General features: G+C 43.4%; 2 protein-coding genes across 5 annotated transcripts; one reads left to right on the top strand and one right to left on the bottom strand.

Moving 5' to 3' along the window:
- Positions 1-31,771: 31,771 nt before the first annotated feature.
- Positions 31,772-69,899, bottom strand: Urb2 (URB2 ribosome biogenesis homolog). Of its 2 annotated transcripts, XM_059263833.1 has the most exons (11): positions 69,817-69,899; positions 69,510-69,586; positions 67,682-67,820; positions 64,228-64,404; positions 58,763-62,090; positions 54,806-54,966; positions 43,654-43,764; positions 41,111-41,353; positions 37,154-37,241; positions 34,114-34,253; positions 31,772-32,106 (listed from the first exon to the last, which is right to left on the bottom strand). In XM_059263833.1, the coding sequence occupies exons 3-11, from the start codon at positions 67,805-67,807 to the stop codon at positions 31,909-31,911; spliced, it is 4,572 nt and encodes a 1,523-aa protein (XP_059119816.1). In that variant the 5' UTR covers positions 67,808-67,820; positions 69,510-69,586; positions 69,817-69,899; the 3' UTR covers positions 31,772-31,908. The 2 variants fall into 2 exon arrangements, with proteins under 2 accessions (XP_059119816.1, XP_059119815.1); XM_059263832.1 differs by lacking the exon at positions 69,510-69,586 and having other exon boundaries at positions 69,624-69,890.
- Positions 69,900-70,131: 232 nt separating this feature from the next.
- On the top strand, positions 70,132-96,708 carry Taf5l (TATA-box binding protein associated factor 5 like). Of its 3 annotated transcripts, none has more exons than XM_059263837.1 (5): positions 70,132-70,346; positions 82,709-82,853; positions 87,567-87,671; positions 92,236-92,960; positions 94,883-96,708. In XM_059263837.1, exons 2-5 carry the CDS (start codon positions 82,712-82,714, stop codon positions 95,678-95,680), a joined length of 1,770 nt encoding a protein of 589 aa, XP_059119820.1. In that variant the 5' UTR covers positions 70,132-70,346; positions 82,709-82,711; the 3' UTR covers positions 95,681-96,708. The 3 variants fall into 3 exon arrangements, with proteins under 3 accessions (XP_059119820.1, XP_059119818.1, XP_059119819.1); XM_059263835.1 differs by having other exon boundaries at positions 92,233-92,960; positions 94,883-96,707; XM_059263836.1 differs by lacking the exon at positions 70,132-70,346 and adding an exon at positions 70,574-70,684 and having other exon boundaries at positions 92,233-92,960; positions 94,883-96,707.
- The last annotated feature ends 8,816 nt before the right edge of the window (positions 96,709-105,524 follow it).

The raw sequence follows: 105,524 nt of genomic DNA on the forward strand, positions 1-105,524 counted from the left end.
TGCTAGTTTCCTGTGGACTTTATCCTATGCATCATGGGAAAGCTATTCAGGAGACTCAGCTGTGACTCCTAGGGAGATGGGAAGCAGCACAATAACCTGTAGGCAGGAAACTGTTTTCCTCTGTGCAAAGTATGAGTCTCTTTGCTTCTCATTCAGTGGCCTCCTCAGCTGGGCAGGTCTATTCAAGAATAAAACTTTGCTGACTCTTTGAGTGTAGCAGTCTTTCTTTTGGGTCACCCAACAGCTCCCAAACCATGATATTGAGACTTATTATTAGTTAAGAATGCTTGGCCTTATCCTAGCTCTTGTTTTAATCTGTTTCTCTTCATCTATGTTTTGCCTCAGAGCTTTTTACCTTTCTTTCAGTAAATATTTCTGATGCCTTCTGGGCCCAGGCATCTCCCTCTCTTTCTCTCACGTTCTCTCTTCTCTCTAGTTCTCTGAGCCTAGATTTCTCCTTCTACCTATTCTCTCTGCTCATCTGCCCTACCTATCCCTCCCTCTACTGCCTAGCTATTGATCATTCAGCTTTTATATTAGACCAGTCAGGCGCCTTAGACAGGCAAGGTGAAACAGAAACACATCTTTACATGATTAAACAAATGTAACATAAAGAAATGTAACACATCTTTGCCTAAACAAATGCAGCACAATCAAACATAACACATCTTTACATAACGTAATATTCTGCAACATAACAAATGTAAAACATCTTTACATAAGTAAAGTAACAGTCCACAATATTTGAGAACACCTCACACAGGGGCAGGGTTGACTAAGGTGCTGAGATGGCTGGACACCCACACGGCAGGCCGGTTCTCCGCTGCGTTTTTATTTTTTCTCTCCAGAATCTATCTCCTCCCACCAGGGTCGTTCTCTGGTAATGTAAACTGTCTTGCATCACCGGATGATGGAAGCCAGTTGCTTCCCTGCTCCCTCTGTTCTAGTCCTCCTCATTGTCATTAGCTGAGGTGGCGGAGCTCCGGGCTCCCCTTCCTGTCAGGACTTACACATTTGCAGATGAGCCCTATTCTCTTCAAGCCCACGCTCAGACTATTTAATCCATTGCTTTATCTTTGCCCTTCCCTATCCACAAACAAAGGCCCATGAACTTGACACGTTGTTGTCACCCCTCCTGGTGGAAATTTCCAGAATGTAGTTCAGGTAAAGGTGGGGAGACACGAGGACTATGAACGAAGTCAACTGAAGGCTCTGCTGACCCATCTGGAGTGTCAGGAGGGTGGCTTGGTCCTGGTGCACCTATAGCAAGGATCCCAGAGGATGGAGGAACAGGGGACAGACCTGCCACAAATGTCACTCTATGGCCGTGTCTCTGCCTTCCTGCCTTCCCATCTCCATCACCACAGAAATCGGGCTTAACAAATGGGTGAACTTCAGAAAATAGCAATCCTTTCATCAATAGGCCCCCTCAAACCCTCCTAAGACATTGCAAAAAGCGGCAGCAAAGAGCACCTCCCCCCTCCGTGAGGCCCCGAGCTCAGAAGTAGGCTGGAGCCTGAAGCTTAAATAAAAGCCACTGGAAAGCGTGGGTCTGCCAGAAACATTTCCGAGGTAAAGAAAAGGGACGTGCAGGAGACCCGTGATCAGAAAAACACAGCACTATTTCATGTCAGCTTCCCACTGAGCAGACGGTGTTAACAAAATCAGGTTGAATGTTACCCAAATCCAAAGAACGCTCATATTTGCCAGGGCTTGTCACCCATGGGTAGGTAATATGCCATATTACAGGCAGTCATGTGCTTAATGTTACATCTATTGTTAAGCTGAGTTATTTCCAGTTTTTTTCTCATAGGGACAAGGTTGCTACAGCCCTCTGGGCATAAATTATAGTGTTTTTCTTCTTAGCTATTTCCTCAGGCAAAGGCCTCAGGTCTCAGCAACAGTGGCATTTTCTGATGGCAGGTCCTCATGCTCCCTTGACACCTGGATAGATCCTTTCCTACAAGATGTCTCGGTGACCTTGCCAAGCCCAGTCACTCCACTGTGATACCTCATCAGGACACTCAGTGGACACAAGGTAGTGCTACTCAGGGGCTAGAGTAGAGTAGCTTATTCTGTAGAGTAGCTCATGCACAAGGAGGCCCAGAGGATGGCGTAGCTGAGAACCCAGACGGAGCTGGCTGCAGGCCGATCAACCCTGGCTCAGGGGTATGTCTAACCATTTCCCTGCCTCTCTGCAGGATCCATGCCATCTTCAGCCCTCAATCCATGGGATAGAAGGGTCTGTGTCCAACTCTGGGACTCATCCCTTCACAAAATACAGCAGAAGAACATGTATTTCTTTTTGTAAATTTTGAGATAACGTCTCACTATGTAGTCCAGGCTAGCCTCAAACTCAAAACAATCCTCCTTCTCCAGCTTCTCTAGTGCTGGGATTATAGACATATGCTACTACATTTGCCTTATTTTAACTTTTAATTTTTAGTTTTGTTTCAGCTGAGCAATACGCCTACATCCTAGAACTTCACCACAGTAAATAAACATGAGAAAGTTTACTTACATGTGAAGATCATGATTGTCCAACAGAGAACATGAATCCCCAATAAATCATCTTAGAGAAAGTATCAAAGCCAGTGTGGTATGTTGTTGTTTGTTTGTTTGTTTTTTCTCTTTTGGGGGGCCTGCCACCCATCTCCCAAATAAATCAGACATGGAGGCTTATTCTTAATTATGAATGCCTGGCCTTAGCTTGGCTTGTTTCTAGCCAGCTTTCCTTAACTTATCCAACCTACCTTTTGCCTCTGGGCTTTTTCTGGTTTTTACTTCTATAAATCTTACTCTTACTCTGGCTTGCTGTGTAGCTAGTTGGCTGACCCCTGGAGTCCTCGTCCTTCTCTGGCTACTTCTTTTTTTAACTTCCCAGATTTCTCCCTCTATATTCTCTCTGTCTACCAGCCCCGCCTATTTCTCTCTCCTGCCTTGCCATTGGCCGTTCAATTCTTTATTAGACCATCAGGTGTTTTAGACAGGCACAGTAACACAGCTTCACAGAGTTAAACAAATGCAACATAATCAAAAGTAACACACCTTAAAATAATATTCCCCAATAGTGATGATTCATACTCGGGGGACTAAGGCAGAAAGACTGCAACACGTTTGAGGCCAGCCTACCACATAATGCGTTTCAGGCTACAGAGTGAATCCCTGTCTAAGAAAAAATGAACAAACACCTTGTTTTTCTACTTCTCTGCTACTGGTAAGAATGAAAAACAAAATGCCTGGGGAATGTAGCTCAGAGGGTAGAGTGCTTGCCTAGAATCCACAAAGTGCTGGGTTCGATCCTGAGTACCACATAAGCCGAGCATGATGGCACATGCCTACAATTGCAGCTCTCAAGAGGGAGAAGCAGGAGAACTAGTTCAAGGTCATCCTTGGCTACAGTTCAAGGTCAGCCTGAGCTATGTGAGACCACCCCTCCATTTTTCTTAAAGCGATGTGGCTTTTCTTATATGTTATTATTAAATATTTATTTCATAAGACAGATGAAGAAACTAGTCCCTAAAACAAAGTTCTCAGTGAGTCTGTGTATGGCCCCAAACAGAACTAGATAGAAATTCTAAGTCAGCTGTTTGCTAGTTGAGTGAGGCTGGGTCTTTTGCCCAGCCTCTCTGGGCCCATAGAATGGAGACAATAGCAGCAAACACATACGGTCTTCCTTCACATGGGGAGATGAGATAACCAAAACAGAAGCGGGGATCCTCTGCCTGCCGCTTTGTCCACTGAGCCACCTCTTTCTTCCTGACCAAGGGTATCAGCCTCTAGTGCCCTCAACTGTCAAGGTGCTCCAAGCTCACCCAGCCTCTTACCAAGACTGTCTTGGTAACAAGAGCTGAGGAGATGGCTCAGTGGGTAAAGCCACCAAGCCTTAAGGTCTGCGTTCGATCCCCAGGTCCCACATGGTAGGAGAGAACCGACTCCTGCAATTTGTCCTTTGACATCCACTTGTGTGCTGTGGCATGTTCATACCGTATACAAACATATGCAAGTAAATAAATGTAATTTTAAGAAAAGACTGTCAGCCGGGCGTAGTGGTACATGCCTTTAATCCCAGCACTTGGGAGGCAGAGGCAGGCGGATCTCTGTGAGTTCGAGGCCAGCCTGGGCTACAGAGTGAGTTCCAGGACAGCCAGGAACACAGAGAAACCCTGCCTTGAAAAACCAAAGAAAGAAAGAAACAAACAAACAAACAAACAAACAAAAGGAAAAGACTGTCATGCCAACCATATTTTTTTTCTTGAGACATGGTCTCATGTAGCCTAGTGTAGTTGGTTTTTTCTTTTTTACTCTTTGGGGGCCTGCTACCCAACTCCCAAATAAATACGTGGAGACTTATTCTTATTTATGAATGCCTAGCTTTAGCTTGGCTTGTTTCTAGCCAGCTTTTTAACTTAAATTATCCCATTTCTCTTTAAATATATTTTGTCTCTGGGCTTTTTAACTTTCTTTATTATATATATCCCTCTTTCCTTCTTATTCCGTGGCTGGCTATGTGGCTGGCTATGTGGCTGGCTATGTGGCTGTGTGGCTGGCCCTTAGCATCCTCTTCTCCTCCTTTCCTTGCTCCTCCCCTTGAGTCTAGATTTCTCCTCCTATTTATTCTCCCTGCCTGCCAGCCCCACCTATTCTTTCTCCTGTCTTGCTTGCTGCTGACGGTTCAGCTCTTTATTAGACCAATCAGGTGTTTTAGGCAGGCAAAGTAACACAGTTTTACAGAGTCAAATAAATGCAACATAAAAGAATGCAACAAGCTGGGCATGGTGGCTCACACCCTTAATCCCAGCACTCCGGAGGCAGAGGCAGGCGGATCTCTGTGAGTTCAAGGCCAGCCTGGTCTACAGAGTGAGTTCCAGGACAGGCTCCAAAGCTACACAGCGAAACCCTGTCTTGAAAAAAAAAAAAAAAAGAATGCAACACATCTTTGCATCATTAAACAAATGTTCCACAGCATAAATGAATGTAACACATCTTAAACTAATATTCCACAACAGCCTCGGCTTGCCTCAAACATGGTATGTAGCCTAGGATGACCTTGAATTCTTATTCTCCTGCCTCCACTTCCCAAATGCTGGGATTACAGGTGTGTGTGCCAACATGCCTTGTTTATGCAGTACTGGGATCAGATGCAGGCTTTGAGCACGTTAGGCAAGCACTCTATCAACTCAGCTGTATCTCTAATCCTGTGGTTGTAATTCAATTAAACATTATCTATGTTCATGAATTATGAGTGTAAAGAAAACAACAAAAAAAAACACCCAGTATTGCTTTTATGAAAATAAATAAATAACTAGAAGGCTTTGAGAAGACTCTCTAAAGGTAAATTGTTAAAATAAATGACTATCAGATTCTGAGAGTGTGAGACAAGGACAGGGCAGAGAAGCAGTGGAAACTCTAAACCACTCGCCCTGGACACACACCTTTAAATTCTTGCTCCATTCAAGGAGTCCTGAACTAAAACATTTGCTCAGATGAAGGATTATATATGTGGCCTACAAAAAAAGAGAGGATTTAGAACTCTAGTCAGGGGCTGGTCCTTCAAGATGAAGTCTCAGCTTTTATCAGTAGATTGGCAGAGAGATGCATAAATTCATGGTTAAAGTATAATGCTGACATGCTTTAGAGTGAGTGTGGGATTGTGTGAGCCTCTCCTTCAGTCAACAGGTATTAAGTTAAATTTTTATAGTGCTATGGATTGAGACAAGGCCTCAGACATAGGCAAGAACTCTTCCATCCCCAGCCAGCCCCAGCCCTCTTTTCACTTCGTATTTTGAAACAGGGTCTCACTAAGTTGCCCAAGCTGACCTTGAACTTGCATTCCTCCTGACTCTGCCTTTTGAATAGCTAAGATGATAGGCCTGCACCATGAGGTCTGGCTTCAGCCAGCTTTAACAGATGAAAAGTTGTCACAGGACTTGGCACTTACTAAATGTTAGTTCTTTCTCCCTCCCACTCCCCCCACCTTGAAGGCTGGATTTAGTTTAACACCCAAATGCCACCCGGTCCTTTGACATTTCACCACTCGATGCACACTGCTGGGGTGTCTTCACGTGCCTGCACCAAGCCAGTGCTATTTGCATTTACCGAACCTTGAAATGTTGAGGCCTAGCACATTTCCACTGTGGAGGTTCATAAGCACCTCACCCCACACCAGTAGAATCTGGGCCTGGGGAAGGTGTGGAGCACACAGCTCATGCATGGTCACCCAGAGTTATTAAAAATCACAGCACCAGCATTCCACAGCATTCTAGTGATGATAGCTTTGGGAGGCCTGGGCTAATCGCCCTGCACCCTCAGATCTGGAGGAGCAGAAGCAGTTGTTCTTTTCCACTTAGAAGGTAAAGGAATAGAAGGAAGGAAGGTTAATTGACTTGCTTGAGTCCACACCACCAGTGAGTAGAAAAGACAGGGAGAAGCAAGGGGGCAGAGTTCACGCTGGGAGCCTTGGTCTCAGGTCTTTGAGGCTGACTTCTTTCCAAGAACTGAGGAGAGTCTTCTGGCCACAGGAATACCTCTACAATGCTGTACATGGCATATTTTTATGAGTGTACATGCCAAAGCCAGCTGCAAATGCCTGTCCAATCTAAGCCCTGGGGCAAGAAAAGCCCTGGAAACAGCCCCATGTGGGGAAGATTTGAGGCTGGGGTAAAACTCCGGGATGCTCCAACTGCCCTTTGACCTCCACTACAACTCCCCAAAATATGGAGCCAGCAGCCTAGTTGTATAAAAATGGGACCCCTTGGTCCTACTGACCCCTCTAGCCTTCCCATCTTCCCAAGCACTAGCTGTGGCTAAGCCACATGTGGGACCCTTAGGGAGGTTGCCTTCGAACTGGGACTAGACTGTCTGCTATCTGCTAAGTGTGGGCGGAGTCTGTGCGGTTTGGGGAAATGATCTTCAAACATCAGCTCATACTGACAGACAAGTACAGCTGACTGCAGACAGGAAAGGGTTATGAGATGCCGTTGTCTCTCAAGGGCTACCCCAGGAGCCTCTGAGACCAAAACATCACAAGGACTCGCCAGGAAGCCACCGTGCCCAAACACTGCTGAGGCTCCATGGCACTGCTCAGGATGAAAATTACTCCAGAGTAGGAGGGGAGGGGAGGGGAGGGGAGGGGAGGGAAAGGAAAGGGAGGTACCGGTTCTCACTGGATTGTGAATGTGTGCTCAATAGAAAGCAACACACTAGTTGTTCTCTGTTTCCTGTGGCTGCCTGATATCCTATGTGGGATCAAGGAACCAGTTCCAAAACCCCATCTAAGCCACCCACACCCCTGCCCAGTGCCTCCTGGTCCCCTTTACATCCTGAGTCCCCAATGTGTGATGGAGGGTAGAGGGTTGCTAAGTGCCAGGAAGAATCAGGGTCCTGCCATATGCAACCAGAAAGGAAATATCTCATGTCCCTCATTCCGGCCCTGGAAGAGCAGGACATGGGATGAACTGTGGCTGTTTTCTGTTGTTTTCTGGTTGACTCTGAGGCACCCAGCAAGCCCCTCAGACATTGGGAGCTGCTGGCAGCTCAGGACTTCACGTAAGCCGAGTTTCCAGAAAGCCAACATTTGTCATGGTGGCCACGTGCTCTAAAGGCAACACCGTGCAGGTGAGAAAACAGAGGTGGGTCTTCGGTTTGAGAGGACTTCAGTGGGAACCGAGCTCTGTCATGCTGCTCGGGGCCAGGTTTTCACAATGTACCATTATGCAGGGATTCATCTTAGCTGAAACTAGAGTATACTACACCCGTAGGCTTTTGATCCCAGTTCTCAGGAGAACTGGGGGTAATTTCTTCATGATTCTCTGTAGATAGAGTAGCCATGGAACTCTCTCTGCTTACTGAACTGTGGGACTCAGTGCTGGACAGAGCTCACAGCCGGCAAGATGAAGAGATTAAAGCTACCTGGGCTAGAGGTATGGCACTCCCTAAAGCCACAGAGGTCACAAGAGCCTAGAACACCATCTGGTCCCAGAAGCCATCCCAGCAAAAAAGCTAAGGTTCACCCACAGCCCCGCCTTCTGCAAAGTTCACTTTGGATGTATAAGGTAGCAATGTGAGTGTCTTGCCCCCATGATGGGATGTCTAGCCACTTTCCTGCACAGGGTTGTGTGCATGACTGTGTATGAGTTTGTGTGTGTGTGTGTGTGTGTGTGTGTGTGTGTGTGTGTGTGTGTGCATATGCATGTTTTGTGTGTACATGTGTATACATGTGTGTTCTGATCTGCCCCATAGCACCGGGGCGAGCCAGGTGCTGTCCCGTTTGTAGCTAATGAACAGACCAGGGCTGGCTGGCTAATTAAGACTCGTTCGTGTCCGTCTCCCGAGAAGAAAGCGGCCCTGTGGCTGGCGTGGAAAACAATTAACCCCACTTGAGTTCCGAAGCTGATGTGAGCTGAGAGCTCATTTCCCTTCTGGAGCCACTAATTAATGATTCTCTTCCTTCCCCACCCTGGCTCCCGTCTCGGCTTCTTTAGCTGGCAGCCTCACTTGTCATTCCACACTGCTCCTGGCTGGCAGCGCAAAAGCAGACTTGGAAACGTATCAGAGGGAGCGACCACCATGCCCCGGGATGCTGACATCTGTTTCTGTTCAGTTGCTTCTTTTGCTCGGAAGCATATCACAGCCTGATGAATGTGAGGACCCATCCTGAGAGATGCCAGCCAGCAACCCAGAGGCACTGAAAATAGAAATGACTATGGCTGATGCTTGGCAGGGTGAGGCATGTGGGTTTTAATGAGAAAACCCAGAACACGCTGAGTAAACGAGAGGCCGCTGCCTGCATGTGCGTGCACCTCAGGACTGGAGACAATGCTGGAGGCTTGTAATTACCTACACCAACAGCTGCCTTGAGCTGACCTGGCTGTTTGCAAATACAGTCATTTTTATTTGTGCTATTTCCAAATTGCGACTCAATTTCCCATGTCACCTTTCTCTTTGTATCTGTGGTTATGGCCTTGAGCTTCCTCGAGTTGATTGGAGACACAGTCTGCAAGGGGTCCTGTCGGGGCTTCCCGGGGAAGCTGCAGGTCCCAGAGGGACAGGAGACCGGAAGACCGCTGCATAAGACCCAGGAGCAAGCGGGCAGAGGACTCAGCACTTACACAGAAGGAAATGCTCTGGTACACTGCTCAGAACACTTCCTTTCCAGTCAGCTGGTTGAAAGAGTGATCAGAGGTCAAGCAAGAAGGAATTTTTAAAAAATTGATGAAGTGTGTGTGTGTGTGTGTGTGTGTGTGTGTGTGTGTGTGTGTGTTTATATGAATGAGTGTTAGGTGGTTGGGTAGATAAATAGACTGGTAGGTGAATGGGTAAATAGACATATGGATAAGTACATGAATTGATGAGAGGGTAGGAAAATAGGGGAATTTTGAGATGAACAAGAGATTCAATCAATAGTTCATTTGTGTGTTGAAGAATTCATCCATGCTGGTCTAGAAAGGTTTGGAAGAATCATTAAGTTGGAAAATCAGGGAGATCCTAACCACTAGAATGATTCCCCTATTTGGGGACAGAGATGGCTCACCCGAAAATACCATGTCTCAGTTCAGTTAACACTTATTAGGCACTATTGGATAGTTTGAAAATGAGATGTGTGAGACAGTGTGTGGGTGTGCACTTGTGGAGGTCAGAGTCAATCCCCCCTCCCCCCCACACACACTTTTTCCTTCTACTTTTCCATGGGTTCTGGGAATCTGAATCAAGCTGTCAGCTTTTCCTGTTTGCTAACCCAAGCAGGGAGTTTTGTCCTGCAGGCTATTTGGGACCTTCTAGGGAGGACCATGGCAGAGGACCCCAGTGCTCCCACAGATTTTACTGTTGTCGTCACTATAATTTTATTGCTACATTCAGCATTTTCCCTCTCACACTGGAGAGTTCCATTTAGACATGGATAAACCTTTTGTTTCCAGATTCTTCTTTTTCTAGGTTCTGAGAAAACTACCACCAGTTAGCAGTTACCAAGAAGAGGCTGCAATTACCAAGATTACTGTTTACCTAATACTAACTAGTGCACTGGCTTCGGGTGGTGCCTTCCTCTCTCCTGAGTCACCACCCTGTGGCCTTAAAGCTGAGTTTCTTCTGCTTCTAAGTTAGTGATTGATCTCTTCAAGTAAGACCATTTGAGAGCGCTAACAGGTGTCTGGTGTGGTTTAGGAGCTATTGGGTAGTTCCCCTAGAACTGTTAGAAACCTTTAAAAAGCTGTATCTTAGCTAGCTAACTGTCACAAAGTGGAACCTTCCTAGAAGGTCTGGAATTTTCTTACTGTTGGGACAGGAACAGCATGTTCTTGCACGTTTTTGTATATAACATGGCAGTGGAAATTCTACTTAATATTCAATAAAAGCCAGGCTGGGAGACATGGGAATACTCTGTCTCAACAACAACAAAGGTTTGTTTTTTTTTTTTGTTTGTTTGTTTTTGTGTGTGTGTGTGTGTGTGTGTGTGTGTGTGTGTGTGTTTTGAAAAAAGAGAAAGTGAAGTACATTATTGACAGTGAGATGAACCGAGTAAGTGCTGGTCACATAACCAGAGGCTGGCTTCTAGAAAGGCAGGCATGGTGGACTACCCCTGTAATCCCAGCATGACCCCTGGTCCTCCTAGCTCTTTCCCGAAGGCTGCTATACTAGCATGTCTGGTGGGAAGACAAGAATCTCGGGATACCTCGGCTCACTGGCCTTTATCCAGCACGGGGATCAAGGGAGAAGTACTGACTTCTCCCTCTCACCGTGGAAGCCGCCCCACTGAAGCAGAGGAAGGCAACTCTAGCACTGATAATAAAAGACAACAGCTAAAACGAAATTTGTTCTCCAGTCTACACAGGACGTCTTCCTGGGTCCTCCCAACTCTTATCTCCAAAAGGAGGTAAAACGTCAGGTTTCTAAGCCAGGGCTTTAATGGGCAGGATTTGTCTCTGCAATAGAACTGGGAAATACCCCGATGACACTCACGCCAGGCAAGCCAGCATGAGGTATAAAGTAATCATCAGACAAGGAATGTGTTTCTTTTATAGCAGACTGATTCTTTCTTTGGGTCTCTGCTGAGTCTATGTGTGAAAAGAAGTATTTATTCACTTGTATAACATCCTTTTCACTTTCCCACAGTTAATGAAAACAAAACTTTTAAAAAGGATTTTAATTATGACATGATCTCAAGCCATTTCTATGAGATTAGAGTTTTTATTTCTTAAAGAACTGAGATAGATGCCGTTGAGTCAAAGAACAATGAAACAGTGTTTAAAAAAAAAATCAGACAGATCTGGGAGTGGCGGTGCACGTCTTTAATCCCAGTACTCAGGAGCCAGAGGCAGGCAGATCTCTGAGTTTATGGCTAGCTAAGTCTACGTAGTGAGCTCCAGGACAGCCGGGGCTACATAGTGAAAGGCCTGTCTCAGAGAGAGAAAGAGTGAGTGAGTGAGAGAGAGAGGGGGGAGAGGGAGAGGGAGGGAGGGAGAGGAAGAGAGCGAGAGAGCGAGAGAGCGAGAGCGAGAGCGAGAGCGAGAGCGAGAGCGAGAGAGAGAGAGAGAGAGAGAGAGAGAGAGAGAGAGAGAGAGAGAGATCAGCTAGGAAGCTCCATCTCTGCCAGGCAGGCACACCGCTCTCTCATACAGTACCACTGGGGAAGGAGGCAGGGTGGGAGCTGGCCAGAGCACATTAGCATTCTTCTTCTCTTGGCCTGCAGGGTCTCTGTTTCCTTCGCATTTGTGCATCTGAAGAAAGTGTCTAGTGCAACTCTCCCAGAAGTCCTGCAGGACACAGTCTATGCAGTGAGTCTGAATTTGAGGCCGGCCAGGAACCAGGGCACCTGAGGTCACTCAGGCTGTACAGCAACAGTTGTGAGGATGTAGCTGAGGTTTCACGGTGGTGTCTGTGTCAGTCTGGCCTTGTGTGGGAGTCCTGCAGGAGCAAGCAGAATGGAAAGAAAATGAAAAAAACACCACATCCTGTGACACATCTTGGGTGGTGAGCTGTTACCCAGAGCGCGCCAGTGCGGCCATTCTGCTTCCTGTGACAGACCTACATGGTCTAGCGCCTGAGGTAGGACACTGCCCTGCACCAGGGCTCCTGCTCTCTGCCATAGTTCAGATATATACAACTAGCTCTAACAAATGAGTAAGGCTTTTATGGAATCATCTCTGATACCAAACCAGTTCGTGGCGGTTATATGGTTGGGTCCACAGCCCCACGGCTGGCAAGATGAGGAGTGTGGTCTTTCAAGCCTTACTTCCTTTCTACGCTCTCCTCTGCTTGTGACCTTAGCAGGGACCTTTCTACCCCTCTCCTGGGAAGCCGACTGTACCGGAAATGAAGAACAGCAGAGAACAGTCTGCTCTCAGCCTCTCGGAAAGGCCAGGTTACTCTGTTGTCTTCAGCGCCTGTGCCCGGACTGTATACACCCAACCAAACTGTTCATGTTACAGAACTGAACAAGGGACAGCTAACTGGAGGGGACACAGTGAAGCTGAGGGTGAGTGAAATGGAGAAGAAAAACCACAGAGAATCAACAAAACCCCAAAGGTAACTGGATTAAAACAATCACAAAATTAACTATCACCTGGACTGACAAATAGGTGAGGAGACAGAGATAACTGGAGAGATAAAGCAGGAGCCAAGTGTGTTAATGCAAGCCTGTACTCTTAGTACAGGGAAGGCTGAGGCAGGAAGATCTCCAGTTTGAGGCCAGCCTGGGCTATATGACAAGATCTTATTTCAGAGGAAGAAAAGAAGGGAGGGAGGCAAGGAGGGAGGGAGGGGAGAAATTAGCATTCATTTTCTAAAAATAAGGAATGCTATGAACAATTCTACACCAGATAAAATAGGTAAATCCAGATGAAATGGACAAATCCCTAGAAATGTGCCAATTACTTAAACTTGACTCAAGATGAAATAGAAATTCTAAATAAACCCATAACATGTTTAGGCATTGAATCAGGAACCAAGAACCCTCCAACAAAGAGAAGTCCAGAATCAGATGGTTTTGTTGTGAACTCTACCAAATACTTAAAGAATTATCACCAGGCCTAAACACTAAGGTAGCCTTTCCTAACACACTCATTCTATGAAGCAGCCACTACTCCAAATCCAGAGCCAGATGGATACAGCTTGAGAAAAGAAAATGACAGCCCAAGAACATGTCTTAGCAGGCTGCAAAATCTCAACAAAACTTAGCAAATCAGACTCAGCAGCACACGGCCTTGGGCATAGCTCAGCAGGTAAGAGTATTTGCTGTGCAAGCACGAGGACCTGAGTTCGCGTCCCCAGAACCCACACAGATAAGTCAGGCATGGATTGGTAGGCTGTCCATGCTCCAGTGGATGATGGTCCCAGACTCACGCGCACATGAGCAGCATTATTTGGACCCAGGGGGTTATTTAAAAAAAGAAGACATGAAGTTGAGAGAGGGATGTGTTGGGGAGATCCATGAGAGGTGGGGGGAGGGAGTGGGGGGATTGGATAGGATAAAAATACATTGTATACATGTAGAAAATTCTTTTAAATTGAAAAGAACTTGGTGACAAATCCTTTTTAAAAAATGTTTTGCTTGACTGTGCATGCACCTGCAACCCCAGCCCTGGCTGGGGGAAAGGCTTAGGGAAGTGAGACAGAAGGATCACTGGGGCTCGCTAGCCACCAGTCTGGCTCCAGCCTCAGTGACAGACCTTCTCTCAAGGGACTAAGAGTGACAGGACACAAGAGATAGGACACATCTGGCCTCTGCACAGGCACATTTGCATACATATACAGCACACACAGAGCACACAAAATACTACTCATAATTTCAGCAGTGCATTAAAGAGACTGTATGTCAGGACCAAGTGTGGTCTTCCCCTGGAAAAATCAATCAATATAACACACATCACAAAAATGAAGGAAGAAAAACTCAGGATTATCTCAACTGATGCAGAAAACATTTTTCAGAACTCAGAATCTTTCTGTGATAAAAAAAAAATCAATAAATTAGAGTAGAAAGAAATGTTCTCAAAATGACAAAGGTCATATATAAAATCCCCAGCTATCATCATACTCGATGCTGAAAGACTGAAAATTTTTTCCATCTCAGATCAGTAACAAGACAAGGACATTGACCTTGGCTGCTTTTGTTCAACACAGTAGTTGAAATTTTAGTCAAAGAAATCAGGCAGAAAGAAATGAAAATTTCAAGGCACCAAATGAGAAGGAAGAACCAGATGATTTCTGTTCACAGACAGCATGGTCTTATATGAAGAAAATCCTAAAGAATCTACTCAAAAGGAAAATTGTTAAAGCTGAAAACTGAATTTAAGAAAATACAGGACACAAAATCAACACTAAAAAATCAGTTGCATTTCTACAAATTCACAATGAACATTTCTAAAAGGACATTAAGGAAGGAATTGACACTAGGCTGAGACTCAGATCAGTGGATCCCTCAGCCATCATTAGAAAAGCTTCTTGCAGTAGATGGGAACTAACAGAGACCCACAACTCAACAATGTGCAGAATGAGAGACTTTGGAGCACTCAGTCTTAAATGAGATGTTTTTATCAAATCCTTCCCCTCACAGCTCAAGGATCTATGTGGAGAAGGAGGTGAAAAGGTTCTAAGAGGCAGAGGTTGTAGATTACTCCAAGGAAACAGTGTCCTTAAGATGCAACAGGACTGAGGCACACAGCAACTCACAGAGACTGTGGCAGCACACATAAGACCAGCACAGACTCAAACTACATGAGGTCCCAGTGCTAATAGGGAAAGTAGACACAGGCTCCCACACCTAACCAAAAAGCTATCTGCAACTGATGCCCACTGGCAAAGGAAAAATTAGTTTTCTCCAGCTGAGTCTCACTGGGTATATTAACCAAACTTCAAGGTAGGCTCCAAGCCCAGGAGTAGCCAACACACAATGAACTCAATGGTACTTTTGTAGACTTCTTGTCTCATTTTGCTTTGTTTGAGCATTTTTTTTTGTCTTACTGGTCTTTTTTGTTTATATATTTTGATCCATTTTTGTGGGGTTTTGGGGGGGTTTCTCTCTCTCTCTGTATGTATGTATTTATGTATATGTATGTATGCATGTTCCTTGTTTTTTCTTTCAAAGAAAGAGAAAGGGCATGAAATTGGGTCGGAGGGAGGTGGGGAGCAGCTGGGAGGAGCTGGGGAGGGTGAAAGTATAGTTAAAATATATTGTATGAAAATAAGTTCAATTAAAAAATAATTAAAGAAGAAAACACTTGCAGTGCTGGAGAGAAAGCTCAGTGGTTAAGAGTGCTTGATGCTCTTCCAAAGGACCTGAGTTTGGTTCCTAGCACCCAGGTTGAGTGGCACACAACCATCTGTGACATCAACTCCCAGAGATCGGATGCCCTCTCCTGGCCTCTGTTGACACCTGTACTCACATGCACATACCACATGCAGACACAAGTCCATAAATAAAAATACAATAATAAAAAATAACAAAGTATAGGATACAAAATCGGTTATATTTCTACAAACACACAATAAATAGCCTAAAAAAGAAATTAAGAAAATGTTTAATAAAAACCAGAGCCAGATATTGGGGTAAATGTTGAAAGATCAGAGAGATAAAGGAACAAGCCACAGCCACTTCTCACCTCACCAGTTTTTCAGCCAAAAAGAGAAGATCCTGTCTCCATAGATCCTCAGAGTGAATGCCTCTCAGTCCTCAGGTGAAAGACTCTTGAGTTCCTCCTGTCTCCTCATGTTTTATATGCCTTTCTCCACCCAGCCATTTCATGTCCTATCTCAACCTTCCTAGTGCTGGGATTAAAGGCATGTGTGCTTCCCAAATACTGGTAGCAAAGGCATGAGATCTCAAGTGTTGGAATTAAAGGTGTGTGCCACCACTGCCTGGCTCTGTTTCTTTTAGACTGGATTAATCTCATGTAGTCTATGGTGGCCTTGAACTCAACAGAGATCCACACAGATCTCTGTCTCTTCCTCCTAAGTACTAGGATTAAAGGTGTGTGCCACCATTGCCTGACCTCTGTGTTTAACTCTGTGGCAGGCTCTGTCTTCTGATCTTCAGGTAAGATTTATTTCTTAGATTACAAATATCATCACAAGAAAAGATTTCACTTTCAACATCATCAAAAAGAATAAAGTACTTAGAATAAACGTATCCAAGGAAGTGAAGACCTGTACACTGAATACTGCAACATATTGTCAAAGAGAATTAAAGAAACCATAAATAGAGGAAAAGAAACCTCATGTTCCTGGATTATAAGATACAATAATTTTTAAACTACAATAGCCAAAACATTTTACAGTTAACACAACTCCTGCAAAGTCCTCACATTATTCTTTTAGTTTTAAAAAATCTATCTCTCTCTCCCTCCCTCCCTCTCTCCCTGCCTTCCTCTCTCCCTCCTCCTCTTCCTTTTGGTTTATTGCTTTGTAGAAACAGGAATCTCAGAGGACTATGAGCAACCAGACCTTGAGAAAGAAAGCAAAGCCAGTGGACTCACATTTCTTGACTTGAATGTATACATAAGCTGTAGTCATCAAAATGGTATGGAACTAACATAAAAACAGACACACCAGCACAGCAGAACAGGAAGACTTGAGATGTACAAAGTCAAGTGATCTTTGGCAAGAGTGACAAAGATCCAACAGAGACTAGAACTTGTTTTCTGCAGAAAATGGTGCATGCAAAAGAATGAGGAGCACGCCTGCCCACCTTCCGCCATACAAAAACAACTCAGTATGGATGAAGAATTAAAACTGTGAAACTCTTGAAAGAGTGATACAGCTAATAAGTAGTAAAATTAGAAGACTCTGAGCCAGGCTTGGGTCCAGAGTCCTAAGCTAGTTACTGTTGGACTAAATAGTTCAGAATCAAGATGGGAAAAGTGTGGTTAAGAACTTCGCAGCCTGGAGCTTGAGAGACGACTCAGTCAGTAAAGTGCCTGGTGAAAGGTACGAAGATATGTTCAGATCCTCCCCCCCACACTCTTAGGATAGTCCCAGTGTTGTCGACACCTGCCAGTATCCTACGAGTCTTTATAAAAACACACTGGGTGTCATGACAGTGTTCTTGATGGCATCTTCACCATAAACACAACCAGTGTCATGACAGTGTCCTTGATGGCATCTTCACCATAAACACACTGAGTGTCATGACAGTGTCCTTGACGGCATCTTCACCATAAACACAATCATGCACTTCCACTTGCAATCCACATCCCCACTGTCAGCATAAAATCAAGTGATATGTGGCTTTAGGACCTCGTGTGTCAAACCGTCACAGTCCACAGCTCTCTAGAGAAGTGGTTCGAGCCAAGGGCTGTGTGCATGTAGCAGTGAATGAGGTACACATTATTCAGGAAAAATACATACATCTTACGTATTTTAAGAGAAATTATCCAGAAAATCCTGGTTATGATCTCCAGGTTTTACTAGGATGCAGTCTACATGGCTGATTCAAAACAGAACTCCAAGAGAGATGGAGGTTAATGTGAAGGAACTATTAAACATGCATTTAGTTAGGGATAATCACTTTCACTAAAAATATTGGTTTTAATCAATCTAAGTCTATATCTCATATTATTTTTAAATATCAGTGTGGTGGTTTAAATGTAATTGGCCTGCATAATCTCATAGGTAGTGACACTATTAGGAGGTGTGGCTTTGTTGGAGTGAGTATGGCCTTGTTAGAGGAAGTATGTCACTGTGGGGGCAGGTTTTGAGGTTTCTATGCTCAGGATACTGCCCTGTGTCTCAGTTGACTTCCTGTTGCATGCAAGATGTAGGACTCTCAGCTACTACTTCAGCACCATATCTGTCTGCACGCCACTATGCTTCCCATCACGATGATAATGGACAGAACCTCTGAAACTGTAAGCAAGCCACCCCAATTAAATGTTTTCTTTATAAGAGTTGCTGTGGTCATGGTGTCTCTTCACAGTAATAAAAACTCTAAGACAATCAGTAAGAAAGATTCTAATTAATTTGTCTTAGTCTGTTTTCTGTTGCTATAACAAAATACCTAAGGCTGGATATTTTATAAAGAAAAGAGTTTTATTTATCTCACAGTTTTGGAAGTCTAAGGGAAGGTGTCATGACCTCATTTCTGGGAAGGCCTCTCTTGGCATATCATAACAATGTGCCAAGATTGATCAGCTCTGATCATTCAAGACAGCATGGTGATGTGACTTTCTTTTCTTCTTCATAACAGAAATATCCTAGAGGGAGACAAGCAGCACACGGGAAAGATTCAGGGACAGTTAGGCTCACAACACATTAGCACAGGATTCCCATGAGAACAGTATCAATCCCCCTGGAGGCAGTGCCCCTGGGATCTGGTCATCTTCCACTAGGCCACACCTCTTAAGGGCTCTACTACCCCACATGCTGCATTGAGGATCAAGTTTCTAACTACAGACTCTCAGTGGAGATACACTCAAACCATAGCTAAGCCATTGAATGCTTCTAGTCGACTCAAAAACCATATTAAAATGGGAGCTTATATGCCAATGCTATTTTGTGTTCCTTCTACTATTCTTAAGATTAAAAACAGTGACTATTCCTGCTTCATATTAAGTAGAATAACTTAATCTTTCAAGCCACAGCTTGGAACTGGATTACAGATAGAAGTAAGTGAACCAGCTCTTCAAGGTTCAGCTCTGATCATTCAAGACAGCATGGTGATGTGACTTTCTTTTCTTCTTCATAACAGAAATGACTTATAAATGAAATTTTTATTAGGTATTAAAAGAATAAGGTGGAATTGGTGAGAAAAAAGTATTAACAGAATATATATCAAAATATATGAAGATGTCAAAGAAAATATTACTTGGAATGTCAGCCAGGTGATATTCATCATGCAGCATAAAACATATAACAAAATATTCTAATGTTTCTAGTCAAGTCAGACAAAATGCAAACCTAATATGCTTGCTGCCAAAAAAGTGACAAATTCATATTTGGCTCATTATGAAGTATTCATAGGTCTCAACATAAAAGCAAAACTCTCATATCCATTTGAGAATAATTTGTTATAGTTTTTGCTCATGAAAAGATTCCATAATGCAGACTGAGGTAGTGATGGCCAAATCCAAGGGCTCTGCAGAAGGGATGCGTGTTAAATGCAGATCATAATGAGAAGGAAAGTGGGTGATGACTAGTGAGGACAGGCTGGTGACTTTGTAAGGCTGACTAATTACAGAAGCCAGAAAAACTTCACCAGAGAAAAACACATACCGGTATCCACCTTTTAGCAACGTTTGTGTTACTGTGACATATGGCAAGGAAACTGTAGTGTTTAAATTATGATGCAAATTCCTCAATTTTAGTTTTACCTAGAATTAAAATAATTTGGATAAACTGCTCTTTCATTTTCTTACAGCTAATCTGCACACAGCCTTTGTAATTGTACCAGGAGGACACCTGAGCCCACTGCATCACGACGGTGCAAGCTGCACTGGGAGGCACCCCTAACTACTTCACCACTGCACCCCAGCACTGCATGGCCTCTTGAACAGTCTGGTATATAACTGCTGACCTCAGGTATTTGTTCAAAGAATGAGTGAATTTTCTATAGAAGATGCCATTTAGAACTTGAAATAATGTTATCCTCTGACCACAAAACTAATATACAATAAAAATGAAAGGCATCACCTAGCTGTAAAAGTAACATCAATATGCTTTGTATATGTGGATGGGGAAATTTGAGACTGCTAAGTAACAATCAAGATAGGGACCTACTGACATGGAGTCACAGCAGGAACATGGCTATAGTTAAGAAGATATAAGCTTGGTTTTTTACATGTTTCTGAGAAAAGGTACACAGTGAAACGGGGACCTTGGAAATATGAAATGAGATGAAATAAGGCATTAAGACTTTATTTTTCTGGTTTTACTATACTTAGTAAAAAAAAAGTTTCATGAGATAAGTTTTTTTCTGTTTAGATAAATGGATGATCAGAAGGGAAGAGGGTTGGGCTGGCTGGCTGGGTGAGGAGGGATAGATGGATGGATGGATGGGTGGATGGATGGATATGTTAATGAACAGTTGGATGGATGGGATGGAGGGTGGGTGTATGGATGCATGGATGAGTGGGTAAATTGATATGTGGATGTGTAGATGAATGAATGAATGGGTAGATAGATGAATAAATGCATGGATTTGTGGAATAAGTAGGTGGGTAAATAGATGGGTAAATGGGTCAGTGGACAGGTAGATAGGTAAGTGGATGCATGGATGTGCAGATCAGTAAATGGGTGGTGAAAAAAATAGAGGAATTGAGAAATGGACAAAAGATTGAATCAATGGTTTATTCATATGTTAAAGAATTCATTCATGCTAGTCCAGTAAGATGTAGAAAAGAGAACCATTAAATTTGAAAGACAGGGAAATCCTGGCCACCAAAATGGTACCTCTACCTGAGGATAGAGATGCATCACCCAATCTTACCACGCCTCAGGTTCAGTCAATGAACATTTATTGGACATTGACTATTGGCTAGTTTTCAGATGTCAAGACCTGAGTGTTTATATTTGTTGGGATATAGTATGAGTTGGTTGTGATTAAAAACACAAAAATGACGGAACATAGTGGTATACCCCTCTAATCCCAGCACTTGGAAGGTAGAGGCAAGAGGATCTCTGTGAGTTTGAGGACAGCCTGATCTACATAGTAAGTCTGAGGCCAGTCTGGTCTACACAATGAGTTCCAGGATAGCCAGAGCTACATAATAAGATGTCTTAAAAAAACAAAACCACCCACAAAATGAAGCAGTAGCTGAAACAACATAGAACCATCCTTCTACCTGGGGCCTGTATAGACAGATGTGGTGGGCCTGCTCCACAGTGATCTCCACAGACAATTCATGAGCAGTTCAGATCAGAGCAGGCTTAGCTACAGAGAAAGCAATTTTGAAATTTCTGTGGCTGTGTAGAAATGAAGTTTCTATTCTCCCTGCTCCTGTGGCTACTATGGGTCAGAGTGTATGCCATGAAGCTTATTCAGTGACAACCCAGGGATTGACTTAGAGGCTATGAATAGAGCTCAATTGGTAGAATATTTACCAAACCTGCATAATATGCTGGGCTTGGTCCCCAGGACCACGTAAATCAGGCATGCTAACAGACACCTGTAATTTTAGAACTCAGGAAGATTCAAAGTTCAAGGTTAGACTGGGATTTATTAAAGCCTGTCTTAAGAAAAAAACAGGGGGCTGGAGAAATGGCTCAGTGGTTAAGAGCACTGGCTGCTCATCCAGAGGTCCTGAGTTCAATTCCCAGCAACCACATGGTGGCTCCCAACCATCTGTATTGAGATCTGGTGCCCTCTTCTGGCATGTAGCAGAACACTGTATACGTAATAAATAAATCTTTAAAAAAAAAAAAAGAAAAGAAAAGAAAAGAAAAAAACAGGACTCACAATTCACTTCCTTCAGCTCATGTGCTTTCTTTCAAGCACTTTGGAGTTGCTACTCCACAGGTAGAGAAAATGGGCAGAGCCATGTATGCCTGCTCCTGAGGTCCCTGTCCCACATACTGAAAGAACGGTCCTGGAATAAAATGAGAAAAGGGGATATCAGCACAGGTTTTAAGGTGTGTTAACTTTTGTTTATGCTCTGGAACATTTAATGATTCAAAGATGTGTTTGATTAAATAACATTCACCTGTGGTCAGGAGGCTGCATCAGTAACCAGCTGACAGGAAGTGGTAGGGAGGAGCCAGGTGGAGAAGAGTTTTTAAGGAGGGGGAGGAGAAGCAGGAGGGCTTTTTGGAGGATGCAAGCAAGGAGACAAGGTGAGCGACTTGCTATTCAGCCTCTCTGAAAAGCAGAATTCCATTTTAACCTTTGAATCTTGAGTTCTTTAGAGGGACAGAGGTTTAGTTAAGTTCCCTTCATAGCTTTGAAATGGAGGGACCCAGGTGTCAGCAGCTAACTGCAGACTTCAGCCCTGTGATGTGATAGTTATCAACTTTATTTACCCTGCAGCATAGCAGAGAACCCACACTTCCTCAGAAACCTGGACACAGAGGAAGCCTGTGCAGCTACAAACAGAATGTCCATGCTTTCCTCATTCTATGTGCACCTGGGCATGGCATGTGCAGATGGCTTGAGGCCACCAGGTAGTTGAACTGGCCCACACCTGCACCCCACCTGTCTCAGACAGGAGCTCCAACCCAGAGCACTCATGTGTCAGATCCACATGGCCCTGCCTGATGCCAGGAGAGGAAGGGGATTCCAAAATGTTTGAGAAACTGTGTAGTCCATGTCTGTCCTAACAGGTAGAGCTCTCAAGACCCAGAACTCAGGGTGTATCCTCTAATCTTCGCTATCCTCATGATGATGGCCTTATCTGTACAGAAGGCAAAGTTACCTCATAGCCTGAAAACATACTAGTGCTAGGGTGATTTCTCACAGCGCATGAGGGTGGCAGACACATTAACTGTACAGCTGTGTCTTTATGTAGGCAGTGCTGCAGAAGTCACTAAGGTACATAGAAACTTCCAGAGCCAGCGAGCACAGCAGTTCCCAATCACACTTCCCTATGTCAGCATTTCTGACTTATCTCTGATTTAGACTCCTTTGCCAGGGAGAGGGAAAAATGGACAGAGTTCTTGCCAGTCCAGCACAATGAAAATAAAATGAAACTTTACCAGAAACCTCCAAATCAGAGCTACATTGTCAATCAAAAGGTGCACAGCACCCTGTCTTTTGATTGTCACCAATGATCTTGTGTTCCACAGAAATTATAGGGATAGCTATTCTCAGTAAATGTGTAATTTGGATGGGGGAAAGCCAGAACTGGCACAAAACCCATTTCTACCAGTTAATTTTCAGCTGTTCCTAAAATAAAAGAGAGCAAAAGTGATTTCAAACCCAAGCTGTTTGAAAGAGATGGCACATAAAAGGAAGCACCTGCCATTGGCAGCCAGGCTCTGGTGCAGTGGGTGCTGAGATTCTACATCAGGAGCCCAAAGCTTTCCTCAGTCACTCCAAAACACCCCTCACTGCCTAGAGCTAGGGACAGAACTCGGGTATGGCGGTTTTAATGAGAAAGGCCCCCAGAGGCTCACATCGGAATACTTGGTCCCCACTTGGTGGACTGTTTGGGAAGGATTAGGTGGTGTGCCTTATTGGAGGTGTGTTACTGGCCTTTGAGGCTTCAAAAGCCCATGTCAGCCTGTCTTGCTCTGCCTCCTGCCTGCTGATCAGGAAAGAAGCTCTCAGCTATTGTTCCAGTGCCATGCCTGCCCACCTGCCATCATGCTTCCTGCCATGATGATCATGGACTCTACACCTCTGAAACTGTAAGCAAGCCCTCAATTAAATGATTTCTTTTATAAGTTGCCTTGGTCATTAAGGTGGTTTGAGTGGTTATGGCCCCAGCCACCTAACAAGCTTGAGCCCCCACCTACCTTCTTCGTCCCAATACTTCTGTCCCAGCACATGTTCTTGGTATTGTCTGGATCTTACAGACTCATATGTGTGAATGCTTGGCCCATAGAGAGTGGCACTACTAGGAGGTGTGGCCTTGTTGAAGTAGGCCTTGTTGAAGGGTGTCACTGTGGAGGTGGGCTTTGAGGTCTTCTAAGCCAGTATGACACAGTTTTTCCTCCTGTTGCCTGTGGATCAAGATGTAGAACTCCCAGCTCCTTCTCCAGGATCATGTCTGCCTGCACGTCACTATGTCCTGCCATGATAATGAACTAAACCTCTGAAACTATAAGCCAGCCCCAAATTAAATGTTTTCCTTTTTAAGAGTTACCAGGGTCATGGTGTCTCTTCACAGCAATAGAATAGTAACAAAGATGCCAGGTATGTGATTCAGGAGCAAAGACTAGAAACAGCACTGGCTAGGGTGGCACACTCTTTCTGAGACCTCTTTTCACTGATTCTACTATTACCTTCTGACTTTGGAGAACAATTCAGTGTCCACAGAGACACCCACCAAACCCAGCCCCTAAGCTAGGCAAGAGCCCAATGCCCCACATCCTGTACTTCTGCCCAAGGGGTAAGATGGAACCAGCCGGGCCACCTGCAGTCATTACTACCTGTCCTTGAACAGCACTATCCCACTTTGCAGCCAAAACTTGTACTATCTTGTATAAAACTTGTATATGGGTATCTATGAGACCCATATGTGGTAACGAACCCCTTAAGCTACCTGAAAAGTCCTCTCAGAGTCATGTGGCACCCCCTTAACTACTCAGCTCTTGCTTGTCCTCAACAGTGATGGCTCTCAGGGTATCTCTTATGGCTTTTGGTTTAGTGATGGTTGGAGAGGAAGGGGGCTGATTGCTTTTCTTCTGGGATCCAGTCTGGATTGAAAACTATTGCTGGTTATAGATATCCCAGTCTGAAACAACTGTATGTACCACTTTTTTCTTCCTTTCATGACATGGTGTTTGAAGTTTCACAGAATGTTCCAAGTTCTGATGTTACCTGACTGATTATTTCCTTCTGATGTTATTGCTCCATTACTCCATCTGTCATATTCCTGTGTAATGGTTAGGGCAGCATTCAATAAAAATCCTGAGAGGGGTTGGGGCTGTAGCTCAGGTGGTAGAAGGCTTTTCATAAAGTCCTGGGTTTGACCCCCTAGCACCACATAAACTGTGTGATGGCACAGACCTGGGATGGAAGGAGTTCAAGGTCGTCCCCAGCCACCTAACAAGCTTGAGGCCCCACCTACCTTCTTCGTCCCGATACCTCTGTCCCAGCACATGTTCTTGGTATTGTCTGGATCTTACTAAGCTCCACAGCTACTCCTTCTCCCGTCCCTAGACCAAGACAATACTGATTCCAAAGGCATAGTAGACTATGTGAGACAGTACAAGAGTCCATCTTGGGTAGTGATGATGGGCAGGGCAGCTGAAGCAGCAGTGGACAGACTAAAGTTCTCCCAGGTAGATTCTGTTTTGGTTTAGGTTCTTTGGTTTGCTTGAATGTTGTTGTTGTTTGAGACATGAGAGCTTTCTGCTAAGCAGTCCAGGCTGGCCTTGAACTCCACATCCTCCTGCCTGTCTCCCAAGTGCTGGGATGACAAGTGTGCTCTACCATGCCCATAGAGTTGGTTTGCTTTTAAGAGGGAAAGAGTCCTGGCAGGTACAAGTGGTCACTGACATGAATGACCAGTGGCAAGTAGAGGAAGCTGTAAGTGATAAGGGCTGGACTAAGGGAGAGTGAGACAATAATGTGGGGGATGTATTATGGAGGACCTGTATGACATATGCCTGTCAGGCATTCAGCTCAAGACATGATAAGTGGTTCAAGGAGCAGAAACCAAAAGCTTGAGAGGAACTTGCCCAAAGGAGGCTAGTGACCTAATGGGAGTGGCAGAGATAAAGAGAGAACGAGAATATCAGAATTTTAGGGGTAAGGAGAGGAAAAGAGCCTATGCTGCAGGAACCTTAGAAAGGAGAGTGGAAATCCAGGGAGGTCCTACATTAGGAGGCCAGAGAGGGAAACTGAGTACCCACTACAAGGCTGGGACCCCGGATCATGCACAAAGGGAAAGGTTGGGATGCACACAGCAGAGGTGGGCACTTCTACTCAGGGTTCTTAGTGAAAACAAGGAGCTGATGGGAACATGGGAAGGACAAAGGGCTGGGCCAGGCTGATTTAGAATTAGAAAATTCTGTCTATCTATAAATAGAAGGGAAAGTGATGAAAAACTGGGCAGGGGTTAGACTAGAGGAAAGTAGCTGACAATGTGTCACAAAAATGCCAGTGCAAGCTTCATGCTGAGTCAGAGAACCACAGCTACAGATGCCATGGGCACCCCATGAGACCACACAATCCTTCAGTCCTTAAAGTGGCCCTACCCTCCAGGAGGACATGAAGGCACAGCAGGCACATGCTGTATATAATGTCTGCTTTCTCACCTGTGTGTGCTCTGTCCCCAAGGTGAACAGGCCAGGTGCTCCTTGCTAGGTTCTTGTCCTCCCATGGCCTCACTGCCAAGACCCTTTAACCCAAAACACCACTGCTTTCACCTCCAGAGAGCCTGGCCTGTGTCCTGCAGTGTTAGCCCATGCCAGTTTTTGAGGCACAGCCCCTTGGTCCTCCTTTATTAAACTGTTCCCCACTCTCCCCAGCTGTATTCACTACAGAGCATTTCACACACTTCGTAGCATCTCTTATTTATGCTACAATTAGCCATAACTTCACCATAAAATCGTAACCAAAGCTATGCTGCCTCAAGGGTGATTCTTCCTCAGATGGGAAGCTGTTTCTCCTATAGCTGGACCAATGAAGTGGAAAACAGGACTTGGAGATAACCTATCACTGAGGCCTTACCACTAAGGAAGACCACTAGGGGACTCAGATCTCAGTAAAGTAACAACAAAAGGTGTTGGAGTGGGGATGCTAGTGAGGGTCATGGGGACATGGCAGTAAGGAACAAGCCATATGAGAAACTGAAGGACAAGGAGGAAGCCAAGGGGTAAGTGTGAGAGTAGGCTTGAACAAGGGAAGCTAAGGGACCCCAAATGAAGAGACTCAAATGCAAGGTCTCCGTTAGTGCCTACTGCAGACCAGAAGTAGCAATCCTGGGATGAAGAGATAGAGTGGCAGGGTCCCCAGGATAGACCCTGAGGTAACAAAACATGCCCACAGGAAACAAAAAAGGGTCTGGGAATGGGTAAAATAACCACAGATGGAAGTGCATGGAGTTGAGGCCTCGTTCACAGAAGTAGGAAAGTGGTATAGTAGAATATTCCATTACATATGTGTGAAGATGCATCACATCACTGTGATTGGTTTAATAGAGATGAATGGCCAATAGCTAGGCAGGAAGAGGTATAGGAGGGACTTTAGGGCAGAGAAAGAACTCTGGAAAGGAGAAAGCGGAATTGCAAATCTGACAAAGAGGGAACAGACATGCAGGAGAGGTAAAAGGCACAAGTCAAGTGGCAACACGTAGATGAATAGAAATGGGTTAATTTAAGTTATACGATCTAGTGGGACAAGCCTAAGCTATAGGGTGAGCTTTCATAATTAATAAGTCTCTGTCGTTATTTGGGAGCTGGCTGACGGGACAGAGAAAGGCTCGTTACAGTTGGAGATGGTCAACTGACTCAGACAAGATCCTTAGGATGACAGGAATCACATCTGTTGACACTGCATCCTGCCCACCACATAGATTGTGCAGGAAGGATAGTAGGGAAGGTGAAATAAAGAGAGGAAGAATATTTAGATGCTCAAGAAAATGAGGATCAAGAAGTGATAAAGCTGCCGTTGGACAGTGGCTTTTTAAAACAAGTGGGAGAGCTTAACTGGGCACTCTGGTGCAAGCCTGAAATCCCAGCATTTGGGAAGCTGAGGCAGGACAATCAGCACTGGCTACACAGCAAGTCAAAGACAGCCTTAGCTACACGAGACTCAAAGTGAGTAAGCTCAGCGGGTACAAGGCTGGAAAGGAATCGGAGTAACCCCTGTGAACTGCCATTGAAAGCACAACTGAACACACGAAGCAGCAGGGTGTGAAAAGAAAAGGGTCTGTGAGGAACTGCGTCAAGAAGACTGCGGAGGACAGGCTCTGGAGGTTATCCACTGCGGCCACAGAGAGCAGCTGAGGGCAAGGAATTACTGTCTTCTTTGGTGTCCCCTCCCTAAACATTCCAGACCGCCCCAGCAGTGCCTTCAAAGAAACAGAACAGGGGTCCCCCACATGGTACCTCCTCAGCCCCAGCTCCCCTCACACCTAATGCCCCATCACATGTCCAAATCAGGAAGCCAGGTGATTTCAATCAGTTCTTCTAGATCAACCACCCCATTCCCATGTCCTCCACTCCACGCAAACAGGTCTCCCCCTTCAAGACCTGCTTTTCTGTCACTCATTATCAATGGCCCTGCTAGAAAGTAAACATTGCACCAGGACTGTGTTCTCACACCTGACTTACACAGGGATATTGTGCACCTGTTGAGTGGCTTGGGGTTTGAGCTAAAGCAGGCCTACAAGGTTACTAGTCCAGCATTAGCCCCTGAGCCTAGGTCTCTGTGGTGTGTTCCTCTGACAGACCTCTAGTCTGAGCCCCTGGAAGATGCTCTTTAGTCCTCTGAATCAGCAAGGCAGATCTGAAAATGAATTGCTGGGAAGATTTAAGGTCACAGAGAAGAGACTGAGGCACCAGTAACCACTTAAGGAATGGGAACCTGTTGGGGACCACACTTCTGGTACAGCACTGTTGAGAAGGCGGAAGGTCACATTCCCCCTCCAAGGGCAAGTTCTTTGGCCACAGAGTTCCTTGAGCAGCACCACAGCACCACCATCAGGACACCTGAAGAACTACTGTGCCTGCAACTGGATTAACCTGGAATCCAGTTAGCTTGGCTAACTCCTGCCTTGTGTCATCTGGTGAACCTGCAGGAGAGGGTGAATCAGGCACTGCTCTACCAGGCTGGGGAGCAGAGAAGGCCAGAGGCCATAGCTTCAGTTCCATCTGTCTATAGCAGGGGCCCTTGAAAGACCTGTGACTCCCTGTACCACATCTCCAGGTGACCAAACCTCCTTTGAAGGTTCCTGCAGCAACTTCCTAAGTAAAACAAAGTCTGTCAGCACACAGCACAAAGCAGAAGTGTACCAGCCCACTCAAACCCAGTTCTAGTTATCTCTGAAGGCCTAGGCAGGGGGAGAGGAGAGACAAGACAGCCATGCAAATTGTTTCCCTTCAAGTCTACCAGAGCAGGAAATAAAATCAGACTTGAGGCATAAAGCACAGGTTTGTCATAGGTATCCAAAGTATTTAGTTCATATTGTCTGTTCCAAGCAGAGTAACTCGAAAAAGTAGTGTATGAAAAATAGGAGTGTGATATTGTGGGGCCCATTGGTAATCCAGCACTAGGGAGACAGTGGAATATCTTGGTGAATTCAAGATCAGTGCATATGTCACAAGAAGCCTTCCTACTTCCTACTTTATGAATACACATCTGCTTATCGCACACAACTCCAGCTCCAGAAAGAACTACACCTGTACATCAAGCACCCTAGAGTGAACTTTTTCAGTGAGGCTCAGTGAGCTTCAGCAGCTATTTTCACCTAGACCAGTCAGAGAGCACCTCCCCTGCTGGCCAGAGGCCTATGAGTAGTACAAACATACTTGCCACCACCTCTTTTCTGGCTATACAAACACTGTAGGCTATTCAGCTGACTTTAAGACACCTTTCTGTGTTGCACCCTAGTGTTACAATCAAGACTAGGTCCAACAGAAGGCTTCTTGTAAGCAGTCTTTTGCTGCTGTTCTCTTTGAGACAAGATCTCATGTAGTGTGCATGCTGGCCTCCAATTCACCGAGAATGACAAACTGATCCTGATCCTCTGCCTCTACCTCCCAAATACTGGGATCACAGGCATGCACCACCATACTCAGCTCAATCTTTTCTTCCTTGCTTTTGGTAGTATCAGTAAGAAAACAGGCTGAGCTGGTAAAGTAACACATAGAAGCAGAGGTAAAACAGTAGCAGTGGCAAAGATGGTCCTAATAGCAACAATAGAAGTGAAAGGGTAGCTAAAGAGTTCTAGAAAGTGACCTGGGGGTGGGAAGTAGAGGGGGCAGAGATGACAAAATCAGTGCAGAGCTGAAAAGGAAGAACTGCAGGCCCTACACATGGACTGACAATTCAAAAAGCTGCCAAGGCTTAAATACCAAGAGTCTTAAGGCCTAAGAACCATAGAACTCATCACTGTCAAGGGCCAAGCATTTCAGACACCTTGGGTCTGAGAGCTATAACACTGGTCACTGTGAGAGCTAAGGGTCTCAATAGCCAAGGTTCATTCAGCAAGTGTTGCACGCCCCCACTGCCTGCTGCTACTGCTCATGGCTACCGCAAGCAAAGGACAGTAATACCTGTCAAGGGCTTCAAGCCCACAGCAGGTAAGCCTTCAACTTCAGTGTCAAGATGCAGAATTTTAAGACTTGTAAGGCCTACTGTCTCCGGCTCTCTAGGCTTGAAGCCATAATCTTCTGGGTCTGCCAGTCTAGTTCTTATGCCTCAGACACTCAAGGGCAAGTGACTGCCAGTATCAGAAGAACTTCTTGCCTACCCACAATTCCTATCTGTGTAGAACAAACCAAGTGGTGACAGATTCACTTGGGGAAAATCAATGTGTATATTTTCTAGAGGGTAAGTTGGCAATACTTAATAGAAGTCTGTTAAAACTAATATGACTTTCTAGTCAAGCTAACTAGTGGTACAGACCTCTTATCCTAATATTTAAGAGGCTGAAGCAGGAAGATCAAGTTCAAGGCCAGCCTGGGCTATAGAAATAAGGTCCTGTCTCAAAATATACGACACAGTATTCTAAAACTAAATAAACAAACAGCTCATGTGAATTTGTCTTAGGAAATAATCTAGCCACAGGCAATATTCACAAAAGGAAAGTGTAGAAGATTTCTATGTCTGACAATGGGCGACTTACTAAATGAAGCAGCTATGTCTATTCAGCAGAATACTATGTAACATTAAAAATATCAAATATCTTTATTATTAACTCTAAGATATGACAATTATTACAAAAGAAAACATTAAGTTTTGATCAATTTACTATACACACACACACACACACACACACATACATATACAACAAAAAGACTAAAACAAGCCATTTCTAAGCGATAATAAACGCTGGGTAACTGAGACCATTAAAATATATTGTTTAAAGCCAGGCAGTGGTGGTACACGCCTTTAATCCCAGCACTCAGGAGGCAGAGCCAGGCGGATCTCTGTGAGTTTGAGGCCAGCCTGGGCTACCAAGTGAGTTCCAGGAAAGGCTCAAAGCTACACAGAGAAACCCTGTCTCGAAAAACAAAGCAAAACAAACAAACAAACAAACATATATATATATTGTTTAGATAGTAAGAATAATTAACAGTATTTCTTGAACTGAGTAGGAAGTTCTGTAATGAACTTCTGAGACTGAAGTGGGAACAAGCAGGAGCCCTGGCTCCTGTGCTAGAACACCTCCCCTACTACCAGACAGGTAAATACTGCCCTATCCAGGGCCCTTGCTGCTCCCCCAAGAACCACCAGAATTCTCAGAGGGAAGAACAAGAATGGCAGCTAGAAAGTGTCTCTGTGTTACTTGATTTGAAGGGCAGAATTATTCAAACAGGATTTAATTACAGACCCATGTATCAGAAGCAAAACACCAGTTCTACAGTTTCCAGCCAGGAGAGGGAAAAAGGAAAAGGACCACATTAGGTACAGTCATAATGGTCCGCAATTTTTTCATTAAATTCATCCCATCCCAGAACCTATTTCCAGGCTTCTTATGCCACACTTAGTTAGGCGTGCGGTAGTGGCGCACGCCTTTAATCCCAGCACTCGAGAGGCAGAGCCAGGCGGATCTCTGTGAGTTCGAGGCCAGCCTGGGCTACCAAGTGAGTTCCAGAAGAGGCGCAAAGCTACACAGAGAAACCCTGTCTCAAAAAAACCAAAAAACCAAAAAGATGTACTGAAGCTTGAAGGTGTAGCTGAGTGGCAGAAGCGTGAGATTAGTATTATGTGAGGCCCTAGGTTCAATTCTTATCATCCTGGAGGAAGGGATATTAAAGAACACTCAGCTTTAAAAAAATAAAAAAGCTACAAAAATATATAATTCCCAAAGTGGGCGGGTAATGCATACCTTTAGCACCAGCATGCAGAAGGCAGAGGCAGGTGGATCTCTGTGAGTTCAAGGCCAGCTTGGTCTACATAGTAAGTTCCAGGCCAGTCAGGAATACACAGTGAGTGTGTGGGGGGTGGGTGTGGGGGTGGGGGTGGGTGTGTGTGTGTGTGTGTGTGTGTGTGTGGGTGTGTGTGTGGGTGTGTGTGTGTGTTGGGGTGGGTGGAGTTCCCATGGTTATTGACAATGTGCATGAGAACTTCAGAAGCCTTATATCCTCTATGGCTCTGAACCATGAAGCCTCTGCACGGTGTCCCAGGTAACTGTGCTTCTGTGGTATGGCCTAGGCTGTATATCTTTTCTCTCCTTCATGCTTGGCCTTGTGGTATTTGAGGTAGTCGTTGTGCAGCTCCTTAAAGACATCTCGTGCTCCAGGCTGCAGTGAGGCCCGCAGAAATTGGATATCACGCTCCATGCAAAGATCCAAGATGAGATAAATTCCCTCCTGTAGCAGGTTCTTCACAGTTGGGTACAAGGTAACCTGGGAAAGAAGGAAGACAAACCAGGGACAGATCAGGCAGCATGCTGAAAACTCCGGAGCTCATTCATTAAGCAGCATGAAATTGGTGAGGCCACAGATCCCTGGGCTTCAGACTTTCTAAGACAAAGGCAGTTTCTACAACTAGAATCAATGGTCAATGAATGAAAATATATTCCAGCAGCTTCAAAACTCATTGGGTGGGATGAGCATTAACCACTACTCATCCCAAGCTAGCAATATGAAGAGACTGTTGTAAATCTGATCTGGAAGTAAAGAGCAAAGCACTGGAAACATCTTTGTATGTTTTCATTGGGATTCCTCACTACACAGAGCAGACAAAACAAGCAGGCCTGTGGGCTGTGGCATCTCCTGACCAACAGGGTCTTCCCAGGACATCTGCCTGTCTCTCACAGGTCCTCCCATAGCACCTAGTCTACAGAAGCACAGGGAATAAATGCAGAGATCTCTCAGACTGTCTTTGCTCTTGAGCATTTAATTAAAGCTAAACATGCTGCCTGGGAGAATTTATGGCTTTCAATAGCAGTCTCTAATGCATATGAAGTATTTTCATTACTAAATTTAAAAATAAGTGAAAGATAAGACCTAGACTTCTGCCGATGGATTCCAGGATGTAATGGCCTTAAATAACCCACAGGGCCTTCTTGCTTTCAAGATTAAAACAAAACAAAAGGAAAAGGAAAAAAAAAATAGACAAGTTTAAACTAGAGATGAATAATGAAGCCAGGAACCCAGAGACTTCATAAAGTAAATGTTAGAATAATGTAACTTAAGGGTTCCACTTATCACTTCCCTTTTTGTCCTCAGCAAAGTGAAATTACTATGTCTCATTTCATTCTCCAGTTAAAAAGTACAAGCTTTTCTTTCATCAAAAGCTTATATGTTAATGACTCATATGCTTGGGGAATATCAAACTTCGATAAAACTGCTAAATACTCACAAGGAAATCAAACTACAAGTCCCCATGTCATTCTAGGACCACTGGAAGTATCTTCTCATACACTTACTTAGCACTGCTGCCCCCTCCCATCCCCCAGCCCAGCCAAAGATGCTAGGATGACAAGAAGCTTTAATACCAATGTCAGCAAGGGTGTGGGGTAGAAAGTTACTCAACAGTTATAGTTACTAGAAATAGGGAAGGAAGCAATCTAGAAAGGCTGTTCAAGCAAACCTCCCTAGAGAAATGCTGACTTCTCTAGCCAGATACTCCACTACAGTGCCCACCAAGAGATCCAACTACCAATGCATGCAAGAGACCCAAATACAAAGCCAGTCCACCAGACTGGCTATTTCCCCGACAGAAAGCATGTAAATGTGTTTATACACATACACACAAATGGAAACTCTATACTCTACATTCACCCAACTCTCTGGCACACTGGCATTCATGAATCAAATTCAAGTTCCAACGTCATTTATAGTCCTAAAGTGGCCTGACTATGGGGCACCAATAGCTTACGAAGTGTGAAAACAGTGCATGGACATACGCAAACAAATAAATGATAAATTCATCATTTAAAACAGCAATTCCAAAAGTCAGATAAGTTTGGACAAAAATCACCAGTAACGAATTTCCCAGTGTGTCTACTCTATAGTCTGCTCTGAGTGTCTAGGAGCAGCTAAATGTGCTGACTACCCCAGACCCTTCTTTTCTAGCCTCTGCTGGTCTGGATCCGTAAGAGTTCTTAGTTCTTGGCTCAAGGGGACATTTCACTTGCCTGCTAGATAACAAGAAAAGGAAACAGGGCCAAGTCTATACTGGAACCAGAGACCTAGAAGTCCTGAGCCAACTTCAGTGAGGGGCTCCATGACACACATTCCTCAGTCCTGACCATAACTCCATAAAGCTGATCACACCCCACCTCCACCCACCCACCCCCACACCTCATACAGGAAAACCCACTACTGTGGGCCTATCACTGCTATTGGTAAAAAGCTCTAAGACTGTGAATGGAAGCCGCTGATGAGCATGTTCAGCCTGGGTTTTACCTTCTGTGCCTCTGTCACATACTGAGCCACCAGGAATGGGGAGAATGCGGTGAACTCCTCAGCTCGAGTAGCAATGTGACTATACATCCTTTCCACCAGGCGTGCACTCTCAAGGACCACTGGCAGGTCATCCATGCTTCCTACAGATAGAAAATCATTAACTTTGAAATGGCAAGAGCATTTCTTCTAGCCCTACAATCATACTATAAATAGAATTGGCTGCAACCCTCTCTTACCAGAATCTAACTGGCTTATTTGGTAGACAAAAATAAGGTGAAAGATATATCCAAACATGACAACAGTGAAAACAATATTTCAAGTCTATGTGTTTTTCTAGGGGGTCTGTGATAGCTAATTTTCATTGTCAACCTACTGGATTTTAACAGTCCTAACAGATATATCTCTGGGGAATGTCTAAGAAGCTATTTCCAGAGAGGATTAAGTGAGCAGGAAAGACCACCCTGAAATGGACAGCACCATCCCATGGACTGGAGTCCTGAGCTCAAAATGGGGGAAAGGAGTAGAAAAGCCAAATAAGCCCCAGCATTCATCTCTTTCTACCTGACTACAGACACAGTGGAACCAACCACCCCATACTTCTGTCCCCATGATGGACTGTATCTCCTCAAACTGTGAGCCAAAATAAACCCTTCCTTTCTTAAGCTGCCTTTGTCAGTATTTTATCACAGCCAGGAGAAAAATAACCAATACAATATCTAACTAGAAAAATCAATACTTCTCAGGATGAAATCTATGATTGCTATCATTATTTTAAAGGAGATAGACTGCTATAAAAGAGGATCAAATGAAGACTATCTTCAAGAGAAATGGTTTATTGAGAGGATTTAAGAGTTCCAAATGATGTCTTTGCCTCCATCAGTTTTAGAAATTGTCTGTGTAGGTTTTCCTTCCATAGGCCAATGGAGACAAGACACAATGTCATCAGCAAACAATCCCACCTTACTCCTATCTTCCCAGAGTCACTCCTCACTCCCAGTCCTCCCTTGCCATTCAATGTAGGATCATCTAGTTCCTGGGCTGCCTACGCCTGCTTTGCCTTGGTAGGGAGGCTCTGGCCCATGCTACAGTACCTCCCAAGCTTTGCTGAGCACAATGATAGCTATAATTTTATTTACAAATCTGGAAAATGCAAACAAACTCAGGAACAAATGATAGACTGGGGGTTGCTCAGGATCAGGCCTAATACAGAGGCACAGAACTCAAACAGGAGTTGAAACAATCTATATTTTGACTGTGGTGTGGCTTCACTTTGTTCTTAATTGTCAATTAAACAGATGAATTTCATCATGTATACATTAAACCTCAATAAGACTTATTTTTAGTATGTACAGCAGTTTTTTAGAATAAACACGAAGACATCTTTAATAAATGTAGTTCTCTAGATCAATGTAATTTCTATGAAATTAAGTTAATATTTGGGAAGTATTTCACAAAGCCCACATTGTAGCCATGTGCTTCATGACCTTTCTTTTATGTCTTTTCAGACAATATGAGTAGCTGACAATGATTATTGCAGCCACTGACTTCATTCATAATCCTAAGAGTGTACTAGAACCCAATAAAGAGAATAGAACTGTTAAACCCTTGTGGGTCAAGCAGTAAGTACAGAGAATATTCTTGGGATTAGAGGGGACCAAGCTAGGCCAACATGAAGCACATGCTTCCATGCATGCTCAGAACATGTGACAAGGGACAATCTTGATGTAGTATACAGTCATATTGCACTTCCATAGTCCACAGCAAGGCCTGGGTTTGCCTGCCTGCCTCCCTGGGTAGATCAGGGGAGACATCATCATCAGAATAGCATTTTGGGATATTAAACCTTAACTAGAACCACAGACAGTCATCATATACCAGCAAAGTCTAATAAAGAGAAGGAACTTGTATTAGCCTTGCACACAAGTAGATTTTTAATATTAGGTCAACACATGCACTATGCCAAGCATGGGAGGTTGGGAGGTGGTGACAATTAGTTATACCACTAGCTAGCTGTCCACAGCTGGGCAGAGTAAAGGGAAAACTGCAAAATCTGTCATTAGTGCCCAACCTCTCATCTCTTCTCCCCCCACCCACTTCTTTCCAGAAAAAGAAGTTTCAATCAGAGATGCCAGGTGCATCCACAGTTTGAGATATAGTAAAATGTGATGATTTGAAATAGTTAAAAAATTATCTTGAGACAGGAGGACAGGTTAGTTTGAAGCCAGTTTGGGCCAGCCAGGGCTACATAGTGAGACCCTGTCTCTAACAAACAAAAGTCATCTTGAGAAATGTCTTGGCTGGGTTGTGTTCTTGTTTTTGTCAGCTTGACCTTAGCTAGAGTTATTTGGGAAACAGAACCTCAACTGAAAAAAATGCCTCTATCATATTTCCTGTAGGCAAGTCATGAATAAAACAGTACACTCTCTTTATTAATGATTCATATGGGAAGGCCCATGCCACAGGGGGCAGTGCCACCCTTGGGCAGCTGGTACTAAGCTGTATTTTTTCAGGCTGGGCAAACCATGGAGAGCAAGCCAGCGAGCAGCATTCCTCATGGCCTCTGCTTCAGTTCCTGCCTCTAAGTTCCTGCCCTGACTTCCCTCAGTGACAGAGTGTAGCCTGAGAGTTGTAGGCTGAAATAAACCCTTTCCCTCCACCAAGTTGCTTTTGGTCCTGGTGTTTCATCACAGCAATAAAAATCCTAACTAAGACAAGAGGCTGGAGAGAGAACTCCGTGGTTAAAGTCCAGAGGACACAAGTTCCATTCCTAGCACCCACACCAGGTGGCTTAAAACTACCTATAACTATGGCTCTAGGGTAGCCTTTCTAACAATTAGCATTGCACACAAAATTTACACACACACACAAATAAAAATAAATATTTTTCAATAAATTCTTTCTTGAATACTCACTTGATAATCTGAACATTTCTCATATAAACTCAGTTTGGTGGTTTTATTTTCAATAATATTTATGGCCAGAAACACTGCATGATAAATACACTTGAATCTGTGCACCCAATGCCAATACTCTGAATTACCTTTGTCTTTCTGCCGTCCTTCATGCATAACTGAAAACAATAGTCTATTAAATGAGTTCAAGAAAGATGGAATGGCCTTCAGCATCACCTGTGGTAATAAAGGAACACAGAAGTAGGTCAATGATCTTTGTCTGCTTACTTGGCAGGCCGTACAGAGAGGTGTATACCCTGCTCTGCAGCACAGACACTTCTCTTATCTTTTTGCTAAAAAACACTGAGCATCTGGCTCACATCTGGCTCCTTAACTCTTGTTTTAATATTTTAGGGAGTAGGGGTTCCACACTGCATACATTTCAAAATTTGTGGGACACCTTGATTTAAAATTTGCCGAGTCTGTGTTTTCTCTACACTGGTTCTAATACACCCTAGGAACACACATAGAATTGGTATTTTTTAAAAAAGGATTACATAAATTCACTTAAAATGAGGACCAAACCATCTCAAATAACAGTGATGAATAGCCTGCCTAGGACTTTCCTTTGAACACCAAGTCTAAGCAACTCTTTTAAGAAGCCTGCTCCTGGAACTGGAGAGATAACTAAGTGGTTAAGAATAGGTCCTCTTGCAGAGGACCTGGGTTTAATTCCTAGTACCACATAGGAGCTCACAACCATCTGTCTATAACTCCAGTTCCAAGGGATCAGGCACCTTCTTCTGACATCATGAGCCCTGCATGCATATTCTGCACATACATATATGCAGATAAAACACTCCTACACATAAAATCTTTTTAAAAAGCTTACTCCTAACCTTCTTTAGTGTCTAAAAACCATCCTCCAAGTACTTCTTCCTTCCTTACTTTCTTTTATTTATAAAAATTGTTTTCCTTTGAGACAAAGATTCACTATGTATCACTGGTTGGCCTGAAATTCATATGTAGACCAAGCTGGCTTCAAACTCATAGCATTCCTCCTGCCTTTGCCAAATGCTGAGATCACAGGCATTCATTACTACATCAGGCAGTTAAAGCCTTTTCTCAATAAACTCTAACTTTATTTCATTTAAAAAATGAAAGAAAGAAAGAAAAGAAAGAAAGAAAGAAAGAAAGAAAGAAAGAAAGAAAGAAAGAAAGAAAGAAAGAAAGAAAAAAAGAAAAGAAAGAAAGAAAGAAAGAAAAGAAAGAAAAGAAAGAAAGAAAGAAAGAAAGAAAGGAAAGAAAGAGAAAAAGAAGGCTAAAATGACAAAACATGTGTGGTCATGCATGTATGTGAGTGAGGCTGTATGTATGCCACAGCACACATGTAGAGGTCAGAGGACAACCTCAGGTATTAGTCCTTGCCTTCTACCTTACTTTTGTTGTTCACTGCTGTGTTCTCCAGGCTAGCTGACCCTCAACCTTCCAGGGATTCACCCACCTATCTCTACCTCCTATCTTGCCATAAAAGCACTGGGATTACAGACACAGGCTACCATGTCCAGCTTTACATGGATTCTGGGGATCCAAATTGGGCTCCTCACGCTTATATCTCCCCAGTCCCAAACATACTTCCTTTACACCTGACATCAGAAACACAACCACAAGGTCCAGCCAAACAGCAACGAGCTCATGTAAATTGAATTAGAATTAAGCAAAATTAAACATGCAGTTCCTAGTCATACTAACCACATTTCAAGTGGCCAACATGTCTGAGGCCAATGAGTACCACACTGACAGTGCAAGCACCACTGAATATTTACTTACTGGACCACACTGCTCTATATGTTGGACTGAAAAAAAGAGTAAAGCACCAGAACAATTCTCTCTAGTATAATTAATCCAACAAAAGTCAAAATCACAGCAAACCTTTCATACTGGCTTTTAGCAGGTTTAAAAGGAGGCTATTTTTGTGAAAGCATCCCAGAGCTTCATCAATGCTCTAAGTTCTCTCTGAATTCTTGTTATACTGATGAAAAGTTATCAAATCCAGACCAAACTACCTAGCTCCACAATGACACTTTGGTAACTTCACAAATCTGTGTGTGCCTCATTTTTCTCATTTGCAAAATGAAGATAACAGGTCATCATGAGGAAATAAGTATAACGTGAAGTTTTCTCATCATAGTCTCCTCCTAGGTGCCTTGTTAATGTTGGCCACCTGTTATCACATATATCACCCAGATACATGTGAGAGGATTCTAGCTGGGTGTCCACATGTATGTGGCTCTAACCATGCACTGGCTTCCCTCATGAGACCTGACAGTGTCAGGTGAATGTTAGCTACTTTAATTACTCACATCATCCTGTTAATATCATGTTGTTGAGGTTCTCTACACACTGAAGTCCAAACACACTAAATACTCATGTGTTAGTAGCTTTGCAGGAGTCAGTTTTCTATTCTTACTTTCATAACTTTTAGCAAGATCTGCAATCTCAGATTGTGATAGATTTGTGCTGCATTTATATTATACAGTCACATAACAACCTTAATAATTAGTCAAAACATTTCTTATCAAAGGTAGTGACATAGGAGGCAGGGCCAAAGGTGACAGACGGAAAAGTCTTTGGAACAGCCCACTTCTCTTAAAAATGGCATTGCTGGAGAGAGAAGATAACTTAGTGGGTAAAGGTGTTTGCCATGCATGCCTCATGGCCTGAGTTCAATCCCTGAATGTGCTGGCTGGTTTTAGGTAAATTTGACACAAGCTAGAGTCATCAGAGAGGAAAAAGCCTCAATTGAGAAAATGCCTCCATAAGATCTGGCTACAAGGCTTCCCCCCACAACCCCCCCAGAGCTGAGGACCAAATCCAGGGCCTTGCGATTGCTAGGCAAGCGCTCTACTACTGAGCTAAATCCCCAACCCCGGCATTTTCTTAATAAGTGATTGATAGGGAAGGGCCAGACCTCTGTGGGTGGTGCCATTCCTGGGCTGGTAGTCCTGGGTTCTATAAGAATGCAAGCTAAGCAAGCCATGAGAAACAAGGCAGGAAGCAGAACCCTCTACGGTCTCTGTATCAGCTCCTGCCTCCAGGTTCCTGCCCTGCTTGAGTTCCTGTCCTAATTTCCTTCAGTGATGGACTATTATGCGGAAGTGTAAGCCAAATAAACCCTTTTCTCCCCAACCTGCTTTTGGGTCATGGTGTTCCAACACAGTAATAGTAACCCTACTTTGGACACTGACCCTCATATAAAAGAGACAAAGAGAACTGTCTCCATAAATTTGTACTCTGACCCTCAAACACACATCATAGCATGTATGCACACTATCTATTCTTAGATTATCAAAATACTTAGAAATATCTCAACATATATGTGTACATGAACATACATAGTATCTATGAATTCCTACTGGTCACATATATTAGTGGTGGTACCTGGTCAAAGAACCAAAAGAACTCTGGTCAAAGGTATCAATAGGCTTAGCCTAACACTCAGATTCAAACCAAGTGGCATTGGTCAAAACGTTCACTGAGCCTCAGTATCCTCATCACTAAAATAGGATTACACATGCTTTACAGTCTTACTATGGCAGGTAAAGCAGCAAATGTTCAACAAATGCGAGTTGGCCATACTCTCTTCTATGAGATCGTGTTCCTAGCCTCTGCATAACATAACAGTAGCAGATTATAAACTCAAGACCCTCACTCCCTTTACCACTTGAATTATAAACCCAACATATCTAAACAAGGTAGCGACTTATTTAAATACATCATCAGCAAACACAAAATAATGGGCCTTCTTTATACAATATATGACACCACTCAGAGTATCAAACGTGAAAAAAACAACTCAATCGGCCTCAAGAGTAGGTCAAGTATTTCTATGTTTACATACCAGAAATTACTGGAAGCAAAGTCTGTAACAGTGGAGCTTGCTTTTCTTTAGTTTTCTGTCTGTGTGCTTTATTTTTAGTGGTAGTAAGGATAACCTGGAAGCCTTTCTCTCGCACACCACTGAGCAGCCCCCAGCCCTTCTGCTGCTCCTCTAGAAGCTGGCATTCCCAGCTCACATAGCAGCAGCTGCATGCTCTTCCTCTCACCTTAGAGTGACACTGCAAGATGGAGAATAGCACATTGTGCATCTTCAGGAAGACACTGCCAAACTCCAGTGGCTTCAGGTGGTCCAGAGGGACTGTGAGCAAGATGTTAAAAGCCAGACTGACATGGTGAGGGTTGCTGATGGTCTCCTCCCCTTTCCGTAGCAGAACAGCAAGGACGTCAAGAATAGGCTCAACCACTACCAGGGCCACAGGCTGCTCCTGGCAGGCCTCGTGGTGTTGCAGCTACAAAGCAAGACAAACAAAGGAAAGAAAAGAGAGGGTGATCCTCCAAAGACATAAAACCACTAAAGCTCTAGGTGACAAAGGAAGTAGTGTGGACCATCAACAATCCAAAGGGACAAGGAATCTATCATCCAGTCTCCCAGAGCCCAGGCTGCTTCGCCTCTCACTTTGTGTTGAGTGCGTCTACAATGAGACAAGCACTTTCTTAAAAGGGAACAGACACACCCAACTCCTTACAGGGAAGCTGCATGTCAGACACATGTTGCAGTGTTTTCCCAAAACAGATCATCCGTTCCAAATGCCTCTGATTATAAAACAGGTCTCATTAAGATTTTCAGTTACGCCAGCTGCAGTGGGGCACGCCTTTAATCCCACCACTCGGGAGGCAGAGCCAGGTGGATCTCTGTGAGTTCGAGACCAGCCTGGTCTACAAAGCAAGGTCCAGGAAAGGTACCAAAACTACACAGAGAAACCCTGTCTTGGAAAAAAAAAAAAAAAAAAAAAAAAAAAAAAAAAAAAAGATTTTCAGTTACTATCCTAGACAATAAGAGAACAGACTCAAGACAAGGGACTTCCTTGTGTTGTGGAATATTATTTGAAGATGTGTTATATTTGTTTGTGCTGTGCAACATTTGTTTAATGATGCAAAGATGTGTTGCATTTATTTATGTTGCATTTGTTTAACTTTGAAGCCGTGTTACTTTTCCTGTCTAAAACACCTGATTGGTCTAATAAAGAGCTGAACGACCAATAGCAAGATGGGAGAAAGGATAGGCAGGCTGGCAGGAAGAGAGAATAAATAGGAGAAATCTGGGAAGAGGGAGATCAAAGACCAAGAAAAGGAGGAGGACATTAGGGGCCAGCTACCCAGCTATACAGCAAGGCACAGAGTAAGAAGTAAAGGTATATAGAAATAGAGAAAGACAAAAGTCCATAGGCAAAATAGATGGATAATTTAAGAAAAGCTGGCTAGAAACAAGCCAAGCTAAGGCCAGGCATTCATTAGTAAGAATAAGCCTCCATGTCTGATTTATTTGGGAGCTGGGTGGTGCCCCCCCCCCCAAAGAGCCAAAAGAGTTAAAAAAAAAAAAAACAAAACCAAACAAACAAAAAACTATATCCCTGGGTCATTTAGAGAGCACCCCTGTGGCTCCTAGCTTGACAGTATTTAAGGAGGCCTTTGGGTCCTGAATCTTACAAGTGCCATCATTCTGCAGGGAACATGACTCTGCAGCCTGTCTGCCACACATATCAGAGGCATCAAGTGGGTTCCAACCTGGTGCATATCAAGGTGGTCAACACACACACTGTCATCATTATGGCCACCAATCAGTATATTCCATACCCCACTTGATTCTTCACTGTCTGCTCAACACACACATATGCAACATAGGCCTTTTGGTTTTACATATTCTTAGGTCAAAAACAAAGAAGCAAATTAGAAAACCGGAGGAAACATGCAGTCTAGTTTCCCGGCCCTTTAGCTCTGGAAATATGCTGATTCATGACAATTCTCTCAGATAGCAGAAGTTATATCCAGATGGTAATGATGGCAAACAGGCACTGTTCTTTCCTATCTTCAGTAAGAACCTTTGAGCCAGGCTCAATGAAGGGTACAAACACTAAGACCAGCCTCAACGAACCAAGTTTTTGGTTGTTTTGTTTTGTTTTTGTTTTTTTGTTTTGTTTTCCAAGACAGGGTTTCTCTGTGTAGCTTTTTGGTGCCTGTCTGGATCTCACTCTGTAGACCAGGCTGGCCTCAAACTCACAGAGATCCGCCTGGCTCTGCCTCCCAAGTGCTGGGATTAAAGGCATGTGCCACCACCATCCGGTAGAACCAGGCTTTTGTAGTATAAAATGAAACTAAGTAACTGCCAGATAAATTCAACACTTTGGTAGGATAAGAGTATTCCCCTTCACTATATCACATGCCTTACACACATGTACCCCTCCTGATACCTGACCACACAATTCCCCACACAAATGTGGGGAATCAGCCCTAGGGATCCCCCTTCACCTATTTTGAGTATATGGCCCACAGTAGCCTCACTTTGTCCTTGCCATTCATCTCATCACTCCCTGTCCGATAGTTCTCAGTGTCCATCCCTCTCACCACCTCCATGCCAGGTTGCTATTGTCTAACAGTGTATACAGATAGAAAACACAAATGGGTTACCTGTTCACACCACCTTCAAGAAACAGCCCCAGAACCACAGGATGGCGGATCCCAAGCAACTAGCTGTCTTATAGAAGAGGGAATGTCAAATGAGCTGGAGGGTGCATCTCGAGAAGCTACTCACCATTAGAGCCGTGATGATCTGGGGGCATGTACGCCACAGCAAACTCGCCTTTTCTCCATTGAGTGGGCATTTGAGTAGCAGATTGAGTAGTCTAATGGCACACAAAACAACCTGAAACAAAAGGGCAAACTTTAGAACAGAAATAGCAAATCCCATAGGAGAGGAGATCCTCTTACTTGTACTGATGATAAAATGGAACCTTGTTATTGGGGACAGGGACAGGCCTGGTGAGGGTTGAGTTCTAAGAGCAAGGGCCATCTTTCACATTTGTGCACAGAGAGGAGGCAATGATGATGAACATAACTCGAGCTGAAATAGGGCCTTCAGGCACAAAATTGGTCCAGGACAGCAAGCTCAGTGAAGGACAAAGAATAGTCTAATCATAGACCCCATTTTGCCAAGATGCTGTCCACAGAGGATGCTATTACTTCACTGATCAAGAACTACACAAGGGGGCTGGACAGATGGTTTAGTGGTTAAGAGCACTGGCTACTCTTCTAGAGAACCTGGGTTTGATTTCCAATATCCACATCATGGCTTACAATCATTTAACTCCAGTTCCAGGGTATCTGATGCCCTCTCATGGCCTCCACTGGCACAAGGCATGCACAAGGTGCACAAATATACATGAAGGCAAAACACCCATACATACAAAGTAAAATTTTAAAATAATTTTAAAAACCAAAAAAACGACATAAGGAAGTTTAAAGGAAATATTGGGTGAGATGCTGTTATGGCAGGCAATGCTTTTAACCAGAACACAAGCAGGTAAGTTAAGGAGGGAGGAGACAGGAACTCAGTTCTCTCCCTTTCAGGCTGAGGATTCCATAGAGGTAAGAAGTCTCTTTAGTGCTGGTTCCTTTACGGATCTTTCAGCATTTACCCCGATATCTGGCTCCGGGTTTTTATTATTAAGACCAATTAGGATTTGTGCTACATCTGATGTCTAATATTTGGGGCATGAATTCACAAAAAAGCTGCTTGCCTGTGGCTTTGCAGCCACCAGCACAGGCCAGAGCTACATGGGGCCAGAGTCACTACCATGCCTGGCTAAGTTTCTGTTACAGCCTATCTGCAGCAAACTCCATAGGCTTTTGCACTCCAAAAACTGCAGAAGTTAGCCACTTTCACACATTCCCCCATGCAGACAGCTGGCTCTTTGGCTTCTTCTCTCCCAGTGGGTTGTGGCACACTAGGTAGCTGCCTTAAAACCTACTCAGGCTTCTACTGTTCTCTGAAGAAGCAGTCAGCCTCACATCCGAATCGTCATTGTTGGCAGATTTGGTGAGACAACTGGGAATTCTTAAAGAGGGGATTTAGTAAAAGAGAGAGATTTTTTTTTCCCCACATTAAAAACTGGGTAACACTATTACAATGGAGAGAGTTAGGTCTCTATGATTACACAATGCACAGTTTGAAAATGGAATAATTAGATGAGAGGATAATTAATTTTGATGGGATTTAATGTAATGTCAATTATAAACATTATCTGTTTGATCACTTTTGTTTTATCATTTAAAAGGTTGGTTAATATGAGTGCCAAGGTTTTAGAAAAACTTATTAAAACGGATCATAGACATATTCAAACCTAGACGGAGAAATTTAAAGGAGAACCAATCTCAGCATTGCATTATAAGGTTAGAGAAGAACAGACTAAGGTTTTCAAATAGCCAACCTTAATTCATCCAGTAACCTTACAGGAACTGCCAAATGATAGATATCCTCAAGACAGTATAAGAGCTGAATGGACTCCTGTGCAAATGTTAAACTTTGCAAGGAAGTGATACTCTCATATGGCATGCATTCACCTTTTGTGAAGCAGATGTTAAACTCGTGGACAACTTGTAATAGAATTATCCCTCGGGACTGGAGAAACTTGGTTATAGCAGTCTTGGAGGCTGGTCCTCAATAACTGTGGAGGACCTGGTGGAAAAATGAGGCTAAGACCACTGAACAAAAAAGTAGGGTTAGAGGTATGGAAATCTCCCAAGACCAACTTCTTGGAAAGGGAGATTATGCTAATGTATAAAGGCAATCTCTACATGATGATCACACCCTTGCTTTATGCTACACAGAAGCCTTGAATGCTTGGGACAGAATTGAAGAAGTAGGAAAGAAAATCGAGTCATTTACTAAAGTTATGAAGGGCCCAAAAGAAACCTTCACTGACTTCTTACAAAGACTGACTTCAGCAGTAAACAGAATGATACTAAATTTAGAAGCTAGACAAATAATAATTGAATTTCTGGCTTTTGAAAATGCTAATGCACAATGCAAAAGGATAATTGGGTCATTAAAGGCAAGATCAGCACCCTTAGAGGAACGGATCTGAGATACAATCAATATTGAATCTCATGACTATGATGATGCTTGTATAGGCAAGGTGATTTCCAGAGGTTTGAAGAAAAATCAAAATGTCAAATGTTTCAATGGAGGTAAACAAGGTCACCTAAAAAGAGATTGTAAACAAGGTGTTCCTAGAAACAATGTTTTTTTCCCAAGAATAATCTCAATAGAACATCCTTCCGTTCTGGATTATGCAGAAGGTGTGGCAAAGGCAGACATTGGACTAATGAATATAGATCAACAAGGGACAGTCAAGGTAACTCTTTGCCATCAGGAAACGCCTTGAGGGGCCTCTCACAGGCCCCCATGTCAAATTCCATTCAGTCATTTCCTGTCATCATGGAGGAAACTCCTTACCAGAGCAATTTAAGAACCTAATATCAGCCGGGCAGTGGTGGTGCACGCCTTTAATCCCAGCACTCGGGAGGCAGAGCCAGGCGGATCTCTGTGAGTTCGAGGCCAGCCTGGGCTACCATGTGAGTTCCAGGAAAGGCGCAAAGCTACACAGAGAAACCCTGTCTCGAAAAACCAAAAAAAAAAAAAAAAAAAAAAAAAAAAAAAAGAACCTAATATCTATTGTAAAAAACCATACTGCTCTGGATGATAAAACAGCTATAGAAGAAAGAACAAAGAATTCAAGAGAAACCATAAAGCAAATATTTTGGCAAACTTCTATAAATGAACAAAGACCAAAATTAAAAATACGAATAAATGACATCATCATTGAAGGTCTTGTAGACACAGATACGGATGTACCAATAATTGTACCAAAATCTTGGCATCCAAATTGGCTTCTTCAGGAAGTAAATGTTCAGCTTTTAGGGACAAACATTATCTCAGGTAAAACAGAGTGTGAGATGGGTCTAATTGAATGTACAGGGCCAGAAGGACAGAGAGGAAAATTAAAGCCATATGTGAGTAATATAGCAATGAATTTGTGGGGACGTGATTTGTTACAGCAATGGAACACCCAGATTAACATTCCTCCAATCTCAGAAACAAACCATAAATTAATGTATGTTTCTGGGGAAAATATTAGAAGGTATTATAAAGAACAGTCACCAACCATTCAGGTTGTACAAGAACAAGGCACAACAGCTGCTGATCTTTCAAAGGCATCAACAGCCCTACTTTTAAAATAGTTAACAGACAAGCTTGTATGGGTTCAGCAATGGCCTTTAACATCAGAGAAACTGCAGGCTTTAGAACAGTTGGTACAGGAGCAGCTAAATGCTCAGCATACTGAAGAGTCAACCAGTCCTTGGAATTATCCTGTATTTGTTGTTAAAAAGAAATCTGGAAAATGGAGAAGGGTAACAGATCTAAGAGCTGTTAATAAGGTGATTCAACCAATGGGCTCTCTACAGTCTTGAATTCTTTTGCCTTCTCTGTTACCTAAAGAATGGTCTCTGATAGTTATTGATTTAAAAGACTGTTTCTTCACTATACCTTTACAAGAAAAAGAAAAATTTGCCTTCACAATGCCTATTTATAATAACTTTCAGCCTGTTAAAAGATATTAATGGAAAGTTCTCCCACAGGGCATGTTAAATAGCCCCACCCTGTGCCAATATTTTGTAAGTTAGCCATTGGAAATGATATGTAAACAATTTTCTCAATCTATAGTTTACCATTACATAGACAACATCTTACTAGCTGATTCAAATGTAGATACTTTAGAATGTTTGAAGAAGTAAAGAAAATTTTGTCTTGTTAGAGATTACAAATTGCTCCTAAAAAAAAAAAAAATACAAAGAGGAGATTCTATTAATTATTTAGGATATAAAATAGGTCTACAAAAAACTAGACCCCAAAAGATGCAAATTAGGAGAGATCAATTGTGGACTCTTAATGGCTTTCAAAGACATTTCCTATCTACAGCCCACTATTGGAGTAGAAAATTAAGAACTGATTAATTTGTTCAAAACCTTAAATGGGGACAAGGATTTAAATAATCCAAGAGAATTATCAACTGAAGCTAAGAGAGAATTGCCTTTGGTAGAAAAGAAATTACAGGTGCACATGTGGATCATTTGGATCCAGAGCTTGATTGCATTCTGGTAATCTTCCCTTCTAAGCATTCTCCTACAGGAATATTAATGCAGAGGGAAGATATTATCTTAAAATGGATCTTTTTACCACATAAAGAGTAAAAAAATAAATAAATAAAAACTTATGTGGAAAATGTCTCTGAGTTGATTCTAAAAGAAAATTTGAGACTTTGTCAATAAGCAGAAATAGACCCAGCAGAAAATGTAGTACCTTTTACTAATGATGAAATTGACAAATTATGGGCAGAAAGTGAACCTTGGCAAAGAACTTGCAGAGAGAGGTTAACAACAAATATCCCAAAAGAAAGAGAATTCAATTTATAAAGAGAACTGAATCCTTCCTTGCATTGTATGGGGAACACCAATGTCTAGAGCCCCTACATTTTATACTGATGCAAACACATCAGGAAAGGCAGGTTATAAATCAGGAAATTTAAGTAAAATGGCTCAAAGCCCTTATGATTCTGTCCAAAAGTCAGAATTATATGCTATTCTGATGGTATGAATGGATTTTACAAAACCTCTTAACATAGTTACTGACTCTTAGTATGCAGAAAGAGTTGTTTTACACATTAAAACTGCTAAATTTATTCCTGATGGGTCAGAGTTAACTTTGATATTTACTCAGTTACAAGAAATAATCAGGAATAGGAAACATCCCTTATATATAACACACATCTGATCCCATTTGGGTCTGCCAGGCCCTCAAGCACAAAGTAATGAAAAAATTGGTCAATTATTGATAAGACATGTGCTGGAGGCCTCAGAATTTCATAAAACAAACAAACAAACAAACAAAAAACATGTCAATAGCAAGGGTTTGAAAAAGGATTTAAAAAAAAAAAAGAAAAAGGATTGTCCTTCACTTGGTAACAAGTCAAAGAAATTATAAGAAAATGTCCTACTTGTTCTTTATAAACCAAACTCCATTACCTGCAGGAATGGAGTACCAAAGGGTACTCAAAGGAATGAAATCTGGTGGGTGGATGTGTTTCATTTTGTAGAATTTGGAAAATTAAATTATGTACACCATACAATTGATACCTATTCAGGATTTCAATGAGTGACTGCTTTGAGTTTTAAAAAGGCTGATTCTATATTCACATGTATGAAAGAAGTTGTGGCCATCATGGGTATACCTGTACAAATTAAAACTGACAATGCTCCAGCATATGTCTCTGGTAAAATGAAAGTTTTTTGCTTTTTACAATATAAAGCATATTACAAGTATACCACACAACCCTACAGGGCAAGCAGTCATGGAAAGCTAAATAAACAGAAAAGGGGTAATAAAAGATCCCCAGAAATAGATTGCATAATGCTTTATTAACTTTGAATTTTCTAAATGCTAATGAGAAAGGAACAACAGCTGCAGAGAGACATTGGATAATAGAAGAACTATGGAATTAAATCAGCCTGTATACTTTAAAGGTGTGCTGACCTCAGAATGGAGACCAGGATATGTGTTGCGTTGGGGAAGAGGTTTTGCTTTTGTTTCTTCAGGAGAAGAAAAGCTATGGATACCATCAAAATTGATAAAGGTTCAATTTGAACAAGAGAGACCTCTTAATTAGAAGAGATGATAGTTCATCAAACAGCATGGCCATTCAATCTAAACTAACTTATAAGATTAACAAATGCTTCTCATTTGATCAGATATAACTTGCCAAAAGGGAGTCTCCCCAAAGTTAGGGTTGGGGTAGGGTTTTGTTTTTGTCTTTTCAGGAGAATAAAGGCATCCAGCTAAGGAATCTGAAGACCACTGAATAAATGACACATTTGAAGAAAAAGGACAAATCATCAAAAAAAAAAAAAAGTTCCAAGAAAAAGGAGTAAATGGCCTATTGATATATCACATTCTCAACAGGATAAAATTTCCTAAATCCTTCCAATTGTTTGTTTCTGCTGTTCTCTATAGACACATAATGCAAATGGTCTTTTGTAGTCCCAGTTCAATTGAAAATTAAAGCTGGCTTTGAGGTTGAAGTGTGGCTCTTTCTTCTCTAAACCCAAGCATGCTTGTTAAAGGAAAATGCAAAATCTCAGTATCATGTCAGAAGAGCCACCTGATACGGGACAGAAGAAAAACCAAAATTAAGGGACTATTCTATTGGTACTGATCTCATGATCCTTTGGTTTTATTTTGACTATTTAAAACTTTTCTTTAAGGTGTGACTATTATCTCAAAATTCATTAAGATCAATATATGTGTGTATATATATGTACATTTTAAACTTTTTTGTCATGACATTAATGGTCATATAGAGTACTAATTCTAGAAAAAGGCTTCACCTAGCTTCCTGTATATGATTTCAGGTTTGAGCCTCTATCAAAAACTAGGAATTAGCCGGGCGGTGGTGGCGCATGCCTTTAATCCCAGCACTCGGGAGGCAGAGCCAGGCGGATCTCTGTGAGTTCGAGGCCAGCCTGGGCTACCAAGTGAGTTCCAGGACAGGCGCAAAGCTACACAGAGAAACCCTGTCTCGAAAAACCCAAAAAAAAAAAAAAAAAAAAAAAAAAAAAACAAAACAAAACAAAAAAAACAAACAAACTAGGAATTAAGTTTTTGTACTCTGGATGTACATAATAAATACTGATCCTTTAACTTCTTTGAAATCTGCTGCATATGACATTTAAAACATTAGTTTTCTGTAGTGAACCAAGACTATGCCTAACAGTGATCTTTGAAGTCTCCAAAAGGATGATGGGGGCCCACAACTATGATTCCACGTATACTATGATAATGCCACTAAGCCAACAAACACCACACAAAGATTGGCTTTGGACTACAAACTGCTCAGGACAATTTCAAGATGGCTAGCTGATATGATCCAGCCTCATAGACTACTCTAGCCAAAACTTGAGACAAGCCCTGCACTTTCCCATTTCTCAGAGACTGGACAACAAATGATAGCGCTACCTCTCCCAGGACTTGACAACCCATATTTTTCTTTTCAGGATCCCTTAAAGATGCTGTCGCCCTCAGACAGCAGGAAACTTAAGGACACGACACCCACATTCCCAACAAGTGGGGTGGGTGGTTTTTGGTCGTTCAATGGGTTATGGATATTTGTCATCGTTTAGGGTGGTCAGTTACAAGTTGTTATTGGTAATGGTCAGGAAAAAAAGTTGAACAAAGGAGATTAGATTCAGAGTTCTTATTTTGAAAAGAAAAAAGGGGGATATAAATATGATAGGATAAAAGGGTAAATTATTGAGTTGACTTTTAAAAAGAAACTACTTGTTTTAAATATTTCACACTGATATGGATCTTCATATATTGATACAAATTTGAGATTATTTTTGTTAGAACATACTGTACATACATTTCTTTTTTTTTTTTTTTTAATTTTTGGTTTTTCGAGACAGGGTTTCTCTGTAGCTTTGCGCCTTTCCTGGAACTCACTCTGTAGCCCAGGCTGGCCTCGAACTCACGGAGATCCGCCTGGCTCTGCTTCCGGAGTGCTGGGATTAAAAGCGTGCACCGCCACCACCACCTGGCTGTACATACATTTCTAATCTTGTTCAAGGTATTGTACCTATACATCTCATTTAACAATGTAATACAAATTGGTAGTCCTTGAAAGTTGTTATTAAAAATTATTTAGGATAATAAAGAAATGCAGGTTAGTAATTAGTCACCTATTACAATTGAACTTGTTGTCATATTAGGTATGTTTTCAAGGCCAAACAGATATATTTTAGATAGACAGGTTGTCTTCAAATACTTCAGCAATCTACAAAATATGGCATTTAAGATGTTTTAATAACATAGGTTCTTTCTTTTTTATGACAATGAGACCTGTCTGCTCTTGGCAGCACCGATCTATTTCAGAGATGATGGGCATCGAAGAAAGTTCCCATGGAGTTTACTTTGTGGCAAAAGGTAGCCACTGGGCAAGAAAATGTCCTTGCCTCAACTGCTGACAGTATGCTGTCCAAATAGGACAAGCAGGACACAAAAAGAAGTGACTGCTGAACTTTGCTAAGACAAGGCGGGACTATCCTTCATATATCCTGCTTCACAAAAAAGTCTGTCAGATATTCCAGGCCTGTAGGCCGAAGATGGCTGCCCCAACATTACAGAGGAACCCTGGGTGACTGTCCAGGCAGCCCGCTGTTTCTGTCATTTCTCACATTTTTTTTAGAGGCCACTTGCTTGCACTTCCTGTTTACTCAATTAATATTATTTCTTTCTTGGGTCTCTGAGGGAGTTGAAGACTAGACAGTTATAGTTTTCCTTGTTGACCAAACTCAGAAAAGAAATTCACTAAAGAAGTGTAAAGTGTATAAGGTTGAGAGACATCAAAAGATAGTTTTAGATGGTAAAGCAAGTTAGGATAGAAAGTTAATTAGGTATAAGACTTTGGACTCACCAAGATAGGATATATAATGGAGTATTTTCTCTGAATTTGTCAAATGCAAATGGACCAGACACTGTTGACGTATTTATTGCCTTTGTATATTGTATATAGTTCTCGTACTTATTGTATATAATTTTTCTTACATCAGTTATATCCTTTTTTATTTTAGACAAAAAAGAGAAAATGTGGTGACATTTGGTTTGTGCTCTAACAAATAAAGCTTGCCTGAAGATCAGAGGGCAGAGCTAGCCACTAGATAACCATAGAGGCCAGGCACTGGTGGCACACACCTTTAATCCCAGCACTCAGAGGCAGAGGCAGACATGTCTGAGTTCAAGGCCACCCTGGGCTACACAAGATTGATCCAGTCTAAAACAGAAACAGAGACAGGCAGTGGTGGCACACACCTTTTGGTATCTCATCCCTTTAATCCTAGCACTAGGGAGGTAGAAACAGGAAGTGATATGGCTGGGTGGAGAGAGGAATATAAGGGAGAAGACAGGAGCTCAGCTCTCTCCCTTCAGACTGAGGATTCAGTAGACATAAGAAGTCTCTCTGGTGGCTGGTTCCTTTACTGATCTTTCAGCTTTTACCCCGATATCTGGCTCTGGATTTTTATTAAGACCAATTAGGATTCATGCTACAGGCAAGGACCTACTTTTACTAAATGCTTCACAAACAAAGGCCTGGCCTTCTGCCCTGCTTCTCAGCTTCACAACAGCCTCTTTCTCCCTTAATACTGTGAAGCCACACAACCCCAGCCAGATCCTAATTTCTGCCCTGTGCACTCTTCTCTGTCTTCTCTTGACTGCACACACCTGCAAATCTATCTGTTCTTAATTTCCTGCTTACCAACAGGATACATCTACCTATTGAGGCTTTGGTGCCCATTCATTCTCTCACAATTGTACACCTTCTGCCCCAGGAGACTAACAAACTTCTATTCTTCATTCTTCAATACTCAGTTCAAGTTTCCCTTGTCTAATAATTCTTAGATTAATTCATTTAATGAAAACTTGGGGGCTATTTTATCCAAGTCACTTGCTGAATGGAAGCCCAGAGACCCAGAGTCCTTCTCAAAGCTGGGCCCCAATTGTGTTATAAAGATACACAATTTAAGTTCCAGAGATAGGCAAGTGTAGCAGGCAGCTGGTGGGGATGATGCAGGTCCTCAGGCTCCTAGGTATGGGTCTGAACTGTTCCTGTGCCCCTCCACAGAATTCATACTTACCCCTTAATTCTCCTCTAATCTAGATCAAAAACCCAATCCTAGGTATTATCAGTAGCCAGGAATCAAGAAGCCACTAATGAGGCTGGACAAAGTAGTATACACCTATATTTACAGTACTTGAAAGGCTGAGGCAAGAGATTATAAATTCAGGACCTGGGCTGCAATGGTAAGACCCTAGGTGAGAGGTGGGGGGGGTGGGGGTGTGAAGAGGAGGAAAAGAAGCAGCAGCAGCAGCAGCAGCAGCCAACAGCAGTCTATGGAGGTCTTTTTCCTCAAGCACCACTGGGAACAGCTGACCAGATAGTACCCACAATCATCCTGACATGTGAGCTCTGTAAGGCATTCTAAATGGAAGTGCACTGGGCTTATCAACTGAGAGCCCAAATGCTTCTTTTTTTTTTTTTTTTTTCAGTGTTGGGGTTTGAACCCAGGGCCTCATGAATGCAATACCAACTGAGCTATATACCCAGAGTGTGTAGGTACACACACACACAATTCTTAAGTTCTGGCCTATAGCTGTTTCACCATATCAAGTACTTTTCAAAAGTGTGTGAGGGCAATTCTTTGAGAAGCCCACAAACACGTTCTTACAAATCTTATTTTTTCATAAGTGTCTCTTTTAATCTTCATTCTAAACTCTTAATAATGTTTCCAAAAGAACTGTGATAGATAAACTTATACTTTTATTTGGTCTTTATAATATTTAGCATCTTACGTAATAAGAGCATACATTTGTAATTCTGAAGAAATTGCCGGGGCTGGAGAGATGGCTCAGAGGTTAAGAGCACTGACTGCTCTTCCAGAGGTCCTGAGTTCAATTCCCAGCAACCGCATGGTGGCTCACAACCATCTGTAATGAGATCTGGCACCCTCTTCTGACCTGCAGACATACATGCAGGCAGAACATTGTATACATAATAAATAAATAAATTAAAAAAAAAAAAAAAAAAAAAAGAAATTGCCCTGTGAAAAATAAAGACTCTTCAGTGGAAGCTAGAAAGTCCACAACTGGGCTCCCACCCACAGGCTCCTGCTCTGCCTCCACTCTCAGCCAAATTTGTCTGCCTAGTTTTAAAAGTGACACAAAATTTCAAACAATCCTTCCTTTCACCTGGAGTGAACACCACTTTAGGCCTAAACAAAAGAAAGAAGCTATCCACCTGTAGATCAGACCTCCACGCCTGTGTGACGTCCAGCCCCTGAAGAATAGACTGCAGTACGATCCCAAAGTGTTCTGTTGTCCCAGCCTCAAACATCTGGTTGAGCAGGGCTTCTAAGTGAGGCTCAATATCCTGAGTGACTAGAGCAGGAACGCCTGGACCTGGGGGAAAAGATGCCAAAACTGTTAAGATCTGACTGATAAGTGATAATGAAATACAAAGTGGCCATATGATGACACCATGCAGCCATTAATAACATGAGTTGAGGAGTGTAATAGTACAACTAAATCCTGGTGAAAAAAGCAGAATAGATGCTCATCGTGGTACCTTCTCTTACCCAGAGCATGCACACAGAAAATGTCAATATGCTCAGGTTAGCTCTGGACCACAGCAGACACATGACTGTTTTTATCTTTTTATCTCCCTTATTCAATCAGTTATGGGTATAGAAGTGGAGTATTTTTACATGCCTAGGTGTGGGCAGCCAGACCAACCCTAGATTTTCTTAGAGGGCCTGATGAAAGGACAAAGTGAATTTTAAATTCTGTATCCTTGTCCAGGAGTAGATTTGGCAAGGCTGGTATAAAGCTAAAGCCAATGCCTCAAAAGAGTCAAAGTTACAGCTTCTGGGGACCCAAACTCTTTTCCCCTGTGCTGTTGTTATCAGTCCTAAAGCAGCTGTGTCTGAGGTATCCAATGTTCTCTTTGCCAACACTGTCTAACTTAGCTCTCTTCTGAACTTGGCCACCCACCCCCATACCTACCTCTGCAAATAGTATGTATGATGCTGCATCTCTTAATAAACTTGCTTGGCATAAGTCATTAGTTTATGCAAGAACTCCCGGGCCCAGCTACTGCTTTTGTCTTCTTTATTTCTCATCCCCAGTCTTCCCACTCAACACCTCGCTCTTCAGGTCACCCTGCTGGTTCGGGTCACTCAGAAGTGTCGAAAAGATAAAAAGAACCTTGACATTCCTGGGACTGTCTACTAGGTCCATCAGGTGTTTTCTGGAACCTCCACGACCTACAATCTTACAATAAAGTCCAAGGCAGGGTATTCAAGGCCCTTCAACATTGACCTGTGCATCCTTCATGTGTTTCAGACTGCCACATACCACCAGAACACCTTCTGCCTCTCCATCTGTGTTATTTACAATCAGGAAGATGGAGATTGGGGGCTCTTGACGGATTAAGTCATAGGCTCTTATCTTCTACAACCTGCAAGACCTAGATTCACAGCCTCTTTCAGCCCCAACTTGCCATCAGTAAAATGAACACATCAGCAAAGATGCCTGTCACTGGCAAACAAAAGGATAGAGAACCTATTGGAGAGCCTCTCCAGGAGGGCTTACCACCTACATTTGCCTGGCTGGACTTCAAGGCCACTTTCACTTGGTTTACATGTATCCTCTAAGCCCCAGTCTCACATTCAGGTTGGGGTTTTGTATTCCATATTCTCTCTTCTGCAACCTCTATGGATATCTGTTAATAAAGCCCAAATCAGCCTGAGCACAGATAGTCCTAGAGAAAAGGCCAGCTCTAAAGCACTGGCTTCCCCAACTCCACTAAGGCAATCTATTCTATTGCCTGAATGCATTCTTCATAAAAGTTCCTGTTTATGAAATGCCCCCTTAGCACCACTGGAGGGCAGGGGCATCTCCACAAGCCATCATATTGCTACCTTTCAGCTCTTCAAAGCAACCTTCAGGTTATGTTCCCTTCCTTCCCCAGTGTCTTGGGCCCCACCTCACTTGGTATTTCCTCCAGACTGCTCACTACTCCAGCACATCACTAGACAGTCTGATGGTTCAGATATGTGAACATGCTAGACCCACTTTATGTGAGGCTCTGTTCCAGAGGTCTGAGGTACCACAGGTCCAGGGATATAAAAGTGAGGCTTAGAACTGCCTCATCTCACTAGATGTAGGGAAAGGGAATGCAGAAGTTCTGCTTAACAAACTGACAGCAGCCACAGTTTTAGATGCTAGCTGCCATCTTAAGACACTCACCTGGAATGCTGTCATAAGCTTTAACAAAAATTTGATGTTAGTCCCAGTCAGGGAAGTCCCAATCCCTGAGTTATTAACAGAGAAAGATAGACCATCACAGTCAGGGTCTTTTCAGTTCATTCACACTTGAATCTGAGACAGAAAGGTCTTTGACAGAAAGACAACAGCAGCACTATTCAGTCCACACACCCGAATCTGGTACTGGCCCAGGCACACCAGGTGGCTTCATTTCCTAAAGGTCCCACACCCTTGTAGCTTCTCTATGCAAATCGACACAACACAAACTCTACCCAGCATGTACTCTTACAACACTCCCCAACACCCGTGAAGTCTAACCTCAAAAGACTACCTAATTCCTACCCTAGCCCCCCAGCAACCCTAAAAACTTAAAGGAAAACCTCTGCCACCTGTGATATGTACTGACTAGATACAAGAAGACATCAGGCCTGTTTATCTTTGTCTGCTTTGGGGAGTAACTCTGTTTAACATTTTTTTTTTAAGATTTTATTTTACTTATGTTTGGGTTTTTAGACAAGGTCTCACTATGTAACCTTGGCCTGGAACTGGCTATGCAGACCATGATAGCTTCTGCCTCTGCCTCTGGAGTGCTAGGATTAAAGGCATGTACCACCATTCCCTGCCAAAAAGAATAACTTTATACTGTTACTTAACATTAATATTTTTAGATGTTTCTAAATAATTTTCACAACTATTTCAATGGCTATACAGGAATCCCTAAACCTTTAATCTATAAAACTTCAGGGTCAGTTTTGTGCCAGAAGACATCAGCTCTCTCACGAGTCTGTGACTGAGGTCTTAACTGCCTCAAAGGGTGATCTCATTAAGAGATGACACACTAGGTAAACCTATTCTACTACATATACAAGTTATTGAGCATACTGAATTGGGGTGCCGAGGAAAGCAGATTTCATGTAATTTTCAAAGTTAATCTATAGCACTATAAGCCTGATACAGACGAGTTTCCCCCAGGTGAGATGATCCATTTAAGTCCTCTGTGGCCAGAGCAAATTAAAGGCTAAGAACAAGAACAGTAAACCTTAAAACCAATGAATGGGGGTTGGAGAGATGGCTCAGTGGCTAAGGGCACATAATGTTCACAGAAAACCTAAATTAAGTTCCCAGTCCATGTTAGGCAGCTTACAGCTGTGTAACTCCAGCTCCAGAGAATCAGTAACCTTCTTCTAGACTCTACAGGTACCTTCACTCACATGTGTACAAACCCACACACAAATATACACGCAATTTAAAGAAAAAATTGTAGGTGTGGAATTCGAGATGAGCCAGGTCTACATAATGAGTTCCAGACCAGCCATTACATAGTAAGATTCTGCCTCAAAAAACAAGCATGGATATACACAAAATAATCCCTAAAATATGAAAGGACCTGAGACGACTAGAAGGGTACAGTGTGCACAGGGAAGGGAAAGCTGGAAAGGTGACTGCTTATATATGCCAATATAGAAAGAGGAAATGATGTCCCAGATGCATGTCTAGGGTGCAAGCTTTCTCATGTGGGACCTGAAATTGCCAGGTACCACCCTGTTCAAGGGGGGTGGCCCAGCCAGTTGTGGTGGTACACACTGGTAAGATATGCTGAAGAGATAGGCATGTGAATCTTAAGAGATGAAGCATGGTAACTTGGCCATGGAGCTCTCATTGACTTAAGCCTCTGCAGCTTCAGGTCAGAAAGAAATACCTTACTGGGCGTGGAGAGATGGCTCAGTGGTTAAGAACACTGGCTGCATGCTCAGAGGATCTAGGTTTGAGTCCTAGCACCAACATGCAGCTCATAACCATCAGTGACTTCAATTCTAGGGAATCTGACACTATCCTTTGGCTTGAGGACACCAGGCATATACACAGTACATAGACATACATGCAGGCAAAACATCCATACACATTGAAAAAAAAACAAAAAACACCTTACCTGTAAGAACTTTCCGCACAGAATGAAAGATGGAAGCAAAAACAGAGCTCTCCTTGGAATGGAGCTCTGGGGCCAAAAGGAACAAGGTTAGAAACTGCAAGGCTGCCTGGAAAGACTGAGTATTCCCTGACAGGGCTGGCAACTCCTCCAGCAACTGAACGTAGACATCCTGGTAAAGGGTCATGTGAGAAAGCAGTGTTCGATCTGTATCTACCACTTGAGCAATTTGGGGCTGTCCTTCCCTGAGGTGTTGGCTCAGGTCTACTTCTAAAAGTGTGGGGACAGCTGAGAGGAGGACTGAAGGCAGGCGGCGGCCTGTAGTCCCAGGCACTAAGCAGAGCTGCAGAATGGCACCCATTTGCATCATGGCCTGCCGCAGCAGCTCAGGTAGTGCTGCTGGTGCCTCCACGAGCTGCCTCCGCTCCTTAACATAAGGCCCCAAACTTTGACACAACTTGGATAAAGCCACCAGAAGCAGTTGCCTGCCCTGAAGGCTCTGGATTTTCAATTCTTTGCTGGAAGCACCCTTACTATACCTTGAGAGTAAGGCAGTGATTTTTCCAAAATTGAGCACCAAGCTAAGCTTTACTTGAATAAGCATCTGCATTAGCTGTTCCAAGAACACCCCTGACACTTCCAGAAGCTGCAGCCAAGCGGAGTCATCCTCTCCAACTTGAAACTCAGTACTGGCTTGCAACAGTGAGGTCAGCACAACTTCAAAGACGTCACTAACATACATGACCCTGAACACAGAGCGGGCATTCCTTCCCCTCTGCAGACCACTGAGGAGCCGGTAGCATGTCGCCAAGAACTGGAGGGCTAGTGGGCTGGAGCAATGTCCCAATGTGGAGACAGCCATGGAGAATAGCAGGAAAAAAAAATGCACGTGGTAAGATGGCAAGAGGCTGTCCAGGCGAAGGGTGGAGATGACTTCTAACAGCTCCAGGAGGTCTTTTAGCTGCTCTTCATCCAGCTTGATAGGAAAACCACTCTTGATCATGGATAGGAAATTCTGGGCAACTTCTCCTCTTGGTTCTATACCTTCAGGTCCAACTTTTGCCAATTTGGTTTCCCAATGAGCCACCAATGTGTGGTAGTCCTTTTCAAAAAGCCAGGGAAGCTGCTGTCTAATAAGACTCAGATCACTATGGGCACCAGAGCATAGTATGCTAGAACATTTTACAATGATACACATCAGGAAAGCAGAATGGAGGGACTGCATCTCTGGAAAGAGAGGGCTGTGGAGGAGGGCTGTGGATACTTTCTCAAGTGTGATATATGGCTCACCATGTGCCAAGCTTTCCTGGGCTTTATTTGCTGGTACAGTTCTTAATAGGACAGTGGCCACATATCTCACATCATCCAAACAAAGGTAGGGTATTAAAACTGTGAGGTTTGATACAATCAAGTGCCAGTGGGCTACAGGATATGTGGACTCATCCATTGTCGACACCTGCCTATCCCAGGCAACTACTGTCTTCTGACTTAAACAGTCTCTACTAGAATCAAGAATGTGGGCAGTGTCATACCTCAAGGTTTGAAGGGCTTCTTTAGACTGGGAACTAGTCTGCATTAGAGTCCTTTTCACCTTCTGCAGGTACAGCTGTTCTAAGCAGTACCTACTCAGAGACTTGGACTGGGCTATACACTTTTCCACCTTCTTCCAAAGCTGTGTTTCCACACCTGGGAGCAGCAAAGGGGGGTTTGAAATATCCAGAGCGGCCCCAACTAGGGGGCCCGCCAGAGAATAATACTGGCTGCAGTGCAAACTGAGGGTAGTGTCCACTTGAGCCCAGGTGTAAGAGAGTAAGAGTGCAGAGTCACTCACCTTCTGCTGCCACAGCTCAGGCTCTGGGCTCCAGAGGTCCAAGAGAAGGCCCAAAAGGGGCTTTACAAGCTCTTTCAGCATCCTCTCCATTATGCACTGGGTCCGTCTGATGATGGGCAGAGGCATGCTGTTGTCCAAACTTGGCATGTTAAACATGATACAGTGTAGCAGAGAGCTCAGTGACAGTGCCTTCAAAGCCATGTCAGTATCACTCTGCAAACAGGGCATGACTAAAGACTGGAACTTATCTAGTACAAGGGACCATGCATCCAGGATCTGACTCAGTGGCAACTCCAAGAGGCATGCACAGAAAGCCATGAAGGGGCCTGAGGCAAGCAAAGGCTGCCTCAGTGCCTCAGCAGCTGGACGGCAGATCACCCCCAAAATCTCCTCAAACAACTGTGGTACCTGTCGGAGCTTGGCATATGTCTGGAAGACAGTGTTAATAAGTACCTCCTGGGCTTTTTTGGCTCGAAATTCTGTTACTTCTGCATCAATCCAAGCTGAAGACAACAGGTCATCTAGGTCTGGCTCTAAAATCAAATGATTCAGAGACATCAAAATCTTGAGGCAGCGAAACCAAGCTGGCACAGGTGCTTGTGAATGGTTGATCAGCAGCTCAGCCACACGGCGGTAGAAGTGGAACTGTGTCTCCCCATGCCGGATCCTGTCAGCAGCCACATTGTAGATGTTGTTGGTGGCCACTGAGTTTAGCAGTTGCTCTACAGCCAGAAGCTCTGTGGTCCAATCTGATAAGGACAGGGCTTCCATTTGCCCCTCTTGCAGGTGGGAAATTTGCAAGCAGCCAAACAACCTGGGGAGAGCCTGAAAACAGAGAAACTGGTTTTCTTCCTTAAGGTATGAATCCAGAAAGAGTCTGTACAATAAGGACACTGAGTTGGCCACAACCAAAGCATGTAGGTCTGACTTGATGTAGTCAGGCTCTACCAGCCTTGTAATCACAGTCTCCATTGGAGTGAGAAGACTCTTCAGAACCCCCATCTTTATGTTCCCTTGGCGCTGTTCCAAGAGCTCCTCCTTATAGGATGAGAGTAAATCATGTCGAAAGACACCGCCTCGAAGAACAGTATCAATCTTACTCCTGATATCTCGGCTCAGTATTTGCTGTAGCTGGCCTTGACCAGGCTGTGTCCATGTGCCCCCCAAAAGCAAATGTCTCAGGACTAGGCAGGGCTGGAGGAGGTGGCTAGTCATATCCACAAAGACACGTCTAGGGTTGGCTTGTTGTTGCTGAAGCTTGAGGTAATGGTCAAGAGCCAGATGAATGACCTCAAATAGCTGGGCTGTCATGGCTCCTTCTGGCTGTCTGCAGACCGACCAGCAGAGCTGGCTCAGCAAGGCCACAATCAGCTCCGGTTTGGCTGTGTAGATGACAGCAAGGGCAGGTGCTGAGAGGATGCCCTGGCAGCAACTCAGGATGGCACCGATATTCCTCTGGGATCCCGAAAGTGAGAACTCTGCTATTCTCTCATTTATGATCTGAGTATTAAGAAAGAAATAAAGATCATGACTACCCTGAAGCTACACTTACTCAGAAAGTATGAAAAAAATCAATCATTCCTCTCCCATTTTGATGAGAAACACCCAGATTTTTCTACCTCTAACATGAACTGACACTTATTTAATGCATCAATAAAAGACAAAGTGTCTGTTCTAATTCCTTTACACATCCATCTCCTGTCAATATCAATTCTGAAAAGGTTTAGTGCCTTTGTAAATTTACCACCAATTCCAAAAGGCTTTGCAAAGCTTAAAAGTCAGCAGTCAATTTTTTTCTTTTCATTTATTCTTCTCATACATCCCAACAGCCTCCTTTCCCTCCACTACTCCCAGCCCCCTCACCCCTGACCTCCCCTTCCCCCCAAATCTACTGCTCCTCTGTTTCCCTTCAGAAAAAATCAGGCATCTCAGGGATATCAACCGAACATGGCATAATAAGATGCAATAAAGACAAGGCAAAACCCCTCATATCAAGACTGGATGAGGCAACCCATAGAAGGAAAAGGTTTAGACCACAAATCCTTAACTCATCTCAGCACTTGAGTCATGACCCTGTGGCCCTATATACATATTTATAGTCATTACATTTTCCTATTAAAAACACCAAAGCAGGGCTAGAGATGTAACTCTGTTGGTAGAGTGCTTGCCTAACATGCTAAAAGCCCTAGGTTCAATCTCCAGCACTACATAAACTGAGTGTGCTAGTGCATGCCTGTAATCTCAGTACTCAAGAGAAATAGGCAGGAAGACCAGAAATTCAAGGTCATCCCTAAATTACATAGCTAATTGGATGCCAGCCTATGATAAATGAGTACCTTTTTTTAAATGTAAATGTAATGTAAAAACCATGTTATACACATTATTTTCAGCTCTCAAAATTCCAAATTCAGACACAAAAGCAGGCAGATCTCAAAATTTACTATTAGGCCAGTGACCTGCTCCCAGTCTTACAAGATCTAAGAATCAAAGCTGCCTGAGGTGCTAAGCTATTAGCAACCTCATGAAACAATTATTATTTCCACTCAAGTAAGTACTGGCTTAAAAAGTTACAGCAAATGTGCTGAATCCTAAGATGTCAACGTATCACCAGTAGCCTCCAGATATTTTATTAAATAGATCAATAAAAAAATTTTTACACAGACCCCAAAGCATAATTTGTGTTCAAGTTGTTTATGTGTCCATTTATTTGAAATGTTGTAAGTATCATTTCTTAAATATAAAGCTACTTTTGATCTTCCTGTCTTGTCTTGAAGGACCACTTAGAATGACCCCATTATTTAATAGTGTCACAATGAAGGGTGTGATCTTAAGCATTACTGGCAGCTTATCTACTTCCTTGTTCTCTGTTCTGTTCCATTCCATTCTGTGAGGCTCTGGCTGAACAGCTCTACAACCAGGCACATCTAGTTTCAAATCCCAACACTGCAACTTACTATTCATCATATGACGGCCAGTTGTATCCTCACACCCTTTGAGCCTGTCATGTACTAAATGCTCATTAGTACTGGTTTTTAATGGCAATTATTATGGCATTTGAAAATATTGTTTTGACAATGAAGTTCAAACTTTTGTGATTTTAATCAAAAACCTTTTGAGATAATTCCTGTCTAGATTATCTTTGATCTCCCTCCAGAAAATTGCATCAAATGTCCGTGTGTGTCAGTGTAGTTAGAATATGGTAGCTACCTTTTCCAGTTACAAAGTAATAAAACTGGCTCTGATGGTACACACCTGTAATCCCAGCACTTGGGTATACAAAGCAGTAAGACCAGGAGTCTGAGAGCAGATAGTAATAAAAACTTGTTCATGGGCCTGACACAGTGGTGCATGTTTTTAATCCCTGCATTCAGGAAACAGAGACATGCAGATCTCTATGAGTTCAAGGCCAGTCTGGTCTACATAGAAAGTTCCAGGACAGCCAGGGCTACATATAGAGGCCCTGTTTCAAAAATAACATTTTCTATTTTGGGATACTATTACTTCTTCTTGCTCTTCCCTCCCCTAACTTGAAATTTCTCACATAGTCACATAAGTGATTCTGAAACAAGTTTAAGCAGTAATAAGAAATTAACAAAGATGCACATAACACAAGTCAATAGAAGAGACCATTATTTACCTTGACAAGAGAAATTTGAAGATTTACAGTCTTTCCATTCTTAAGGAGATTCTGCAATTTCCTGCTATGTAGAATGTTATCTACATAGACCCAGAGCCTTTCAACAATATCTTCCTGCAGTTCAAGTTTTTTCTTATAAAATGCAACCAATGTCTGTCTTGCCCAATCAAGTAAAACCTGGATTTGTAGAAAACATACTGTGTAAATGAACTTCTTACATGAGAGAAAGATTTCCAACATTATAGGGACATACAGCCATGACCAAACTCTATTGCAAGAAAAACAAAAAAAAACAACTTTCTTCAAAACATGTCTGCAGTATCAGTTACCACTGAGGTTGAAACAGGAGGAGCACTTCAGTCTACAAATTCAAGATGAGTCTGGGATCTCCGCAACTGCTTACATATTACCCACAATTCCCTTTTCTTTCTCTCTTCTCCAGCCGAGCAAGACGCCCAAGGGAAAGAAGGCCTAGGGGAAAAAGGTGGCCCACCCCCCACCTCCACCCCCTACAGTCATGAAGAAACAGGAGGCCAAAAAGGTAGTGAATCCTTTGTTTGAGAAAAGGCCTAAGAACTTCAGCATTGGGCAGGACATCAGCCCAAAAGAGATCTCACACACTTTGTCAAACAGCCCCACTACATTAGGCTGCAGCGGCAAAGAGCCATCCTCTATAAGTGGCTCAAAGTACCTCCTGCCATTAACCAGTTCACACAGGCCCTGGACCGGCAAACAGCTACCCAGCAGCTTAAACTTGTACATGCTAGAGACAAAGCAGGAGAAGAAAGCTGCTGGCAAAGGGGACGTCCCAACTAAGAGACCACCTGTCCTCCGAGCGGGGGTCAATACAGTCACCACCTTGGTGAAGAACAAGAAGGCTCAGCTGGTGATGATTCCACGATGTATACCCCATTGAGCTGGTGGTCTTCCTGCCTGCCCTGTGTCGAAAGATGGGGGTCCTCTACTGCATCATCAAAGGAAAGGCCAGGCTGGGGCGGCTGGTCCACAGGAAGACATGCACCGCTGTTGCCTTCACACAGGTTAACTCGGAAGATAAGGGTGCTCTGGCTAAGCTGGTGGAAGCTATTAGGACCAATTACAATGACAGATATGATGAGATCCACCACCACTGGGGAGGCAATGTCCTGTGTGGTGGTATTGTGTTCCCCAAAATATTGTGCACCCTAATAAACTTATCTGGGGTCAGAGAACAGAATAGCCACTAGATACAGAGGCTAGAAAATGGTGGCACTCATGCCTTTAATCCTAGCATTCCAGAGGCAGAAATCCATCCGGATCTCTGTGAGTTCAAGGCCACATTGGAAACAGCCAGGCATGGTGACACACGCCTTTAATCCCAGGAAGTGATGGCAGAAAGCAGAAAGGTATTTAAGGCGTAAGGACCAGGAACTAGCCTGGTTAAGCTTTTAGGCTTTGAGCAGCATAGTTCAGCTGAGATCCATTTGGATGAGGACTCAGAAGCTTCCAGTCTGAGGAAACAGGATCAGCTGAGAAATTGGCAAGGTGAGGTAGCTGTGGCTTATTCTGTTTCTCTGATCTTCCAGTGTTCACCTCAATACCTGGCTCCAGGTTTGTTTTTATTATTAAGATCCTTTAAGATTCATGCTACAGTCCTGGGTCCTAAATCTGTGGCTCGGATTGCCATGCTGGAAAAGGCAAAGGCCAAAGAACTTACCACTAAATTGGGTTAAATGTACACTGCTAAGTTTTCTGTACATAAATTAAAAAAAAAAAAAAGATGAATCTGGACAACATAACAAGATCCTATTTGAAGCAAATAGGCTGAATATGGTTACACATGGCTATTAATATCAGTACTCAGGAAGCTGTGGCCAAAAGAACTCAATTCAATGGCAGCATAAAATGTATAGTGAAAGCATTTTTTTTTTTTTTTTTTTGGTTTTTCGAGACAGAGTTTCTCTGTGCAGTTTTGGTGCCTGTCCTGGATCTTACTCTATAGACCAGGCTGGCCTCGAACTCAGAGATCCGCTTGGCTCTGCCTGCCGAGTGCTGGGATTAAAGGGATATGCCGCTGCCACCTGGTGCATTTTTTTTTTTTAAATCTTCACTTGTATGTTACATAATGATATATGTTTTTAAATCTTGAAATGTTATTAAGGAATAAAAAAGGAAAAACAATGTTGTCTTAGTGTGGAGTCAATGAAAAATTTCAGTGAAATTAACATTATTCATTGGCCCTTTCTAAGAGAAACACAATAAATGTCCACAATGATCACAGAAGAAATCACATATGCAAATCAAAATGGTAATGAGGGATCAGTAAAGAAAAGGAAAAGGGCCAGGCGGTGGTGGTGCACACCTTTAATCCCAGCACTCGGGAGGCAGAGCCAGGCAGATCTCTGTGAGTTCGAGGCCAGCCTGGTCTACAGAGAGAGTTCCAGGAAAGGCGCAAAGCTTTACAGAGAAACCCTGTCTTGAAAAACAAAAAACAAAACAAAACAAAAAAGAAAAGGGAAACGAATGGGAGTCAGAACACTAGGATATGTGTCCTGATTTTCCCAAGACACATGAAGGGTACCTTCTAAATCTATCTCTCAGGAGACATAAGCAAACAGATGCACGAGGGCTTTCTGAGAAGGAGGGTTGTACACATGCAGGTTCCATTATTACAACATGTTTACTCAAGCACAAAACACTGAGAAAAGGTGAGGCCTCAGCTCTCAAAATTGTGTGTGCACGTGTGTGGTATTGTTGTTGTGGATGATGATGCTGGAACCCAGGGCCTCAGGCAAGCTTGGCAAACAATATGACACTGAGTTACACTTATTCTACCCAAGCCCTCACTCAGTTTTACTCTCCTGAAGTGTCAATATGTACAAAGAATGACTAATGTTAAAAGGAAAAAGGATAAGGACATCTTGGGTCTTGATCAAGCCTGCCAGGATTACCCTTTTGTTTCATATTGTGCAGTGCTTACCAGGGACCTAAGAAGCTGCTAAGCTGATTCAAATGTGTAGTAGGTGTGGACACTAGCAGGTCAACTGTTCTACACACTACATCTCAAAACTAACTACTCTAACAATTATGATACAGTTTTGATACATCTCGAGGTGCCTCCTTTAAAATCAGCATTGGGATGTTTGTCAACCCAATTCCATGAGCTTGTCATCCTACTATTGTTTCAATTATCTACTTTTTAGCCACAAAAGCTTAAAAAATATTAATAGAACAACATTATACTTGGTACCTCTCTATTTCTAGCCTGGCCTCATAAAAAAACTAACTCTCCAAGTTCCCAACCTTCAACCTAGCAAACTGAAAGACCTCACTATTTTTTCACTGACATTACTTTTAACTTCCAATGAAGTTTTCTCCCTAACTTGTTTTCTAATCTTTTAAATAAATGTCAATATCTAAGCTGTACATGTAATTATTTGAGATCATAAAAATCTAAGTTTTACATTAAACTTACTTGTTCTTTATTTGGTAGAAAGCACTGATGGGAAATCCAAGCAAAGTGAGCTAGTTTTAGTTTATCTTCCCAGGAAGTTGTCTTGCTTTTAAGCTTAAAGGAAATGCCAGAATAAACAGCAGCCATAGTTACACGTCTTCTACAATTAAAAAGAAGGGAAAATAGTATTATAATAAGACCTAACAAAACAGGCATCAGAAAATGAACACTATCTTTTAAAAAATATTTATGTGTATGTGCTTAAGTGTATGTATGCAAGAGCCCAAGAAGGTAAGAAGAGATCCTTTGAGACTGGAGTACAGACAGTTGTAGCTAGCTGCCACATAGGTGCTAGAAAATGAACCCAGTTCCTCTGCAAGAGCAGTCAGTGCTCTTAACTGCTGAGCCATCTCTCCAATCCCTCACTATACACCTTATATATGGGCACAATTAGGAAGCAGAGGAGGCAGGCAGGTCTCTGGGAGTTCATTGCCAGCCAAGAATACATAGTGAGATGCTGTCTCAAATTTGTGTGTGTGTGTGTGTGTGTGTGTGTGTGTGTGTGTGTGTGTGTGTTTATATTTAATTTGAACCTGGATTTCAGCAAAAGCAGGCAGATGATTATAAATATTCCTGCTGTGATTACACATCACACACTTAGAATATATAGGAATTCAATAAGGCAAAATCAAAATGTGTAAATTACTCACAGAATGATAGTCACCATACATGACTGAAGATTGAAAGAAGTTTCAGTACATATCTTCTAAAATGTATTGTGTATCAGGATTTGCTTTATTAAGTAAGCAAATAAAAAAGCGATACAGTACTTGAAGAAAGTAATGTTTCTTCAGGGGAAAAAGAAATCAAGTGTTGTGGCTAAGGAAATGGTTCAGCAGTTAAGAGCACTTGTTATTTTTATAGAGGACCTGAGTTCAATTCCTAGCACCCACAAGGCAGCTCACAACTGTCTATAACTCAATTTCCAGGGAATTCTGCATCTTCTAACCTCCCCAGGCACCTGCACACATAAGAAAGAAAGAAAAGAGAGAGAGAAAGAAAGAAAGAAAGAAAGCATTAATTTCAATAGAAATGCTAATATAACAGGTATAGTATTATTTCTAATATAACAGGTAACTTCTTACACACGCAGAGCTACATTAGACTACAAAACATATACACGATTTAAAAAAAAACAAAAACAAAAAACTGGGGGTTGGGGATTTAACTCAGTGGTAGAGCGCTTGCCTAGCAAGAGCAAGGCCCTGGGTTCGGTCCTCAGCTCCGGGGGGAGGGGGGAACACGGACTGTAATAATAAAATCCTAAGTAACAAAGGGAAAGCATATACATTAACAACTTACAATTACTATGAAACCCAGACAAAGTTTTTGAGTTTCTTAAAAGTCATAAAAATTTGTCATTTTCATTAAACAAAGTAGCTCAAAAAAATATAAACATTCACCACCCTGCTGTGTCAAGGCACGGAGAATGTGCGATGCGGAGACCTTACTGCCTGCCTTCAGAACGGAGAAGCATCCCCGCCTGCTGTCGCCCTCAAAACTCCCGCTTACGGAGCTAGGGCAGCGGTTTCTCAACTTGTGGGTCCCGACCCCCATAGGCTCGCATATCGGATATTTACATTATCGTAACAGTAGGGAAATTATAGTTAAGAAGTATCAATGAAATAACTTTATGGGGGGGGGGTCATTACAACACGAGGAACTGTATAAAAGGGTCGCCTTAGGAAGGCTGAGACCCACCGCTCTGGAGCCTGGAGCGATGGCTCAGTGGTTAAGATAGATGACTTACTGCTTTTCCAGAGAAGCGAGGTTCGACTCCCACAATCACCTGGAACTCCAGTTCTAGACCTGACGCCCTCTTCGAGCCTCTGCAGGGGTGCATAGATACGTACAGGCAAAACAGTCCTACAAATAAAAATGTTTGAAGGTTTTAGATTGATACCTTCAAATCCTACTGCCTCGGATCGGGGTTCTCTGGCTGTCAAGTCGGGCTCCCCAAGTTCTAAGAGCCCGTAGATCGGGGCTCTCCAAAGTGGGTCCTCAGGTCAGGGTTCTCTCAAGTGGAGCTCCTTCAGATCCGAGCTCTCCTCTTAAGCAGGGCTCCCCCAGTTGGGAGAACCCTCAGGAGGAATTACCTCAGACTGGGGATCCCTCGGATGGCAGGAAATCCCTCAGGCAGGGCTTCCTCAGATCCAGTCTCTCCCGCGGGGTCCCCCCCCGGGGTCCCCCCCCCCCCGAGTTGGGGCTGGTGTCTGGATCGGCCAAAGTGCCGCTTCAAGGCAAACAAACAAAAAAAAAAAACCCAACACCAAACTCCACCGGGCGTTCACCTGGGACCTCCACAGCAACTAGCCACACGTGAGGGAGGCGCTTCCGGCAGACGTTGACGCCAACGGCTCGGGGCGGGGAGGGGCGTCACGCAGACATCGCTAGCGGAGCGCCGAGTGCGCCCTGGCCGCGGCGTCGCGCGTCCGCAAGCCTAGCCCGGCGTGCCCGCTCCGTCAGGCGGTCATGGGGCGGCCACCAAGAACCGCGGGCGCGGTGGGACGTAGGGCGCGGGGACCCGGCTAGCCGGCCGCGGTACGAAGTCCTCCGGCGGGCAGCCGATACGGAAGCAGCCGGTGCCGGGCGGCGGCGGGGCAGCGGGAGCCGCCTGGGATGTTCAGTGAGTGCGGGCGGGGCGCGGGGAAGGGGAGGGGGGGAGGGGACGCGGGGGAGGGGCTTCGGGCGGGCGGCTCCGCGCCTCCCGCTCGCGGGCGCGCGCGTTTACCTGCGCAGGCCCGACCTCCCCGCGCGCGCGGGCCCGAGCGACCCCGCACGTGGCGGCCCCGGCTGCACGCTCCCGGAGACCCCGCGGCCCCCGCCGGGCGCCCTCGCGCGGAGCCCGGCGCGAGCTCACGAGGGCGCTCGGCGGAAGTGGGCAGCAGACGGCAGGCTCAGCAGCTGCCGCCGTGAGTCGCCGCCCCGCGGACCTCGCAGGCACTGTGGCTCCGGCGTCGAGAGGTGAGTCCCGCTCCTGTGCTCGGACCCCGGACTCGCAGGTGGATGGCTTCTGGGGTTTCCCGGGAGTCGGGATCAGGTGTCCGGAGACCGGTGCCAAGCCTGGCCGGCCCTACTGGAAAGTGAAGTAGGAAGGGAGCCCGCCTACTCCAGGTTCAAGACTTCTTGGCTACTTGAAACTCAGAGGGACTGAATGTCACGGATGGAGTTGGTGGCCGCGGAGACTAGGATTGCAACCATGTAGCTAGTTAGCTGCCTCAGTTTCTCCTGCTGTAAAATGGGGTGGTGGTTTAAGACTAGACTCTCAAATGGTAGTGGTGGCGCACTCTGTAGGCTGAGGCAGAAAGATTGCTGCAAATTTTGGGCCAGTCTGGTGTACAAAGTGAGTTCTGGGCCAGACCAAGCTGCGGAGTGAGACTTGATCTAAATATATATTCGCACATGTGTGAACCTTGTTTTATGAATTATAAAGCGAATATTAAACCAGAAAAACCGAAGTCAGCTTGTGCCTTCAGTAGTTTTTGCCATCAATAACAAATTAGGTTCCTGTGTTTTGGGACAGCCCTTTCCAACTGCGAGATTTGAGTGTACTTCTGTCACTGAAGAGGAGTGAAGGCCCGTCCTGACTGCTCAGTAACTGATTGTCTTCGTTATTTGTGCGCTCTGTAAGAATCTGTGAAAGACATCTGGGGACAGAGGAAGAAGGGGCTTTGCTTTTTTCTGAGTAGTCGTAGCTTGATCTTGTGTGATGCCGGCACTGGTCATTGCACAGTACTTGAAGTCGCGTTTCCAGCCTTCCACATAGCCATCAGCCTCTCGAGTGCTTAACTACCAGGTGCTTATTCTCAGAGCGAGCACCTTTGAGTGTTTGCCCTTCTACTCCCCCCAGGCATCCAGTGTGGGATCAGTGGAGCATGGGGTGCTTGCTATAAAGCGTGCAGGTTCAGATACTGCATCCGGATACTGAGTTCTCATCCAGGGCCTACATGACTTCATGCAAGTTGTCTAACTACTCCGGGCCTCAGTTTTTCCATCTGAAAAATACTACCTGCCTAATAGAGTTGTGAGGGTAAAAGCAGATAGTATGTGGGAAGTAGTTAAGATGTTGTCTAGCAGCCAGGTGGTGGTGGTGGTGGTGGTGGTGGTGGTGGTGGTGCTGCTGCTGCTGCACACCTTTAATCCCAGCACTTGGGAGGCACAGGCAGAGCGAGATCCAGGACAGCCAAGGCTGTTACACAGAGAAACTCAACGCTAGGTATCATGATAGCGTGGGAAACTCAGTAATATGACATATACTATGATGGTGCCCCAGGCTCAGCGGGTGGAAAGGCAAAGTAAAGTGAGAACTGAAAAATCGGTTCAGGTGGGTAAACAGAGGCAGTTCAGAGCAACCTCAAAATGACACTGTTGGGTGGATGTGATAAGATAAAAAGGGAGATTATGGAATCTACTTTTAAAAAGGAACTACTTGTTTTAAATAAGATAAGAAATGAAATTTTTTTGGTCTGAGTTTATCAGATGTTACTGGACTGGACATTGTTAATATATATAATGGAGTTTTTTGCCTGAATCGGTCAAATGTTAATGGACTAGACATCATTAATGTAATATTGACTGTGTATATTGTATATACTTATTGGATATAATTTTTCTTGTATTAGTTATAAGCTTTTTTTTAAATTTGAGACAAAAAGAGGGGAAATGTGGTATTGTGTTCCCCAAAATATTGTGCACCCTAATAAACTTATCTGGGGTCAGAGAACAGACAGCCACTAGATACAAAGGCTAGAAAATGATGGCACTCACACCTTTAATCCTAGCACTCCAGAGGTAGAAATCCCTCTGGATCTCTGTGAGTTCAAGGCCACATTGGAAACAGCCAGGCATGGTGACTCACGCCTTTAATCCCAGAAAGCGAGCCTTTAATCCCAGGGAGTGGTGGTAGAAAGCAGAAAGGTATATAAGGCGTGAGGACCAAAAACTAGAAGCATTTGGCTGGTTAAGATTTCAGGCTTATAGCAACACAGTTCAACTGAGACCCATTCTGGATGAGGACTCAGAGGCCTCCAGTCTGAGGAAACAAGACCAGCTGAGGATCCAGCGAGGTGAGGTAGCTGTGGCTTGTTCTGTCTCTCTGATCTACCAGCATTGACCCCAATAACTGGCCTCAGGTTTGATTTTGTTAATAAGACTCTCTAAGATTCCTGCTACAGTTGGGTTTTATTTTTTTTTTTAATCCTCCACACTAGTGACAACAGTAAGTTTTTTTTTTGTTTGTTTGTTTTTGGTTTTGTTTTGTTTTTACCAGGACAGGATTTTCTCTGTGTAGCTTTGGAGCCTTTCCTGGAACTCACTGTGTAACCCAGGCTGGCCTCGAACTCACAGAGATCCGCCTGGCTCTGCCTCCCGAGGGCTGGGATTAAAGGCGCGCACCACCACCACCACCACCACCACCGGCAACAGTAAGTTTTCAAATGAGTGTATCGCATTGACTTTTTGGAAAGAATGCCTATAGTAGAGTGGTGTTAGGTTGAAGTGGTTGAAGTAGAGAAGGCCATCACTACTTCTGTATCTAGCTTAGTACAGATAGACTTTTTAATCTAAATTTCAAAGCCTAGAGAACACTCAAACAAGGCAAGAAGAAACTATAGGTTATTCTAGACAGTGTTCTTTCCTAAAAACCATATTGTAGTGAATGTCATGTACCAGGGTAGTTTCTCTGAGAAGTCTCCCTGTGATTAGAGGGTGTCATTCCATGTTGTGGTCTCTGCCACCAGGCACACTTGGTTGTTTCTCCAACACCAAGATGATTTCAGGAGGGCATACCAGGCTGAAGCAAGCCCAGGGGTGCTGGTTTAGGACTTTGGTTCAGTCTCATCAAATCAGTTAATAAAAGAACGACAACAACAAAAAATGTTGACCGATGACTGCTGGGGTCATGTCAGAGAGCACAGGTACAGATCACACATAATACACAGAAAATAATCGGGAAATAGTGATGCATTCTTGTTATCCAAGTGCAGTGGAGGTGGTGGCAGGAGGTTAGAAAGTTCAGGATCAGGCTGGCTATGTTCAGAGTTGAGGCCATCATGGGCTGCATAGCAAGAATTATGACTCAGGAAAAAAAAATACTGCAACTGATGAATGAAAAAATGCTTATTGGCCATCAGTGGTGGCACACACCTTTAATCCCAGTGCTCGGGAAGCAGACACAGGCAGATCTCTGTGTTTAAGGCCAGGCTGGTCTACAGATCAAGTTCCAGGACAGCCAAGGCTTCCCAGAGAAACCCTATCTTGAAAAAACAAAGATAGCTTGGAAAGAAGGCATATAAGGATTTGAAAATTCAAGAAGTGCTGTGAGGACCCAGGATAGCTTGGTGGTAGAATGCTTGCCTAGCATATGGGAAGCCTTAGCTTTAATCTCTATTGCTCCCCCGCCACTACTCCCTCCCCAAAGAAAAACTTACGAGGTTACCTGTGGTGACTTGGTAGATAAGGAAAGTCAATTACATGTCTTACTTATTTTGGCTTTTTTGAGTCAGGGTCTTACTGTGTATCTTCGGCTGGCCTGGAACTCACTTGCAACAGTGTTCCCATCTGTGCCTCCCCAGTGCTGAGATTAAAGATGTGCTATGATGTCCAGCTTGAAAATAAAATTTGGTAATCCATAGTGGTTTTGTTGATCATAGATACTGTTGTTTTAAAATGTGTATAAATAGTTGGAGCAAAATTGTACCACAATTTGATATATATATTGGCATACCCTTTTATGTATGTCAATGAAGTTTTATATATGTGGTGGCTTGAATGAGGATGGCCCTGTAGGCTCATGTTTTGTGTGTTTATTGTTGAGACAGGGTCTCTCTACATAGCCTTGGCTGTCCTGGAACTCTCTATGTAGACTAGGTTGGCCTACCTCCTGAGTGCTGGGACTAAAAGTGTGCATCACCACAAGCCAGGATTAACCTTATCCAGCATGGTTTATATATGTGAATGATTGGTCCCTGGGTGTAATTGTTTGGGGAAGGAATAGGGGGTGTGGCTTTTTGGAGGAAGTGTGTCACTGAGGGTGGGCCTTGAGGTTTCAAAAGCCCATGCCAGACCCAGTCTCTCTGCCTCCACCTTGGGGATATGGTGTAAGCGCTCAGCTACTGCTCCAGTGCCGTCGTCCTTGCTCGTCCATCTGCTGCCATCATGCTCCTTAGCGTTGAGTCATGGACTCACCCTCTGAAACAAGTAAGCAAGCCCCCAGTAAATGCTGGCCTTGGTCATGGTTTCTCTTCACAGCAGTAGAAAAGTAACCACGATAATATAGATCTTTTTTTCCCATGCTAGAAAAACAGTATTAAAGTAGAAATAAAATACTTGTGGCTTTCTTGGTTCTAGAAATCACAAAAGGTCATAAGCCTAAAATAAGTCCAAGCAGAAACTAGACAGCACTCAAACTTTTAAGTCATAATATAGTTCATATTACCTGTCCCTTCAGAAGCCAGTAAGCAGGATAGGAATTGAATCTTAATATAGTCTTATTTAGTGTGTTAACAATCTGAGAAGACAAAGGTTCATATTCTGAAGTTTCATAGTCTGTCTTATCTCCAGACGGCAGATTAAGAAGAGTGTGTTACCAAAAAAAAAAAAAAAACCTGGGCGGTGGTGGCGCATGCCATTAATCCCAGCACTCGGGAGGCAGAGCCAGGCGGATCTCTGTGAGTTCGAGGCCAGCCTGGGCTACCAAGTGAGTTCCAGGAAAGGCACAAAGCTACACAGAGAAACCCTGTCTCGAAAAACCAAAAAAAAAAGAAGAGTGTGTTGGGGACACAAAGCATCAGTCACTCCAGAGCTCAGTCTTGACCCTTTGGTCAGCCACGTTTCTAAGACTTAATGATGCCCGTGCTTCTCTTACTATCCCTTCCTTCTTCTCTCATGGGTGTTTGAGCGCAGGCGTTACTTCTTGATATGTGGGGTCAGGTTAATTTCTGCTAATGTCAACTTTGTACTCCAGGAGCATCTGAGCTGGGAGGGGTTAACTCAGAACAAACTAAGCATTAACAATATTGTGCATCAATTCCTTTTTACAATATGAAGTATATGTGTCTTTATAATGGAGAATATGGAAATACTCCAATCTATTCCTTCTGTCCTGCATTGCTTTTTTTTTTCTATTTGAGACAGGATCTTTAGTCCTGACTATTCTAGAACTTGCTATGTAGACCAGGCTGTGCTTAAACCTACATAGATCCACCTGCCTCTGCCTCCTGAATGCTGGAATTAAAGGGCATCATCACCAGTTATTTCGCATCACTTTTTTCTCCCCCATTGTAAAAAATGATCTCACTCTCTACCCATGGCTGGCCTATGTATCACTGGCCTCAATGCAGTTTGCCTTACCTTCCCTAGGACTGGAATTACAGGCATGTACCATCACACCTAGTGACTCCCCCCTCCCTTTTTTTTTTTTTTTTTTTTTTTTTTTTGCATGTCAGTTTAAAAGTTAAGGAAAACCCTCCCACTGAGCATGGTGGTGGCACACATCTTTTTGGTTTTTCAAGACAGGGTTTCTCTGTATAGCTTTGGAGCCTTTCCTGGAACTCACTCTGTAGCCCAGGCTGACCTTGAACTCACAGAGATCCACCTGCCTCTCCAGTGCTAGGATTAAAGGCGTGTGCCACCACTGCCTGGCTAATGGTGGCACACATCTTTAATCCCAGCACCCAGAGGTAGATCTTTTTGAGTTCAAGGGCTACATGGTCTACAAAGCAAGTTCAAGACCAGCCAGGGCTACGCTGTCAGTCCCTGTCTCAAAAAGAAAAAGAAAAAAACCCTGTCCCAAGTAGACTCTTATCTGGGGAATAGTAGTGGTAAGCACGGACAGCCTGCATTGGAACAAGAGAACTTAGAGGTAGGTGGATATTGGGATGATCCAATTGAAAAGTGCTTTGTGCTGTCAGCAGAAAGTAAGAATGATTCTGTTTAGAAAGAATTCATTTAAAATAGGAATTAGAGATTTCTTAAAGTGGCCAGAATATCTTGGTTTTTTGTTTTGTTTTGTTTTTCGAGACAGGGTTTCTCTGTGTAGCTTTGCGCCTTTCCTGGAACTCACTTGGTAGTCCAGGCTGGCCTCGAACTCACAGAGATCCGCCTGGCTCTGCCTCCCAAGTGCTGGGATTAAAGGCGTGCGCCACCACCGCCCGGCTCAGAATATCTTAAGAATATAACTAGGGCTGGAGAGATGGCTCAGAGGTTAAGAGCACCGACTGCTCTTCCAGAGGTCCTGAGTTCAATTCCCAGCAACCACATGGTGGCTCACAACCATCTGTAATGAGATCTGGCGCCCTCTTCTGTATATATAATAAATAAATAAATCTTTGGGCTGGAGAGATGGCTCAGAGGTTAAGAGCACTGACTGCTCTTCCAGAGGTCCTGAGTTCAATTCCCAGCAACCACATGGTGGCTCACAACCATCTGTAATGAGATCTGGTGCCCTCTTCTGGCCTGCAGTCATATATGCTGTATATGTAATAAATAAATCTTTAAAAAAAAAAAAAAAAAAAAGAATATAACTAGGTTTCTTGCTTTAATGATGGGTAATAATAATAAAACCATTAAGTTGCCTAGGAGGAAGCTGAGGTAGGATTGCTCCAGTTTTGAGACATACCTTGGTTATAGGGTATCTCAAAAGGTGAGTTCAGCAGTATCTAGCCCAGTCATGGGACCATAAAGGAAAAGGGAAAAGTAATTTGCATTAATAGGAAGTGAGGAGTCACAATCTTTCTCTGCTGCTCAGTGAGGCTGGGCAGGGTCAGTGAGCTGGGTAAGGAGACTGGTGTAGAACCTCTAGGTTAGTATGTTATAGACAAAGCTAGTTGACCAGAGAAGATGTTGAAATCTTGAAGGTGGTGATGGAGAAATCAGCTTTTTTTTTCTTTTGAGATTTTATTTTATGTGTATGAGTCTGCATACCACATGATGCAGTGCCCTTAAAAGCCAGAAAAGGGTGGCAGAGCCACCAGAGACTAGAATTACAGACAATTGTGAACTGACTTGTGGGCTCTAGGCGTTGAACCCTGCTCCTCCAGAAGAGCACCTCTGAGCCATCTCTCCAGCCCCCAAAAATAGTTATTGATGTTGTCTGTTGGGTGTTGTGTTTCCTAAGTATGAACTTACATAGATACCACCACCAAAACTCCAGGTCCTTCCATTTCATCCTGAGCCCTGGCTATAGCCTCATTTACAAGACCTTTTTCTTTTTCTTTTTCTTTTTTTTGTTTTTTTTGTTGTTGTTGTTGTTGTTTTTTTTTGTTTTTGTTGTTGTTTTGTTTTGTTTTTTTTCGAGACAGGGTTTCTCTGTAGCTTTGCGCCTTTCCTGAAACTCGCTTTGGAGACCAGGCTGGCCTCGAACTCACAGAGATCCGCCTGGCTCTGCCTCCAAGTGCTGGGATTAAAGGCGTGTGTCACCACTGCCCGGCGATCTTTTATTTCTTAAGAACACCTTGGGAGAAAGCACAACTACTGTAGAAGTGTATTGCAATGTCTGAGCAAAGAATCACTTTGAAAGGCAGTCATATTTGGAGGTAGAGATAGGATCAGGAGTTCAAGATTCTACTCGGGCTACATACAGTGAGTTTGGAGTCAGCCTGGGATATATGAGACACAGTCTAAAGGGAAAAAGTCAAGGTTTTTAAATTATATGAGATATGGCTGAAACTACATAGTGTGCCTCAGTTATTTTTCAACTTTGACTTTTTTTTTTTTTTTTTTCTCGACAAAGCAAATTGACTATACTCTCGTGGCAATGTAAATACTGGATTTGGGGCAGGGGTTCACTTAGATGACCTCTAGATAGATCTCTCTTGCTCCATGTGATGGCACATACCTGTTATTCCAGTACCTGAGAGATGAGGTCAGGAGAGGCTGAGTTCAAGGTCATCTTCAGAGAATGTAGAGTCAACTTGGGCTGCGTGAGACCCTATCAAAAAACAAAACCAAACAAAAGGGGGGATTAAATTAGATTGAGTACCTTAGCAAGTACTTTATATGACATCTCAAACAAAAAGTGTAAACTTCCAGGCTTTTTAAAGCATAAAATCACAATTAGAGAAAAATACTTTTTTATAGGTTCGCAGTTAGAAAAATTACTCCGCTCTCCATATCCCCAAAACTGGCCATGGTCAGCAACTCTTATGGAGCTAATTCAAGGACTGTGTAGAAGTTAGCCTCCCTGGATTTCCTTTGAAATTATTCTACTTGAAGCTTCCATTTTAAAGGAATGAATTATGTCTCTATAGTAGTATGTTGGCATCTCACAGAGCTGAGTAGTTACTGCTTGTCTTGTCTTAGTAGATTTAGCATGTTCTCTACCCACTCACTATATTTGACGTTAAGTGGGTAAGGCTGAGATGCAGTGTATAATAATGGACCAGGTTTACCAGGCCTTGCTCCAACATCCTCATTTTAGGGAAGTGTAAGAAAAGTATGCAGTTTGTTCTTCCTGATGATTACTTGGAGTGATCATGTAAGATTTTGCATTGCAACTATGCTGAGTGTTAGTGAACAGAAGCAACCGTTAAGATACAGGAAGAGAAGGGTATTTGGCATCAGGTTTGTGTGAATTGAAAACTGACAAGTCGCCGGGCGGTGGTGGCGCACGCCTTTAATCCCAGCACTTGGGAGGCAGAGCCAGGCGGATCTCTGTGAGTTCGAGGCCAGCCTGGACTACCAAGTGAGTCCCAGGAAAGGCGCAAAGCTACACAGAGAAACCCTGTCTCGAAAAACCAAAAAAAAAAGAAAACTGACAAGTCTTGAAATTTTAACAAAGATTGTATAACTATATAAACAAGCCCTTTTATTTTATTAGCGTTTTATTATGATCTCTGGAAAACTGAGCAGGTATCTCAAAATTGCAGTGTAAGTCTTATATCTGGGTCTTAAGAGACTTGGTTCTATTTTAAGGCACCCCCACCCCACCCCCACCCCCCGCCATGTCCATTTATGGGTATTTTACCATGGAAATCCAATTGCTCTGAGGCATTCTTTCATTATTTTGCTTGAAATATGTGCATCAGAATAGAACCAGCTAAGCTGGTTGGATCATGTTTGTGGTATTAGTGTTCCATGTAGGCTATAAACACAGTTCCTGCTGAATTCTTACCTTGAGTTCCTTGGCCCAGAAGCTGACTTACCCCCTGTCCTCAGGGAGATCTCTTAGAGTAAAGGCAGTTGCATTCAGACAATCCCCACTTCAAGCAGTTAATTTGGGTAAATTCATTGACATCAGTTTTTACAAACTAAATTCTCTCAATTCCATATGTAGCTGAGCTTTCCTGTTTGTATTTTGTTTTTGTTTGAAAATGAAACTAAATTGGATTTTATGTAGCCTGAGGTTAGGCTAGATCCTCCTAACCTTCGCTTCCTCGTGTGCTAGGATTACAAATTCAGGACACCACCCTTGACATTTGTTTTCTTTCACAGCTTTAGCATCTCTTCTCATCTGTGGACACATGTGTGTTGTCCTATTTCGAGAACACGCATCTCTTGGTCTGTTCTCCAATCAGTTGTCTTGTGTCTCACAGGCAGTACTTTTTTCCTGTCAGAAGGGCTTGATTGGAGCGAGGCGTTGGTGGTACTCACCTTTAATCCCAGCACTCAGGAGACAGAGGCAGGCGGATCTCTGAGTTTGCGGCCAGCCTGGTCTAGAGAGTGAGTTCCAGGACAGCCAGGGCTACACAGAGAAACCCTGTCTTGGGGGCAGTTAAAAAAAAATAGAATTGATGGGAATGCTTGTGAATTCACTTGGGTATATGTCCATAGTTCCATGTCACTGAAAGCTCACAGTGGAAAATCTAGAAAGGTCTTAGTTTTTGAAGTGTAGAATTGGACTAGTTTAATAGGGTTTGAAACTAGGCACTCTGGAAAACAGCAGCAGCAGGTATATATAATACAGTGTAGGCAAGGCTGGGTATCTTGACTGGAAAGGATCATAGAGTCACAGCTGCTGTATGTGTTTGATTCCCTCCCTCCCAAACCAGAATTCCCAGGGCTGGGGTTACTTAGATTTGCACATACACACACTGCCGGGATTCTTGTGTGGCTAGGTGAGCCATAGAGAGTCACTGATACAGTCAGAATGAATGATTATATTGAATAGTGGCCACAGAGAAACGATGATTTTGGCCTCATTAATGGACAGCAAAAGTGTCTCTCAAAGTATCAGAGCCCTTGTGCTAGCAATAAAAAAAAGAACCTTCCTTTAATCCCAGTGCTTGGGAGGCAGAGGCAGGCAAATCTCTGTGAGTTTAAGGCCAGCCTGGTCTACAGAGCGAGTTCCAGGACAGGCTACAAAGGTACACAGAGAAACCCTGTCTCAAAAAACAAAATAAAAAAATGAAAAGCTTAATTAAAATAGCTCATCAATACACTGAAAGAATAATAAACCATCATGAAAAGGAATGTCAGTATTGGGAATTTATTCCTGCTTTGTTACATGACCAAATTATAGCCTTGTCTTTCTTTATAGCTATCACCCCTCCTTTCTGGCAAATATCTTGGGTTCTTCGTGGTAATCCAGGAATGAAATTCATGGACAGCATAACTCTGTCTCATAGTTTAATAGGGTCAGTAACACTTTGTGACATACATAGACTTTAGTCTCTGTGACTTCAGCCTTCTGTGCTCTCCTTGCTGTGTGACTTTAAAGAAATTGGAGGATTGGTCTTCAGAGTATCTCACAAACCAGTTTAGAAGGAAAAAGACATTCACAGATACTCTGGAAGCAGTGTATTAGCCAATAACCGGCGGAAATGCACTTGGCTATTCATGCATAATACACTGGAATTGAGATGGACAACAATTAGAGGTGAAGTCTTGAAAAGCATTTAAAGAAAAAGATAACAGCTGGAGAGATGGCTCAGCAGTTAAGAGAACCGGATGCTCTTCCGGAGGACTGGGTTTGATTCCCAGCACCCATGAGGTAGCTCACAGCATCTGGGACTCTAGTTCTAGGGGATCCAATGCTCTTTTCTAGTCACTGTGGGGACCTGACATAAAAGTGGTGTGTAGATAATACATTCAGGCAGAACACTCATACGTATTTTTTAATTAATGAAAAGAAAAATAAAGCGTTTCTTAAAAGATTTTTTTTTTAAGACATAATTTCTCTGTATAGCCCAGGCTGGCCTGGAACTCACTCTGAAGACCAGACTGACTTGGAACTCAGAGAGCCTCCAGCCTCTGCTTCCCAAGTGCTAGGATTAAAGGTGCCACTATGCCCAGTAGGGCGCCACCCCTTTTTGACTATTAAGAAATATGGGCTGAGTATGGTTGCACATAACTTTAATCCCAGCACTTGGGAGGCAGAGGCAGGTGGATTTCTGAGTTTAAGGTCAGGCTGGACTACAAATCAAGTTACAGGCCAGCCATCACTACACAGTGAGACCCTTTCTTTAAAAAAAAAAAAAAAAAGAAAGAAAGAAAGATCGAATCAACTATGGGTAGTGGGGGATACAGCTCAATGGTAGAGTGCTTACCTAACTTGTGCAAGGCTCTGGGTTTCATCCCCAGAGACACACAAAGATACCTCCTGTTACCAGGGTCTTACCTTATCAGCATCTGCTTACCCAGTGTCTGGGTTTCTCGGCCTTTGATCTTACACTGCCCCTACTTGAGCAAAATTTTAGCAGGTTCTCTGCTAAGGAATAGCTCTCTGACAGAACAGTAGAAATAGCCTGAAATTCAAACTAGGCCTGCCTGCCTGATGCTAGGAGCACTAATGAAAAGGTTCGTGGAGCTGGGTGATGACGGTGTTTTGGGGAGTATTCTGTGGGATGTGTTACCCATGCTGTTTCTGTGTTTTCCATCAAAGAAGCTGGTTATGTGCCCTTCGGAAAAATGGATAAAATGGAAGAGAACAGCAGGTTCAGAATTAGGGACTCAGACTTGTGTCCTCACTGGGTCACTTTAGTGTCCATCTTTCCAGCTGTGTGATACCTCTGCCATCCCTTACAGTCTGCTTCCTGTGTTTCTTCTCCACAGGTCATGAAACGAGTGCGCACGGAGCAGGTTCAGGTGGCAGTGTCCTGCTACCTCAAACGTCGGCAGTACGTGGACTCAGAAGGCCCCTTGAAGCAAGGCCTGAGACTATCACAGACCCCTGAGGAGATGGCAGCCAACCTCACAGGTACCAGGATCCTGTGACTAGCCTGGAACAGGATCTGTCTGTGTCTAAATAGGTTCTCAGCAAAGGATAGGCTACCCCGCCTCAGTGAGCAGCTCTTTGGGTCTCTGGCCTCTAGGCCTTTCCTGTCCCTCCAAGCTGTGTTCACTGGACTTCTGAGCCTTTTGGACCCCTGGCTAGAGCCCTATTTCCTTCCTCAGCATCCAGATTGTTTAATGTGTACCTGATGGTGTGTGCAACTTTTCTTTTTTACCTTACAAGACCCTGAGTAATAGGTTCTCTTCTAGCATAGAACTTTGCTCGTAGAAGTTAGGTCTATAAGGTGGTTGCATACTGTAGGATTAATGGTTAGAAATACTGGTATCATAAGTACTTATAAAGTTTTTAAATTTTGTTTTGGGGCTTGAGAGATGGCTCAGAGGTTAAGAGCACTGACTATTCTTCCAAAGGTCCTGAGTTCAATTCCCAGCAACCACATAGTGACTCACAACTATCTGTAATAAGATCTGGTGCCCTCTTCTGGCCTGCATACATACTGTATACATAATAAATAAACAAATCTTTAAAAAAAAGAAAAAGAAAAAAAATTTTGTTTTGAAATCAATATTTCAAAACTGGACATAATGGCTCAGACCTTTAATCCAAGCACTTGGGAGGCCAAAATGGGAGGGTTGCCATAAGTTTAGGACCAGTTTGGGCTACAGAGTGAGGTCCAGGCTAGACTAGGCTACAGAGTGAGATTATCTTCAACAGCCATAGGGGAATTTTTAAAAGGAAGGAAGGGTGACTCCATCAGGAATATCAAATCATTGTTACCATACGCAAAGGTTATCACTTAGCTGTTTTATGAGTTCAGGGTTTATGTAATACAGTTTTTCTGTCCTTCCGTCTCCCTCTGGTTTTTATGAAATGGGTTCTCACAAGGCCTAATCTGACCTTGAACTCTCAGCAAGCCTCAGCCTCAGGTATATGCCACTATGCCCAGCTGAGTTTCTAATACTGGTGATTCGATGTATTTCACTAAATTGGATGACTGTGAAGGACACACGAATGGCTGTGTGGTGTGGAGTTCTCATTGTTTGCATCTCCCAGCTCTGTCTCTCCACATACCCAAAGTGGCTTCTTCTCCCCTCTTTGTTCCTGGACTAATGCTTTCCTTGAACATATTGCCACTGCTCCATCCTAGCAGCAGTAGATTCCTTGGTTCCTTTTCACAACACTCTCAGTCAGTGGCCTGTTTTGCTTTAGGATAGACTGCCTTTGCTATGGAGAAAGTGATGGAATGTTCGGAACCTGAGGAGGTTTTTGAAATGAGAGTCTTGGCTTCATGGAGGGATAACAGAAGCTGTCAGAAATCTACCTCCATGTTCCTTTAAGGGATACCTGGCTGTTCTCTGTTTCAGCTCCTCAGGGATAACCTGGTGAGCAGTTATCTCCCTATCTCTAGTAGAGGGCTCATAGCTCCTATTGCTGTGCATCCATGGGACCCTGGGCAATAACTCTGTGTTTGTGGGAAAACAAGAGAGTACTGCTGATGGATCTCCAGACATCACTCTGCAGTTTAGATGCAGTGGCTTTTCCAGAGGCCAGCAGGAACAGAGAGAAGTTGAAGAGGGCTGATCGTGCTATGGAATCCTGGATTTTCTGATTCATGAATGATCTGAATCATTGGACTGCACTCTGGCAAGTTTTCATTGCACATCTGCTTTAGGCAGATGATAACAACCCTAGAACTTGCTAAGATTCCAGCTGCTGGGAATACATGCTACAGTACAGCTGTAGAAAACCATGGTGTGCTGAGCTTTGACAGGGATACCTTAGGGTCAGGGAGTAGAAAAAAAAATGGTCATTTGCACTAGGTTGGCAGGGCAAGCAAGTCTTCTTGCCAAAGGCCTGGTACTCCCTTGTGGTTAGGAGTTTTTCGTCTTTTTGGGGTGGGGGGGGGCGTGCCACCCAACTCCCAAATAAATCACACATGGAGGCTTATTCTTAGTTATGAATGCCTGGCCTTAGCTTGGCTTAGTTTCTAGCCGGCTTTCCTTATCTTAAATTGTCCCGTCTACCTTTTGCCTCTGAGCTTCTCCTGTTCTCTTACTTCCGTAAATCTTACTCTTACTGGTTTTGTAGCTGGGTGGCTGGCCCCTGATATCTTCCCTTCTCTCACTCCTAGCTCTGTGCTCTCTCCCCCCAGTTTTCTCCTTCTATATATATTCTCTGCCTGCCAGTCCCTCCTATCCTTTCTCCTGCCTTGCTATTGGCCAGTTCTTTATTAAACCAACAGGTGTTTTATACAGGCACAGTAACACAGCGTCACAGAGTTAAACAAACGCAACATAAACAAAAGTAACACACCTTAAAGTAATATTCTACTGCACTCCCTAGCTTATGGTCAGGTTGGCCAGTAGCAGAAGGAATGAGCTGTTTTCTGAGGAATTACAAGGAACACTCCACTGTCAGGTTAAAGGAGGACCTGAGAGATCTGGAGATAGATTTCAGGACAGTGACTGGGTGCTAAGTCTAGTTAAAGGGTCCAAGTTAGATTAGATATACCAGTCAAGAACCAGCATAGTCAGAGGATAACAGGAATCTGAAGGGTTTTGACTGATGAGGGGGAGGGAGAACACCTGCTGCTCTAGCCATCTGAGTTCTGCTGGCAGGAACTCCTCTTCTTCACACCCCCTTTTCTGTCACCATGTTTGATTCCTTCAGTTCTACTGTGTTCATTACCATTCCTCCATCCACGTTCTCGTGGCTAGATATGGCATTTTCTTCAGGTCACTATGGAGATGACCCTGGCTTCCAATCTCAAGTTGGTACCACCTAAATGAGTATCTGCTGCAAGGAATTTGAGGGCAACCTCCATTTGCAGAGCATCAAGGGTTCTGGACATTGTGTGAAAGTTTGCCTTTAAGTTACAATAGGAATAAAAAACAATATGGTGTAGACTCTTCAGTGGATAGTGCAGAAAGCTTGAGTTTCTTTTTTAGGAAGCATAATCTCAGTCCAAGTGTGATGGCATACTACTATAATTCCAGCACAAGTAACAGAAAGATTGAGATTCCCAGTCAGCTGGGACTACATAATGACCTGTATTGTGAATTCTAGTTGGTCTTAATAATAAAAACCTGCTTAATAATAAAAACCCAGAGTCAGCTATTGTGATAAATGCTGAAAGATCAAAGAAGCAGAGCAGCCAGCCACTAGAAAGACTTCTTACCTCTAGGAATCCTCGGACTGAAAGGGCTGGGCTCCTGTCTCCACCACTTCCTCTCTCCACTCAGCCATATCACTTCCTGTTTCCTCTTCTCAAGTGCTAGGATTAAAGGTGTGTGCCTGGCCCCTAGTGACTAGTTCTGCACTTGGATCTCCAAGCAATATTTATTTGTTAAAGCACAAACAAAATATCACCACATTTCCCCTTTTTTGTCTAAAATTTTAAAAAAAGGTTATAACTAATATAAGAGAAACTATATAATAAGTACAATAATTATATACAATATATACAGGCAATAAATACATCAATAAAGTCTAGTCCATTAACATTTGACAAATTCATAGAAAATACTCCATTATTTATCCTATCTTGGTGAGTCCAAAAGGTTGTACCTAATTCACTTTGTGTTCTAACTTGCATTACTAAAACTATCTTTTAATGTCTCTCAACCTTAGATACTTTATACCTCTTTAGTAAATTTCTTTTCTGAATCTGGTAACAAGGAACACTATAACTGTAAAGTCTTTGACTCCATCAAAGACCCAAGAAGGAAATAATATTACCTGAGTAAGCAGGAAGTGCAAGCAAGCGACTTCCAAAAAAAATGTGAGAAATGACAGAAACAGCTGGCTGCCTGGACAGTCACCCAAGGTTCCTCTGTAGTGTTGGGGCTTCCCTCTTCGGCCTACAGGTCTAGCATATCTGACAGACTTTTCTGTGAAGCAGGATATTCTAAAGGGCTGTCCTACCTTGTCTTGGCAAAGTTCTGCTGTCCTTTCTTTTGTGTGGTGTTACAAAGGAATGTGAGCCAAAATAACTCTTTCCTCCTTTGGAAAAAATATAAAAAGGAAAAAAAATCAATAAAGGGTTGAAAGTTAGACCAGGCGTGGTGGCACACAGCTTTAATCCCAGCACTTAGGAGGCCGACGCAGGGGGATCTCTGAGTTTGAGGTGAGCCTGATCTATAGAGCAAATACCAGGACAACTAGAGCCACTACACAGAGAACCTGTCTTTTAAACAAAGGGACTGGGGGGATTGAAAGTTAAAGAAACCTTCCTATTAGTAAAGCAGAAAGATGAAGAGTAGAGAAAAGAAAATGATTTTCAGATGATCCAACTTTGAAATTGGGAATCAGAAAATTAGAAGACATGATCAGAAACAAGTGAAGACTGTTTCTCTGAACTGGAAGGCACATACTATTCCTGAGATTTATCTGGAAATGTCTAGCCTAGTTGACATGTTACAGTGTGCTATGGCCTGGGTTGGTTGATCTCAACATAGGCTAGACATTTCCAGATAAATCTCAGGAATAGTATGTGCCTATCCTCTCTTCACTTAATTTATCCTATGCTTTCTAGTTTTTCATTCCACTGCGCTAGTTTTGTAGAGTATCAGGAGAGAAGGGAGACAGACAGTGTAACCAGCCTGCCCTCTGTCTATCCTGCTACATGGTAGATAGTAACTGCCTTCCTGCCTCTGTCTTGTGTGTCTTCCTCTTTAGTCCAATCAGAATCTGGTTGTGCCAATGCGGTGTCTGCAGCTCCTTGCCAGGCAGAACCCCAGCAATATGAAGTACAGTTTGGACGACTGAGAAGCTTTCTCACTGGTAAGTCCTTTTTAAGAAACCAAATAATGTAGACATCCCTCAGAACCTCTTGTATTACAAGCATAGTGTTAGGTTCTAGAGAGTCAGGTACTTGTTTGTTTGGTGGTGGTTTGTTTTTTCAAGACAAGTGTTTCTGTATAGCCCTGGCTGTCCTGAAACTTGCTCTGTAGACCAAACTAGCTTCAAACTCAGAGATCCACCTTCCTCTGCCTCCTAAGTGCTGTGATTAAAGGTGTGTGCCACCACACTTTTAACTAGTTCTTGTATACAAACAATTTCTGTGAGAGTTAGATCTTGAGGTTGAAGTTCATAAGGATAGAGAAAACTCTGTGTGTCCTATTCACTGTTTGTGTGTGGCTTTTGGCTTATGACTTCTGAATAAATGAAAGCAAATTCAGCCATGGAGAAAAGCATCCTTTAAATGAAATGAGTTTGAAATGTACGTCATCTTTCAGAGTAGTGCTCATGAGTTGAGTGAAGAAGTTAACTGTTGTCATTAGGCAGGCCAAAGATAGAATGACCACAGAGACACAAAATCAATGAATATATGTTCCATTTGCTTCTTCTTAACACATTAATGTGAGTTTTTAAAAAACAATCACTTAAGAAGAGCCATTTAGCCGGGCAGTGGTGGCGCACGCCTTTAATCCTAGCATTCAGGAGGCAGAGGCAGGTGAATCTCTGAGTTCATGGCCAGCCTGGTCTACAGAGTAAGTTCCAGGATGGGCTCTAAAGCTACACAGAGAAACCCTGTCTTGAAAGAAAAAAAAAAAAAAAAAAAGGCACCATTTAGCCCACTGGTGGTGGCGCATGCCTCTGATCCCAGCACTTGAGAGGCAGACGCAAGCAGATCTCTTGTGAGTTCAAGATCATCCTGGTCTACAAAACAAGTTCCAGGACAGCCAGAGCTGTTAAACAGAGAAACCCTGTCACAAAAAGAAAAAGAGCCATTTACCCCATTTAGGAACCTCATTATCCTCGAATATGAGGTGAAGAGGTTTGGACAGCTAAACCAAACCATGTTTTCTAGCCCTGAGATGGCCAGTATTAACTTAAAATTGAGGAGCTGCAGTAAGAACTATGTTGATTGTGAGTACTAATCAGTCTTACTGAGTCCCTTCTGTAAGCACCTTATAAGAAATAAAACACTCTCTACCCTGGAAGGATGAAGACTAATTAGTGGATACTGGTTTAGTGGCACACACTTCTAATCTCAGCATTCAGGAGGCAGAGACAGATAGATTTCTGTGAGTTTGAGGCCAGCCTGGATTACATGATGAGTTCTAAGCCAGCCAGAGTTACATAGTGAAACCCTGTCTCAAAATAAAATAGCCAGGTGGTGGTGGCGCACGCCTTTAACCCCAGCACTAGGGAGGCAGAGACAGGCAGATCTCTTTGAGTTCAAGGCCAGCCTGGTCTACAGAGCAAGTTCCAGGACAGGCTTCAAAGCTACAGAGAAACCCTGTCTCGAAAAACCAGTATAATTTGATCTATTTTTTTTTTAAAGATTTATTTATTTATTATGTATACAGTGTTCTGTCTGCACATATCCCTGCAGGCCAGAAGAGGGTGCCAGATCTCATTACAGATGGTTGTGAGCCACCATGTGGTTGCTGGGAATTGAACTCAGGACCTTTGGAAGAACAAACAGTGCTCTTAACCTCTGAGCCATCTCTCCAGCCCCGAAAAACCAGTATAATTTGAACTTATCCAAGAATAGTGGCACCTTAGTACTTGGAAAGCAGGGACATCAAGGATAGTTCGAGGACATCCTCATAGCAAATTTGAGGCCAGCCAATGCTACATGAGACCCTATGTTAAAACAAACCAGAAAAGGGCTAGAGAGATGGCTTATTAAATAAAGGTGATTGCCATGAAACCTGGCGACCTGAGCTCAATCCCTGAGACCCACATTGGTATCAGGAGAGAACCAACTGCCAGTTGTCTTCTGGCCTCTACACATGTACCCTGATACACACATGCATGCACACACATACAAAACAAATACCATTTTCAAAAACTGTATTAGGGGCTGGAGAGATGGCTCAGGGGTTTAGAGCACTGACTGCTCTACCAGAGGACACAGGTTCAGATCCTAGCACCCATAAAGTAGCTAGCCACCATGTGTAACTCCAGTTCTAGGGGGTGCCCTCTTCTGGCCTCTGAAGGCACCAGGCACTCACATGGTACCCAGACATACATGCAGGCAAAACTCGCATACACATAAAATTTTAAAAATCATTTAAAAAAAAATATTTAAAAGCTGTGTTTAAAAAAACAAAAACCCAGTGATTAACAAAAATAAATAAATAAATTGGGTTCTGGAGATGGCTGGCTCAGCAAGCGGTTAAAAAGCCTTTACTATTCTCCGTAGGAACCAAGTTTGGTTCCCAGCACCCACTTTGGGCAGCTCAGCTGCCTATAACCCAGCTCCAAGGGATTCAAGACCTGTCTCTGGCTTCCATGGATACCCACACAGATGTAGCTTGCAATTCATGCATGCATGCATGCACGTACTTACACACACAAATATAGATAAAAACTTTATAAATTTTAAAATAATTTTCTCCTCAAGTAAATAGTCCTTGTGTTAATCTAATGGCAAAGATGCATATGAGGAGACAGACCAAAATAAAGTCTCCATCCATTCTGTGTGTAGAGTCACCCTATGTTATTTGACCCCCATAATAAACTTATGTTTACATGGTCTAGTGTTTTAAGGGGAGGGTCAAACTATTACAGAAAGTGAAGATTTACTAAAAAGCATCCATTATGTTTAAACTGAAAGGATAGACTCCATTATATCTCAGAATAGAGCTGGGCGAGTGTTCCAATGCTATAATCCTAACACTTGGGAGGTAGAGACGGGAAGATCAGGAATTTAGAGCCTTTATAATAAGGTATTGTAGTAAGCAAGAATGTGGAAATACTGAAGGTTATTTTTAACTAGCTTTGGTTTATTAAATTTTTAAATGGTTATATCTATTGCTCTGTGATGGAGTTTTCTTGCCTTTATAGTGGGGAACTTCTTCCAGCCTGCCTTCCGTTCATTCAGCATGTACTTAGGTTAAGCACTGGCTCGGTGGTATTGTGATTTCTGACACAATTGTTGCCTTTGCGGAAGATCCTGTCCAGTAAGGAAGCCAGACACAATTCAGCCACACACATGTAATTGTGTCATGGAGGGGAATTCTGTGTACTCTTGTTCTGGATGTGGTCTGCTCCATGGTAAATGATTCTGGGATGACCCAGTAACAATATGTAATTTTTAGTCACGAAGGTATAGAATAATTTCTTAATAATTTTATCACAGACCAGGCTACTTTATCAGTGAAGCCTTCTCACATTGAGTTGGGATTGTTAGAGTTTATGTGGTGCACATTTTCATGATTGCATCTTAGGTATCTACCTAGGTTCTGCTGTGGAATAGCTCATGTTTTTTAAAAAATAGGCTAGCAGAACAAAAGTACTGGCTTGCTTTGCACTAAACAAACGTTACACTAAATATAAAACCTTTTTGTTTCTGTATAAAATTCAAACTCTATTACAATAAAGGACAAGCAAAACCCAAAAAGCAGTAGAGGTCAAGTTAATTGTGGCTGTTAACAGGTGGATTTTGCTAAGACTAACCTCAAGTGTTTAGACACTGCTGTGGCTCTGAGCGAGTGTGCCTGGCTCTGTTGTATGGTACTTTTGCCATGAGGTGGCTGCCCTCTTCCGCTCACACTGATCTACAGAGCCCTACTCTTAGACACTCTGTCCTCACTTTCACACATACTTAGATGCCAATATGCACCTCTTTTCTCATCCATCTGTACAGTTAAAGCCTGACTTAGCATTCTTTATCGAAGTTTCATGACATTAGTTTCGGACTAGTCAGTGGTCTCAACAACAAAATACAGATCTTATTGTAATTTACCACCGTGAAAGGGAAGTTTCATATCTTTCACCAAAGAAGTCAAAGCTTTAAATGCATATTGTCATCATCACATAGGACAAGTCAGCCTGGATAGCCAATGAGTTTTGATTTTCTCTTGGCTACAGTGCTCACAGAACCAAGGCTAAGTGCCATTCTGAAGATTTTTTTGAGACAGGTTTTTACTGTGTATCCCTGACTAATCTGGAACTATATAGATCAAATTGGCCTCAAACACAGAGATCCACCTGCCTTCCAAGTGCTGGAATTAAAGGCATGAACTACCACCCCTGCTTGCCATCTGGAAGATTTTAAACATACTTGTGTTCCTAGCTTGAAGCTTATCAAGATGAAAGCTTTTGTGAAAAATGCAGTCTGCCTAGAACCCATCTAAGGATCCTCAGAGGCAGGGTTTCTGACTTGAGAAATACTAGGGAAGATGCTGGACTATAGGCCTAATTGCAGCTGCACGAGGCATGGCCAGATCCCCCCAACCATTACTGAACCTCCGAGTCTGCTCTTTCTTGTTTGATTGGGGAGACTTTGAACCTCTAGGTTCTGTGGGCAGTAAGTGTTGGGTAACTGGCTCTAGGAGGGTCCTCTTGTTTCTTGGGTTACTGAGTGAGTTTTTGCTGTTTCTCATAGCAGATTCTGACTCCCAGCACAGCCATGAAGTTATGCCTCTCCTCTACCCCCTCTTTGTCTACCTCCACCTCAACCTGGTCCAGAGTGGCCCCAAGAGCACAGTGGAAAGCTTCTATAGCCGCTTCCATGGAATGTTCCTACAGAATGCAAGTCAGAAGGACATCATTGAGCAGCTGCAAACCACACAGACCATCCAGGACATTCTGTCAAACTTCCAGCTTCGTGCATTCCTGGACAACAAGTACGTGGTCCGTCTCCAGGAAGATAGCTACAACTACCTTATCCGCTACCTCCAAAGCGATAACAACACTGCCCTGTGCAAGGTGCTTGCCGTGCACATTCACCTGGACGTTCAGCCTGCCAAGAGGACAGACTATCAGCTCTATGCCAGTGGTGGCTCCTCCCGAAGTGAGAGCAGCGGCTTGGAGCCACCAGATGTGCCCAATCCAATTCTGCAGAATGAAGCTGCCCTGGAAGTCTTGCAGGAGAGTATCAAGCGGGTCAAGGATGGACCTCCCTCCCTCACCACCATCTGCTTCTATGCCTTCTATAACACAGAGCAGCTGCTGAATACTGCAGAGATCTCCTCTGATAGCAAACTTCTGGCTGCTGGGTTTGACAACTCCTGCATAAAGCTCTGGAGCTTGCGCTCCAAAAAGCTGAAATCAGAGCCCCACCATGTGGACACATCTCGTATCCGTCTAGCTTGTGACACTCTGGAGGAGGAGGTAGGGATGCCACTTTTTCTCTCTTGTATCTCCTTCCTATTAGAGTGCTCTTGACCTGTCCCACCAAACAGTACTCTGTAGTCCCCTGCTAGGCAGCCAAAGCTGGACTAACACCAAATGATATAGCCATTGAGTCCTGCTCATGCTTGATAAAAGCACATGAAAGCCCTTCTCCCAACTCTCAGCATTATTTATGAGTGGACAGTGTTTGCTGCTGTCTGAAAAGCAGGAACCACCATTGAGCCTAACAGATCTTCAGCTGATAATGACTTAGGGATCACATTACATGTCTGTTGTGTGCACTCAGATGTGCACTGTGCAGGTTCAAATAGTGAGAAACAGGATTGCTAGTTAGGGGTCTACATTTAAACAGTAGTGACTGTTGTCTTCCCCTGCAGAAACCTAGGCTATTTCACAGCCTTGTCCAATATGAAGTACACTGAGGCTAGCACCTGTCCTAGCTCTGTGTGCCAAGAGTGGTCTCAGCCCCACTTTGAAAAGGGACATGGGTTGTACAACTAGTGTCTCCTCAATCAGTGCAGCAACCTGTTGTCAGGTGGAATGGTTATTCTGGGATGGCCATGAAAGGTGCAAGCACAGTGGCCTAAGTTCCCGTCACCAGTCACTACTGTTAACAACTTGGGCTGAGAGAGACAGTCTTGGTGATCAGCTTCTCTTGAGCCCCCAAATGCTTTTGCATTTATAATTTGAAGTGTCTGCAGTAGCCTTTTTGAGTAATTTCAGACAGACACCAGTGCTTAACTCCCTCAAGTTTCATACACATTGGAAGCAATTATTTTGCTTTGACTTCGTAGTTTACTAGTAGAAGAAACAATGCCTACTAAAAAGGTGTTTTTTTCCTATGCAGAAACCAGTAAAGCTGAGTGTTAGAAAGTCTTGATTGTCTTCTAGTGTTCAAACCCCTTGTAGTGAAGAATCGAATCACAGCTATAGTAGTCAGGAGCTTCCCTGTGAGGGAGTGGAGGAGAAATGGTTTATACATAGGCTGCAGCCTTTTGGGAAAGGGCTGTGGGAGCACACTTTATCTCCAAGTACTAAAATATTTTCAAAAGTGACATGAGTCACTTGGCTCTGTTTTAAGCCTCTCCCCTCCTCACTCTCACTCTCCTTAGACCAGGCTGTCCTCAAACCCAGAAATCTGCCTGCCTCTGCCTCCTGAGTGCTGGAATCAAAGGTGCGCACCACCACACCTTGCTGTCGTTCTCAGTCCATGAAGTTTGTTACTGCAGGAGACATGTTTGAGACTCTCCAGCTTCCTGTCCTTTTCCTTTGTTTTGTCCCACCCCAAACCTCACCCCAACAAAGTCTCTGTAATATCAAAATCTTGATGGTGGTCCTAAGTACTGGCGTTGCAGACATAAGTCACCATATCCAGCTTTTACCTATCAATGTTCATGGTCTCTTGGTAGCTGTATACTCTGGTTTAAAGTTCCTATGCAATTAGGTTTTATTTTGGCTCAAGTCCTTCAGATTCTTCTAAAGCAGGCTCTCGTTTTGTCTCAGCTGGTCTTTGAACTCAGGATCAGTACTGTGTTGACAGATTTATACTACCAGGCTTATCTCTAGATTTCATTAAATGGAATAGAAACGGAAAGAGATCTTTAAGGAGAATCTAAGAACTTAATATCAATGTCCGTCTTTTCAAAAGATATCTATCAGAATTAGTAATGGATGTCCTATAGGTTTGCCTTTCAGTCAGATGCTCATTCAAAAAGTATTTATCTTCAATCCGATGTGGCCTATGGTTGGGCATTGTAAGTGGCCATGAAGGGCATGCCTTCTGACAGGTACTGCTTCCAGGCAGGCCCTGTTCTCTCCTTTTCTTCTCTTGGGCTTACATTCCTTGTGAGACCACTGAATATTTTTTTGTGTGTTTTACCACCCCACCCACCATGTTCCAGGAGAATGAGGAAGATAATGCAGGCACAGAAATGAAGATCCTTCGGGGACACTGTGGCCCAGTATACAGCACTCGGTTCCTTGCAGACAGCTCGGGGCTGCTCTCTTGTTCTGAAGATATGTCCATCAGGTACTGGGACCTGGGGAGCTTCACCAACACTGTGCTGTATCAGGGACATGCCTACCCTGTGTGGGACGTGGACATCAGCCCCTACAGCCTGTATTTTGCCAGTGGGTCCCATGACCGTACCGCCAGGCTGTGGTCTTTTGATCGGACGTACCCGCTGAGGATATATGCAGGACACCTGGCTGATGTGGACTGTGTCAAATTCCACCCCAACTCAAACTACTTGGCTACAGGTTCCACTGATAAAACTGTCCGGCTCTGGAGTGCCCAACAGGGGAACTCAGTGCGGCTCTTCACAGGTCACCGAGGTCCCGTGCTTTCCCTTGCCTTTTCTCCCAACGGTAAGTACTTGGCATCTGCTGGTGAGGACCAGCGGTTAAAGCTGTGGGACTTGGCCTCTGGGACGCTTTTTAAAGAACTGAGAGGCCACACAGACAGTATCACCAGTCTGGCCTTTAGCCCAGACAGCGGTCTGGTTGCCTCTGCCTCCATGGACAACTCTGTGCGTGTCTGGGACATCAGAAGCACGTGCTGTAACACACCTGCTGATGGCTCTTCGGGTGAGCTCGTGGGCGTGTACACTGGACAGATGAGCAACGTCCTGAGTGTACAGTTCATGGCCTGCAACCTCCTCCTGGTGACTGGAATCACACAAGAAAATCAAGAACATTAAGTTTTTATTCAGGTGGCAGACTGGGTGGGGCTGGAAGACTGGTCGTAGTCCAGGACTTGCTAAAACTGAATCAGTGATTGCAAAAGAGCCCTCCCCTACCCCACACTCACCCAACACAGCCCTGGTGCACTAGACTCCAGTTGTGAACCGGATGCTCAGACTTGAGGCCTCCCGGCTCTATGCAGGCACCTTGCTTTTGCATCTGTCTCCCCAGTAGGGTTACTGGACAGTTGCAGAACTCCCCTGCAGCAGCTGTAGACAGTGTCTCCTGTGGCTACCCCTCGAGGGAAGTGGGGACAGGAACTAGGAAAAGAAGGGATGATCTAGCAGTCTTTCTTTTCCATAATGATAGAACCAGGATTTTTATTATTATTATAATTAATAATTATTATTATTGAGAAGAGGAAACCTAGCACTGGCAGAGATGAATCTGCTTTTATCTGCAGGTTTGACTCCTGGCACTGGCTATGATACTTGGAATTTTGAGGTTCAGGGAATTCAGACTTTGGTAGCCCAGTGTATCAGGAGAAGGGGCACCACATAATGTGCTTCTGCAAGCAGGCAGGTAGCTTAACTGAACAGTGGGCTCTTGGAGTGATGGTGGGGAAGAAAGATTGCTTTGTTGGCTGCACTCTGTCAGGACTTCTCTACCTGGAAAGAAAGACTGTGGTGGGCAGAGGGTGCACCTCAGCACCTGAGCCAGTTGTCCACAGTTCCATCCTAGCACCATCAACAAAATTATGATCAAGACTAATTTTGAATAAGTCACAAGATAGACTTAAGAAAGCTGGATTTCCAGATGACTGTTTATTCTGAGAGGTGGCTTTTTGGTGTCTTTTTCTTCCTCAATGATCTGCTTCCACCCCTCACTGCAGTACCAGTATAGTGAACACAGGAATGAATCATGAGTGCACACTCACGAGTATCAAACCATGCTCTAAGGACAAAGGAAGTTCTGATGTGTGGAAAAGGATTTAATATTTCTGTTTTCTGGAAAGAGTTATTTTGTATTTTGTTTTCTATTAAAATGTATTTAGTTTCAAAAAAAAAAAAAAAGTGTGGCATCTTATTTATACACTAGTCCTGGAAGGGTGTCTCTTACCTTTTTTCAGAGTAGTGGCCAGAGCATAGGCCAGATCAGCCACAAAGCAGGCATGGTGGTCTATTCTTCTATTCTTGTATTCTGTTCAATTTACTTTTCATCGTGTTCTTCCTGGTCTCCAGTTGCATTATCTACAACAGTAATACATCCAATGTTGCTGGCTGCTGACGAGAGATGAATATCTGTTTAGGAGGATCTCACTTTAGCTTCCTTGGGAAAAAAATCCCATTGTAGCTGAACATGTTGATGCACGCCTTTTAATCCCAACACTTGGGAGGCAGATAAAAGTGGATCTCTATGAAATTGAGGCCAGCCTGGTCTACATAGTGAGTTCCAGGGTAACCATGGGTGTACATGGTGTGTGACACTGTTTCAAAAGAAAAAAGAGAGAGAAAAAATAGAGAAAAAGAAATCCCATTGTAAACTACAAGAGGTCTAAAAGCTAGATTAATAATAAATTGTTGGACTGGGCAATGGTAGCACACACCTTTAATCCCAGCATTCAGGAGGCAGATATGGGAGGATCTCTGAGTTCCAGGCCAGCCTGGTCTATAGAGCAAATTCCAGGACAGCCAGGGCAGTTGCACAGAGAAACCCTGTCTCAAAAATAAGTTGCCAGACAATTCCAAGATGATGGCCTATAATCCCAGCACTTGGGAAGATCAGGAATTTGAGACTAACCTGGACTACATAAGATCCTGTCTTTAAAACAAACAACAAACCAAGACAAAAAAAAAAAAAACAAAAAGAATAAGTAATCCTAAGGGTAAAATAGATTGACTTTAATTCTTTATAGGTAAAGTATTAAAGGTTCAGAATTTAGAGGTGTTTGCTTGGAGTTAATGTATCCTTTTAGTCTACTAAAGAAAAAAGAGTTCTGTTTATGCCAAGAGATGGTCTGAATTGAAGTCCTCACCTATGCTAGGAAAGCCATACAGATAAGTTAAACTGGAAGGCTTGAGTTTATTTTCAGTTTTCAGGAAAACCGTCATGTACTTTGAAATATAATATAGCAAGCACACCTAAAACTGTGTGTGCGTCAATCCTAAAGGTACACACCTGTAATCCCAGTATTTGAGAGGCAGAGGAAAGAGGATCACTGTAAGAGGCCAGCTGGGTACCCAGCAAGACCTTTTCTCAAAAAATAAAAATCAGGGAAAATAAAAATAAATAAACCAGGAACTATTCAATGTTTTAAGGGTGCCATGATTCTGTATTTCTTGTGTTTATCCTCATATTTATCTTGGTTGCTTAAGATGTCTACTAAGTGTAGACTAACAATTTTGCCTTTTCTCTGATTGGTCTTTTAATACATGTGGATTAAAAGGATGATCTATACTTCAGCCTGTTCCATAGTGGCATGTTTTGGTGAAATGCTCATTTTCTACTCCAACCCACACCAACATTTCTGTCACTGATAACCTGTAAAAAAGGAAAAGTGCCATCATGGGATTTTCTTGTTTTGTAGAACTAAGGTTTGAACCCAGAGTCTTGTTAATGCTAGTCCCACCCTACCCTCACTAGGAAAGGTTACAGGCATTCCTTGTCAACTGGAGTCACTGAAGGGCATTTAGGCGATTACAAGTATGTGTTTCTGTTTGGTCCAGAATTTGTGTTAGAAGGTGGTATGCTGTGGTAAGCAAAATTAATATTGTCTCTAACCCAGAGACTGTTGGCAACAAATAACATTAGTAGTAGGATTTCAATCTGTCAGTGCAATACAAGATGCTATGAAGAAGGTTGGGGTCTAATTTAGGTTAAGAATTTGCTGAAGCCCTCTTAGAGCCAGGCCAGGTAGTACAAGCATATAATCCCAGATGTATAGGAGGTCAAGGCAGGAAGAGCAAAAGCTAAAGACCAGATTGGGCAGCCTTAGTGAGACCCTCTGTTAAAAAAAAAAAAAGTAAGAGGGGTTGGAGAGAGAGCTCAGAGGTTACGAGCATCTCTTGCAGAAGACCTGGTTCAGGTTCCCATCACCCATATAGTAGCCCATAGCCCACATGGTTGCAGCCATCCTGAACTCTAGTTCCAAGGGATCTGATGCCCTCTTCTGACCTCTGTGAGCACAGTGATGAAAAGATGGCCTAACCTTAAGCTTAAATGGTTTTAAAACAAGGAGATTCCCACTATACACCTATGAAACAGACAGTAGGGGACCTTGCCTCTCCCTGTGTTGGGTAGCTGTTTCCTTTAGAGTGGAACATCCCTTCTTGGAAGAAGGAAGGCGTTCTCATGATCCTCTCTGAGGTTATAAGCAGTAAACAATTACAAAGGGAGAGGAGTGGTATAGCTGTCTACAAGTTGTATATAGAATTCCAGGGGTGGTAGCTTTAAGTCCTCTCCTGGCCGGGTGTGGTGGAGCACACCATTAATCCCAACACTCAGGGGGCAAAGGCAGGCAGATCTCTTGAGTTTGAGGCCATCCTGGTCTACATGGTTCCAGGATAACCAGGGCTACACAGAGAAACCCTGTCTCAAACGAAAAAGAAAGGAAAGCCACACTGTACTGGGGTGTGGAGTTTTGGATGTGGCAGCTGCCCAAGTCACCCCAATAAAACCTGTTCATCAAGCTGGACTTGAATAATTTCTTCTGGGCTGGCATTGTTCTCTTTTTAGGGGTGAATAGAAATAGACTCAGGAAGGCACACCACACCCAGAAACACTGGGCCTTCATTAAACATTCTTAAAGCATGGTTAAAGTCATTATTAGCATGAATTAGTGTTAAAATCCTTAAGTTCTCATTTTAAGCACTCCCGATGTTCATTTTCCTGTCAATGAGACGTTGGTGTTAGGAAAATCTGACTTCCTTATTGACAGCTGTTGGACTCTCTTGCCACCCTAGCTACCTTCAGCAAAAGGATTGTCAGTCAAACAGCCAGCAAGACTGTCCTTATGCCAGCACTGTTGTTTTGAACACACTGCATGCTTTGAAGAAACCGCACACAACTACAGCTATTTCTTTGGCTCCTGAAGGTATAACACAATCCAGGACTGTTTCAACTGGACTCTGCTGTAATAAGCGTCACTAGGTAGTCCTACAGCCTTTCCACCTAGGTCAGAGTGGAGAGCACTTTCTCTGGTAGTAGCAGAGACCGCTGTTTTGGGTATAAAAGAATGTTATGACTGGCACAGATAAAAAATCTTTATTTGCACACACAGTTTTCTGTGATTGGTACAAACATCCCTTTGCTATATAAGCATTTAAGCAGCCTGTTAGCTCACTTGGTGAGTTGGCTGGGAGGCCCTCCCATGCTGCTTTTCTTAGTATTGCACAACAGATCCAAATGTTTCTCTTGAGTGGTCTTGGTACTTTCAGTATAGCTGCAGAAGCAATGGAGTGGTGTGCTGTATTGACAGCTGAAGAAGAGGCAGAGCTGAGCTTTCTGTGTCCAAAGGAAAAGTTGCAGAGCAGCTGGTTGCATTGATAGCTGCCAAGGAGGCAGAGCTTCAAAACCAGCCATTGACAGAGGTAGAAAGAGCAGCAGCAGCAAGAGAAGGACGGTTGCTGCCTCCTGAACAGTAGCAATGTGACAGAAGGCAGAACAAGAGGCAGTTGAGCAGCTCTAAAGAGTGGCCAGGGCCAGGAGCAAGAAGGACGGTGGAGTTGGGCATGGTGGTACAAGCCTGTAGTCCCAGCAGCACAGAAGGCTGAGGCAAGAAGATTGCCCTAAGTTCAAAACCAGTCTAAAATAAACTGGAGAGATGGCTCAGTGGTTAAGAGCTCTGGCTGTTCTTCCAGAGGACCCAAGTTTAATTCCTAGCACCCACATGGCAGCTCACAACTGTCTGTAACTCCAATTCCAGGGATCTGACATTTTTCTGGCCTCCCTGGGCATCTGGCATGCATGTGGTACAGACATACGTTCAGGCAAAACACCCGTCCACATCAGTTAAAAATAAATCCTTTTTCTTTTAAGTAGATATTTAAAAAAAAAAAAAAAAAAAAAAAAAAAAAAGAATAGAGTTGTCGAAAGGTTCCATTCTTCAAATGTTAGTTGAGCATCTTGCCTCATTCCTGTAGTGCCAGCACTTAGAAAGCTGATGCGGGGGTCGGGTGGGGGGGATAGCCACAAGTTTGAGGCCAGCCTGAGCTACATAGTGAGATTCTGTCTCAACAACCAAAAGGAAAAAAAAGGACAGATGTCGAGACGGAGCAGAGCTGAGATTAAAGAAGAATAGAAGGCAGTGAAGAGCCCAGAGAGGAGAAAATCTAGTTGCCATAGAGTTTTAGAGAGATGTCAAAGCTTTAGGGCCAAGGGTCTCCAACATTCCGGACCCAGGAGCTCTAACACTAGCTACTATTTAGTGCTGAGGAAGCCCATTCATAAGCTGTTACACCAGGGTAGCCTACACAAGATCCTGTAACACTGTTATGGTCTACACGAAGCATAACACAAGAGGGCGCCATATGCCTGCAGTTTACCTTCACCAGCTGCCACTGCTCTTTGCTGGCAAAGTTAGATTAAGAGACAAAAAAAAGGACTGAAGTACCTACCTAAGAATTCAACTTTGTAGCCAGTCCGGAAAGCAGTATGGTGTCACCAAGAAAAACACAGCCCATATACCTTACGGTGTTGAGTGAAAACAAAAAAGATGAATTCCTGAATGGTGAGTCCATTCATACAGAGTTCAGAATCAACACTGCATCAGTTACTTTTTCCATTGCTGTTAAAATACCTTATTTTTCATACTAAAGATACTTGCCATGCTTTCTCCATTTGTATAGACCCTGCCTAACTAGAAGGTAGGTAGAGAACTTTTCCAGGAATCCAAATGATCATAGGCCTCTAAGGAATCCATTCAGAAAATATTAGATAAAACCCTTATTCAGCTATAGCTTCTGAAGAGGCTGGAGTAGAGCAGGAAGAGCAAATCCAGTGTGGCCAGGTCGTGTAGGGCTGGGCTGGGGTTGACCACACGGGTTTGGATCATTATCACTTGAGCAAACTATGTGGACATCTTTGAATGTTTCCATATCTGTGGTACAGATCTGCTAAGCTGTTACCAGATGTTGTGATGGCAGGACTTAGGTTATATTAAATGTCTGAATGGCTGGCCCTTGATGCCTTCAGAAAATGGCATTGATGCCTCTCCTCGGGCTTCCATTCCCTTTCATGTGAGTTACAAAATGTAAGCTCTCGTTTCAAAAGCCTGTCTGAGTTGTGATAAGCATCTCTGACTATCTCTGGCTTTAAGATCACTACCAGTGGGCATCTGATTGTAGCTCTTCCTTTGTTCTAGAATGTAGGAGCATACTTTCCTGACTTAGCAACATAAATTGTTCTCTGCATTACCGAGTGAGATAGCTGTCTTTCCCAACCTGGTGACTGATAGTCAGCTAGTGCCTCCTTACAGAACACACCATTGCCAGGCTTCCCTGACAGAACCTGATCTCAGTTCTGGAGGCTATAGGTCCAAGGTCAACAAGTCTAGACTGGCTTCTCCTGAACCTGGTTTTGTAGATACCAGGGGGCATAATTTATCCCTAATCGGTGTCTGTCTCTCTCTCTCTCTCTCTCTCTCTCTCTCTCTCTCTCTCTCTCTCTCTCTCTCTCTCTCTCTCGCTGTGTATGTGTGTGTGTGTGTGTGTGTGTGTGTGTGTGTGTGTGTGTGTGTGTAGTGGGGTTGAACTTAGGTCCTTACACATACGAGGCAAGCACTCTCTATAAGCTACATCCCTAGCTGTTTATTTACTTATTTAAAGTTTGAAATATGGTCATACTGAATTTCCTAGGTTGTATTGCTCTTGTAAGGCCTTGAATTTGTGATCCTTCTGCATCAGCTTCCTGGGGAATCACAGGCATTTCCCACCAAATGGCACAAAGGCTCTTTAATAACCATGTCTGTGCCTTAAAAAGATTTCAGCAAAGCTTTATGTAGCTTGTGATGCATGATGCCACAGGGAGGCTATTGAAGTAGAATAAGGGTTTTTTAAAGACCAATTGTTTGTTTGTTTGTTTGTTTTGAGACAAGGTTTCTCTGTGTAGCCCTACCTGTCCTAAAACTTCCTCTGTAAACCAGGCTAGCCTCAAACTCAGATCCACCTACCTTTGTCTCTGGAGTTCTGGGATTAAAGATGTGTGCCACTGTGCCCTAAAAGATCAATTATTAGATACTACTTCATTGATTTATTTGGTGATTTACGTAAAGCACTGCTGGTTCTGCATACTTGCCAAGCTTGACTTCACTTGCTTCCTGGAACAGAATGTCCTGGAGAAATGGCTGAAACAGTGGGTCAGTGCCCTGAACAACCCGCTGATTGCCTTGTAGGCTTCTGTAAAAGCTTGCTTTTCTGTCTGCCCCACTTGAACCACTTTGTGGTTTTAGAGCAGTGGTTCTCAACATGTGGGTCACAGCCCCTTTGGGGTCACATATCAGATACCCTGCATATCAGATATTTACATTACACTTCATAACAACAGCAAAATTACAGTAATGAAGTAGCAATGAAATAATTTTAAGGTTGGGGGTCACCACAACATGAGGAACTGTATTAAAGGGTTCCAGCATTGACCCACGTTACCCACTTGTTGAGAACCAATGCTCTAAAACCACAAAGTGGGGCAGAAAAGCAAGATTTTACAGAAGCCTACATGGCGATCGACAGGTTGTTATGGGCACTGACCCATTGTTTCAGTCATTTCTCCAGGGTTTTAGGTTGAATTATAAAATGGCCCTAAAGAAGCTGGGCATAGTGACTCATACCTGTGATCCCATTATTTGGGAGGTAGAGGCAGGGGGCTGGGGCAAAAGTTCAAGGCCAGGCTGGAAAACACCAAGTTTGAGATGGGACTGCACTGTATAAGGAGTTTCTGACTGGAGAGGAGGAACCCCAAAAGCTCCAGGCAAAAAGATCATTAAGGTTGTCTCAGTGTCCAGTGACTTACAGGCCTGCTAGGAAACCTATGTTTGTTCTGCTGCTTACAACTGATTAGGTTATTTCCAGCTCTGAGGGAGAAAGATAAGGAAAGCTGACAGTGTGGCAAATGATATTTCAGAGTAAAGATAACCTAAAAAATTATCAGGTGTTGCCATGTTGACAATTAACTAGGTTTGTGTGTAATGAATGTATCAAGTTTACTGTGTCTTTGAAATAAGAATCTTTCCTAATTAAAGAATGAACTTTCTCATGCTCAGCATCTGTTGGTCCCTCATTGATTGCTTAGCAATAAACCTTTGGCACAGTTTGACTTCATATTTGCATGAGACAGCCATGCCTTGTAATTTTTTGACAACCTAAAAACTATTTTCAACACTTAATTTAGCTGAAAACCCCCATCAGATTTTTTTTTTGCTTGTTTTTACTTATTAGCTGTTTTGTTTCTTTGTTTTAATCAAACAAGATCTCTCTGTGCAGCTCAGCCTAGCCTGGAACTCACTGTATAGCCTGGGCTGGTGTTGAACACACAGCAATCCTCTCTCTGTGCAGCTCAGCCTAGTCTGGAACTCACTGTATAGCCTGGGCTGGTGTTGAACACACAGCAATCATAGTTGAGAGCTACCACACTCAGCTTCTAGTGTGCTGTTGAACAGCCATGTAGATACACCAACTTCCCTTCTCTGTCCTGGAGCTGAACAGGACTGTATGAAGTTAAGAAAGAGGCTGGTTTAAAACTAAGAAATAGCCAGGCGGTGGTGGCGCACGCCTTTAACCCCAGCACTCAGGAGGCAGAGGCAGACGGATCTCTGTGAGTTCGAGGCCAGCCTGGGCTACAGAGTGAGTTCCAGGAAAGGTGTAAAGCTACAGAGAAAAACCCTGTCTCGAAAACCAAAAACAAAAACTAAGAAATATACCTTTCATCACATGACTTCACAGGCTTAGTGGTGCACGCCTGCAATTGCAGGAGTCAGGAGGGAGCACCAGGACACTCACTGGGAGTCTGAGGCCAGCCCGGGCTTACACGGAGTTCCAGGGCAGCCAGGACTGTATACGGAGATGCTGTCAGAAAACAAAAGACAGTAACAACAATAATAACTACAAAGACATTCTACAGAAATCCAACAGTGAGAGCATGCCTCAACAAACCACAACAACCCTCCCCGCAAAAAATCCCACCACCAAAATAACCATGTAACCATCAGGTGTTGTTTCATGTGTTTTTCATATTTTTTTAAAATAAGTTTTGATTTGTCAGGGCTTTTTTTTTTCAGATTCTATGGAGCTAGTGTGTGTGTGCATTGTATGTACACATGAATCCAGGTGCCCTCAGAGACCAGAGTTACTAGATTCCCCTGGAGCTGGAGTTATAGGCAGTTGTAAGCTGCCTGATGTGAATTCTGGGAACTCAAGAGCAATAGGTTCTTTTTTTAAAAAATTATTTATTTTTAAAAAATAAATTGATTTTATGTGCATTGGTGCAAAGGTGTCAGATCCCCTGGAACTGGAGTTACATATAGTTATGAGCTGCCATGTGGGTGCTGGGAATTGAACCTGGGTCCTCTGGAAGAGTAGCCAGTGGTATTACTGCCGAGCCATCTCTCCATTCCCACCCACCCACCCTTTTTTAAAAGGCCTAGTTTCACTGTGTAGCTCTGGCTGTCCTAGAACTCACTATGTAGACCAGGATGGCCTTGAACTCACAGAGATCTACCTACCTCTGTTTCCAGAGTCCTGGGATTAAAGGTATGTGCCACCACGCCCATTGAGCAGTAGCTTTTTAACTGCTGAGCTATCTAGCGCTGTATAATTTTTCTTTTTATATGAATCTAACCCAGGCTCTTAAAAAAAATACTGTATCTAA

Source organism: Peromyscus eremicus, chromosome 5, assembly GCF_949786415.1.
Source record: "Peromyscus eremicus chromosome 5, PerEre_H2_v1, whole genome shotgun sequence".
Lineage (NCBI taxonomy): Eukaryota > Metazoa > Chordata > Mammalia > Rodentia > Cricetidae > Peromyscus > Peromyscus eremicus.

Excerpts from the sequence above, each read along its gene's own strand:
- Urb2 (XM_059263833.1), bottom strand. The coding sequence starts at position 67,807 with ATGGCTGCTGTTTATTCTGGCATTTCCTTTAAGCTTAAAAGCAAGACA. Across the intron at positions 43,765-54,805 it reads CGTGGAGGTCTGATCTACAG|GTTGTTTTGTGTGCCATTAG; the intron begins GTGGATAGCTTC and ends CTTTTGTTTCAG. Across the intron at positions 37,242-41,110 it reads TCTTGCAGTGTCACTCTAAG|GTGATGCTGAAGGCCATTCC; the intron begins GTGAGAGGAAGA and ends TTATTACCACAG.
- Taf5l (XM_059263835.1), top strand. The coding sequence starts at position 82,712 with ATGAAACGAGTGCGCACGGAGCAGGTTCAGGTGGCAGTGTCCTGCTAC. Across the intron at positions 82,854-87,566 it reads GATGGCAGCCAACCTCACAG|TCCAATCAGAATCTGGTTGT; the intron begins GTACCAGGATCC and ends CTTCCTCTTTAG. Across the intron at positions 92,961-94,882 it reads GTGACACTCTGGAGGAGGAG|GAGAATGAGGAAGATAATGC; the intron begins GTAGGGATGCCA and ends ACCATGTTCCAG.